Below are 144,179 nucleotides of genomic sequence, written 5' to 3' on the forward strand. Positions count from 1 at the left end.
CAGAGAAAAAAAAAAAAAAAAAAAAAAAATCAAAGGATAATTCGAGCAAGAATATGTGAAATCCTAAACGTTTTTTTTTTTGTTTTGTTTTTTCGACGCCTGGCCGAGGGTCTATGCCTCAATGTCTCCACAGGATTAACTCCTCCTGCTGCAGATCGTGTCCAGTTACATCGAGTGCATAGCAACCTTGGCACAGACAGCAAAGCACTTTCCGTTTTTCTGCCAACTCATTTTTTTCTCGAAAACCTGGAGGACACAGCCCGTTCAGAGCTTGTATTTGGGTGCCATCGATAAGTCTGCCCACCCCATTCTTTCAGTAGATGCTCTCATACATCATGGTGGAATTGGCCAAATGTGAACCCTAAAGCTCTAAGAGACCCTATCCCTAAACGTATTGAGCTGTTGCGTCAATCATTGTGTCCAGCAAGGTTTGCAGTGGCGAGATGGCTCGCTGGGCCCTACCACCTTGGTGATAGCTCGCTGGAACCCGAGGTGTACATATGCCTTGTGCGGGCCAGCAGCCTTGTGCTTGCTAAGGCAGCACATATACTAAAATTGGATCGATACAGAGAAGATTAGCATGGCCCCTGCGCGAAAGACCCTGCCCGTTCTTCTCAGTCGAGGAAGGGAGGGCGATGAGGGAGTTTGACCATATATGGAGAACCTGCAGATAGACAACACGCCCCTTCCAAATGTAAATAATGCATAAGCAAGTAGCCATGTGTGACTGTCAGATGCAACAGATGCAAGTGATCTGAATGCAAGTGATCTGATTCCAATCTGTGCATTAGAAACAAGTGCAAGTGATCTGATTCCAATCTGTGCATTAGAAACAAGTGCAAGTGATCTGATTCCAATCTGTGCATTAGAAACAGATGCAAGTGATCTGATTCCAATCTGTGCATTGGAAACAAATGCAAGTGATGCAAATGATCTGATTCCAATCTGTGCATTGGAAACAAGTGCAAGTGATCTGATTCCAATCTGTGCATTAGAAACAGATGCAAGTGATCTGATTCCAATCTGTGCATTGGAAACAAATGCAAGTGATGCAAGTGTGCATTGGAAACAGATGCAAGTTCCAATCTGTGCATTGGAAACAGATGCAAGTGATGCAAGTGATCTGATTCCAATCTGTGCATTGGAAACAGATGCAAGTGATGCAAGTGATCTGATTCCAATCTGTGCATTGGAAACAGATGCAAGTTCCAATCTGTGCATTGGAAACAGATGCAAGTGATGCAAGTGATCTGTTCCAATCTGTGCAAGTGATGCAAGTGATCTGTTCCAATCTGTGCAAGTGATGCAAGTGATCTGTTCCAATCTGTGCAAGTGATCTGTTCCAATCTGTGCACTGGAAACAGATGCTTGATAATAAGCTGACTAAAATGCTCATCAGGAGAGACTAGAACACTTTGCTATGTTATAAAATTATGTAGTTTATTAGTTTGATCAGAATAACATAAGTGATGAATTACAACATACTTTATTCAATGTACTTTTAAGAACCTTGCCAAATTCTACAAGATGCAATTGAACAAGTAAAACACTTCAGTTGTTTGAATAAGTTAATTTCAGGTTTATTTGTATACAAGGGAAACGTGTCACAACAAATACAGAAAGAGAGTTTACATTGCCATAATAGATTTCTTCCCAACTGTGCAGATGAGGCCTCTAGTCCTTGCTGTATGCAAATACAATGAATGGTTGCCACCGTGATAGCCTAGGAAATGCGTGGTTGCACAAAGATCCAGGAGACAGGAAATCGTAAAATGTGGGTTGCCCTGTGAGGCTCACATATCAGCTGGATCAGAAATGTTGACCATAGAAGACAGGTCAATGTGTATACACAATATATTAGGCACACAGTAAAGAACTTCTAACAGAATAATCAAGTAATAAGTATTAATCAATCAATTAATTTCCCACAAGTTCACTCTTCCAGTTCTGGAGGGCAATACTGAACATCAGAAAACAATGCGTGTACTGTGATTATTGATGACATTGAATGGTACTGTTTTAATATTCGCTCACAACAAAGCAAACAGGCCTACCTGCTATAACAGGTCTAGATTTAAAATGATTTAGTCACAGGGTCAGGTATGAACTACTTTGTTAACATACTGTAATTCAAGTGTTTCTTAAAAAATCTTTTACTTGTTTCCCCTTCAGGAGGAGTGCCAAGGCCCATATGGGGGATACCAGCATTTCCACAGGACAGTTTGGCTAAAGCTATGGTATAGGTGATTAACCTTTGGGTGCTCTCAGATCAAATTGAAAAGGAGGACTTAAAAAAAGAAGAAAGCATTCTGTTAGTTTGCCATGTTTTTCTCTGTAAGGAACTTTGACAAATCAATAAAACCGAGTCATTTACAATAAAGTATATCAATCAAACAGTCCTGTTGTATGTCATGAGTCTTCTACTCAGTAGTCCTTTACACACGGTTCTGTTCACACATTGGATGGAAATAAGGTGAATTACAAATGTCACCCTTAAAACACAGTCCAGCAGTGTCCAAATATGTGCTGTTTTAAGATGATGATTCATAGTGTGGAGAGAAAGACCACACACACACAGGAGAAATGACCGACGTTAGTCTGGTATCTCACCTCAGACTGGTTTGACTGAGTCTGAGGGTCATCGACACACGCAAGCCTCTACACCGCTTCAAGGTCTCGGTCGTGGTAGAAGAGAACAATGTGAACCGAACTATTTACAAAAAGAAACGTCCACAACCACCCAACGAGTGGCTCAGTGTCCTTTATCACCTCGCCCGTGAGTGTCTCTCATCTCTGCCAGCCACTGTTCAACAGTCTTCCCCCCAGTGGCAGAGCAGAAAGATACGGACCCGTATTGGCTGTGACCAGTCTCTTTCCTCTTCGGTTGTCCGCACTTACTACATTTGTAGTCCCCCTGCTTTCTCTTTTTCCCAGGACACCCTGACACCCCGGCCGCGGCTTCCGCCTCAGCTTTTTTCCTCCTCCGGAAAGCTGTTGACCGTGGCAAGATAAGGGGTGGTGGGGGTGTTACCGATGTAAGGTGTGGAGGGTCCTGGGAGGAGCCTGGGAGAAAGCAGGGCTGCTGCTGGGGAGGGGCGGTAAGTAGCTGCGGGGCTGGAAGAGAAGGCACCTGGGCGGGCCTTCCTCGTTGGGTGGCCTGGCGTGAAAGGTCCTTTGGCTGTGTAAAAACAAAGGGCCGGAGTTCTGGAGGTGGCCTGGAGATGACTGATGGCCTGGGTGCAGAGAGAGGCTCGGCGGCAACGCACGGCAAACGGCCGAACACCACACCCTGCTCCAGGATGGTCTTCTCCCTCTCCTTCTGTCGTCGATTGTACCTGACAGACAGAAAGAGGAAATGAGATCTAGTCGCATTTTGGCTAATTAATTATCACAATGTTGATACTTCATAGCATAATGATTATATGTTTCATGTTCATCATTATCTTACCATTGTGAGATGGTCCTTTGGCTTTGCTCGTACAGCTGGATGTTGGTCTGGGCCATCAACCTCGGACTGTCCAGCACCGCCTCTCTGATTGACACGTAGTCCGCCAAGATGAGCGCCCACCTGCTCCTCTTGGTGCCGCCGGACTGCGTGCCACATGGGTGGAGACGACAGAGCTGGCTGCATATGGCCTCCACCAGGCGACTTGCGGACGGCCAATTTGCAGGACCCGAGTTCAGTCCCAGAAAGCAACTGAAAGACAAAGAAATGAACAAAAAATACATGTTAGTGTTGGCAATGGAACGGAAACCTTTTAACTAATTATTCTAGGCTAATTCAGCCGCATACCGTTCGAGGCTGTCCTTTCCAGCTCTTCCAGTTAAGGACTTCCCCTTCATTGCCTTGAACCGCCCCTGCTCGAGCCTGTCCTGGTGCCGGGAAGGGTAGACCACTCTCTCCTTGTCATGCTCTGGTAGTGCACGCCACAGCCCTATCAGAATGTCTACCCTTCGATCCGACAGCCCCTGAAGACCCCTCAGCTCTACCAAAGCCTTTGCCAGCCTGCAGACGTGCTGGTATCCCGGCTGGCCATCCGGGCCTTGGCACTCCTCCTGAATGATACAAATAAATCCAACTATTTAGGAAACATTTAGTTGATCATGTCATACATAGTAAAGTTGGATGTGTGACATAAATGAAATGATTCTGTCAAGTTATAATCAAACCTTACATCAGAGCCTGGTGAGGAGGGAGGAGGGGAATTCTGATGGCCACGGGCCTCAGGACAGTTGTCGTCGGTGGGGGTGGCTGGACCGGATGACAAAGACCCGGGTGCGTCAGCTGACCGGGCTGCTGCTGCTGCTGTTGGGGTTGAGGACGAGGCCGGAAGAGGAGGATCGGGGAGGTGAACGGTCGGGTCATCATCATCATCATCCTCCGTCTCCTCATCAAAGCCCTCATCCTCCAGGGGTCCCTCGACAGCATCAGCCTCATCTGGAGTGTCGGGGTCTAAGCTGACGGCCTGCAGCACTTTGTTGGTCTGGGCATAAAGGTACTCCACCCCAATGAGTTCCCCTGTAACGTGATGGAAATGCTCAGGTTAAAAAGCTAAATGACATGAACAAACCCCTCACTTTCCACACTGACATTACGATGCGGTTGATGTACCTGTGTATACGCCAGGCTTTGTGAAGTCCTCAACCTGCCCGGATCCATGCACGCATTGGCTGAGCTGGTTGAGGGAGTGCTGCAGGTGGCCACTGTAGCAGAGCAGAGGTTGCTTCTCTCCCTCCTTAGCTGCTGCGGCACGGTTCTCATTCCACCTCACCAGCCCGTCCAGGAGGAAGGCCTGGAAATGCATTCCACTGGCACTGCTCCCTATACACAGAGTACCGCAATGTGTGATGAGAGAACGCTGAAGTGTACACATCTCAATCTAGTTACAAACCTATAATTACAATTCATTACCTGGAATGAACCGGTTGAGGTGGAGGTGAAAAGACTCCAGAGAAGTGGAGCCGCGCGCGCAGCGATAGACTGGCAGAATCACTCCGCCCTTGGTGATGGTGCCAGTCTGGGTGTACAGCCGTACACTCGGAGGGTCCTGTATACACTTGAGGTGACGCCTCTGCTCTTGCCAGATTGCCCGGATGCGAACGGGATCCAGCAGCGGGATGCCCAGGGTGTCGTGCCCCTTCTCGCTGTTGAAGATCTCCAACACCTCCATCAGGAGGAGCTCCGTCTCCGCAGCTCCACGCGTGCGGCGACGGCAGTGAAGAGCCATTTCCTTCCTCCTGAGGTGGCTGTAGACCTCCCTGTCAGTGAGACCGACCATCCCGCGCCTCCCCTCCAGCTCGGACCGCTTGGCCTCCAGCAGTCGACGGACATCCCCTGCATCCCATTCAAAAATGCTGGAGGACAGCTGTCGCATGAAGGCCCCGTACAGCTGGTGGCTCTCAGAAACAACACCTGCTGCGAACCGCCGCATCAGGTGCCAGATGTCAAGACGAACCACCATCTGGGCCCACTCGGGGAACATGGCAGCCGTCTTGGATCCACCGACGCTGGAGCAACAGTCTCGGTCCACGTACATGAGCTCGGGGGGTGGCACGCCTGCGAGCCGGTACCGCTCCGTAAGCCCAGCCGCCATACGGAGAAGGCCCTCACCCTCACCGGCAGTGAGCACGCAGTTCAGGACCTGCCCGTACTCGTTGCCCACATCCGTGGCCCAGGCGGCCGTATCGGAAGCAGCCCCGGCGAGTTTTTTGGTCACCTGAAACCAAGAAGCAGAGCGCAATTGTGTGAGTGAGATTGTGTCCCATGGTATTGGTCACTTTGGCAGAGGAAGTATTCTTTACTGAAAATGCAATGACAAACTAAAAAACAACTACAAACTATTCTGGTATGCTTACAACGTATACACTTAATACGGTATGAAAGTCGGTTACCTTCTTTGTCGAGTCCATCTTTAAGATTGACCCAAAGACAGAGGTGACCCTGGCCTTCAACTCATCCAGCCGTGACAGTACGTCCATGCTGTAGACTGTCAGCAGCCAGACCGGCGAGGGGACCTTTGGCATTTCCGGGAGTGGTGGAAATTGTGGCCGGACGTTTCCAAAGGTCATGAAGTGCCGGCACTCGCCGAGGTACTGAATGGACCGTCGCATCCAGGCTTCGCTGTGGCTCTCACACAGCTTTTTGTAGAGCTGAGTTGCGCTGTTCCCCAAAGAGCGCTCCCTCAGCATCACTACCACCGCAATGTCACAGGAAAGCCTGGAGAGATAGGAGAGTTGTTTTTTTTTTTTTAAGACAACAAAGAACAATACACTGAATTGTCACTTCTCAGCTGTGAAAACAAAAAACAATAAATATTTACTTGTAGGTCAGAATCGCTGGAAACTGGACACGATGTGCAGGATCCAGCTGACCCAAGACGTCCTGGGACCAGCCCGCCACCTTCTTCTTACATCTAGGGCACTCTAGGTACTCTGTGGCCATTAGGTACCAGCCCTTCACATCCAATACCCTCCGGATGGTCTTGTAAAGCCCAGCCTTGGTGAGAGTGGTGTTACACCCAGGCTGGGTGCATGTCAGCTTGAATGACCACATGCGCAGTGGCATCCAGAGAAACAGCGGACACGCAAAGAAGGGGTCGGGCGACGCGGGTGGCTGACTGTAGATCAGCCGAGGTTGGGGAGGGTACCACCACAGACGCAACTCTGTGGTGAGTTATGATCTCCCAGTGCAACCCCTGGTGAACAGTGTACGGCCGATCCACTGCTGCTGCTCTTTGTTGAGGGCTGCCCGCCAGCTCTCGGGAAGAAGCAGCTGCATTTTAGATAGAGGACAAGAAAATGACTAAAAGTTGTTTTATTTTAGTAAAATACTAAAATACTAGTAGCTTACAGTTGTGAATATCTAATTACTTTCTGAACCATCACGTTATAGGTAGACTCACCTCAGGACTTGCAGGCGGCGGACGCGGGAAAGACTGACGCGGCACAGCCTGCTCTTCGGTCCGGACAGCGGCTCCCGGTGGATCCTGGGAGGCCTGGGGTGGATCCTGGGAGGCCTGGGGTGGATCCTGGGAGGCCTGGGGTGGATCCTGGGGTGGATCCTGGGAGGCCTGGGGTGGATCCTGGGAGGCCTGGGGTGGGTCCGTAGTCGTTTGGGTGACTACAGGGACCTGTGTGTCCAAGGCTTCACAACAACACATACAGAGAATTCATCCATATATCAAGCCAAGTATTAGAAGAGGAGATTAGATTTAAACGAAGCATTATATTAATTTCAGGAAGTTTACAGTAGTTAAGCAAAGCACAGGTTGATGTCAGAAAAGCAAGGAAACTGAAGGGAAAAAAAAAAGTGTGAAAGTGCGCGCGTCAAGGTGGACACAAATCGAATGTGTAATGTTAGTTGTTATAAAGAAAAATGAAGACAAACATTTCAGCCACGTAAGAGGATGGGAGAAAAGTATAATAGCATGCACAATATCTCCACAATGTGAGAATGACACCTTTAAAAAGTCAAGAGCCAAAGACATAATATTTAGGGGGACACCAACATTCCAGGAAATCTGCGAGTATTGGACTAAGCATTCTTATCAAGAATACTGGGGTGAGGTGGTGTTACAGCGGGGTGAGGCGGCGGAGCTAGACACCATGAGAGGAAATGTGCAGTCACACAAAAATGTATAGAGTTTCTCACCCAAACCCTACCTTATCCACTGGACCGTTTGTCTGATGAATATTACAACAGAAATACATTATATTACATACAACATTATGTTTATCTGATAAAAAAAATAAAAAATAAAAAAAAAAAACTTATAAATGAATATCAGGTAGTGTATCAATCAACTTACAGGTCTCGGTGGCAATGGCAACTGCGACCAGCTCTGCATCCGAGGGCTCTACGGGGCGCAGATCTGGTCGCACAGCTGGTCTGGAAGCAGGCAGCCCTTTACGACACATAGAAAAGTGTTAAACGTGGTCTCGGTCATAAAGAGGTCATTTTTCCAGTTTGAAAACGCTTACTGGGAACTGCAGGCTTTTTGGTAAGGATCTTCCTGACCGTTGCCTGCAGTTGACCTGGGGTCACGGAACGCTGCCCTAAAAATGCAGAGACCGCTGCACCAAGAGGCCTTTAACACCAAGCAAACACAGTTGGGAATAAAATAACCATTTTACTTTATTAAACGAATTAACGGGTCATCTTTACTGATACCAATACTTACCCTGAAGCTGCCGTAACCCCAGCAAGGGGAGAAGGGGGTGCAGCTGCCTCCTGGTCGCGGCGCCCGATATATTTAAGGGCGGCTTCCATGGGGTCCCCGGGATTCCGGGGCGTCTGCTTCCTCAGCCAGTTGACATAACTGATTAAAAAAAAAAATTATAATTCGTTAGAAATGGGATACATCAATTATCAAAAAAAAATACAACTTGTATATCAGCATGACATTGTTATTCAAATGACTGTTCTCACCCAATGTGGTCTTTATCCTTGGACTCATAGAGTTCCTGCAGCGTCTCTCCCCTGTACCTATGAAACCCAACAAGGGCTTGGCCCTCCTGTCCAGGCTGTGAGGCCAGGACTCTGGAGTCCACAAATGCCCTCCGGAACCTAACCTCCTCCTTAACGGCCGGGTAGGCATTTGCGTAGCGGGCCAAGGCGTCCTTGTGGACCATAAGTGGAGATGTGGAGACGCTGCGCTCACGCTCCTGTTGATGGCTAGCCACCAGCCCCACAACCCAGCCCACATCATTCTCCAGGAGCCACTTGAAGGTCTGACCCCGGTACATGCCTAACTGAATCACATATCGGCTCAGCACCAGCATCCCGGAATCAGGATCACCACCCTCTGAGACGACACGGGCCCGGGCCTCTGCCTCACATTCTTCTGGCGTCTTCACATTCTTCACAGGCTGGTCAGGCTTGCCCCTGATGGACTGAGCCTCATGCGTTGCATGCATGGTCAGCTCCTTCCCCCTCCACCTAAATTTTGGGTTTTCCATCTAGGATTCAAGTGGTAAAGTACATACTGGATGATAGTAGAATTAGCAGTGCAGATTTTCCATTCGTGGGAATTCATAAAATATACAGGGAATAGAAAACCCCCCATGAGATACAGTACAGTTACATTGCCAAAAAATAATCATAACGTGTAACCTGGTGACAGGTTACTGTCCAAGGCTGTACTGTAGACCATAGCCTGCATGACATTCACACAAATGTATCGACCTGTTAACTCCACATACACGAATTAAGGTGAAACATGAAATAAAATAGTTAGAGAGGTAAACCAGCTCTAGTTTTCGAACGTGCTATAGGCTGAACATGCCAAGTGCTGATGATTACCAACGCTAATTATGCTAACGTTACTACTAGCGTCAACATAAATGTTGCTATGTGCCATACGTCCCAATCAAACACGTGTACACTTTCCTTGGTGAGGTGTTTACACAAATTAAAATAGTTAGAGATAATACAATAGACATGATATGATACAGATATGCAACAAGCTGAACATGCCAAGTGGTGCTAATGAATAGCGACGCTAACGTTACCGTTGATAGGTGCCACACATCGCAATCTAACACGCGCGCACTTTCCTGGGTGATTGCCCAAACACATAGTTAGGTCGGTGTTTACACAAATTAAAATAGTTAGAGATAGTAACCAGCTGTACTGTTATTACCGCTGTGCTCCATGCTGAACATGCCGAATGCTAGCGGGGCTAATTGAGATAACGTCAAGGTTAATCTGCTATCAACAGAAACGCTACACTTGGTGTATACTTACCTTTCGTTTTTCGCAAAGATCAGCAATAATGCTAAACAAATGCCTTTTTTTCTTCGTCACAGCGATAAATCAGAAATCCAGTGAATTCCGTAATGGCCGCCGACAACCCGATGAAAATAAAGCTGGAGCCGGGGCTTAGGTCAAAGGGCGAATTTGATTGGACCATACCTGAAAAGGAAGACACCGATTGGCCCGTGGTCATTTGAGACAAGGCCCTATCTTTTCCATTGACTTTTTGGTGTCTTTCTCACAATTGAGACAAGCGACGACTGGGATTGGCTGACGGACCTGTCCGTCTTTCTGAGCAATTGAGACAATTGAGACAGAGAAGAACGGCCCCTCCTGAGCGAAAAAGACCCTGCCCGTTCTTCTCAGTCGAGGAAGGGAGGGCGATGAGGGAGTTTGACCATATATGGAGAACCTGCAGATAGACAACACGCCCCTTCCAAATGTAAATAATGCATAAGCAAGTAGCCATGTGTGACTGTCAGATGCAACAGATGCAAGTGATCTGAATGCAAGTGATCTGATTCCAATCTGTGCATTAGAAACAAGTGCAAGTGATCTGATTCCAATCTGTGCATTAGAAACAAGTGCAAGTGATCTGATTCCAATCTGTGCATTAGAAACAGATGCAAGTGATCTGATTCCAATCTGTGCATTGGAAACAAATGCAAGTGATGCAAATGATCTGATTCCAATCTGTGCATTGGAAACAAGTGCAAGTGATCTGATTCCAATCTGTGCATTAGAAACAGATGCAAGTGATCTGATTCCAATCTGTGCATTGGAAACAAATGCAAGTGATGCAAGTGATCTGATTCCAATCTGTGCATTGGAAACAGATGCAAGTTCCAATCTGTGCATTGGAAACAGATGCAAGTGATGCAAGTGATCTGATTCCAATCTGTGCATTGGAAACAGATGCAAGTGATGCAAGTGATCTGATTCCAATCTGTGCATTGGAAACAGATGCAAGTTCCAATCTGTGCATTGGAAACAGATGCAAGTGATGCAAGTGATCTGTTCCAATCTGTGCAAGTGATGCAAGTGATCTGTTCCAATCTGTGCAAGTGATGCAAGTGATCTGTTCCAATCTGTGCAAGTGATCTGTTCCAATCTGTGCACTGGAAACAGATGCTTGATAATAAGCTGACTAAAATGCTCATCAGGAGAGACTAGAACACTTTGCTATGTTATAAAATTATGTAGTTTATTAGTTTGATCAGAATAACATAAGTGATGAATTACAACATACTTTATTCAATGTACTTTTAAGAACCTTGCCAAATTCTACAAGATGCAATTGAACAAGTAAAACACTTCAGTTGTTTGAATAAGTTAATTTCAGGTTTATTTGTATACAAGGGAAACGTGTCACAACAAATACAGAAAGAGAGTTTACATTGCCATAATAGATTTCTTCCCAACTGTGCAGATGAGGCCTCTAGTCCTTGCTGTATGCAAATACAATGAATGGTTGCCACCGTGATAGCCTAGGAAATGCGTGGTTGCACAAAGATCCAGGAGACAGGAAATCGTAAAATGTGGGTTGCCCTGTGAGGCTCACATATCAGCTGGATCAGAAATGTTGACCATAGAAGACAGGTCAATGTGTATACACAATATATTAGGCACACAGTAAAGAACTTCTAACAGAATAATCAAGTAATAAGTATTAATCAATCAATTAATTTCCCACAAGTTCACTCTTCCAGTTCTGGAGGGCAATACTGAACATCAGAAAACAATGCGTGTACTGTGATTATTGATGACATTGAATGGTACTGTTTTAATATTCGCTCACAACAAAGCAAACAGGCCTACCTGCTATAACAGGTCTAGATTTAAAATGATTTAGTCACAGGGTCAGGTATGAACTACTTTGTTAACATACTGTAATTCAAGTGTTTCTTAAAAAATCTTTTACTTGTTTCCCCTTCAGGAGGAGTGCCAAGGCCCATATGGGGGATACCAGCATTTCCACAGGACAGTTTGGCTAAAGCTATGGTATAGGTGATTAACCTTTGGGTGCTCTCAGATCAAATTGAAAAGGAGGACTTAAAAAAAGAAGAAAGCATTCTGTTAGTTTGCCATGTTTTTCTCTGTAAGGAACTTTGACAAATCAATAAAACCGAGTCATTTACAATAAAGTATATCAATCAAACAGTCCTGTTGTATGTCATGAGTCTTCTACTCAGTAGTCCTTTACACACGGTTCTGTTCACACATTGGATGGAAATAAGGTGAATTACAAATGTCACCCTTAAAACACAGTCCAGCAGTGTCCAAATATGTGCTGTTTTAAGATGATGATTCATAGTGTGGAGAGAAAGACCACACACACACAGGAGAAATGACCGACGTTAGTCTGGTATCTCACCTCAGACTGGTTTGACTGAGTCTGAGGGTCATCGACACACGCAAGCCTCTACACCGCTTCAAGGTCTCGGTCGTGGTAGAAGAGAACAATGTGAACCGAACTATTTACAAAAAGAAACGTCCACAACCACCCAACGAGTGGCTCAGTGTCCTTTATCACCTCGCCCGTGAGTGTCTCTCATCTCTGCCAGCCACTGTTCAACAGTCTTCCCCCCAGTGGCAGAGCAGAAAGATACGGACCCGTATTGGCTGTGACCAGTCTCTTTCCTCTTCGGTTGTCCGCACTTACTACATTTGTAGTCCCCCTGCTTTCTCTTTTTCCCAGGACACCCTGACACCCCGGCCGCGGCTTCCGCCTCAGCTTTTTTCCTCCTCCGGAAAGCTGTTGACCGTGGCAAGATAAGGGGTGGTGGGGGTGTTACCGATGTAAGGTGTGGAGGGTCCTGGGAGGAGCCTGGGAGAAAGCAGGGCTGCTGCTGGGGAGGGGCGGTAAGTAGCTGCGGGGCTGGAAGAGAAGGCACCTGGGCGGGCCTTCCTCGTTGGGTGGCCTGGCGTGAAAGGTCCTTTGGCTGTGTAAAAACAAAGGGCCGGAGTTCTGGAGGTGGCCTGGAGATGACTGATGGCCTGGGTGCAGAGAGAGGCTCGGCGGCAACGCACGGCAAACGGCCGAACACCACACCCTGCTCCAGGATGGTCTTCTCCCTCTCCTTCTGTCGTCGATTGTACCTGACAGACAGAAAGAGGAAATGAGATCTAGTCGCATTTTGGCTAATTAATTATCACAATGTTGATACTTCATAGCATAATGATTATATGTTTCATGTTCATCATTATCTTACCATTGTGAGATGGTCCTTTGGCTTTGCTCGTACAGCTGGATGTTGGTCTGGGCCATCAACCTCGGACTGTCCAGCACCGCCTCTCTGATTGACACGTAGTCCGCCAAGATGAGCGCCCACCTGCTCCTCTTGGTGCCGCCGGACTGCGTGCCACATGGGTGGAGACGACAGAGCTGGCTGCATATGGCCTCCACCAGGCGACTTGCGGACGGCCAATTTGCAGGACCCGAGTTCAGTCCCAGAAAGCAACTGAAAGACAAAGAAATGAACAAAAAATACATGTTAGTGTTGGCAATGGAACGGAAACCTTTTAACTAATTATTCTAGGCTAATTCAGCCGCATACCGTTCGAGGCTGTCCTTTCCAGCTCTTCCAGTTAAGGACTTCCCCTTCATTGCCTTGAACCGCCCCTGCTCGAGCCTGTCCTGGTGCCGGGAAGGGTAGACCACTCTCTCCTTGTCATGCTCTGGTAGTGCACGCCACAGCCCTATCAGAATGTCTACCCTTCGATCCGACAGCCCCTGAAGACCCCTCAGCTCTACCAAAGCCTTTGCCAGCCTGCAGACGTGCTGGTATCCCGGCTGGCCATCCGGGCCTTGGCACTCCTCCTGAATGATACAAATAAATCCAACTATTTAGGAAACATTTAGTTGATCATGTCATACATAGTAAAGTTGGATGTGTGACATAAATGAAATGATTCTGTCAAGTTATAATCAAACCTTACATCAGAGCCTGGTGAGGAGGGAGGAGGGGAATTCTGATGGCCACGGGCCTCAGGACAGTTGTCGTCGGTGGGGGTGGCTGGACCGGATGACAAAGACCCGGGTGCGTCAGCTGACCGGGCTGCTGCTGCTGCTGTTGGGGTTGAGGACGAGGCCGGAAGAGGAGGATCGGGGAGGTGAACGGTCGGGTCATCATCATCATCATCCTCCGTCTCCTCATCAAAGCCCTCATCCTCCAGGGGTCCCTCGACAGCATCAGCCTCATCTGGAGTGTCGGGGTCTAAGCTGACGGCCTGCAGCACTTTGTTGGTCTGGGCATAAAGGTACTCCACCCCAATGAGTTCCCCTGTAACGTGATGGAAATGCTCAGGTTAAAAAGCTAAATGACATGAACAAACCCCTCACTTTCCACACTGACATTACGATGCGGTTGATGTACCTGTGTATACGCCAGGCTTTGTGAAGTCCTCAACCTGCCCGGATCCATGCACGCATTGGCTGAGCTGGTTGAGGGAGTGCTGCAGGTGGCCACTGTAGCAGAGCAGAGGTTGCTTCTCTCCCTCCTTAGCTGCTGCGGCACGGTTCTCATTCCACCTCACCAGCCCGTCCAGGAGGAAGGCCTGGAAATGCATTCCACTGGCACTGCTCCCTATACACAGAGTACCGCAATGTGTGATGAGAGAACGCTGAAGTGTACACATCTCAATCTAGTTACAAACCTATAATTACAATTCATTACCTGGAATGAACCGGTTGAGGTGGAGGTGAAAAGACTCCAGAGAAGTGGAGCCGCGCGCGCAGCGATAGACTGGCAGAATCACTCCGCCCTTGGTGATGGTGCCAGTCTGGGTGTACAGCCGTACACTCGGAGGGTCCTGTATACACTTGAGGTGACGCCTCTGCTCTTGCCAGATTGCCCGGATGCGAACGGGATCCAGCAGCGGGATGCCCAGGGTGTCGTGCCCCTTCTCGCTGTTGAAGATCTCCAACACCTCCATCAGGAGGAGCTCCGTCTCCGCAGCTCCACGCGTGCGGCGACGGCAGTGAAGAGCCATTTCCTTCCTCCTGAGGTGGCTGTAGACCTCCCTGTCAGTGAGACCGACCATCCCGCGCCTCCCCTCCAGCTCGGACCGCTTGGCCTCCAGCAGTCGACGGACATCCCCTGCATCCCATTCAAAAATGCTGGAGGACAGCTGTCGCATGAAGGCCCCGTACAGCTGGTGGCTCTCAGAAACAACACCTGCTGCGAACCGCCGCATCAGGTGCCAGATGTCAAGACGAACCACCATCTGGGCCCACTCGGGGAACATGGCAGCCGTCTTGGATCCACCGACGCTGGAGCAACAGTCTCGGTCCACGTACATGAGCTCGGGGGGTGGCACGCCTGCGAGCCGGTACCGCTCCGTAAGCCCAGCCGCCATACGGAGAAGGCCCTCACCCTCACCGGCAGTGAGCACGCAGTTCAGGACCTGCCCGTACTCGTTGCCCACATCCGTGGCCCAGGCGGCCGTGTCGGAAGCAGCCCCGGCGAGTTTTTTGGTCACCTGAAACCAAGAAGCAGAGCGCAATTGTGTGAGTGAGATTGTGTCCCATGGTATTGGTCACTTTGGCAGAGGAAGTATTCTTTACTGAAAATGCAATGACAAACTAAAAAACAACTACAAACTATTCTGGTATGCTTACAACGTATACACTTAATACGGTATGAAAGTCGGTTACCTTCTTTGTCGAGTCCATCTTTAAGATTGACCCAAAGACAGAGGTGACCCTGGCCTTCAACTCATCCAGCCGTGACAGTACGTCCATGCTGTAGACTGTCAGCAGCCAGACCGGCGAGGGGACCTTTGGCATTTCCGGGAGTGGTGGAAATTGTGGCCGGACGTTTCCAAAGGTCATGAAGTGCCGGCACTCGCCGAGGTACTGAATGGACCGTCGCATCCAGGCTTCGCTGTGGCTCTCACACAGCTTTTTGTAGAGCTGAGTTGCGCTGTTCCCCAAAGAGCGCTCCCTCAGCATCACTACCACCGCAATGTCACAGGAAAGCCTGGAGAGATAGGAGAGTTGTTTTTTTTTTTTTAAGACAACAAAGAACAATACACTGAATTGTCACTTCTCAGCTGTGAAAACAAAAAACAATAAATATTTACTTGTAGGTCAGAATCGCTGGAAACTGGACACGATGTGCAGGATCCAGCTGACCCAAGACGTCCTGGGACCAGCCCGCCACCTTCTTCTTACATCTAGGGCACTCTAGGTACTCTGTGGCCATTAGGTACCAGCCCTTCACATCCAATACCCTCCGGATGGTCTTGTAAAGCCCAGCCTTGGTGAGAGTGGTGTTACACCCAGGCTGGGTGCATGTCAGCTTGAATGACCACATGCGCAGTGGCATCCAGAGAAACAGCGGACACGCAAAGAAGGGGTCGGGCGACGCGGGTGGCTGACTGTAGATCAGCCGAGGTTGGGGAGGGTACCACCACAGACGCAACTCTGTGGTGAGTTGTGATCTCCCAGTGCAACCCCTGGTGAACAGTGTACGGCCGATCCACTGCTGCTGCTCTTTGTTGAGGGCTGCCCGCCAGCTCTCGGGAAGAAGCAGCTGCATTTTAGATAGAGGACAAGAAAATGACTAAAAGTTGTTTTATTTTAGTAAAATACTAAAATACTAGTAGCTTACAGTTGTGAATATCTAATTACTTTCTGAACCATCACGTTATAGGTAGACTCACCTCAGGACTTGCAGGCGGCGGACGCGGGAAAGACTGACGCGGCACAGCCTGCTCTTCGGTCCGGACAGCGGCTCCCGGTGGATCCTGGGAGGCCTGGGGTGGATCCTGGGAGGCCTGGGGTGGATCCTGGGAGGCCTGGGGTGGATCCTGGGGTGGATCCTGGGAGGCCTGGGGTGGATCCTGGGAGGCCTGGGGTGGGTCCGTAGTCGTTTGGGTGACTACAGGGACCTGTGTGTCCAAGGCTTCACAACAACACATACAGAGAATTCATCCATATATCAAGCCAAGTATTAGAAGAGGAGATTAGATTTAAACGAAGCATTATATTAATTTCAGGAAGTTTACAGTAGTTAAGCAAAGCACAGGTTGATGTCAGAAAAGCAAGGAAACTGAAGGGAAAAAAAAAAGTGTGAAAGTGCGCGCGTCAAGGTGGACACAAATCGAATGTGTAATGTTAGTTGTTATAAAGAAAAATGAAGACAAACATTTCAGCCACGTAAGAGGATGGGAGAAAAGTATAATAGCATGCACAATATCTCCACAATGTGAGAATGACACCTTTAAAAAGTCAAGAGCCAAAGACATAATATTTAGGGGGACACCAACATTCCAGGAAATCTGCGAGTATTGGACTAAGCATTCTTATCAAGAATACTGGGGTGAGGTGGTGTTACAGCGGGGTGAGGCGGCGGAGCTAGACACCATGAGAGGAAATGTGCAGTCACACAAAAATGTATAGAGTTTCTCACCCAAACCCTACCTTATCCACTGGACCGTTTGTCTGATGAATATTACAACAGAAATACATTATATTACATACAACATTATGTTTATCTGATAAAAAAAAAAAAAAAATAAAAAAAAAAAACTTATAAATGAATATCAGGTAGTGTATCAATCAACTTACAGGTCTCGGTGGCAATGGCAACTGCGACCAGCTCTGCATCCGAGGGCTCTACGGGGCGCAGATCTGGTCGCACAGCTGGTCTGGAAGCAGGCAGCCCTTTACGACACATAGAAAAGTGTTAAACGTGGTCTCGGTCATAAAGAGGTCATTTTTCCAGTTTGAAAACGCTTACTGGGAACTGCAGGCTTTTTGGTAAGGATCTTCCTGACCGTTGCCTGCAGTTGACCTGGGGTCACGGAACGCTGCCCTAAAAATGCAGAGACCGCTGCACCAAGAGGCCTTTAACACCAAGCAAACACAGTTGGGAATAAAATAACCATTTTACTTTATTAAACGAATTAACGGGTCATCTTTACTGATACCAATACTTACCCTGAAGCTGCCGTAACCCCAGCAAGGGGAGAAGGGGGTGCAGCTGCCTCCTGGTCGCGGCGCCCGATATATTTAAGGGCGGCTTCCATGGGGTCCCCGGGATTCCGGGGCGTCTGCTTCCTCAGCCAGTTGACATAACTGATTAAAAAAAAAAATTATAATTCGTTAGAAATGGGATACATCAATTATCAAAAAAAAATACAACTTGTATATCAGCATGACATTGTTATTCAAATGACTGTTCTCACCCAATGTGGTCTTTATCCTTGGACTCATAGAGTTCCTGCAGCGTCTCTCCCCTGTACCTATGAAACCCAACAAGGGCTTGGCCCTCCTGTCCAGGCTGTGAGGCCAGGACTCTGGAGTCCACAAATGCCCTCCGGAACCTAACCTCCTCCTTAACGGCCGGGTAGGCATTTGCGTAGCGGGCCAAGGCGTCCTTGTGGACCATAAGTGGAGATGTGGAGACGCTGCGCTCACGCTCCTGTTGATGGCTAGCCACCAGCCCCACAACCCAGCCCACATCATTCTCCAGGAGCCACTTGAAGGTCTGACCCCGGTACATGCCTAACTGAATCACATATCGGCTCAGCACCAGCATCCCGGAATCAGGATCACCACCCTCTGAGACGACACGGGCCCGGGCCTCTGCCTCACATTCTTCTGGCGTCTTCACATTCTTCACAGGCTGGTCAGGCTTGCCCCTGATGGACTGAGCCTCATGCGTTGCATGCATGGTCAGCTCCTTCCCCCTCCACCTAAATTTTGGGTTTTCCATCTAGGATTCAAGTGGTAAAGTACATACTGGATGATAGTAGAATTAGCAGTGCAGATTTTCCATTCGTGGGAATTCATAAAATATACAGGGAATAGAAAACCCCCCATGAGATACAGTACAGTTACATTGCCAAAAAATAATCATAACGTGTAACCTGGTGACAGGTTACTGTCCAAGGCTGTACTGTAGACCATAGCCTGCATGACATTCACACAAATGTATCGACCTGTTAACTCCACATACACGAATTAAGGTGAAACATGAAATAAAATAGTTAGAGAGGTAAACCAGCTCTAGTTTTCGAACGTGCTATAGGCTGAACATGCCAAGTGCTGATGATTACCAACGCTAATTATGCTAACGTTACTACTAGCGTCAACATAAATGTTGCTATGTGCCATACGTCCCAATCAAACACGTGTACACTTTCCTTGGTGAGGTGTTTACACAAATTAAAATAGTTAGAGATAATACAATAGACATGATATGATACAGATATGCAACAAGCTGAACATGCCAAGTGGTGCTAATGAATAGCGACGCTAACGTTACCGTTGATAGGTGCCACACATCGCAATCTAACACGCGCGCACTTTCCTGGGTGATTGCCCAAACACATAGTTAGGTCGGTGTTTACACAAATTAAAATAGTTAGAGATAGTAACCAGCTGTACTGTTATTACCGCTGTGCTCCATGCTGAACATGCCGAATGCTAGCGGGGCTAATTGAGATAACGTCAAGGTTAATCTGCTATCAACAGAAACGCTACACTTGGTGTATACTTACCTTTCGTTTTTCGCAAAGATCAGCAATAATGCTAAACAAATGCCTTTTTTTCTTCGTCACAGCGATAAATCAGAAATCCAGTGAATTCCGTAATGGCCGCCGACAACCCGATGAAAATAAAGCTGGAGCCGGGGCTTAGGTCAAAGGGCGAATTTGATTGGACCATACCTGAAAAGGAAGACACCGATTGGCCCGTGGTCATTTGAGACAAGGCCCTATCTTTTCCATTGACTTTTTGGTGTCTTTCTCACAATTGAGACAAGCGACGACTGGGATTGGCTGACGGACCTGTCCGTCTTTCTGAGCAATTGAGACAATTGAGACAGAGAAGAACGGCCCCTCCTGAGCGAAAAAGACCCTGCCCGTTCTTCTCAGTCGAGGAAGGGAGGGCGATGAGGGAGTTTGACCATATATGGAGAACCTGCAGATAGACAACACGCCCCTTCCAAATGTAAATAATGCATAAGCAAGTAGCCATGTGTGACTGTCAGATGCAACAGATGCAAGTGATCTGAATGCAAGTGATCTGATTCCAATCTGTGCATTAGAAACAAGTGCAAGTGATCTGATTCCAATCTGTGCATTAGAAACAAGTGCAAGTGATCTGATTCCAATCTGTGCATTAGAAACAGATGCAAGTGATCTGATTCCAATCTGTGCATTGGAAACAAATGCAAGTGATGCAAATGATCTGATTCCAATCTGTGCATTGGAAACAAGTGCAAGTGATCTGATTCCAATCTGTGCATTAGAAACAGATGCAAGTGATCTGATTCCAATCTGTGCATTGGAAACAAATGCAAGTGATGCAAGTGATCTGATTCCAATCTGTGCATTGGAAACAGATGCAAGTTCCAATCTGTGCATTGGAAACAGATGCAAGTGATGCAAGTGATCTGATTCCAATCTGTGCATTGGAAACAGATGCAAGTGATGCAAGTGATCTGATTCCAATCTGTGCATTGGAAACAGATGCAAGTTCCAATCTGTGCATTGGAAACAGATGCAAGTGATGCAAGTGATCTGTTCCAATCTGTGCAAGTGATGCAAGTGATCTGTTCCAATCTGTGCAAGTGATGCAAGTGATCTGTTCCAATCTGTGCAAGTGATCTGTTCCAATCTGTGCACTGGAAACAGATGCTTGATAATAAGCTGACTAAAATGCTCATCAGGAGAGACTAGAACACTTTGCTATGTTATAAAATTATGTAGTTTATTAGTTTGATCAGAATAACATAAGTGATGAATTACAACATACTTTATTCAATGTACTTTTAAGAACCTTGCCAAATTCTACAAGATGCAATTGAACAAGTAAAACACTTCAGTTGTTTGAATAAGTTAATTTCAGGTTTATTTGTATACAAGGGAAACGTGTCACAACAAATACAGAAAGAGAGTTTACATTGCCATAATAGATTTCTTCCCAACTGTGCAGATGAGGCCTCTAGTCCTTGCTGTATGCAAATACAATGAATGGTTGCCACCGTGATAGCCTAGGAAATGCGTGGTTGCACAAAGATCCAGGAGACAGGAAATCGTAAAATGTGGGTTGCCCTGTGAGGCTCACATATCAGCTGGATCAGAAATGTTGACCATAGAAGACAGGTCAATGTGTATACACAATATATTAGGCACACAGTAAAGAACTTCTAACAGAATAATCAAGTAATAAGTATTAATCAATCAATTAATTTCCCACAAGTTCACTCTTCCAGTTCTGGAGGGCAATACTGAACATCAGAAAACAATGCGTGTACTGTGATTATTGATGACATTGAATGGTACTGTTTTAATATTCGCTCACAACAAAGCAAACAGGCCTACCTGCTATAACAGGTCTAGATTTAAAATGATTTAGTCACAGGGTCAGGTATGAACTACTTTGTTAACATACTGTAATTCAAGTGTTTCTTAAAAAATCTTTTACTTGTTTCCCCTTCAGGAGGAGTGCCAAGGCCCATATGGGGGATACCAGCATTTCCACAGGACAGTTTGGCTAAAGCTATGGTATAGGTGATTAACCTTTGGGTGCTCTCAGATCAAATTGAAAAGGAGGACTTAAAAAAAGAAGAAAGCATTCTGTTAGTTTGCCATGTTTTTCTCTGTAAGGAACTTTGACAAATCAATAAAACCGAGTCATTTACAATAAAGTATATCAATCAAACAGTCCTGTTGTATGTCATGAGTCTTCTACTCAGTAGTCCTTTACACACGGTTCTGTTCACACATTGGATGGAAATAAGGTGAATTACAAATGTCACCCTTAAAACACAGTCCAGCAGTGTCCAAATATGTGCTGTTTTAAGATGATGATTCATAGTGTGGAGAGAAAGACCACACACACACAGGAGAAATGACCGACGTTAGTCTGGTATCTCACCTCAGACTGGTTTGACTGAGTCTGAGGGTCATCGACACACGCAAGCCTCTACACCGCTTCAAGGTCTCGGTCGTGGTAGAAGAGAACAATGTGAACCGAACTATTTACAAAAAGAAACGTCCACAACCACCCAACGAGTGGCTCAGTGTCCTTTATCACCTCGCCCGTGAGTGTCTCTCATCTCTGCCAGCCACTGTTCAACAGTCTTCCCCCCAGTGGCAGAGCAGAAAGATACGGACCCGTATTGGCTGTGACCAGTCTCTTTCCTCTTCGGTTGTCCGCACTTACTACATTTGTAGTCCCCCTGCTTTCTCTTTTTCCCAGGACACCCTGACACCCCGGCCGCGGCTTCCGCCTCAGCTTTTTTCCTCCTCCGGAAAGCTGTTGACCGTGGCAAGATAAGGGGTGGTGGGGGTGTTACCGATGTAAGGTGTGGAGGGTCCTGGGAGGAGCCTGGGAGAAAGCAGGGCTGCTGCTGGGGAGGGGCGGTAAGTAGCTGCGGGGCTGGAAGAGAAGGCACCTGGGCGGGCCTTCCTCGTTGGGTGGCCTGGCGTGAAAGGTCCTTTGGCTGTGTAAAAACAAAGGGCCGGAGTTCTGGAGGTGGCCTGGAGATGACTGATGGCCTGGGTGCAGAGAGAGGCTCGGCGGCAACGCACGGCAAACGGCCGAACACCACACCCTGCTCCAGGATGGTCTTCTCCCTCTCCTTCTGTCGTCGATTGTACCTGACAGACAGAAAGAGGAAATGAGATCTAGTCGCATTTTGGCTAATTAATTATCACAATGTTGATACTTCATAGCATAATGATTATATGTTTCATGTTCATCATTATCTTACCATTGTGAGATGGTCCTTTGGCTTTGCTCGTACAGCTGGATGTTGGTCTGGGCCATCAACCTCGGACTGTCCAGCACCGCCTCTCTGATTGACACGTAGTCCGCCAAGATGAGCGCCCACCTGCTCCTCTTGGTGCCGCCGGACTGCGTGCCACATGGGTGGAGACGACAGAGCTGGCTGCATATGGCCTCCACCAGGCGACTTGCGGACGGCCAATTTGCAGGACCCGAGTTCAGTCCCAGAAAGCAACTGAAAGACAAAGAAATGAACAAAAAATACATGTTAGTGTTGGCAATGGAACGGAAACCTTTTAACTAATTATTCTAGGCTAATTCAGCCGCATACCGTTCGAGGCTGTCCTTTCCAGCTCTTCCAGTTAAGGACTTCCCCTTCATTGCCTTGAACCGCCCCTGCTCGAGCCTGTCCTGGTGCCGGGAAGGGTAGACCACTCTCTCCTTGTCATGCTCTGGTAGTGCACGCCACAGCCCTATCAGAATGTCTACCCTTCGATCCGACAGCCCCTGAAGACCCCTCAGCTCTACCAAAGCCTTTGCCAGCCTGCAGACGTGCTGGTATCCCGGCTGGCCATCCGGGCCTTGGCACTCCTCCTGAATGATACAAATAAATCCAACTATTTAGGAAACATTTAGTTGATCATGTCATACATAGTAAAGTTGGATGTGTGACATAAATGAAATGATTCTGTCAAGTTATAATCAAACCTTACATCAGAGCCTGGTGAGGAGGGAGGAGGGGAATTCTGATGGCCACGGGCCTCAGGACAGTTGTCGTCGGTGGGGGTGGCTGGACCGGATGACAAAGACCCGGGTGCGTCAGCTGACCGGGCTGCTGCTGCTGCTGTTGGGGTTGAGGACGAGGCCGGAAGAGGAGGATCGGGGAGGTGAACGGTCGGGTCATCATCATCATCATCCTCCGTCTCCTCATCAAAGCCCTCATCCTCCAGGGGTCCCTCGACAGCATCAGCCTCATCTGGAGTGTCGGGGTCTAAGCTGACGGCCTGCAGCACTTTGTTGGTCTGGGCATAAAGGTACTCCACCCCAATGAGTTCCCCTGTAACGTGATGGAAATGCTCAGGTTAAAAAGCTAAATGACATGAACAAACCCCTCACTTTCCACACTGACATTACGATGCGGTTGATGTACCTGTGTATACGCCAGGCTTTGTGAAGTCCTCAACCTGCCCGGATCCATGCACGCATTGGCTGAGCTGGTTGAGGGAGTGCTGCAGGTGGCCACTGTAGCAGAGCAGAGGTTGCTTCTCTCCCTCCTTAGCTGCTGCGGCACGGTTCTCATTCCACCTCACCAGCCCGTCCAGGAGGAAGGCCTGGAAATGCATTCCACTGGCACTGCTCCCTATACACAGAGTACCGCAATGTGTGATGAGAGAACGCTGAAGTGTACACATCTCAATCTAGTTACAAACCTATAATTACAATTCATTACCTGGAATGAACCGGTTGAGGTGGAGGTGAAAAGACTCCAGAGAAGTGGAGCCGCGCGCGCAGCGATAGACTGGCAGAATCACTCCGCCCTTGGTGATGGTGCCAGTCTGGGTGTACAGCCGTACACTCGGAGGGTCCTGTATACACTTGAGGTGACGCCTCTGCTCTTGCCAGATTGCCCGGATGCGAACGGGATCCAGCAGCGGGATGCCCAGGGTGTCGTGCCCCTTCTCGCTGTTGAAGATCTCCAACACCTCCATCAGGAGGAGCTCCGTCTCCGCAGCTCCACGCGTGCGGCGACGGCAGTGAAGAGCCATTTCCTTCCTCCTGAGGTGGCTGTAGACCTCCCTGTCAGTGAGACCGACCATCCCGCGCCTCCCCTCCAGCTCGGACCGCTTGGCCTCCAGCAGTCGACGGACATCCCCTGCATCCCATTCAAAAATGCTGGAGGACAGCTGTCGCATGAAGGCCCCGTACAGCTGGTGGCTCTCAGAAACAACACCTGCTGCGAACCGCCGCATCAGGTGCCAGATGTCAAGACGAACCACCATCTGGGCCCACTCGGGGAACATGGCAGCCGTCTTGGATCCACCGACGCTGGAGCAACAGTCTCGGTCCACGTACATGAGCTCGGGGGGTGGCACGCCTGCGAGCCGGTACCGCTCCGTAAGCCCAGCCGCCATACGGAGAAGGCCCTCACCCTCACCGGCAGTGAGCACGCAGTTCAGGACCTGCCCGTACTCGTTGCCCACATCCGTGGCCCAGGCGGCCGTGTCGGAAGCAGCCCCGGCGAGTTTTTTGGTCACCTGAAACCAAGAAGCAGAGCGCAATTGTGTGAGTGAGATTGTGTCCCATGGTATTGGTCACTTTGGCAGAGGAAGTATTCTTTACTGAAAATGCAATGACAAACTAAAAAACAACTACAAACTATTCTGGTATGCTTACAACGTATACACTTAATACGGTATGAAAGTCGGTTACCTTCTTTGTCGAGTCCATCTTTAAGATTGACCCAAAGACAGAGGTGACCCTGGCCTTCAACTCATCCAGCCGTGACAGTACGTCCATGCTGTAGACTGTCAGCAGCCAGACCGGCGAGGGGACCTTTGGCATTTCCGGGAGTGGTGGAAATTGTGGCCGGACGTTTCCAAAGGTCATGAAGTGCCGGCACTCGCCGAGGTACTGAATGGACCGTCGCATCCAGGCTTCGCTGTGGCTCTCACACAGCTTTTTGTAGAGCTGAGTTGCGCTGTTCCCCAAAGAGCGCTCCCTCAGCATCACTACCACCGCAATGTCACAGGAAAGCCTGGAGAGATAGGAGAGTTGTTTTTTTTTTTTTAAGACAACAAAGAACAATACACTGAATTGTCACTTCTCAGCTGTGAAAACAAAAAACAATAAATATTTACTTGTAGGTCAGAATCGCTGGAAACTGGACACGATGTGCAGGATCCAGCTGACCCAAGACGTCCTGGGACCAGCCCGCCACCTTCTTCTTACATCTAGGGCACTCTAGGTACTCTGTGGCCATTAGGTACCAGCCCTTCACATCCAATACCCTCCGGATGGTCTTGTAAAGCCCAGCCTTGGTGAGAGTGGTGTTACACCCAGGCTGGGTGCATGTCAGCTTGAATGACCACATGCGCAGTGGCATCCAGAGAAACAGCGGACACGCAAAGAAGGGGTCGGGCGACGCGGGTGGCTGACTGTAGATCAGCCGAGGTTGGGGAGGGTACCACCACAGACGCAACTCTGTGGTGAGTTGTGATCTCCCAGTGCAACCCCTGGTGAACAGTGTACGGCCGATCCACTGCTGCTGCTCTTTGTTGAGGGCTGCCCGCCAGCTCTCGGGAAGAAGCAGCTGCATTTTAGATAGAGGACAAGAAAATGACTAAAAGTTGTTTTATTTTAGTAAAATACTAAAATACTAGTAGCTTACAGTTGTGAATATCTAATTACTTTCTGAACCATCACGTTATAGGTAGACTCACCTCAGGACTTGCAGGCGGCGGACGCGGGAAAGACTGACGCGGCACAGCCTGCTCTTCGGTCCGGACAGCGGCTCCCGGTGGATCCTGGGAGGCCTGGGGTGGATCCTGGGAGGCCTGGGGTGGATCCTGGGAGGCCTGGGGTGGATCCTGGGGTGGATCCTGGGAGGCCTGGGGTGGATCCTGGGAGGCCTGGGGTGGGTCCGTAGTCGTTTGGGTGACTACAGGGACCTGTGTGTCCAAGGCTTCACAACAACACATACAGAGAATTCATCCATATATCAAGCCAAGTATTAGAAGAGGAGATTAGATTTAAACGAAGCATTATATTAATTTCAGGAAGTTTACAGTAGTTAAGCAAAGCACAGGTTGATGTCAGAAAAGCAAGGAAACTGAAGGGAAAAAAAAAAGTGTGAAAGTGCGCGCGTCAAGGTGGACACAAATCGAATGTGTAATGTTAGTTGTTATAAAGAAAAATGAAGACAAACATTTCAGCCACGTAAGAGGATGGGAGAAAAGTATAATAGCATGCACAATATCTCCACAATGTGAGAATGACACCTTTAAAAAGTCAAGAGCCAAAGACATAATATTTAGGGGGACACCAACATTCCAGGAAATCTGCGAGTATTGGACTAAGCATTCTTATCAAGAATACTGGGGTGAGGTGGTGTTACAGCGGGGTGAGGCGGCGGAGCTAGACACCATGAGAGGAAATGTGCAGTCACACAAAAATGTATAGAGTTTCTCACCCAAACCCTACCTTATCCACTGGACCGTTTGTCTGATGAATATTACAACAGAAATACATTATATTACATACAACATTATGTTTATCTGATAAAAAAAAAAAAAAAATAAAAAAAAAAAACTTATAAATGAATATCAGGTAGTGTATCAATCAACTTACAGGTCTCGGTGGCAATGGCAACTGCGACCAGCTCTGCATCCGAGGGCTCTACGGGGCGCAGATCTGGTCGCACAGCTGGTCTGGAAGCAGGCAGCCCTTTACGACACATAGAAAAGTGTTAAACGTGGTCTCGGTCATAAAGAGGTCATTTTTCCAGTTTGAAAACGCTTACTGGGAACTGCAGGCTTTTTGGTAAGGATCTTCCTGACCGTTGCCTGCAGTTGACCTGGGGTCACGGAACGCTGCCCTAAAAATGCAGAGACCGCTGCACCAAGAGGCCTTTAACACCAAGCAAACACAGTTGGGAATAAAATAACCATTTTACTTTATTAAACGAATTAACGGGTCATCTTTACTGATACCAATACTTACCCTGAAGCTGCCGTAACCCCAGCAAGGGGAGAAGGGGGTGCAGCTGCCTCCTGGTCGCGGCGCCCGATATATTTAAGGGCGGCTTCCATGGGGTCCCCGGGATTCCGGGGCGTCTGCTTCCTCAGCCAGTTGACATAACTGATTAAAAAAAAAAATTATAATTCGTTAGAAATGGGATACATCAATTATCAAAAAAAAATACAACTTGTATATCAGCATGACATTGTTATTCAAATGACTGTTCTCACCCAATGTGGTCTTTATCCTTGGACTCATAGAGTTCCTGCAGCGTCTCTCCCCTGTACCTATGAAACCCAACAAGGGCTTGGCCCTCCTGTCCAGGCTGTGAGGCCAGGACTCTGGAGTCCACAAATGCCCTCCGGAACCTAACCTCCTCCTTAACGGCCGGGTAGGCATTTGCGTAGCGGGCCAAGGCGTCCTTGTGGACCATAAGTGGAGATGTGGAGACGCTGCGCTCACGCTCCTGTTGATGGCTAGCCACCAGCCCCACAACCCAGCCCACATCATTCTCCAGGAGCCACTTGAAGGTCTGACCCCGGTACATGCCTAACTGAATCACATATCGGCTCAGCACCAGCATCCCGGAATCAGGATCACCACCCTCTGAGACGACACGGGCCCGGGCCTCTGCCTCACATTCTTCTGGCGTCTTCACATTCTTCACAGGCTGGTCAGGCTTGCCCCTGATGGACTGAGCCTCATGCGTTGCATGCATGGTCAGCTCCTTCCCCCTCCACCTAAATTTTGGGTTTTCCATCTAGGATTCAAGTGGTAAAGTACATACTGGATGATAGTAGAATTAGCAGTGCAGATTTTCCATTCGTGGGAATTCATAAAATATACAGGGAATAGAAAACCCCCCATGAGATACAGTACAGTTACATTGCCAAAAAATAATCATAACGTGTAACCTGGTGACAGGTTACTGTCCAAGGCTGTACTGTAGACCATAGCCTGCATGACATTCACACAAATGTATCGACCTGTTAACTCCACATACACGAATTAAGGTGAAACATGAAATAAAATAGTTAGAGAGGTAAACCAGCTCTAGTTTTCGAACGTGCTATAGGCTGAACATGCCAAGTGCTGATGATTACCAACGCTAATTATGCTAACGTTACTACTAGCGTCAACATAAATGTTGCTATGTGCCATACGTCCCAATCAAACACGTGTACACTTTCCTTGGTGAGGTGTTTACACAAATTAAAATAGTTAGAGATAATACAATAGACATGATATGATACAGATATGCAACAAGCTGAACATGCCAAGTGGTGCTAATGAATAGCGACGCTAACGTTACCGTTGATAGGTGCCACACATCGCAATCTAACACGCGCGCACTTTCCTGGGTGATTGCCCAAACACATAGTTAGGTCGGTGTTTACACAAATTAAAATAGTTAGAGATAGTAACCAGCTGTACTGTTATTACCGCTGTGCTCCATGCTGAACATGCCGAATGCTAGCGGGGCTAATTGAGATAACGTCAAGGTTAATCTGCTATCAACAGAAACGCTACACTTGGTGTATACTTACCTTTCGTTTTTCGCAAAGATCAGCAATAATGCTAAACAAATGCCTTTTTTTCTTCGTCACAGCGATAAATCAGAAATCCAGTGAATTCCGTAATGGCCGCCGACAACCCGATGAAAATAAAGCTGGAGCCGGGGCTTAGGTCAAAGGGCGAATTTGATTGGACCATACCTGAAAAGGAAGACACCGATTGGCCCGTGGTCATTTGAGACAAGGCCCTATCTTTTCCATTGACTTTTTGGTGTCTTTCTCACAATTGAGACAAGCGACGACTGGGATTGGCTGACGGACCTGTCCGTCTTTCTGAGCAATTGAGACAATTGAGACAGAGAAGAACGGCCCCTCCTGAGCGAAAAAGACCCTGCCCGTTCTTCTCAGTCGAGGAAGGGAGGGCGATGAGGGAGTTTGACCATATATGGAGAACCTGCAGATAGACAACACGCCCCTTCCAAATGTAAATAATGCATAAGCAAGTAGCCATGTGTGACTGTCAGATGCAACAGATGCAAGTGATCTGAATGCAAGTGATCTGATTCCAATCTGTGCATTAGAAACAAGTGCAAGTGATCTGATTCCAATCTGTGCATTAGAAACAAGTGCAAGTGATCTGATTCCAATCTGTGCATTAGAAACAGATGCAAGTGATCTGATTCCAATCTGTGCATTGGAAACAAATGCAAGTGATGCAAATGATCTGATTCCAATCTGTGCATTGGAAACAAGTGCAAGTGATCTGATTCCAATCTGTGCATTAGAAACAGATGCAAGTGATCTGATTCCAATCTGTGCATTGGAAACAAATGCAAGTGATGCAAGTGATCTGATTCCAATCTGTGCATTGGAAACAGATGCAAGTTCCAATCTGTGCATTGGAAACAGATGCAAGTGATGCAAGTGATCTGATTCCAATCTGTGCATTGGAAACAGATGCAAGTGATGCAAGTGATCTGATTCCAATCTGTGCATTGGAAACAGATGCAAGTTCCAATCTGTGCATTGGAAACAGATGCAAGTGATGCAAGTGATCTGTTCCAATCTGTGCAAGTGATGCAAGTGATCTGTTCCAATCTGTGCAAGTGATGCAAGTGATCTGTTCCAATCTGTGCAAGTGATCTGTTCCAATCTGTGCACTGGAAACAGATGCTTGATAATAAGCTGACTAAAATGCTCATCAGGAGAGACTAGAACACTTTGCTATGTTATAAAATTATGTAGTTTATTAGTTTGATCAGAATAACATAAGTGATGAATTACAACATACTTTATTCAATGTACTTTTAAGAACCTTGCCAAATTCTACAAGATGCAATTGAACAAGTAAAACACTTCAGTTGTTTGAATAAGTTAATTTCAGGTTTATTTGTATACAAGGGAAACGTGTCACAACAAATACAGAAAGAGAGTTTACATTGCCATAATAGATTTCTTCCCAACTGTGCAGATGAGGCCTCTAGTCCTTGCTGTATGCAAATACAATGAATGGTTGCCACCGTGATAGCCTAGGAAATGCGTGGTTGCACAAAGATCCAGGAGACAGGAAATCGTAAAATGTGGGTTGCCCTGTGAGGCTCACATATCAGCTGGATCAGAAATGTTGACCATAGAAGACAGGTCAATGTGTATACACAATATATTAGGCACACAGTAAAGAACTTCTAACAGAATAATCAAGTAATAAGTATTAATCAATCAATTAATTTCCCACAAGTTCACTCTTCCAGTTCTGGAGGGCAATACTGAACATCAGAAAACAATGCGTGTACTGTGATTATTGATGACATTGAATGGTACTGTTTTAATATTCGCTCACAACAAAGCAAACAGGCCTACCTGCTATAACAGGTCTAGATTTAAAATGATTTAGTCACAGGGTCAGGTATGAACTACTTTGTTAACATACTGTAATTCAAGTGTTTCTTAAAAAATCTTTTACTTGTTTCCCCTTCAGGAGGAGTGCCAAGGCCCATATGGGGGATACCAGCATTTCCACAGGACAGTTTGGCTAAAGCTATGGTATAGGTGATTAACCTTTGGGTGCTCTCAGATCAAATTGAAAAGGAGGACTTAAAAAAAGAAGAAAGCATTCTGTTAGTTTGCCATGTTTTTCTCTGTAAGGAACTTTGACAAATCAATAAAACCGAGTCATTTACAATAAAGTATATCAATCAAACAGTCCTGTTGTATGTCATGAGTCTTCTACTCAGTAGTCCTTTACACACGGTTCTGTTCACACATTGGATGGAAATAAGGTGAATTACAAATGTCACCCTTAAAACACAGTCCAGCAGTGTCCAAATATGTGCTGTTTTAAGATGATGATTCATAGTGTGGAGAGAAAGACCACACACACACAGGAGAAATGACCGACGTTAGTCTGGTATCTCACCTCAGACTGGTTTGACTGAGTCTGAGGGTCATCGACACACGCAAGCCTCTACACCGCTTCAAGGTCTCGGTCGTGGTAGAAGAGAACAATGTGAACCGAACTATTTACAAAAAGAAACGTCCACAACCACCCAACGAGTGGCTCAGTGTCCTTTATCACCTCGCCCGTGAGTGTCTCTCATCTCTGCCAGCCACTGTTCAACAGTCTTCCCCCCAGTGGCAGAGCAGAAAGATACGGACCCGTATTGGCTGTGACCAGTCTCTTTCCTCTTCGGTTGTCCGCACTTACTACATTTGTAGTCCCCCTGCTTTCTCTTTTTCCCAGGACACCCTGACACCCCGGCCGCGGCTTCCGCCTCAGCTTTTTTCCTCCTCCGGAAAGCTGTTGACCGTGGCAAGATAAGGGGTGGTGGGGGTGTTACCGATGTAAGGTGTGGAGGGTCCTGGGAGGAGCCTGGGAGAAAGCAGGGCTGCTGCTGGGGAGGGGCGGTAAGTAGCTGCGGGGCTGGAAGAGAAGGCACCTGGGCGGGCCTTCCTCGTTGGGTGGCCTGGCGTGAAAGGTCCTTTGGCTGTGTAAAAACAAAGGGCCGGAGTTCTGGAGGTGGCCTGGAGATGACTGATGGCCTGGGTGCAGAGAGAGGCTCGGCGGCAACGCACGGCAAACGGCCGAACACCACACCCTGCTCCAGGATGGTCTTCTCCCTCTCCTTCTGTCGTCGATTGTACCTGACAGACAGAAAGAGGAAATGAGATCTAGTCGCATTTTGGCTAATTAATTATCACAATGTTGATACTTCATAGCATAATGATTATATGTTTCATGTTCATCATTATCTTACCATTGTGAGATGGTCCTTTGGCTTTGCTCGTACAGCTGGATGTTGGTCTGGGCCATCAACCTCGGACTGTCCAGCACCGCCTCTCTGATTGACACGTAGTCCGCCAAGATGAGCGCCCACCTGCTCCTCTTGGTGCCGCCGGACTGCGTGCCACATGGGTGGAGACGACAGAGCTGGCTGCATATGGCCTCCACCAGGCGACTTGCGGACGGCCAATTTGCAGGACCCGAGTTCAGTCCCAGAAAGCAACTGAAAGACAAAGAAATGAACAAAAAATACATGTTAGTGTTGGCAATGGAACGGAAACCTTTTAACTAATTATTCTAGGCTAATTCAGCCGCATACCGTTCGAGGCTGTCCTTTCCAGCTCTTCCAGTTAAGGACTTCCCCTTCATTGCCTTGAACCGCCCCTGCTCGAGCCTGTCCTGGTGCCGGGAAGGGTAGACCACTCACTCCTTGTCATGCTCTGGTAGTGCACGCCACAGCCCTATCAGAATGTCTACCCTTCGATCCGACAGCCCCTGAAGACCCCTCAGCTCTACCAAAGCCTTTGCCAGCCTGCAGACGTGCTGGTATCCCGGCTGGCCATCCGGGCCTTGGCACTCCTCCTGAATGATACAAATAAATCCAACTATTTAGGAAACATTTAGTTGATCATGTCATACATAGTAAAGTTGGATGTGTGACATAAATGAAATGATTCTGTCAAGTTATAATCAAACCTTACATCAGAGCCTGGTGAGGAGGGAGGAGGGGAATTCTGATGGCCACGGGCCTCAGGACAGTTGTCGTCGGTGGGGGTGGCTGGACCGGATGACAAAGACCCGGGTGCGTCAGCTGACCGGGCTGCTGCTGCTGCTGTTGGGGTTGAGGACGAGGCCGGAAGAGGAGGATCGGGGAGGTGAACGGTCGGGTCATCATCATCATCATCCTCCGTCTCCTCATCAAAGCCCTCATCCTCCAGGGGTCCCTCGACAGCATCAGCCTCATCTGGAGTGTCGGGGTCTAAGCTGACGGCCTGCAGCACTTTGTTGGTCTGGGCATAAAGGTACTCCACCCCAATGAGTTCCCCTGTAACGTGATGGAAATGCTCAGGTTAAAAAGCTAAATGACATGAACAAACCCCTCACTTTCCACACTGACATTACGATGCGGTTGATGTACCTGTGTATACGCCAGGCTTTGTGAAGTCCTCAACCTGCCCGGATCCATGCACGCATTGGCTGAGCTGGTTGAGGGAGTGCTGCAGGTGGCCACTGTAGCAGAGCAGAGGTTGCTTCTCTCCCTCCTTAGCTGCTGCGGCACGGTTCTCATTCCACCTCACCAGCCCGTCCAGGAGGAAGGCCTGGAAATGCATTCCACTGGCACTGCTCCCTATACACAGAGTACCGCAATGTGTGATGAGAGAACGCTGAAGTGTACACATCTCAATCTAGTTACAAACCTATAATTACAATTCATTACCTGGAATGAACCGGTTGAGGTGGAGGTGAAAAGACTCCAGAGAAGTGGAGCCGCGCGCGCAGCGATAGACTGGCAGAATCACTCCGCCCTTGGTGATGGTGCCAGTCTGGGTGTACAGCCGTACACTCGGAGGGTCCTGTATACACTTGAGGTGACGCCTCTGCTCTCGCCAGATTGCCCGGATGCGAACGGGATCCAGCAGCGGGATGCCCAGGGTGTCGTGCCCCTTCTCGCTGTTGAAGATCTCCAACACCTCCATCAGGAGGAGCTCCGTCTCCGCAGCTCCACGCGTGCGGCGACGGCAGTGAAGAGCCATTTCCTTCCTCCTGAGGTGGCTGTAGACCTCCCTGTCAGTGAGACCGACCATCCCGCGCCTCCCCTCCAGCTCGGACCGCTTGGCCTCCAGCAGTCGACGGACATCCCCTGCATCCCATTCAAAAATGCTGGAGGACAGCTGTCGCATGAAGGCCCCGTACAGCTGGTGGCTCTCAGAAACAACACCTGCTGCGAACCGCCGCATCAGGTGCCAGATGTCAAGACGAACCACCATCTGGGCCCACTCGGGGAACATGGCAGCCGTCTTGGATCCACCGACGCTGGAGCAACAGTCTCGGTCCACGTACATGAGCTCGGGGGGTGGCACGCCTGCGAGCCGGTACCGCTCCGTAAGCCCAGCCGCCATACGGAGAAGGCCCTCACCCTCACCGGCAGTGAGCACGCAGTTCAGGACCTGCCCGTACTCGTTGCCCACATCCGTGGCCCAGGCGGCCGTGTCGGAAGCAGCCCCGGCGAGTTTTTTGGTCACCTGAAACCAAGAAGCAGAGCGCAATTGTGTGAGTGAGATTGTGTCCCATGGTATTGGTCACTTTGGCAGAGGAAGTATTCTTTACTGAAAATGCAATGACAAACTAAAAAACAACTACAAACTATTCTGGTATGCTTACAACGTATACACTTAATACGGTATGAAAGTCGGTTACCTTCTTTGTCGAGTCCATCTTTAAGATTGACCCAAAGACAGAGGTGACCCTGGCCTTCAACTCATCCAGCCGTGACAGTACGTCCATGCTGTAGACTGTCAGCAGCCAGACCGGCGAGGGGACCTTTGGCATTTCCGGGAGTGGTGGAAATTGTGGCCGGACGTTTCCAAAGGTCATGAAGTGCCGGCACTCGCCGAGGTACTGAATGGACCGTCGCATCCAGGCTTCGCTGTGGCTCTCACACAGCTTTTTGTAGAGCTGAGTTGCGCTGTTCCCCAAAGAGCGCTCCCTCAGCATCACTACCACCGCAATGTCACAGGAAAGCCTGGAGAGATAGGAGAGTTGTTTTTTTTTTTTTAAGACAACAAAGAACAATACACTGAATTGTCACTTCTCAGCTGTGAAAACAAAAAACAATAAATATTTACTTGTAGGTCAGAATCGCTGGAAACTGGACACGATGTGCAGGATCCAGCTGACCCAAGACGTCCTGGGACCAGCCCGCCACCTTCTTCTTACATCTAGGGCACTCTAGGTACTCTGTGGCCATTAGGTACCAGCCCTTCACATCCAATACCCTCCGGATGGTCTTGTAAAGCCCAGCCTTGGTGAGAGTGGTGTTACACCCAGGCTGGGTGCATGTCAGCTTGAATGACCACATGCGCAGTGGCATCCAGAGAAACAGCGGACACGCAAAGAAGGGGTCGGGCGACGCGGGTGGCTGACTGTAGATCAGCCGAGGTTGGGGAGGGTACCACCACAGACGCAACTCTGTGGTGAGTTGTGATCTCCCAGTGCAACCCCTGGTGAACAGTGTACGGCCGATCCACTGCTGCTGCTCTTTGTTGAGGGCTGCCCGCCAGCTCTCGGGAAGAAGCAGCTGCATTTTAGATAGAGGACAAGAAAATGACTAAAAGTTGTTTTATTTTAGTAAAATACTAAAATACTAGTAGCTTACAGTTGTGAATATCTAATTACTTTCTGAACCATCACGTTATAGGTAGACTCACCTCAGGACTTGCAGGCGGCGGACGCGGGAAAGACTGACGCGGCACAGCCTGCTCTTCGGTCCGGACAGCGGCTCCCGGTGGATCCTGGGAGGCCTGGGGTGGATCCTGGGAGGCCTGGGGTGGATCCTGGGAGGCCTGGGGTGGATCCTGGGGTGGATCCTGGGAGGCCTGGGGTGGATCCTGGGAGGCCTGGGGTGGGTCCGTAGTCGTTTGGGTGACTACAGGGACCTGTGTGTCCAAGGCTTCACAACAACACATACAGAGAATTCATCCATATATCAAGCCAAGTATTAGAAGAGGAGATTAGATTTAAACGAAGCATTATATTAATTTCAGGAAGTTTACAGTAGTTAAGCAAAGCACAGGTTGATGTCAGAAAAGCAAGGAAACTGAAGGGAAAAAAAAAAGTGTGAAAGTGCGCGCGTCAAGGTGGACACAAATCGAATGTGTAATGTTAGTTGTTATAAAGAAAAATGAAGACAAACATTTCAGCCACGTAAGAGGATGGGAGAAAAGTATAATAGCATGCACAATATCTCCACAATGTGAGAATGACACCTTTAAAAAGTCAAGAGCCAAAGACATAATATTTAGGGGGACACCAACATTCCAGGAAATCTGCGAGTATTGGACTAAGCATTCTTATCAAGAATACTGGGGTGAGGTGGTGTTACAGCGGGGTGAGGCGGCGGAGCTAGACACCATGAGAGGAAATGTGCAGTCACACAAAAATGTATAGAGTTTCTCACCCAAACCCTACCTTATCCACTGGACCGTTTGTCTGATGAATATTACAACAGAAATACATTATATTACATACAACATTATGTTTATCTGATAAAAAAAATAAAAAATAAAAAAAAAAAACTTATAAATGAATATCAGGTAGTGTATCAATCAACTTACAGGTCTCGGTGGCAATGGCAACTGCGACCAGCTCTGCATCCGAGGGCTCTACGGGGCGCAGATCTGGTCGCACAGCTGGTCTGGAAGCAGGCAGCCCTTTACGACACATAGAAAAGTGTTAAACGTGGTCTCGGTCATAAAGAGGTCATTTTTCCAGTTTGAAAACGCTTACTGGGAACTGCAGGCTTTTTGGTAAGGATCTTCCTGACCGTTGCCTGCAGTTGACCTGGGGTCACGGAACGCTGCCCTAAAAATGCAGAGACCGCTGCACCAAGAGGCCTTTAACACCAAGCAAACACAGTTGGGAATAAAATAACCATTTTACTTTATTAAACGAATTAACGGGTCATCTTTACTGATACCAATACTTACCCTGAAGCTGCCGTAACCCCAGCAAGGGGAGAAGGGGGTGCAGCTGCCTCCTGGTCGCGGCGCCCGATATATTTAAGGGCGGCTTCCATGGGGTCCCCGGGATTCCGGGGCGTCTGCTTCCTCAGCCAGTTGACATAACTGATTAAAAAAAAAAATTATAATTCGTTAGAAATGGGATACATCAATTATCAAAAAAAAATACAACTTGTATATCAGCATGACATTGTTATTCAAATGACTGTTCTCACCCAATGTGGTCTTTATCCTTGGACTCATAGAGTTCCTGCAGCGTCTCTCCCCTGTACCTATGAAACCCAACAAGGGCTTGGCCCTCCTGTCCAGGCTGTGAGGCCAGGACTCTGGAGTCCACAAATGCCCTCCGGAACCTAACCTCCTCCTTAACGGCCGGGTAGGCATTTGCGTAGCGGGCCAAGGCGTCCTTGTGGACCATAAGTGGAGATGTGGAGACGCTGCGCTCACGCTCCTGTTGATGGCTAGCCACCAGCCCCACAACCCAGCCCACATCATTCTCCAGGAGCCACTTGAAGGTCTGACCCCGGTACATGCCTAACTGAATCACATATCGGCTCAGCACCAGCATCCCGTAATCAGGATCACCACCCTCTGAGACGACACGGGCCCGGGCCTCTGCCTCACATTCTTCTGGCGTCTTCACATTCTTCACAGGCTGGTCAGGCTTGCCCCTGATGGACTGAGCCTCATGCGTTGCATGCATGGTCAGCTCCTTCCCCCTCCACCTAAATTTTGGGTTTTCCATCTAGGATTCAAGTGGTAAAGTACATACTGGATGATAGTAGAATTAGCAGTGCAGATTTTCCATTCGTGGGAATTCATAAAATATACAGGGAATAGAAAACCCCCCATGAGATACAGTACAGTTACATTGCCAAAAAATAATCATAACGTGTAACCTGGTGACAGGTTACTGTCCAAGGCTGTACTGTAGACCATAGCCTGCATGACATTCACACAAATGTATCGACCTGTTAACTCCACATACACGAATTAAGGTGAAACATGAAATAAAATAGTTAGAGAGGTAAACCAGCTCTAGTTTTCGAACGTGCTATAGGCTGAACATGCCAAGTGCTGATGATTACCAACGCTAATTATGCTAACGTTACTACTAGCGTCAACATAAATGTTGCTATGTGCCATACGTCCCAATCAAACACGTGTACACTTTCCTTGGTGAGGTGTTTACACAAATTAAAATAGTTAGAGATAATACAATAGACATGATATGATACAGATATGCAACAAGCTGAACATGCCAAGTGGTGCTAATGAATAGCGACGCTAACGTTACCGTTGATAGGTGCCACACATCGCAATCTAACACGCGCGCACTTTCCTGGGTGATTGCCCAAACACATAGTTAGGTCGGTGTTTACACAAATTAAAATAGTTAGAGATAGTAACCAGCTGTACTGTTATTACCGCTGTGCTCCATGCTGAACATGCCGAATGCTAGCGGGGCTAATTGAGATAACGTCAAGGTTAATCTGCTATCAACAGAAACGCTACACTTGGTGTATACTTACCTTTCGTTTTTCGCAAAGATCAGCAATAATGCTAAACAAATGCCTTTTTTTCTTCGTCACAGCGATAAATCAGAAATCCAGTGAATTCCGTAATGGCCGCCGACAACCCGATGAAAATAAAGCTGGAGCCGGGGCTTAGGTCAAAGGGCGAATTTGATTGGACCATACCTGAAAAGGAAGACACCGATTGGCCCGTGGTCATTTGAGACAAGGCCCTATCTTTTCCATTGACTTTTTGGTGTCTTTCTCACAATTGAGACAAGCGACGACTGGGATTGGCTGACGGACCTGTCCGTCTTTCTGAGCAATTGAGACAATTGAGACAGAGAAGAACGGCCCCTCCTGAGCGAAAAAGACCCTGCCCGTTCTTCTCAGTCGAGGAAGGGAGGGCGATGAGGGAGTTTGACCATATATGGAGAACCTGCAGATAGACAACACGCCCCTTCCAAATGTAAATAATGCATAAGCAAGTAGCCATGTGTGACTGTCAGATGCAACAGATGCAAGTGATCTGAATGCAAGTGATCTGATTCCAATCTGTGCATTAGAAACAAGTGCAAGTGATCTGATTCCAATCTGTGCATTAGAAACAAGTGCAAGTGATCTGATTCCAATCTGTGCATTAGAAACAGATGCAAGTGATCTGATTCCAATCTGTGCATTGGAAACAAATGCAAGTGATGCAAATGATCTGATTCCAATCTGTGCATTGGAAACAAGTGCAAGTGATCTGATTCCAATCTGTGCATTAGAAACAGATGCAAGTGATCTGATTCCAATCTGTGCATTGGAAACAAATGCAAGTGATGCAAGTGATCTGATTCCAATCTGTGCATTGGAAACAGATGCAAGTTCCAATCTGTGCATTGGAAACAGATGCAAGTGATGCAAGTGATCTGATTCCAATCTGTGCATTGGAAACAGATGCAAGTGATGCAAGTGATCTGATTCCAATCTGTGCATTGGAAACAGATGCAAGTTCCAATCTGTGCATTGGAAACAGATGCAAGTGATGCAAGTGATCTGTTCCAATCTGTGCAAGTGATGCAAGTGATCTGTTCCAATCTGTGCAAGTGATGCAAGTGATCTGTTCCAATCTGTGCAAGTGATCTGTTCCAATCTGTGCACTGGAAACAGATGCTTGATAATAAGCTGACTAAAATGCTCATCAGGAGAGACTAGAACACTTTGCTATGTTATAAAATTATGTAGTTTATTAGTTTGATCAGAATAACATAAGTGATGAATTACAACATACTTTATTCAATGTACTTTTAAGAACCTTGCCAAATTCTACAAGATGCAATTGAACAAGTAAAACACTTCAGTTGTTTGAATAAGTTAATTTCAGGTTTATTTGTATACAAGGGAAACGTGTCACAACAAATACAGAAAGAGAGTTTACATTGCCATAATAGATTTCTTCCCAACTGTGCAGATGAGGCCTCTAGTCCTTGCTGTATGCAAATACAATGAATGGTTGCCACCGTGATAGCCTAGGAAATGCGTGGTTGCACAAAGATCCAGGAGACAGGAAATCGTAAAATGTGGGTTGCCCTGTGAGGCTCACATATCAGCTGGATCAGAAATGTTGACCATAGAAGACAGGTCAATGTGTATACACAATATATTAGGCACACAGTAAAGAACTTCTAACAGAATAATCAAGTAATAAGTATTAATCAATCAATTAATTTCCCACAAGTTCACTCTTCCAGTTCTGGAGGGCAATACTGAACATCAGAAAACAATGCGTGTACTGTGATTATTGATGACATTGAATGGTACTGTTTTAATATTCGCTCACAACAAAGCAAACAGGCCTACCTGCTATAACAGGTCTAGATTTAAAATGATTTAGTCACAGGGTCAGGTATGAACTACTTTGTTAACATACTGTAATTCAAGTGTTTCTTAAAAAATCTTTTACTTGTTTCCCCTTCAGGAGGAGTGCCAAGGCCCATATGGGGGATACCAGCATTTCCACAGGACAGTTTGGCTAAAGCTATGGTATAGGTGATTAACCTTTGGGTGCTCTCAGATCAAATTGAAAAGGAGGACTTAAAAAAAGAAGAAAGCATTCTGTTAGTTTGCCATGTTTTTCTCTGTAAGGAACTTTGACAAATCAATAAAACCGAGTCATTTACAATAAAGTATATCAATCAAACAGTCCTGTTGTATGTCATGAGTCTTCTACTCAGTAGTCCTTTACACACGGTTCTGTTCACACATTGGATGGAAATAAGGTGAATTACAAATGTCACCCTTAAAACACAGTCCAGCAGTGTCCAAATATGTGCTGTTTTAAGATGATGATTCATAGTGTGGAGAGAAAGACCACACACACACAGGAGAAATGACCGACGTTAGTCTGGTATCTCACCTCAGACTGGTTTGACTGAGTCTGAGGGTCATCGACACACGCAAGCCTCTACACCGCTTCAAGGTCTCGGTCGTGGTAGAAGAGAACAATGTGAACCGAACTATTTACAAAAAGAAACGTCCACAACCACCCAACGAGTGGCTCAGTGTCCTTTATCACCTCGCCCGTGAGTGTCTCTCATCTCTGCCAGCCACTGTTCAACAGTCTTCCCCCCAGTGGCAGAGCAGAAAGATACGGACCCGTATTGGCTGTGACCAGTCTCTTTCCTCTTCGGTTGTCCGCACTTACTACATTTGTAGTCCCCCTGCTTTCTCTTTTTCCCAGGACACCCTGACACCCCGGCCGCGGCTTCCGCCTCAGCTTTTTTCCTCCTCCGGAAAGCTGTTGACCGTGGCAAGATAAGGGGTGGTGGGGGTGTTACCGATGTAAGGTGTGGAGGGTCCTGGGAGGAGCCTGGGAGAAAGCAGGGCTGCTGCTGGGGAGGGGCGGTAAGTAGCTGCGGGGCTGGAAGAGAAGGCACCTGGGCGGGCCTTCCTCGTTGGGTGGCCTGGCGTGAAAGGTCCTTTGGCTGTGTAAAAACAAAGGGCCGGAGTTCTGGAGGTGGCCTGGAGATGACTGATGGCCTGGGTGCAGAGAGAGGCTCGGCGGCAACGCACGGCAAACGGCCGAACACCACACCCTGCTCCAGGATGGTCTTCTCCCTCTCCTTCTGTCGTCGATTGTACCTGACAGACAGAAAGAGGAAATGAGATCTAGTCGCATTTTGGCTAATTAATTATCACAATGTTGATACTTCATAGCATAATGATTATATGTTTCATGTTCATCATTATCTTACCATTGTGAGATGGTCCTTTGGCTTTGCTCGTACAGCTGGATGTTGGTCTGGGCCATCAACCTCGGACTGTCCAGCACCGCCTCTCTGATTGACACGTAGTCCGCCAAGATGAGCGCCCACCTGCTCCTCTTGGTGCCGCCGGACTGCGTGCCATATGGGTGGAGACGACAGAGCTGGCTGCATATGGCCTCCACCAGGCGACTTGCGGACGGCCAATTTGCAGGACCCGAGTTCAGTCCCAGAAAGCAACTGAAAGACAAAGAAATGAACAAAAAATACATGTTAGTGTTGGCAATGGAACGGAAACCTTTTAACTAATTATTCTAGGCTAATTCAGCCGCATACCGTTCGAGGCTGTCCTTTCCAGCTCTTCCAGTTAAGGACTTCCCCTTCATTGCCTTGAACCGCCCCTGCTCGAGCCTGTCCTGGTGCCGGGAAGGGTAGACCACTCTCTCCTTGTCATGCTCTGGTAGTGCACGCCACAGCCCTATCAGAATGTCTACCCTTCGATCCGACAGCCCCTGAAGACCCCTCAGCTCTACCAAAGCCTTTGCCAGCCTGCAGACGTGCTGGTATCCCGGCTGGCCATCCGGGCCTTGGCACTCCTCCTGAATGATACAAATAAATCCAACTATTTAGGAAACATTTAGTTGATCATGTCATACATAGTAAAGTTGGATGTGTGACATAAATGAAATGATTCTGTCAAGTTATAATCAAACCTTACATCAGAGCCTGGTGAGGAGGGAGGAGGGGAATTCTGATGGCCACGGGCCTCAGGACAGTTGTCGTCGGTGGGGGTGGCTGGACCGGATGACAAAGACCCGGGTGCGTCAGCTGACCGGGCTGCTGCTGCTGCTGTTGGGGTTGAGGACGAGGCCGGAAGAGGAGGATCGGGGAGGTGAACGGTCGGGTCATCATCATCATCATCCTCCGTCTCCTCATCAAAGCCCTCATCCTCCAGGGGTCCCTCGACAGCATCAGCCTCATCTGGAGTGTCGGGGTCTAAGCTGACGGCCTGCAGCACTTTGTTGGTCTGGGCATAAAGGTACTCCACCCCAATGAGTTCCCCTGTAACGTGATGGAAATGCTCAGGTTAAAAAGCTAAATGACATGAACAAACCCCTCACTTTCCACACTGACATTACGATGCGGTTGATGTACCTGTGTATACGCCAGGCTTTGTGAAGTCCTCAACCTGCCCGGATCCATGCACGCATTGGCTGAGCTGGTTGAGGGAGTGCTGCAGGTGGCCACTGTAGCAGAGCAGAGGTTGCTTCTCTCCCTCCTTAGCTGCTGCGGCACGGTTCTCATTCCACCTCACCAGCCCGTCCAGGAGGAAGGCCTGGAAATGCATTCCACTGGCACTGCTCCCTATACACAGAGTACCGCAATGTGTGATGAGAGAACGCTGAAGTGTACACATCTCAATCTAGTTACAAACCTATAATTACAATTCATTACCTGGAATGAACCGGTTGAGGTGGAGGTGAAAAGACTCCAGAGAAGTGGAGCCGCGCGCGCAGCGATAGACTGGCAGAATCACTCCGCCCTTGGTGATGGTGCCAGTCTGGGTGTACAGCCGTACACTCGGAGGGTCCTGTATACACTTGAGGTGACGCCTCTGCTCTCGCCAGATTGCCCGGATGCGAACGGGATCCAGCAGCGGGATGCCCAGGGTGTCGTGCCCCTTCTCGCTGTTGAAGATCTCCAACACCTCCATCAGGAGGAGCTCCGTCTCCGCAGCTCCACGCGTGCGGCGACGGCAGTGAAGAGCCATTTCCTTCCTCCTGAGGTGGCTGTAGACCTCCCTGTCAGTGAGACCGACCATCCCGCGCCTCCCCTCCAGCTCGGACCGCTTGGCCTCCAGCAGTCGACGGACATCCCCTGCATCCCATTCAAAAATGCTGGAGGACAGCTGTCGCATGAAGGCCCCGTACAGCTGGTGGCTCTCAGAAACAACACCTGCTGCGAACCGCCGCATCAGGTGCCAGATGTCAAGACGAACCACCATCTGGGCCCACTCGGGGAACATGGCAGCCGTCTTGGATCCACCGACGCTGGAGCAACAGTCTCGGTCCACGTACATGAGCTCGGGGGGTGGCACGCCTGCGAGCCGGTACCGCTCCGTAAGCCCAGCCGCCATACGGAGAAGGCCCTCACCCTCACCGGCAGTGAGCACGCAGTTCAGGACCTGCCCGTACTCGTTGCCCACATCCGTGGCCCAGGCGGCCGTGTCGGAAGCAGCCCCGGCGAGTTTTTTGGTCACCTGAAACCAAGAAGCAGAGCGCAATTGTGTGAGTGAGATTGTGTCCCATGGTATTGGTCACTTTGGCAGAGGAAGTATTCTTTACTGAAAATGCAATGACAAACTAAAAAACAACTACAAACTATTCTGGTATGCTTACAACGTATACACTTAATACGGTATGAAAGTCGGTTACCTTCTTTGTCGAGTCCATCTTTAAGATTGACCCAAAGACAGAGGTGACCCTGGCCTTCAACTCATCCAGCCGTGACAGTACGTCCATGCTGTAGACTGTCAGCAGCCAGACCGGCGAGGGGACCTTTGGCATTTCCGGGAGTGGTGGAAATTGTGGCCGGACGTTTCCAAAGGTCATGAAGTGCCGGCACTCGCCGAGGTACTGAATGGACCGTCGCATCCAGGCTTCGCTGTGGCTCTCACACAGCTTTTTGTAGAGCTGAGTTGCGCTGTTCCCCAAAGAGCGCTCCCTCAGCATCACTACCACCGCAATGTCACAGGAAAGCCTGGAGAGATAGGAGAGTTTTTTTTTTTTTTTTAAGACAACAAAGAACAATACACTGAATTGTCACTTCTCAGCTGTGAAAACAAAAAACAATAAATATTTACTTGTAGGTCAGAATCGCTGGAAACTGGACACGATGTGCAGGATCCAGCTGACCCAAGACGTCCTGGGACCAGCCCGCCACCTTCTTCTTACATCTAGGGCACTCTAGGTACTCTGTGGCCATTAGGTACCAGCCCTTCACATCCAATACCCTCCGGATGGTCTTGTAAAGCCCAGCCTTGGTGAGAGTGGTGTTACACCCAGGCTGGGTGCATGTCAGCTTGAATGACCACATGCGCAGTGGCATCCAGAGAAACAGCGGACACGCAAAGAAGGGGTCGGGCGACGCGGGTGGCTGACTGTAGATCAGCCGAGGTTGGGGAGGGTACCACCACAGACGCAACTCTGTGGTGAGTTGTGATCTCCCAGTGCAACCCCTGGTGAACAGTGTACGGCCGATCCACTGCTGCTGCTCTTTGTTGAGGGCTGCCCGCCAGCTCTCGGGAAGAAGCAGCTGCATTTTAGATAGAGGACAAGAAAATGACTAAAAGTTGTTTTATTTTAGTAAAATACTAAAATACTAGTAGCTTACAGTTGTGAATATCTAATTACTTTCTGAACCATCACGTTATAGGTAGACTCACCTCAGGACTTGCAGGCGGCGGACGCGGGAAAGACTGACGCGGCACAGCCTGCTCTTCGGTCCGGACAGCGGCTCCCGGTGGATCCTGGGAGGCCTGGGGTGGATCCTGGGAGGCCTGGGGTGGATCCTGGGAGGCCTGGGGTGGATCCTGGGGTGGATCCTGGGAGGCCTGGGGTGGATCCTGGGAGGCCTGGGGTGGGTCCGTAGTCGTTTGGGTGACTACAGGGACCTGTGTGTCCAAGGCTTCACAACAACACATACAGAGAATTCATCCATATATCAAGCCAAGTATTAGAAGAGGAGATTAGATTTAAACGAAGCATTATATTAATTTCAGGAAGTTTACAGTAGTTAAGCAAAGCACAGGTTGATGTCAGAAAAGCAAGGAAACTGAAGGGAAAAAAAAAAGTGTGAAAGTGCGCGCGTCAAGGTGGACACAAATCGAATGTGTAATGTTAGTTGTTATAAAGAAAAATGAAGACAAACATTTCAGCCACGTAAGAGGATGGGAGAAAAGTATAATAGCATGCACAATATCTCCACAATGTGAGAATGACACCTTTAAAAAGTCAAGAGCCAAAGACATAATATTTAGGGGGACACCAACATTCCAGGAAATCTGCGAGTATTGGACTAAGCATTCTTATCAAGAATACTGGGGTGAGGTGGTGTTACAGCGGGGTGAGGCGGCGGAGCTAGACACCATGAGAGGAAATGTGCAGTCACACAAAAATGTATAGAGTTTCTCACCCAAACCCTACCTTATCCACTGGACCGTTTGTCTGATGAATATTACAACAGAAATACATTATATTACATACAACATTATGTTTATCTGATAAAAAAAATAAAAAATAAAAAAAAAAAACTTATAAATGAATATCAGGTAGTGTATCAATCAACTTACAGGTCTCGGTGGCAATGGCAACTGCGACCAGCTCTGCATCCGAGGGCTCTACGGGGCGCAGATCTGGTCGCACAGCTGGTCTGGAAGCAGGCAGCCCTTTACGACACATAGAAAAGTGTTAAACGTGGTCTCGGTCATAAAGAGGTCATTTTTCCAGTTTGAAAACGCTTACTGGGAACTGCAGGCTTTTTGGTAAGGATCTTCCTGACCGTTGCCTGCAGTTGACCTGGGGTCACGGAACGCTGCCCTAAAAATGCAGAGACCGCTGCACCAAGAGGCCTTTAACACCAAGCAAACACAGTTGGGAATAAAATAACCATTTTACTTTATTAAACGAATTAACGGGTCATCTTTACTGATACCAATACTTACCCTGAAGCTGCCGTAACCCCAGCAAGGGGAGAAGGGGGTGCAGCTGCCTCCTGGTCGCGGCGCCCGATATATTTAAGGGCGGCTTCCATGGGGTCCCCGGGATTCCGGGGCGTCTGCTTCCTCAGCCAGTTGACATAACTGATTAAAAAAAAAAATTATAATTCGTTAGAAATGGGATACATCAATTATCAAAAAAAAATACAACTTGTATATCAGCATGACATTGTTATTCAAATGACTGTTCTCACCCAATGTGGTCTTTATCCTTGGACTCATAGAGTTCCTGCAGCGTCTCTCCCCTGTACCTATGAAACCCAACAAGGGCTTGGCCCTCCTGTCCAGGCTGTGAGGCCAGGACTCTGGAGTCCACAAATGCCCTCCGGAACCTAACCTCCTCCTTAACGGCCGGGTAGGCATTTGCGTAGCGGGCCAAGGCGTCCTTGTGGACCATAAGTGGAGATGTGGAGACGCTGCGCTCACGCTCCTGTTGATGGCTAGCCACCAGCCCCACAACCCAGCCCACATCATTCTCCAGGAGCCACTTGAAGGTCTGACCCCGGTACATGCCTAACTGAATCACATATCGGCTCAGCACCAGCATCCCGTAATCAGGATCACCACCCTCTGAGACGACACGGGCCCGGGCCTCTGCCTCACATTCTTCTGGCGTCTTCACATTCTTCACAGGCTGGTCAGGCTTGCCCCTGATGGACTGAGCCTCATGCGTTGCATGCATGGTCAGCTCCTTCCCCCTCCACCTAAATTTTGGGTTTTCCATCTAGGATTCAAGTGGTAAAGTACATACTGGATGATAGTAGAATTAGCAGTGCAGATTTTCCATTCGTGGGAATTCATAAAATATACAGGGAATAGAAAACCCCCCATGAGATACAGTACAGTTACATTGCCAAAAAATAATCATAACGTGTAACCTGGTGACAGGTTACTGTCCAAGGCTGTACTGTAGACCATAGCCTGCATGACATTCACACAAATGTATCGACCTGTTAACTCCACATACACGAATTAAGGTGAAACATGAAATAAAATAGTTAGAGAGGTAAACCAGCTCTAGTTTTCGAACGTGCTATAGGCTGAACATGCCAAGTGCTGATGATTACCAACGCTAATTATGCTAACGTTACTACTAGCGTCAACATAAATGTTGCTATGTGCCATACGTCCCAATCAAACACGTGTACACTTTCCTTGGTGAGGTGTTTACACAAATTAAAATAGTTAGAGATAATACAATAGACATGATATGATACAGATATGCAACAAGCTGAACATGCCAAGTGGTGCTAATGAATAGCGACGCTAACGTTACCGTTGATAGGTGCCACACATCGCAATCTAACACGCGCGCACTTTCCTGGGTGATTGCCCAAACACATAGTTAGGTCGGTGTTTACACAAATTAAAATAGTTAGAGATAGTAACCAGCTGTACTGTTATTACCGCTGTGCTCCATGCTGAACATGCCGAATGCTAGCGGGGCTAATTGAGATAACGTCAAGGTTAATCTGCTATCAACAGAAACGCTACACTTGGTGTATACTTACCTTTCGTTTTTCGCAAAGATCAGCAATAATGCTAAACAAATGCCTTTTTTTCTTCGTCACAGCGATAAATCAGAAATCCAGTGAATTCCGTAATGGCCGCCGACAACCCGATGAAAATAAAGCTGGAGCCGGGGCTTAGGTCAAAGGGCGAATTTGATTGGACCATACCTGAAAAGGAAGACACCGATTGGCCCGTGGTCATTTGAGACAAGGCCCTATCTTTTCCATTGACTTTTTGGTGTCTTTCTCACAATTGAGACAAGCGACGACTGGGATTGGCTGACGGACCTGTCCGTCTTTCTGAGCAATTGAGACAATTGAGACAGAGAAGAACGGCCCCTCCTGAGCGAAAAAGACCCTGCCCGTTCTTCTCAGTCGAGGAAGGGAGGGCGATGAGGGAGTTTGACCATATATGGAGAACCTGCAGATAGACAACACGCCCCTTCCAAATGTAAATAATGCATAAGCAAGTAGCCATGTGTGACTGTCAGATGCAACAGATGCAAGTGATCTGAATGCAAGTGATCTGATTCCAATCTGTGCATTAGAAACAAGTGCAAGTGATCTGATTCCAATCTGTGCATTAGAAACAAGTGCAAGTGATCTGATTCCAATCTGTGCATTAGAAACAGATGCAAGTGATCTGATTCCAATCTGTGCATTGGAAACAAATGCAAGTGATGCAAATGATCTGATTCCAATCTGTGCATTGGAAACAAGTGCAAGTGATCTGATTCCAATCTGTGCATTAGAAACAGATGCAAGTGATCTGATTCCAATCTGTGCATTGGAAACAAATGCAAGTGATGCAAGTGATCTGATTCCAATCTGTGCATTGGAAACAGATGCAAGTTCCAATCTGTGCATTGGAAACAGATGCAAGTGATGCAAGTGATCTGATTCCAATCTGTGCATTGGAAACAGATGCAAGTGATGCAAGTGATCTGATTCCAATCTGTGCATTGGAAACAGATGCAAGTTCCAATCTGTGCATTGGAAACAGATGCAAGTGATGCAAGTGATCTGTTCCAATCTGTGCAAGTGATGCAAGTGATCTGTTCCAATCTGTGCAAGTGATGCAAGTGATCTGTTCCAATCTGTGCAAGTGATCTGTTCCAATCTGTGCACTGGAAACAGATGCTTGATAATAAGCTGACTAAAATGCTCATCAGGAGAGACTAGAACACTTTGCTATGTTATAAAATTATGTAGTTTATTAGTTTGATCAGAATAACATAAGTGATGAATTACAACATACTTTATTCAATGTACTTTTAAGAACCTTGCCAAATTCTACAAGATGCAATTGAACAAGTAAAACACTTCAGTTGTTTGAATAAGTTAATTTCAGGTTTATTTGTATACAAGGGAAACGTGTCACAACAAATACAGAAAGAGAGTTTACATTGCCATAATAGATTTCTTCCCAACTGTGCAGATGAGGCCTCTAGTCCTTGCTGTATGCAAATACAATGAATGGTTGCCACCGTGATAGCCTAGGAAATGCGTGGTTGCACAAAGATCCAGGAGACAGGAAATCGTAAAATGTGGGTTGCCCTGTGAGGCTCACATATCAGCTGGATCAGAAATGTTGACCATAGAAGACAGGTCAATGTGTATACACAATATATTAGGCACACAGTAAAGAACTTCTAACAGAATAATCAAGTAATAAGTATTAATCAATCAATTAATTTCCCACAAGTTCACTCTTCCAGTTCTGGAGGGCAATACTGAACATCAGAAAACAATGCGTGTACTGTGATTATTGATGACATTGAATGGTACTGTTTTAATATTCGCTCACAACAAAGCAAACAGGCCTACCTGCTATAACAGGTCTAGATTTAAAATGATTTAGTCACAGGGTCAGGTATGAACTACTTTGTTAACATACTGTAATTCAAGTGTTTCTTAAAAAATCTTTTACTTGTTTCCCCTTCAGGAGGAGTGCCAAGGCCCATATGGGGGATACCAGCATTTCCACAGGACAGTTTGGCTAAAGCTATGGTATAGGTGATTAACCTTTGGGTGCTCTCAGATCAAATTGAAAAGGAGGACTTAAAAAAAGAAGAAAGCATTCTGTTAGTTTGCCATGTTTTTCTCTGTAAGGAACTTTGACAAATCAATAAAACCGAGTCATTTACAATAAAGTATATCAATCAAACAGTCCTGTTGTATGTCATGAGTCTTCTACTCAGTAGTCCTTTACACACGGTTCTGTTCACACATTGGATGGAAATAAGGTGAATTACAAATGTCACCCTTAAAACACAGTCCAGCAGTGTCCAAATATGTGCTGTTTTAAGATGATGATTCATAGTGTGGAGAGAAAGACCACACACACACAGGAGAAATGACCGACGTTAGTCTGGTATCTCACCTCAGACTGGTTTGACTGAGTCTGAGGGTCATCGACACACGCAAGCCTCTACACCGCTTCAAGGTCTCGGTCGTGGTAGAAGAGAACAATGTGAACCGAACTATTTACAAAAAGAAACGTCCACAACCACCCAACGAGTGGCTCAGTGTCCTTTATCACCTCGCCCGTGAGTGTCTCTCATCTCTGCCAGCCACTGTTCAACAGTCTTCCCCCCAGTGGCAGAGCAGAAAGATACGGACCCGTATTGGCTGTGACCAGTCTCTTTCCTCTTCGGTTGTCCGCACTTACTACATTTGTAGTCCCCCTGCTTTCTCTTTTTCCCAGGACACCCTGACACCCCGGCCGCGGCTTCCGCCTCAGCTTTTTTCCTCCTCCGGAAAGCTGTTGACCGTGGCAAGATAAGGGGTGGTGGGGGTGTTACCGATGTAAGGTGTGGAGGGTCCTGGGAGGAGCCTGGGAGAAAGCAGGGCTGCTGCTGGGGAGGGGCGGTAAGTAGCTGCGGGGCTGGAAGAGAAGGCACCTGGGCGGGCCTTCCTCGTTGGGTGGCCTGGCGTGAAAGGTCCTTTGGCTGTGTAAAAACAAAGGGCCGGAGTTCTGGAGGTGGCCTGGAGATGACTGATGGCCTGGGTGCAGAGAGAGGCTCGGCGGCAACGCACGGCAAACGGCCGAACACCACACCCTGCTCCAGGATGGTCTTCTCCCTCTCCTTCTGTCGTCGATTGTACCTGACAGACAGAAAGAGGAAATGAGATCTAGTCGCATTTTGGCTAATTAATTATCACAATGTTGATACTTCATAGCATAATGATTATATGTTTCATGTTCATCATTATCTTACCATTGTGAGATGGTCCTTTGGCTTTGCTCGTACAGCTGGATGTTGGTCTGGGCCATCAACCTCGGACTGTCCAGCACCGCCTCTCTGATTGACACGTAGTCCGCCAAGATGAGCGCCCACCTGCTCCTCTTGGTGCCGCCGGACTGCGTGCCATATGGGTGGAGACGACAGAGCTGGCTGCATATGGCCTCCACCAGGCGACTTGCGGACGGCCAATTTGCAGGACCCGAGTTCAGTCCCAGAAAGCAACTGAAAGACAAAGAAATGAACAAAAAATACATGTTAGTGTTGGCAATGGAACGGAAACCTTTTAACTAATTATTCTAGGCTAATTCAGCCGCATACCGTTCGAGGCTGTCCTTTCCAGCTCTTCCAGTTAAGGACTTCCCCTTCATTGCCTTGAACCGCCCCTGCTCGAGCCTGTCCTGGTGCCGGGAAGGGTAGACCACTCTCTCCTTGTCATGCTCTGGTAGTGCACGCCACAGCCCTATCAGAATGTCTACCCTTCGATCCGACAGCCCCTGAAGACCCCTCAGCTCTACCAAAGCCTTTGCCAGCCTGCAGACGTGCTGGTATCCCGGCTGGCCATCCGGGCCTTGGCACTCCTCCTGAATGATACAAATAAATCCAACTATTTAGGAAACATTTAGTTGATCATGTCATACATAGTAAAGTTGGATGTGTGACATAAATGAAATGATTCTGTCAAGTTATAATCAAACCTTACATCAGAGCCTGGTGAGGAGGGAGGAGGGGAATTCTGATGGCCACGGGCCTCAGGACAGTTGTCGTCGGTGGGGGTGGCTGGACCGGATGACAAAGACCCGGGTGCGTCAGCTGACCGGGCTGCTGCTGCTGCTGTTGGGGTTGAGGACGAGGCCGGAAGAGGAGGATCGGGGAGGTGAACGGTCGGGTCATCATCATCATCATCCTCCGTCTCCTCATCAAAGCCCTCATCCTCCAGGGGTCCCTCGACAGCATCAGCCTCATCTGGAGTGTCGGGGTCTAAGCTGACGGCCTGCAGCACTTTGTTGGTCTGGGCATAAAGGTACTCCACCCCAATGAGTTCCCCTGTAACGTGATGGAAATGCTCAGGTTAAAAAGCTAAATGACATGAACAAACCCCTCACTTTCCACACTGACATTACGATGCGGTTGATGTACCTGTGTATACGCCAGGCTTTGTGAAGTCCTCAACCTGCCCGGATCCATGCACGCATTGGCTGAGCTGGTTGAGGGAGTGCTGCAGGTGGCCACTGTAGCAGAGCAGAGGTTGCTTCTCTCCCTCCTTAGCTGCTGCGGCACGGTTCTCATTCCACCTCACCAGCCCGTCCAGGAGGAAGGCCTGGAAATGCATTCCACTGGCACTGCTCCCTATACACAGAGTACCGCAATGTGTGATGAGAGAACGCTGAAGTGTACACATCTCAATCTAGTTACAAACCTATAATTACAATTCATTACCTGGAATGAACCGGTTGAGGTGGAGGTGAAAAGACTCCAGAGAAGTGGAGCCGCGCGCGCAGCGATAGACTGGCAGAATCACTCCGCCCTTGGTGATGGTGCCAGTCTGGGTGTACAGCCGTACACTCGGAGGGTCCTGTATACACTTGAGGTGACGCCTCTGCTCTCGCCAGATTGCCCGGATGCGAACGGGATCCAGCAGCGGGATGCCCAGGGTGTCGTGCCCCTTCTCGCTGTTGAAGATCTCCAACACCTCCATCAGGAGGAGCTCCGTCTCCGCAGCTCCACGCGTGCGGCGACGGCAGTGAAGAGCCATTTCCTTCCTCCTGAGGTGGCTGTAGACCTCCCTGTCAGTGAGACCGACCATCCCGCGCCTCCCCTCCAGCTCGGACCGCTTGGCCTCCAGCAGTCGACGGACATCCCCTGCATCCCATTCAAAAATGCTGGAGGACAGCTGTCGCATGAAGGCCCCGTACAGCTGGTGGCTCTCAGAAACAACACCTGCTGCGAACCGCCGCATCAGGTGCCAGATGTCAAGACGAACCACCATCTGGGCCCACTCGGGGAACATGGCAGCCGTCTTGGATCCACCGACGCTGGAGCAACAGTCTCGGTCCACGTACATGAGCTCGGGGGGTGGCACGCCTGCGAGCCGGTACCGCTCCGTAAGCCCAGCCGCCATACGGAGAAGGCCCTCACCCTCACCGGCAGTGAGCACGCAGTTCAGGACCTGCCCGTACTCGTTGCCCACATCCGTGGCCCAGGCGGCCGTGTCGGAAGCAGCCCCGGCGAGTTTTTTGGTCACCTGAAACCAAGAAGCAGAGCGCAATTGTGTGAGTGAGATTGTGTCCCATGGTATTGGTCACTTTGGCAGAGGAAGTATTCTTTACTGAAAATGCAATGACAAACTAAAAAACAACTACAAACTATTCTGGTATGCTTACAACGTATACACTTAATACGGTATGAAAGTCGGTTACCTTCTTTGTCGAGTCCATCTTTAAGATTGACCCAAAGACAGAGGTGACCCTGGCCTTCAACTCATCCAGCCGTGACAGTACGTCCATGCTGTAGACTGTCAGCAGCCAGACCGGCGAGGGGACCTTTGGCATTTCCGGGAGTGGTGGAAATTGTGGCCGGACGTTTCCAAAGGTCATGAAGTGCCGGCACTCGCCGAGGTACTGAATGGACCGTCGCATCCAGGCTTCGCTGTGGCTCTCACACAGCTTTTTGTAGAGCTGAGTTGCGCTGTTCCCCAAAGAGCGCTCCCTCAGCATCACTACCACCGCAATGTCACAGGAAAGCCTGGAGAGATAGGAGAGTTGTTTTTTTTTTTTTAAGACAACAAAGAACAATACACTGAATTGTCACTTCTCAGCTGTGAAAACAAAAAACAATAAATATTTACTTGTAGGTCAGAATCGCTGGAAACTGGACACGATGTGCAGGATCCAGCTGACCCAAGACGTCCTGGGACCAGCCCGCCACCTTCTTCTTACATCTAGGGCACTCTAGGTACTCTGTGGCCATTAGGTACCAGCCCTTCACATCCAATACCCTCCGGATGGTCTTGTAAAGCCCAGCCTTGGTGAGAGTGGTGTTACACCCAGGCTGGGTGCATGTCAGCTTGAATGACCACATGCGCAGTGGCATCCAGAGAAACAGCGGACACGCAAAGAAGGGGTCGGGCGACGCGGGTGGCTGACTGTAGATCAGCCGAGGTTGGGGAGGGTACCACCACAGACGCAACTCTGTGGTGAGTTGTGATCTCCCAGTGCAACCCCTGGTGAACAGTGTACGGCCGATCCACTGCTGCTGCTCTTTGTTGAGGGCTGCCCGCCAGCTCTCGGGAAGAAGCAGCTGCATTTTAGATAGAGGACAAGAAAATGACTAAAAGTTGTTTTATTTTAGTAAAATACTAAAATACTAGTAGCTTACAGTTGTGAATATCTAATTACTTTCTGAACCATCACGTTATAGGTAGACTCACCTCAGGACTTGCAGGCGGCGGACGCGGGAAAGACTGACGCGGCACAGCCTGCTCTTCGGTCCGGACAGCGGCTCCCGGTGGATCCTGGGAGGCCTGGGGTGGATCCTGGGAGGCCTGGGGTGGATCCTGGGAGGCCTGGGGTGGATCCTGGGGTGGATCCTGGGAGGCCTGGGGTGGATCCTGGGAGGCCTGGGGTGGGTCCGTAGTCGTTTGGGTGACTACAGGGACCTGTGTGTCCAAGGCTTCACAACAACACATACAGAGAATTCATCCATATATCAAGCCAAGTATTAGAAGAGGAGATTAGATTTAAACGAAGCATTATATTAATTTCAGGAAGTTTACAGTAGTTAAGCAAAGCACAGGTTGATGTCAGAAAAGCAAGGAAACTGAAGGGAAAAAAAAAAGTGTGAAAGTGCGCGCGTCAAGGTGGACACAAATCGAATGTGTAATGTTAGTTGTTATAAAGAAAAATGAAGACAAACATTTCAGCCACGTAAGAGGATGGGAGAAAAGTATAATAGCATGCACAATATCTCCACAATGTGAGAATGACACCTTTAAAAAGTCAAGAGCCAAAGACATAATATTTAGGGGGACACCAACATTCCAGGAAATCTGCGAGTATTGGACTAAGCATTCTTATCAAGAATACTGGGGTGAGGTGGTGTTACAGCGGGGTGAGGCGGCGGAGCTAGACACCATGAGAGGAAATGTGCAGTCACACAAAAATGTATAGAGTTTCTCACCCAAACCCTACCTTATCCACTGGACCGTTTGTCTGATGAATATTACAACAGAAATACATTATATTACATACAACATTATGTTTATCTGATAAAAAAAATAAAAAATAAAAAAAAAAAACTTATAAATGAATATCAGGTAGTGTATCAATCAACTTACAGGTCTCGGTGGCAATGGCAACTGCGACCAGCTCTGCATCCGAGGGCTCTACGGGGCGCAGATCTGGTCGCACAGCTGGTCTGGAAGCAGGCAGCCCTTTACGACACATAGAAAAGTGTTAAACGTGGTCTCGGTCATAAAGAGGTCATTTTTCCAGTTTGAAAACGCTTACTGGGAACTGCAGGCTTTTTGGTAAGGATCTTCCTGACCGTTGCCTGCAGTTGACCTGGGGTCACGGAACGCTGCCCTAAAAATGCAGAGACCGCTGCACCAAGAGGCCTTTAACACCAAGCAAACACAGTTGGGAATAAAATAACCATTTTACTTTATTAAACGAATTAACGGGTCATCTTTACTGATACCAATACTTACCCTGAAGCTGCCGTAACCCCAGCAAGGGGAGAAGGGGGTGCAGCTGCCTCCTGGTCGCGGCGCCCGATATATTTAAGGGCGGCTTCCATGGGGTCCCCGGGATTCCGGGGCGTCTGCTTCCTCAGCCAGTTGACATAACTGATTAAAAAAAAAAATTATAATTCGTTAGAAATGGGATACATCAATTATCAAAAAAAAATACAACTTGTATATCAGCATGACATTGTTATTCAAATGACTGTTCTCACCCAATGTGGTCTTTATCCTTGGACTCATAGAGTTCCTGCAGCGTCTCTCCCCTGTACCTATGAAACCCAACAAGGGCTTGGCCCTCCTGTCCAGGCTGTGAGGCCAGGACTCTGGAGTCCACAAATGCCCTCCGGAACCTAACCTCCTCCTTAACGGCCGGGTAGGCATTTGCGTAGCGGGCCAAGGCGTCCTTGTGGACCATAAGTGGAGATGTGGAGACGCTGCGCTCACGCTCCTGTTGATGGCTAGCCACCAGCCCCACAACCCAGCCCACATCATTCTCCAGGAGCCACTTGAAGGTCTGACCCCGGTACATGCCTAACTGAATCACATATCGGCTCAGCACCAGCATCCCGTAATCAGGATCACCACCCTCTGAGACGACACGGGCCCGGGCCTCTGCCTCACATTCTTCTGGCGTCTTCACATTCTTCACAGGCTGGTCAGGCTTGCCCCTGATGGACTGAGCCTCATGCGTTGCATGCATGGTCAGCTCCTTCCCCCTCCACCTAAATTTTGGGTTTTCCATCTAGGATTCAAGTGGTAAAGTACATACTGGATGATAGTAGAATTAGCAGTGCAGATTTTCCATTCGTGGGAATTCATAAAATATACAGGGAATAGAAAACCCCCCATGAGATACAGTACAGTTACATTGCCAAAAAATAATCATAACGTGTAACCTGGTGACAGGTTACTGTCCAAGGCTGTACTGTAGACCATAGCCTGCATGACATTCACACAAATGTATCGACCTGTTAACTCCACATACACGAATTAAGGTGAAACATGAAATAAAATAGTTAGAGAGGTAAACCAGCTCTAGTTTTCGAACGTGCTATAGGCTGAACATGCCAAGTGCTGATGATTACCAACGCTAATTATGCTAACGTTACTACTAGCGTCAACATAAATGTTGCTATGTGCCATACGTCCCAATCAAACACGTGTACACTTTCCTTGGTGAGGTGTTTACACAAATTAAAATAGTTAGAGATAATACAATAGACATGATATGATACAGATATGCAACAAGCTGAACATGCCAAGTGGTGCTAATGAATAGCGACGCTAACGTTACCGTTGATAGGTGCCACACATCGCAATCTAACACGCGCGCACTTTCCTGGGTGATTGCCCAAACACATAGTTAGGTCGGTGTTTACACAAATTAAAATAGTTAGAGATAGTAACCAGCTGTACTGTTATTACCGCTGTGCTCCATGCTGAACATGCCGAATGCTAGCGGGGCTAATTGAGATAACGTCAAGGTTAATCTGCTATCAACAGAAACGCTACACTTGGTGTATACTTACCTTTCGTTTTTCGCAAAGATCAGCAATAATGCTAAACAAATGCCTTTTTTTCTTCGTCACAGCGATAAATCAGAAATCCAGTGAATTCCGTAATGGCCGCCGACAACCCGATGAAAATAAAGCTGGAGCCGGGGCTTAGGTCAAAGGGCGAATTTGATTGGACCATACCTGAAAAGGAAGACACCGATTGGCCCGTGGTCATTTGAGACAAGGCCCTATCTTTTCCATTGACTTTTTGGTGTCTTTCTCACAATTGAGACAAGCGACGACTGGGATTGGCTGACGGACCTGTCCGTCTTTCTGAGCAATTGAGACAATTGAGACAGAGAAGAACGGCCCCTCCTGAGCGAAAAAGACCCTGCCCGTTCTTCTCAGTCGAGGAAGGGAGGGCGATGAGGGAGTTTGACCATATATGGAGAACCTGCAGATAGACAACACGCCCCTTCCAAATGTAAATAATGCATAAGCAAGTAGCCATGTGTGACTGTCAGATGCAACAGATGCAAGTGATCTGAATGCAAGTGATCTGATTCCAATCTGTGCATTAGAAACAAGTGCAAGTGATCTGATTCCAATCTGTGCATTAGAAACAAGTGCAAGTGATCTGATTCCAATCTGTGCATTAGAAACAGATGCAAGTGATCTGATTCCAATCTGTGCATTGGAAACAAATGCAAGTGATGCAAATGATCTGATTCCAATCTGTGCATTGGAAACAAGTGCAAGTGATCTGATTCCAATCTGTGCATTAGAAACAGATGCAAGTGATCTGATTCCAATCTGTGCATTGGAAACAAATGCAAGTGATGCAAGTGATCTGATTCCAATCTGTGCATTGGAAACAGATGCAAGTTCCAATCTGTGCATTGGAAACAGATGCAAGTGATGCAAGTGATCTGATTCCAATCTGTGCATTGGAAACAGATGCAAGTGATGCAAGTGATCTGATTCCAATCTGTGCATTGGAAACAGATGCAAGTTCCAATCTGTGCATTGGAAACAGATGCAAGTGATGCAAGTGATCTGTTCCAATCTGTGCAAGTGATGCAAGTGATCTGTTCCAATCTGTGCAAGTGATGCAAGTGATCTGTTCCAATCTGTGCAAGTGATCTGTTCCAATCTGTGCACTGGAAACAGATGCTTGATAATAAGCTGACTAAAATGCTCATCAGGAGAGACTAGAACACTTTGCTATGTTATAAAATTATGTAGTTTATTAGTTTGATCAGAATAACATAAGTGATGAATTACAACATACTTTATTCAATGTACTTTTAAGAACCTTGCCAAATTCTACAAGATGCAATTGAACAAGTAAAACACTTCAGTTGTTTGAATAAGTTAATTTCAGGTTTATTTGTATACAAGGGAAACGTGTCACAACAAATACAGAAAGAGAGTTTACATTGCCATAATAGATTTCTTCCCAACTGTGCAGATGAGGCCTCTAGTCCTTGCTGTATGCAAATACAATGAATGGTTGCCACCGTGATAGCCTAGGAAATGCGTGGTTGCACAAAGATCCAGGAGACAGGAAATCGTAAAATGTGGGTTGCCCTGTGAGGCTCACATATCAGCTGGATCAGAAATGTTGACCATAGAAGACAGGTCAATGTGTATACACAATATATTAGGCACACAGTAAAGAACTTCTAACAGAATAATCAAGTAATAAGTATTAATCAATCAATTAATTTCCCACAAGTTCACTCTTCCAGTTCTGGAGGGCAATACTGAACATCAGAAAACAATGCGTGTACTGTGATTATTGATGACATTGAATGGTACTGTTTTAATATTCGCTCACAACAAAGCAAACAGGCCTACCTGCTATAACAGGTCTAGATTTAAAATGATTTAGTCACAGGGTCAGGTATGAACTACTTTGTTAACATACTGTAATTCAAGTGTTTCTTAAAAAATCTTTTACTTGTTTCCCCTTCAGGAGGAGTGCCAAGGCCCATATGGGGGATACCAGCATTTCCACAGGACAGTTTGGCTAAAGCTATGGTATAGGTGATTAACCTTTGGGTGCTCTCAGATCAAATTGAAAAGGAGGACTTAAAAAAAGAAGAAAGCATTCTGTTAGTTTGCCATGTTTTTCTCTGTAAGGAACTTTGACAAATCAATAAAACCGAGTCATTTAGTCATTTACAATAAAGTATATCAATCAAACAGTCCTGTTGTATGTCATGAGTCTTCTACTCAGTAGTCCTTTACACACGGTTCTGTTCACACATTGGATGGAAATAAGGTGAATTACAAATGTCACCCTTAAAACACAGTCCAGCAGTGTCCAAATATGTGCTGTTTTAAGATGATGATTCATAGTGTGGAGAGAAAGACCACACACACACAGGAGAAATGACCGACGTTAGTCTGGTATCTCACCTCAGACTGGTTTGACTGAGTCTGAGGGTCATCGACACACGCAAGCCTCTACACCGCTTCAAGGTCTCGGTCGTGGTAGAAGAGAACAATGTGAACCGAACTATTTACAAAAAGAAACGTCCACAACCACCCAACGAGTGGCTCAGTGTCCTTTATCACCTCGCCCGTGAGTGTCTCTCATCTCTGCCAGCCACTGTTCAACAGTCTTCCCCCCAGTGGCAGAGCAGAAAGATACGGACCCGTATTGGCTGTGACCAGTCTCTTTCCTCTTCGGTTGTCCGCACTTACTACATTTGTAGTCCCCCTGCTTTCTCTTTTTCCCAGGACACCCTGACACCCCGGCCACGGCTTCCGCCTCAGCTTTTTTCCTCCTCCGGAAAGCTGTTGACCGTGGCAAGATAAGGGGTGGTGGGGGTGTTACCGATGTAAGGTGTGGAGGGTCCTGGGAGGAGCCTGGGAGAAAGCAGGGCTGCTGCTGGGGAGGGGCGGTAAGTAGCTGCGGGGCTGGAAGAGAAGGCACCTGGGCGGGCCTTCCTCGTTGGGTGGCCTGGCGTGAAAGGTCCTTTGGCTGTGTAAAAACAAAGGGCCGGAGTTCTGGAGGTGGCCTGGAGATGACTGATGGCCTGGGTGCAGAGAGAGGCTCGGCGGCAACGCACGGCAAACGGCCGAACACCACACCCTGCTCCAGGATGGTCTTCTCCCTCTCCTTCTGTCGTCGATTGTACCTGACAGACAGAAAGAGGAAATGAGATCTAGTCGCATTTTGGCTAATTAATTATCACAATGTTGATACTTCATAGCATAATGATTATATGTTTCATGTTCATCATTATCTTACCATTGTGAGATGGTCCTTTGGCTTTGCTCGTACAGCTGGATGTTGGTCTGGGCCATCAACCTCGGACTGTCCAGCACCGCCTCTCTGATTGACACGTAGTCCGCCAAGATGAGCGCCCACCTGCTCCTCTTGGTGCCGCCGGACTGCGTGCCACATGGGTGGAGACGACAGAGCTGGCTGCATATGGCCTCCACCAGGCGACTTGCGGACGGCCAATTTGCAGGACCCGAGTTCAGTCCCAGAAAGCAACTGAAAGACAAAGAAATGAACAAAAAATACATGTTAGTGTTGGCAATGGAACGGAAACCTTTTAACTAATTATTCTAGGCTAATTCAGCCGCATACCGTTCGAGGCTGTCCTTTCCAGCTCTTCCAGTTAAGGACTTCCCCTTCATTGCCTTGAACCGCCCCTGCTCGAGCCTGTCCTGGTGCCGGGAAGGGTAGACCACTCTCTCCTTGTCATGCTCTGGTAGTGCACGCCACAGCCCTATCAGAATGTCTACCCTTCGATCCGACAGCCCCTGAAGACCCCTCAGCTCTACCAAAGCCTTTGCCAGCCTGCAGACGTGCTGGTATCCCGGCTGGCCATCCGGGCCTTGGCACTCCTCCTGAATGATACAAATAAATCCAACTATTTAGGAAACATTTAGTTGATCATGTCATACATAGTAAAGTTGGATGTGTGACATAAATGAAATGATTCTGTCAAGTTATAATCAAACCTTACATCAGAGCCTGGTGAGGAGGGAGGAGGGGAATTCTGATGGCCACGGGCCTCAGGACAGTTGTCGTCGGTGGGGGTGGCTGGACCGGATGACAAAGACCCGGGTGCGTCAGCTGACCGGGCTGCTGCTGCTGCTGTTGGGGTTGAGGACGAGGCCGGAAGAGGAGGATCGGGGAGGTGAACGGTCGGGTCATCATCATCATCATCCTCCGTCTCCTCATCAAAGCCCTCATCCTCCAGGGGTCCCTCGACAGCATCAGCCTCATCTGGAGTGTCGGGGTCTAAGCTGACGGCCTGCAGCACTTTGTTGGTCTGGGCATAAAGGTACTCCACCCCAATGAGTTCCCCTGTAACGTGATGGAAATGCTCAGGTTAAAAAGCTAAATGACATGAACAAACCCCTCACTTTCCACACTGACATTACGATGCGGTTGATGTACCTGTGTATACGCCAGGCTTTGTGAAGTCCTCAACCTGCCCGGATCCATGCACGCATTGGCTGAGCTGGTTGAGGGAGTGCTGCAGGTGGCCACTGTAGCAGAGCAGAGGTTGCTTCTCTCCCTCCTTAGCTGCTGCGGCACGGTTCTCATTCCACCTCACCAGCCCGTCCAGGAGGAAGGCCTGGAAATGCATTCCACTGGCACTGCTCCCTATACACAGAGTACCGCAATGTGTGATGAGAGAACGCTGAAGTGTACACATCTCAATCTAGTTACAAACCTATAATTACAATTCATTACCTGGAATGAACCGGTTGAGGTGGAGGTGAAAAGACTCCAGAGAAGTGGAGCCGCGCGCGCAGCGATAGACTGGCAGAATCACTCCGCCCTTGGTGATGGTGCCAGTCTGGGTGTACAGCCGTACACTCGGAGGGTCCTGTATACACTTGAGGTGACGCCTCTGCTCTTGCCAGATTGCCCGGATGCGAACGGGATCCAGCAGCGGGATGCCCAGGGTGTCGTGCCCCTTCTCGCTGTTGAAGATCTCCAACACCTCCATCAGGAGGAGCTCCGTCTCCGCAGCTCCACGCGTGCGGCGACGGCAGTGAAGAGCCATTTCCTTCCTCCTGAGGTGGCTGTAGACCTCCCTGTCAGTGAGACCGACCATCCCGCGCCTCCCCTCCAGCTCGGACCGCTTGGCCTCCAGCAGTCGACGGACATCCCCTGCATCCCATTCAAAAATGCTGGAGGACAGCTGTCGCATGAAGGCCCCGTACAGCTGGTGGCTCTCAGAAACAACACCTGCTGCGAACCGCCGCATCAGGTGCCAGATGTCAAGACGAACCACCATCTGGGCCCACTCGGGGAACATGGCAGCCGTCTTGGATCCACCGACGCTGGAGCAACAGTCTCGGTCCACGTACATGAGCTCGGGGGGTGGCACGCCTGCGAGCCGGTACCGCTCCGTAAGCCCAGCCGCCATACGGAGAAGGCCCTCACCCTCACCGGCAGTGAGCACGCAGTTCAGGACCTGCCCGTACTCGTTGCCCACATCCGTGGCCCAGGCGGCCGTGTCGGAAGCAGCCCCGGCGAGTTTTTTGGTCACCTGAAACCAAGAAGCAGAGCGCAATTGTGTGAGTGAGATTGTGTCCCATGGTATTGGTCACTTTGGCAGAGGAAGTATTCTTTACTGAAAATGCAATGACAAACTAAAAAACAACTACAAACTATTCTGGTATGCTTACAACGTATACACTTAATACGGTATGAAAGTCGGTTACCTTCTTTGTCGAGTCCATCTTTAAGATTGACCCAAAGACAGAGGTGACCCTGGCCTTCAACTCATCCAGCCGTGACAGTACGTCCATGCTGTAGACTGTCAGCAGCCAGACCGGCGAGGGGACCTTTGGCATTTCCGGGAGTGGTGGAAATTGTGGCCGGACGTTTCCAAAGGTCATGAAGTGCCGGCACTCGCCGAGGTACTGAATGGACCGTCGCATCCAGGCTTCGCTGTGGCTCTCACACAGCTTTTTGTAGAGCTGAGTTGCGCTGTTCCCCAAAGAGCGCTCCCTCAGCATCACTACCACCGCAATGTCACAGGAAAGCCTGGAGAGATAGGAGAGTTGTTTTTTTTTTTTTAAGACAACAAAGAACAATACACTGAATTGTCACTTCTCAGCTGTGAAAACAAAAAACAATAAATATTTACTTGTAGGTCAGAATCGCTGGAAACTGGACACGATGTGCAGGATCCAGCTGACCCAAGACGTCCTGGGACCAGCCCGCCACCTTCTTCTTACATCTAGGGCACTCTAGGTACTCTGTGGCCATTAGGTACCAGCCCTTCACATCCAATACCCTCCGGATGGTCTTGTAAAGCCCAGCCTTGGTGAGAGTGGTGTTACACCCAGGCTGGGTGCATGTCAGCTTGAATGACCACATGCGCAGTGGCATCCAGAGAAACAGCGGACACGCAAAGAAGGGGTCGGGCGACGCGGGTGGCTGACTGTAGATCAGCCGAGGTTGGGGAGGGTACCACCACAGACGCAACTCTGTGGTGAGTTGTGATCTCCCAGTGCAACCCCTGGTGAACAGTGTACGGCCGATCCACTGCTGCTGCTCTTTGTTGAGGGCTGCCCGCCAGCTCTCGGGAAGAAGCAGCTGCATTTTAGATAGAGGACAAGAAAATGACTAAAAGTTGTTTTATTTTAGTAAAATACTAAAATACTAGTAGCTTACAGTTGTGAATATCTAATTACTTTCTGAACCATCACGTTATAGGTAGACTCACCTCAGGACTTGCAGGCGGCGGACGCGGGAAAGACTGACGCGGCACAGCCTGCTCTTCGGTCCGGACAGCGGCTCCCGGTGGATCCTGGGAGGCCTGGGGTGGATCCTGGGAGGCCTGGGGTGGATCCTGGGAGGCCTGGGGTGGATCCTGGGGTGGATCCTGGGAGGCCTGGGGTGGATCCTGGGAGGCCTGGGGTGGGTCCGTAGTCGTTTGGGTGACTACAGGGACCTGTGTGTCCAAGGCTTCACAACAACACATACAGAGAATTCATCCATATATCAAGCCAAGTATTAGAAGAGGAGATTAGATTTAAACGAAGCATTATATTAATTTCAGGAAGTTTACAGTAGTTAAGCAAAGCACAGGTTGATGTCAGAAAAGCAAGGAAACTGAAGGGAAAAAAAAAAGTGTGAAAGTGCGCGCGTCAAGGTGGACACAAATCGAATGTGTAATGTTAGTTGTTATAAAGAAAAATGAAGACAAACATTTCAGCCACGTAAGAGGATGGGAGAAAAGTATAATAGCATGCACAATATCTCCACAATGTGAGAATGACACCTTTAAAAAGTCAAGAGCCAAAGACATAATATTTAGGGGGACACCAACATTCCAGGAAATCTGCGAGTATTGGACTAAGCATTCTTATCAAGAATACTGGGGTGAGGTGGTGTTACAGCGGGGTGAGGCGGCGGAGCTAGACACCATGAGAGGAAATGTGCAGTCACACAAAAATGTATAGAGTTTCTCACCCAAACCCTACCTTATCCACTGGACCGTTTGTCTGATGAATATTACAACAGAAATACATTATATTACATACAACATTATGTTTATCTGATAAAAAAAAAAAAAAATAAAAAAAAAAAACTTATAAATGAATATCAGGTAGTGTATCAATCAACTTACAGGTCTCGGTGGCAATGGCAACTGCGACCAGCTCTGCATCCGAGGGCTCTACGGGGCGCAGATCTGGTCGCACAGCTGGTCTGGAAGCAGGCAGCCCTTTACGACACATAGAAAAGTGTTAAACGTGGTCTCGGTCATAAAGAGGTCATTTTTCCAGTTTGAAAACGCTTACTGGGAACTGCAGGCTTTTTGGTAAGGATCTTCCTGACCGTTGCCTGCAGTTGACCTGGGGTCACGGAACGCTGCCCTAAAAATGCAGAGACCGCTGCACCAAGAGGCCTTTAACACCAAGCAAACACAGTTGGGAATAAAATAACCATTTTACTTTATTAAACGAATTAACGGGTCATCTTTACTGATACCAATACTTACCCTGAAGCTGCCGTAACCCCAGCAAGGGGAGAAGGGGGTGCAGCTGCCTCCTGGTCGCGGCGCCCGATATATTTAAGGGCGGCTTCCATGGGGTCCCCGGGATTCCGGGGCGTCTGCTTCCTCAGCCAGTTGACATAACTGATTAAAAAAAAAAATTATAATTCGTTAGAAATGGGATACATCAATTATCAAAAAAAAATACAACTTGTATATCAGCATGACATTGTTATTCAAATGACTGTTCTCACCCAATGTGGTCTTTATCCTTGGACTCATAGAGTTCCTGCAGCGTCTCTCCCCTGTACCTATGAAACCCAACAAGGGCTTGGCCCTCCTGTCCAGGCTGTGAGGCCAGGACTCTGGAGTCCACAAATGCCCTCCGGAACCTAACCTCCTCCTTAACGGCCGGGTAGGCATTTGCGTAGCGGGCCAAGGCGTCCTTGTGGACCATAAGTGGAGATGTGGAGACGCTGCGCTCACGCTCCTGTTGATGGCTAGCCACCAGCCCCACAACCCAGCCCACATCATTCTCCAGGAGCCACTTGAAGGTCTGACCCCGGTACATGCCTAACTGAATCACATATCGGCTCAGCACCAGCATCCCGGAATCAGGATCACCACCCTCTGAGACGACACGGGCCCGGGCCTCTGCCTCACATTCTTCTGGCGTCTTCACATTCTTCACAGGCTGGTCAGGCTTGCCCCTGATGGACTGAGCCTCATGCGTTGCATGCATGGTCAGCTCCTTCCCCCTCCACCTAAATTTTGGGTTTTCCATCTAGGATTCAAGTGGTAAAGTACATACTGGATGATAGTAGAATTAGCAGTGCAGATTTTCCATTCGTGGGAATTCATAAAATATACAGGGAATAGAAAACCCCCCATGAGATACAGTACAGTTACATTGCCAAAAAATAATCATAACGTGTAACCTGGTGACAGGTTACTGTCCAAGGCTGTACTGTAGACCATAGCCTGCATGACATTCACACAAATGTATCGACCTGTTAACTCCACATACACGAATTAAGGTGAAACATGAAATAAAATAGTTAGAGAGGTAAACCAGCTCTAGTTTTCGAACGTGCTATAGGCTGAACATGCCAAGTGCTGATGATTACCAACGCTAATTATGCTAACGTTACTACTAGCGTCAACATAAATGTTGCTATGTGCCATACGTCCCAATCAAACACGTGTACACTTTCCTTGGTGAGGTGTTTACACAAATTAAAATAGTTAGAGATAATACAATAGACATGATATGATACAGATATGCAACAAGCTGAACATGCCAAGTGGTGCTAATGAATAGCGACGCTAACGTTACCGTTGATAGGTGCCACACATCGCAATCTAACACGCGCGCACTTTCCTGGGTGATTGCCCAAACACATAGTTAGGTCGGTGTTTACACAAATTAAAATAGTTAGAGATAGTAACCAGCTGTACTGTTATTACCGCTGTGCTCCATGCTGAACATGCCGAATGCTAGCGGGGCTAATTGAGATAACGTCAAGGTTAATCTGCTATCAACAGAAACGCTACACTTGGTGTATACTTACCTTTCGTTTTTCGCAAAGATCAGCAATAATGCTAAACAAATGCCTTTTTTTCTTCGTCACAGCGATAAATCAGAAATCCAGTGAATTCCGTAATGGCCGCCGACAACCCGATGAAAATAAAGCTGGAGCCGGGGCTTAGGTCAAAGGGCGAATTTGATTGGACCATACCTGAAAAGGAAGACACCGATTGGCCCGTGGTCATTTGAGACAAGGCCCTATCTTTTCCATTGACTTTTTGGTGTCTTTCTCACAATTGAGACAAGCGACGACTGGGATTGGCTGACGGACCTGTCCGTCTTTCTGAGCAATTGAGACAATTGAGACAGAGAAGAACGGCCCCTCCTGAGCGAAAGGATGACACGCAAATCCGTGAAGCGCTCCATATTTTTGCAGCTGTGATCAAGCCTGCTTCACTGGACTTGATTCATCCCCTCATGCCACTCTTTATTTTCATTCTTGTTCTCCTGTGTCAAGAACTGGGGTGCGTTTCCCGAAAGCATCGTTAGCCAACTATGGTCGCAAGTTCATCGCAATGTCCATTGAACTCTATTGGTAACGACGGAACTTGCGACCATAGTTGGCCAACGATGCTTTCGGGAAACGCACCCCTGGTCCATCTCCAATGTCTATAGGGCACTCTCAGTTTTCCTGAGGTTGAGTCACAGAACATCACTGGAACAGAACAATACATCCACACAGAGCAAACCTGAGCTAAAATAAACTTCTACTTATGATTAGTTTTCACATTTCTATCATGTAGTAACCAGCGGTGCTGTAAATACCTAAAGAGTTACATATGCCAAGTAGGCAAACGTGTAAATGGCTACATGTGTTGTGGTTGAACTTCAAGACCCTAGGCACAGTTGCCAGTTGTCTAGCAATCATGAGAACAGCAAAACGAAAATACACAACAGCAACCCATCAAAGTCTAGAACTCTTGATTAGTTTGATTGCATGATAGCCCAATTAATGAATCACAAACTGTCTGAATATTTATCCTACGGGAGGCAGGCTACACTAATAAACAAGGTTTGCAAAGTGGTGAAATGGCTCTCTGGGCCCTACCACCTTGGTGAGGACTTGCTGGGACCCGAGGGGTACATATGCCTCAAACGAGTCACGCTTTGTCGCCACGTTAAGGCAGTGCCTATGCTGAAAGTAGACCGATTCAGAGAAAAAAAAAAAAAAAAAAAATCAAAGGATAATTCGAGCAAGAATATGTGAAATCCTAAACGTTTTTTGTTTTTTTGTTTTTTTTCGACGCCTGGCCGAGGGTCTATGCCTCAATGTCTCCACAGGATTAACTCCTCCTGCTGCAGATCGTGTCCAGTTACATCGAGTGCATAGCAACCTTGGCACAGACAGCAAAGCACTTTCCGTTTTTCTGCCAACTCATTTTTTTCTCGAAAACCTGGAGGACACAGCCCGTTCAGAGCTTGTATTTGGGTGCCATCGATAAGTCTGCCCACCCCATTCTTTCAGTAGATGTTCTCATACATCATGGTGGAATTGGCCATATGTGAACCCTAAAGCTCTAAGAGACCCTATCCCTAAACGTATTGAGCTGTTGCGTCAATCATTGTGTCCAGCAAGGTTTGCAGTGGCGAGATGGCTCGCTGGGCCCTACCACCTTGGTGATAGCTCGCTGGAACCCGAGGTGTACATATGCCTTGTGCGGGCCAGCAGCCTTGTGCTTGCTAAGGCAGCACATATACTAAAATTGGATCGATACAGAGAAGATTAGCATGGCCCCTGCGAAAGGATGACACGCAAATCCGTGAATCGCTCCATATTTTTGCAGCTGTGATCAAGCCTGCTTCACTGGACTTGATTCATCCCCTCATGCCACTCTTTATTTTCATTCTTGTTCTCCTGTGTCAAGAACTGGTCCATCTCCAATGTCTATAGGGCACTCTCAGTTTTCCTGAGGTTGAGTCACAGAACATCACTGGAACAGAACAATACATCCACACAGAGCAAACCTGAGCTAAAATAAACTTCTACTTATGATTAGTTTTCACATTTCTATCATGTAGTAACCAGCGGTGCTGTAAATACCTAAAGAGTTACATATGCCAAGTAGGCATACGTGTAAATGGCTACATGTGGTGTGGTTGAACTTCAAGACCCTAGGCACAGTTGCCAGTTGTCTAGCAATCATGAGAACAGCAAAAAGAAAATACACAACAGCAACCCATCAAAGTCTAGAACTCTTGATTAGTTTGATTGCATGATAGCCCAATTAATGAATCACAAACTGTCTGAATATTTATCCTACGGAAGGCAGGCTACACTAATAAACAAGGTTTGCAAAGTGGTGAAATGGCTCTCTGGGCCCTACCACCTTGGTGAGGACTTGCTGGGACCCCAGGGGTACATATGCCTCAAACGAGTCACGCTTTGTCGCCACGTTAAGGCAGTGCCTATGCTGAAAGTAGACCGATTCAGAGAAAAAAAAAGGAAAAAAATAAAAATAAAAGGATAATTTGAGCAAGAATATGTGAAATCCTAAACGTTTTTTTTTTGTTTGTTTTTTCGACGCGTGGCCGAGGGTCTATGCCTCAATGTCTCCACAGGATTAACTCCTCATGCTGCAGATCGTGTCCAGTTACATCGAGTGCATAGCAACCTTGGCACAGACAGCAAAGCACTTTCCGTTTTTCTGCCAAATCATTTTTTTCTCGAAAACCTGGAGGACACAGCCCGTTCAGAGCTTGTATTTGGGTGCCATCGATAAGTCTGCCCACCCCATTCTTTCAGTAGATGCTCTCATACATCATGGTGGAATTGGCCATATGTGAACCCTAAAGCTCTAAGAGACCCTATCCCTAAACGTATTGAGCTGTTGCGTCAATCATTGTGTCCAGCAAGGTTTGCAGTGGCGAGATGGCTCGCTGGGCCCTACCACCTTGGTGATAGCTCGCTGGAACCCGAGGTGTACATATGCCTTGTGCGGGCCAGCAGCCTTGTGCTTGCTAAGGCAGCACATATACTAAAATTGGATCGATACAGAGACGATTAGCATGGCCCCTGCGAAAGGATGACACGCAAATCCGTGAAGCGCTCCATATTTTTGCAGCTGTGATCAAGCCTGCTTCACTGGACTTGATTCATCCCCTCATGCCACTCTTTATTTTCATTCTTGTTCTCCTGTGTCAAGAACTGGGGTGCGTTTCCCGAAAGCATCGTTAGCCAACTATGGTCGCAAGTTCATCGCAATGTCCATTGAACTCTATTGGTAACGACGGAACTTGCGACCATAGTTGGCCAACGATGCTTTCAGGAAACGCACCCCTGGTCCTTCTCCAATGTCTATAGGGCACTCTCAGTTTTCCTGAGGTTGAGTCACAGAACATCACTGGAACAGAACAATACATCCACACAGAGCAAACCTGAGCTAAAATAAACTTCTACTTATGATTAGTTTTCACATTTCTATCATGTAGTAACCAGCGGTGCTGTAAATACCTAAAGAGTTACATATGCCAAGTAGGCATACGTGTAAATGGCTACATGTGGTGTGGTTGAACTTCAAGACCCTAGGCACAGTTGCCAGTTGTCTAGCAATCATGAGAACAGCAAAAAGAAAATACACAACAGCAACCCATCAAAGTCTAGAACTCTTGATTAGTTTGATTGCATGATAGCCCAATTAATGAATCACAAACTGTCTGAATATTTATCCTACGGAAGGCAGGCTACACTAATAAACAAGGTTTGCAAAGTGGTGAAATGGCTCTCTGGGCCCTACCGCCTTGGTGAGGACTTGCTGGGACCCCAGGGGTACATATGCCTCAAACGAGTCACGCTTTGTCGCCACGTTAAGGCAGTGCCTATGCTGAAAGTAGACCGATTCAGAGAAAAAAAAAAATTAAAAAACAAAGGATAATTTGAGCAAGAATATGTGAAATCCTAAATGTTTTTTTTTTTGTTTTTTTTTTTCGACGCCTGGCCGAGGGTCTATGCCTCAATGTCTCCACAGGATTAACTCCTCCTGCTGCAGATCGTGTCCAGTTACATCGAGTGCATAGCAACCTTGGCACAGACAGCAAAGCACTTTCCGTTTTTCTGCCAACTCATTTTTTTCTCGAAAACCTGGAGGACACAGCCCGTTCAGAGCTTGGGTGCCATCGATAAGTCTGCCCACCCCATTCTTTCAGTAGATGCTCTCATACATCATGGTGGAATTGGCCATATGTGAACCCTAAAGCTCTAAGAGACCCTATCCCTAAACGTATTGAGCTGTTGCGTCAATCATTGTGTCCAGCAAGGTTTGCAGTGGCGAGATGGCTCGCTGGGCCCTACCACCTTGGTGATAGCTCGCTGGAACCCGAGGTGTACATATGCCTTGTGCGGGCCAGCAGCCTTGTGCTTGCTAAGGCAGCACATATACTAAAATTGGATCGATACAGAGAAGATTAGCATGGCCCTGCGAAAGGATGACACGCAAATCCGTGAAGCGCTCCATATTTTTGCAGCTGTGATCAAGCCTGCTTCACTGGACTTGATTCATCCCCTCATGCCACTCTTTATTTTCATTCTTGTTCTCCTGTGTCAAGAACTGGTCCATCTCCAATGTCTATAGGGCACTCTCAGTTTTCCTGAAGTTGAGTCACAGAACATCACTGGAACAGAACAATACATCCACACAGAGCAAACCTGAGCTAAAATAAACTTCTACTTATGATTAGTTTTCACATTTCTATCATGTAGTAACCAGCGGTGCTGTAAATACCTAAAGAGTTACATATGCCAAGTAGGCAAACGTGTAAATGGCTACATGTGTTGTGGTTGAACTTCAAGACCCTAGGCACAGTTGCCAGTTGTCTAGCAATCATGAGAACAGCAAAAAGAAAATACACAACAGCAACCCATCAAAGTCTAGAACTCTTGATTAGTTTGATTGCATGATAGCCCAATTAATGAATCACAAACTGTCTGAATATTTATCCTACGAGAGGCAGGCTACACTAATAAACAAGGTTTGCAAAGTGGTGAAATGGCTCTCTGGGCCCTACCACCTTGGTGAGGACTTGCTGGGACCCCAGGGGTACATATGCCTCAAACGAGTCACGCTTTGTCGCCACGTTAAGGCAGTGCCTATGCTGAAAGTAGACCGATTCAGAGAAAAAAAAAAGAAAAAAAAAAATCAAAGGGTAATTCGAGCAAGAATATGTGAAATCCTAAACGTTTTTTTTTTGTTTTGTTTTTTCGACGCCTGGCCGAGGGTCTATGCCTCAATGTCTCCACAGGATTAACTCCTCCTGCTGCAGATCGTGTCCAGTTACATCGAGTGCATAGCAACCTTGGCACAGACAGCAAAGCACTTTCCGTTTTTCTGCCAACTCATTTTTTTCTCGAAAACCTGGAGGACACAGCCCGTTCAGAGCTTGTATTTGGGTGCCATCGATAAGTCTGCCCACCCCATTCTTTCAGTAGATGCTCTCATACATCATGGTGGAATTGGCCATATGTGAACCCTAAAGCTCTAAGAGACCCTATCCCTAAACGTATTGAGCTGTTGCGTCAATCATTGTGTCCAGCAAGGTTTGCAGTGGCGAGATGGCTCGCTGGGCCCTACCACCTTGGTGATAGCTCGCTGGAACCCGAGGTGTACATATGCCTTGTGCGGGCCAGCAGCCTTGTGCTTGCTAAGGCAGCACATATACTAAAATTGGATCGATACAGAGAAGATTAGCATGGCCCCTGCGAAAGGATGACACGCAAATCCGTGAAGCGCTCCATATTTTTGCAGCTGTGATCAAGCCTGCTTCACTGGACTTGATTCATCCCCTCATGCCACTCTTTATTTTCATTCTTGTTCTCCTGTGTCAAGAACTGGTCCATCTCCAATGTCTATAGGGCACTCTCAGTTTTCCTGAGGTTGAGTCACAGAACATCACTGGAACAGAACAATACATCCACACAGAGCAAACCTGAGCTAAAATAAACTTCTACTTATGATTAGTTTTCACATTTCTATCATGTAGTAACCAGCGGTGCTGTAAATACCTAAAGAGTTACATATGCCAAGTAGGCAAACGTGTAAATGGCTACATGTGTTGTGGTTGAACTTCAAGACCCTAGGCACAGTTGCCAGTTGTCTAGCAATCATGAGAACAGCAAAAAGAAAATACACAACAGCAACCCATCAAAGTCTAGAACTCTTGATTAGTTTGATTGCATGATAGCCCAATTAATGAATCACAAACTGTCTGAATATTTATCCTACGGAAGGCAGGCTACACTAATAAACAAGGTTTGCAAAGTGGTTAAATGGCTCTCTGGGCCCTACCACCTTGGTGAGGACTTGCTGGGACCCCAGGGGTACATATGCCTCAAACGAGTAACGCTTTGTCGCCACGTTAAGGCAGTGCCTATGCTGAAAGTAGACCGATTCAGAGAAAAAAAAAGAAAAAAAAAAAAAAATCAAAGGATAATTCGAGCAAGAATATGTGAAATCCTAAACGTTTTTTTTTGTTTGTTTTTTTCGACGCCTGGCCGAGGGTCTATGCCTCAATGTCTCCACAGGATTAACTCCTCCTGCTGCAGATCGTGTCCAGTTACATCGAGTGCATAGCAACCTTGGCACAGACAGCAAAGCACTTTCCGTTTTTCTGCCAACTCATTTTTTTCTCGAAAACCTGGAGGACACAGCCCGTTCAGAGCTTGTATTTGGGTGCCATCGATAAGTCTGCCCACCCCATTCTTTCAGTAGATGTTCTCATACATCATGGTGGAATTGGCCATATGTGAACCCTAAAGCTCTAAGAGACCCTATCCCTAAACGTATTGAGCTGTTGCGTCAATCATTGTGTCCAGCAAGGTTTGCAGTGGCGAGATGGCTCGCTGGGCCCTACCACCTTGGTGATAGCTCGCTGGAACCCGAGGTGTACATATGCCTTGTGCGGGCCAGCAGCCTTGTGCTTGCTAAGGCAGCACATATACTAAAATTGGATCGATACAGAGAAGATTAGCATGGCCCCTGCGAAAGGATGACACGCAAATCCGTGAAGCGCTCCATATTTTTGCAGCTGTGATCAAGCCTGCTTCACTGGACTTGATTCATCCCCTCATGCCACTCTTTATTTTCATTCTTGTTCTCCTGTGTCAAGAACTGGTCCATCTCCAATGTCTATAGGGCCCTCTCAGTTTTCCTGAGGTTGAGTCACAGAACATCACTGGAACAGAACAATACATCCACACAGAGCAAACCTGAGCTAAAATAAACTTCTACTTATGATTAGTTTTCACATTTCTATCATGTAGTAACCAGCGGTGCTGTAAATACCTAAAGAGTTACATATGCCAAGTAGGCATACGTGTAAATGGCTACATGTGGTGTGGTTGAACTTCAAGACCCTAGGCACAGTTGCCAGTTGTCTAGCAATCATGAGAACAGCAAAAAGAAAATACACAACAGCAACCCATCAAAGTCTAGAACTCTTGATTAGTTTGATTGCATGATAGCCCAATTAATGAATCACAAACTGTCTGAATATTTATCCTACGGAAGGCAGGCTACACTAATAAACAAGGTTTGCAAAGTGGTGAAATGGCTCTCTGGGCCCTACCACCTTGGTGAGGACTTGCTGGGACCCCAGGGGTACATATGCCTCAAACGAGTCACGCTTTGTCGCCACGTTAAGGCAGTGCCTATGCTGAAAGTAGACCGATTCAGAGAAAAAAAAAGAAAAAAAAAAATCAAAGGATAATTCGAGCAAGAATATGTGAAATCCTAAACGTTTTTTTTTGTTTGTTTTTTTCGACGCCTGGCCGAGGGTCTATGCCTCAATGTCTCCACAGGATTAACTCCTCCTGCTGCAGATCGTGTCCAGTTACATCGAGTGCATAGCAACCTTGGCACAGACAGCAAAGCACTTTCCGTTTTTCTGCCAACTCATTTTTTTCTCGAAAACCTGGAGGACACAGCCCGTTCAGAGCTTGTATTTGGGTGCCATCGATAAGTCTGCCCACCCCATTCTTTCAGTAGATGTTCTCATACATCATGGTGGAATTGGCCATATGTGAACCCTAAAGCTCTAAGAGACCCTATCCCTAAACGTATTGAGCTGTTGCGTCAATCATTGTGTCCAGCAAGGTTTGCAGTGGCGAGATGGCTCGCTGGGCCCTACCACCTTGGTGATAGCTCGCTGGAACCCGAGGTGTACATATGCCTTGTGCGGGCCAGCAGCCTTGTGCTTGCTAAGGCAGCACATATACTAAAATTGGATCGATACAGAGAAGATTAGCATGGCCCTTGCGAAAGGATGACACGCAAATCCGTGAAGCGCTCCATATTTTTGCAGCTGTGATCAAGCCTGCTTCACTGGACTTGATTCATCCCCTCATGCCACTCTTTATTTTCATTCTTGTTCTCCTGTGTCAAGAACTGGTCCATCTCCAATGTCTATAGGGCACTCTCAGTTTTCCTGAGGTTGAGTCACAGAACATCACTGGAACAGAACAATACATCCACACAGAGCAAACCTGAGCTAAAATAAACTTCTACTTATGATTAGTTTTCACATTTCTATCATGTAGTAACCAGCGGTGCTGTAAATACCTAAAGAGCTACATATGCCAAGTAGGCATACGTGTAAATGGCTACATGTGGTGTGGTTGAACTTCAAGACCCTAGGCACAGTTGCCAGTTGTCTAGCAATCATGAGAACAGCAAAAAGAAAATACACAACAGCAACCCATCAAAGTCTAGAACTCTTGATTAGTTTGATTGCATGATAGCCCAATTAATGAATCACAAACTGTCTGAATATTTATCCTACGGAAGGCAGGCTACACTAATAAACAAGGTTTGCAAAGTGGTTAAATGGCTCTCTGGGCCCTACCACCTTGGTGAGGACTTGCTGGGACCCCAGGGGTAGATATGCCTCAAACGAGTCACGCTTTGTCGCCACGTTAAGGCAGTGCCTATGCTGAAAGTAGACCGATTCAGAGAAAAAAAAAGAAAAAAAAAAAAAATCAAAGGATAATTCGAGCAAGAATATGTGAAATCCTAAACGTTTTTTTTTTGTTTGTTTTTTCGACGCCTGGCCGAGGGTCTATGCCTCAATGTCTCCACAGGATTAACTCCTCCTGCTGCAGATCGTGTCCAGTTACATCGAGTGCATAGCAACCTTGGCACAGACAGCAAAGCACTTTCCGTTTTTCTGCCAACTCATTTTTTTCTCGAAAACCTGGAGGACACAGCCCGTTCAGAGCTTGAATTTGGGTGCCATCGATAAGTCTGCCCACCCCATTCTTTCAGTAGATGTTCTCATACATCATGGTGGAATTGGCCATATGTGAACCCTAAAGCTCTAAGAGACCCTATCCCTAAACGTATTGAGCTGTTGCGTCAATCATTGTGTCCAGCAAGGTTTGCAGTGGCGAGATGGCTCGCTGGGCCCTACCACCTTGGTGATAGCTCGCTGGAACCCGAGGTGTACATATGCCTTGTGCGGGCCAGCAGACTTGTGCTTGCTAAGGCAGCACATATACTAAAATTGGATCGATACAGAGAAGATTAGCATGGCCCCTGCGAAAGGATGACACGCAAATCCGTGGAGCGCTCCATATTTTTGCAGCTGTGATCAAGCCTGCTTCACTGGACTTGATTCATCCCCTCATGCCACTCTTTATTTTCATTCTTGTTCTCCTGTGTCAAGAACTGGTCCATCTCCAATGTCTATAGGGCACTCTCAGTTTTCCTGAGGTTGAGTCACAGAACATCACTGGAACAGAACAATACATCCACACAGAGCAAACCTGAGCTAAAATAAACTTCTACTTATGACTAGTTTTCACATTTCTATCATGTAGTAACCAGCGGTGCTGTAAATACCTAAAGAGTTACATATGCCAAGTAGGCAAACGTGTAAATGGCTACATGTGTTGTGGTTGAACTTCAAGACCCTAGGCACAGTTGCCAGTTGTCTAGCAATCATGAGAACAGCAAAAAGAAAATACACAACAGCAACCCATCAAAGTCTAGAACTCTTGATTAGTTTGATTGCATGATAGCCCAATTAATGAATCACAAACTGTCTGAATATTTATCCTACGGGAGGCAGGCTACACTAATAAACAAGGTTTGCAAAGTGGTGAAATGGCTCTCTGGGCCCTACCACCTTGGTGAGGACTTGCTGGGACCCCAGGGGTACATATGCCTCAAACGAGTCACGTTTTGTCGCCACGTTAAGGCAGTGCCTATGCTAAAAAGTAGACCGATTCAGATAAAAAAACAAAAAAATAAATAAAATCAAAGGATAATTCGAGCAAGAATATGTGAAATCCTAAACGTTTTTTTTTTTTTTTTTTTCGACGCCTGGCCGAGGGTCTATGCCTCAATTTCTCCACAGGATTAACTCCTCCTGCTGCAGATCGTGTCCAGTTACATCGAGTGCATAGCAACCTTGGCACAGACAGCAAAGCACTTTCTGTTTTTCTGCCAACTCATTTTTTTCTCGAAAACCTGGAGGACACAGCCCGTTCAGAGCTTGTATTTGGGTGCCATCGATAAGTCTGCCCACCCCATTCTTTCAGTAGATGTTCTCATACATCATGGTGGAATTGGCCATATGTGAACCCTAAAGCTCTAAGAGACCCTATCCCTAAACGTATTGAGCTGTTGCGTCAATCATTGTGTCCAGCAAGGTTTGCAGTGGCGAGATGGCTCGCTGGGCCCTACCACCTTGGTGATAGCTCGCTGGAACCCGAGGTGTACATATGCCTTGTGCGGGCCAGCAGCCTTGTGCTTGCTAAGGCAGCACATATACTAAAATTGGATCGATACAGAGAAGATTAGCATGGCCCTTGCGAAAGGATGACACGCAAATCCGTGAAGCGCTCCATATTTTTGCAGCTGTGATCAAGCCTGCTTCACTGGACTTGATTCATCCCCTCATGCCACTCTTTATTTTCATTCTTGTTCTCCTGTGTCAAGAACTGGTCCATCTCCAATGTCTATAGGGCACTCTCAGTTTTCCTGAGGTTGAGTCACAGAACATCACTGGAACAGAACAATACATCCACACAGAGCAAACCTGAGCTAAAATAAACTTCTACTTATGATTAGTTTTCACATTTCTATCATGTAGTAACCAGCGGTGCTGTAAATACCTAAAGAGTTACATATGCCAAGTAGGCATACGTGTAAATGGCTACATGTGGTGTGGTTGAACTTCAAGACCCTAGGCACAGTTGCCAGTTGTCTAGCAATCATGAGAACAGCAAAAAGAAAATACACAACAGCAACCCATCAAAGTCTAGAACTCTTGATTAGTTTGATTGCATGATAGCCCAATTAATGAATCACAAACTGTCTGAATATTTATCCTACGGAAGGCAGGCTACACTAATAAACAAGGTTTGCAAAGTGGTTAAATGGCTCTCTGGGCCCTACCACCTTGGTGAGGACTTGCTGGGACCCCAGGGGTACATATGCCTCAAACGAGTCACGCTTTGTCGCCACGTTAAGGCAGTGCCTATGCTGAAAGTAGACCGATTCAGATAAAAAAACAAAAAAATAAATAAAATCAAAGGATAATTCGAGCAAGAATATGTGAAATCCTAAACGTTTTTTTTTTTTTTTTTTTGACGCCTGGCCGAGGGTCTATGCCTCAATTTCTCCACAGGATTAACTCCTCCTGCTGCAGATCGTGTCCAGTTACATCGAGTGCATAGCAACCTTGGCACAGACAGCAAAGCACTTTCTGTTTTTCTGCCAACTCATTTTTTTCTCGAAAACCTGGAGGACACAGCCCGTTCAGAGCTTGTATTTGGGTGCCATCGATAAGTCTGCCCACCCCATTCTTTCAGTAGATGCTCTCCTACATCATGGTGGAATTGGCCATATGTGAACCCTAAAGCTCTAAGAGACCCTATCCCTAAACGTATTGAGCTGTTGCGTCAATCATTGTGTCCAGCAAGGTTTGCAGTGGCGAGATGGCTCGCTGGGCTTTACCACCTTGGTGATAGCTCGCTGGAACCCGAGGTGTACATATGCCTTGTGCGGGCCAACAGCCTTGTGCTTGCTAAGGCAGCACATATACTAAAATTGGATCAATACAGAGAAGATTAGCATGGCCCCTGCGAAAGGATGACACGCAAATCCGTGAAGCGCTCCATATTTTTGCAGCTGTGATCAAGCCTGCTTCACTGGACTTGATTCATCCCCTCATGCCACTCTTTATTTTCATTCTTGTTCTCCTGTGTCAAGAACTGGTCCATCTCCAATGTCTATAGGGCACTCTCAGTTTTCCTGAGGTTGAGTCACAGAACATCACTGGAACAGAACAATACATCCACACAGAGCAAACCTGAGCTAAAATAAACTTCTACTTATGATTAGTTTTCACATTTGTATCATGTAGTAACCAGCGGTGCTATAAATACCTAAAGAGTTACATATGCCAAGTAGGCAAACGTGTAAATGGCTACATGTGTTGTGGTTGAACTTCAAGACCCTAGGCACAGTTGCCAGTTGTCTAGCAATCATGAGAACAGCAAAACGAAAATACACAACAGCAACCCATCAAAGTCTAGAACTCTTGATTAGTTTGATTGCATGATAGCCCAATTAATGAATCACAAACTGTCTGAATATTTATCCTACGAGAGGCAGGCTACACTAATAAACAAGGTTTGCAAAGTGGTGAAATGGCTCTCTGGGCCCTACCGCCTTGGTGAGGACTTGCTGGGACCCCAGGGGTACATATGCCTCAAACGAGTCACACTTTGTCGCCACGTTAAGGCGGTGCCTATGCTGAAAGTAGACCGATTCAGAGAAAAAAAAAAAAAAAAAATTAAAAAACAAAGGATAATTTGAGCAAGAATATGTGAAATCGTAAATGTTTTTTTTTTTTGTTTTTTTTTTCGACGCCTGGCCGAGGGTCTATGCCTCAATGTCTCCACAGGATTAACTCCTCCTGCTGCAGATCGTGTCCAGTTACATCGAGTGCATAGCAACCTTGGCACAGACAGCAAAGCACTTTCCGTTTTTCTGCCAACTCATTTTTTTCTCGAAAACCTGGAGGACACAGCCCGTTCAGAGCTTGTATTTGGGTGCCATCGATAAGTCTGCCCACCCCATTCTTTCAGTAGATGCTCTCATACATCATGGAGGAATTGGCCATATGTGAACCCTAAAGCTCTAAGAGACCCTATCCCTAAACGTATTGAGCTGTTGCGTCAATCATTGTGTCCAGCAAGGTTTGCAGTGGCGAGATGGCTCGCTGGGCCCTACCACCTTGGTGATAGCTCGCTGGAACCCGAGGTGTACATATGCCTTGTGCGGGCCAGCAGCCTTGTGCTTGCTAAGGCAGCACATATACTAAAATTGGATCGATACAGAGAAGATTAGCATGGCCCCTGCGAAAGGATGACACGCAAATCCGTGAAGCGCTCCATATTTTTGCAGCTGTGATCAAGCCTGCTTCACTGGACTTGATTCATCCCCTCATGCCACTCTTTATTTTCATTCTTGTTCTCCTGTGTCAAGAACTGGGGTGCGTTTCCCGAAAGCATCGTTAGCCAACTATGGTCGCAAGTTCATCGCAATGTCCATTGAACTCTATTGGTAACGACGGAACTTGCGACCATAGTTGGCCAACGATGCTTTCGGGAAACGCACCCCTGGTCCATCTCCAATGTCTATAGGGCACTCTCAGTTTTCCTGAGGTTGAGTCACAGAACATCACTGGAACAGAACAATACATCCACACAGAGCAAACCTGAGCTAAAATAAACTTCTACTTATGATTAGTTTTCACATTTCTATCATGTAGTAACCAGCGGTGCTGTAAATACCTAAAGAGTTACATATGCCAAGTAGGCATACGTGTAAATGGCTACATGTGGTGTGGTTGAACTTCAAGACCCTAGGCACAGTTGCCAGTTGTCTAGCAATCATGAGAACAGCAAAAAGAAAATACACAACAGCAACCCATCAAAGTCTAGAACTCTTGATTAGTTTGATTGCATGATAGCCCAATTAATGAATCACAAACTGTCTGAATATTTATCCTACGGAAGGCAGGCTACACTAATAAACAAGGTTTGCAAAGTGGTGAAATGGCTCTCTGGGCCCTACCACCTTGGTGAGGACTTGCTGGGACCCGAGGGGTACATATGCCTCAAACGAGTCACGCTTTGTCGCCACGTTAAGGCAGTGCCTATGCTGAAAGTAGACCGATTCAGAGAAAAAAATCAAAATAAAAAAAAAATCAAAGGATAATTCGAGCAAGAATATGTGAAATCCTAAACGTTTTTTTTGTTGTTGTTTTTTTCGACGCCTGGCCGAGGGTCTATGCCTCAATGTCTCCACAGGATTAACTCCTCCTGCTGCAGATCGTGTCCAGTTACATCGAGTGCATAGCAACCTTGGCACAGACAGCAAAGCACTTTCCGTTTTTCTGCCAACTCATTTTTTTCTCGAAAACCTGGAGGACACAGCCCGTTCAGAGCTTGTATTTGGGTGCCATCGATAAGTCTGCCCACCCCATTCTTTCAGTAGATGTTCTCATACATCATGATGGAATTGGCCATATGTGAACCCTAAAGCTCTAAGAGACCCTATCCCTAAACGTATTGAGCTGTTGCGTCAATCATTGTGTCCAGCAAGGTTTGCAGTGGCGAGATGGCTCGCTGGGCCCTACCACCTTGGTGATAGCTCGCTGGAACCCGAGGTGTACATATGCCTTGTGCGGGCCAGCAGCCTTGTGCTTGCTAAGGCAGCACATATACTAAAATTGGATCGATACAGAGAAGATTAGCATGGCCCCTGCGAAAGGATGACACGCAAATCCGTGAAGCGCTCCATATTTTTGCAGCTGTGATCAAGCCTGCTTCACTGGACTTGATTCATCCCCTCATGCCACTCTTTATTTTCATTCTTGTTCTCCTGTGTCAAGAACTGGTCCATCTCCAATGTCTATAGGGCACTCTCAGTTTTCCTGAGGTTGAGTCACAGAACATCACTGGAACAGAACAATACATCCACACAGAGCAAACCTGAGCTAAAATAAACTTCTACTTATGATTAGTTTTCACATTTCTATCATGTAGTAACCAGCGGTGCTGTAAATACCTAAAGAGTTACATATGCCAAGTAGGCATACGTGTAAATGGCTACATGTGGTGTGGCTGAACTTCAAGACCCTAGGCACAGTTGCCAGTTGTCTAGCAATCATGAGAACAGCAAAAAGAAAATACACAACAGCAACCCATCAAAGTCTAGAACTCTTGATTAGTTTGATTGCATGATAGCCCAATTAATGAATCACAAACTGTCTGAATATTTATCCTACGGAAGGCAGGCTACACTAATAAACAAGGTTTGCAAAGTGGTGAAATGGCTCTCTGGGCCCTACCACCTTGGTGAGGACTTGCTGGGACCCCAGGGGTACATATGCCTCAAACAAGTCACGCTTTGTCGCCACGTTAAGGCAGTGCCTATGCTGAAAGTAGACCGATTCAGAGAGAAAAAAAAAAAAAAAAAAATCAAAGGATAATTCGAGCAAGAATATGTGAAATCCTAAACGTTTTTTTTTTTTTTTTTTTTTTCGACGCCTGGCCGAGGGTCTATGCCTCAATGTCTCCACAGGATTAACTCCTCCTGCTGCAGATCGTGTCCAGTTACATCGAGTGCATAGCAACCTTGGCACAGACAGCAAAGCACTTTCCGTTTTTCTGCCAACTCATTTTTTTCTCGAAAACCTGGAGGACACAGCCCGTTCAGAGCTTGTATTTGGGTGCCATCGATAAGTCTGCCCACCCCATTCTTTCAGTAGATGCTCTCATACATCATGGTGGAATTGGCCATATGTGAACCCTAAAGCTCTAAGAGACCCTATCCCTAAACGTATTGAGCTGTTGCGTCAATCATTGTGTCCAGCAAGGTTTGCAGTGGCGAGATGGCTCGCTGGGCCCTACCACCTTGGTGATAGCTCGCTGGAACCCGAGGTGTACATATGCCTTGTGCGGGCCAGCAGTCTTGTGCTTGCTAAGGCAGCACATATACTAAAATTGGATCGATACAGAGAAGATTAGCATGGCCCCTGCGAAAGGATGACACGCAAATCCGTGAAGCGCTCCATATTTTTGCAGCTGTGATCAAGCCTGCTTCACTGGACTTGATTCATCCCCTCATGCCACTCTTTATTTTCATTCTTGTTCTCCTGTGTCAAGAACTGGGGTGCGTTTCCCGAAAGCATCGTTAGCCAACTATGGTCGCAAGTTCATCGCAATGTCCATTGAACTCTATTGGTAACGACGGAACTTGCGACCATAGTTGGCCAACGATGCTTTCGGGAAACGCACCCCTGGTCCATCTCCAATGTCTATAGGGCACTCTCAGTTTTCCTGAGGTTGAGTCACAGAACATCACTGGAACAGAACAATACATCCACACAGAGCAAACCTGAGCTAAAATAAACTTCTACTTATGATTAGTTTTCACATTTCTATCATGTAGTAACCAGCGGTGCTGTAAATACCTAAAGAGTTACATATGCCAAGTAGGCATACGTGTAAATGGCTACATGTGGTGTGGTTGAACTTCAAGACCCTAGGCACAGTTGCCAGTTGTCTAGCAATCATGAGAACAGCAAAAAGAAAATACACAACAGCAACCCATCAAAGTCTAGAACTCTTGATTAGTTTGATTGCATGATAGCCCAATTAATGAATCACAAACTGTCTGAATATTTATCCTACGGAAGGCAGGCTACACTAATAAACAAGGTTTGCAAAGTGGTGAAATGGCTCTCTGGGCCCTACCACCTTGGTGAGGACTTGCTGGGACCCCAGGGGTACATATGCCTCAAACGAGTCACGCTTTGTCGCCACGTTAAGGCAGTGCCTATGCTGAAAGTAGACCGATTCAGAGAAAAAAAAAATAAAAAAATCAAAGGATAATTCGAGCAAAAATATGTGAAATCCTAAACGTTTTTTTTTTTGTTTGTTTTTTTCGACGCCTGACCGAGGGTCTATGCCTCAATGTCTCCACAGGATTAACTCCTCCTGCTGCAGATCGTGTCCAGTTACATCGAGTGCATAGCAACCTTGGCACAGACAGCAAAGCACTTTCTGTTTTTCTGCCAACTCATTTTTTTCTCGAAAACCTGGAGGACACAGCCCGTTCAGAGCTTGTATTTGGGTGCCATCGATAAGTCTGCCCACCCCATTCTTTCAGTAGATGCTCTCCTACATCATGGTGGAATTGGCCATATGTGAACCCTAAAGCTCTAAGAGACCCTATCCCTAAACGTATTGAGCTGTTGCGTCAATCATTGTGTCCAGCAAGGTTTGCAGTGGCGAGATGGCTCGCTGGGCCCTACCACCTTGGTGATAGCTCGCTGGAACCCGAGGTGTACATATGCCTTGTGCGGGCCAGCAGCCTTGTGCTTGCTAAGGCAGCACATATACTAAAATTGGATCGATACAGAGAAGATTAGCATGGCCCCTGCGAAAGGATGACACGCAAATCCGTGAAGCGCTCCATATTTTTGCAGCTGTGATCAAGCCTGCTTCACTGGACTTGATTCATCCCCTCATGCCACTCTTTATTTTCATTCTTGTTCTCCTGTGTCAAGAACTGGTCCATCTCCAATGTCTATAGGGCACTCTCAGTTTTCCTGAGGTTGAGTCACAGAACATCACTGGAACAGAACAATACATCCACACAGAGCAAACCTGAGCTAAAATAAACTTCTACTTATGATTAGTTTTCACATTTCTATCATGTAGTAACCAGCGGTGCTGTAAATACCTAAAGAGTTACATATGCCAAGTAGGCATACGTGTAAATGGCTACATGTGGTGTGGCTGAACTTCAAGACCCTAGGCACAGTTGCCAGTTGTCTAGCAATCATGAGAACAGCAAAAAGAAAATACACAACAGCAACCCATCAAAGTCTAGAACTCTTGATTAGTTTGATTGCATGATAGCCCAATTAATGAATCACAAACTGTCTGAATATTTATCCTACGGAAGGCAGGCTACACTAATAAACAAGGTTTGCAAAGTGGTGAAATGGCTCTCTGGGCCCTACCACCTTGGTGAGGACTTGCTGGGACCCCAGGGGTACATATGCCTCAAACGAGTCACGCTTTGTCGCCACGTTAAGGCAGTGCCTATGCTGAAAGTAGACCGATTCAGAGAAAAAAAAAGAAAAAAAAAATCAAAGGATAATTCGAGCAAGAATATGTGAAATCCTAAACGTTTTTTTTTTTGTTGTTTTTTTCGACGCCTGGCCGAGGGTCTATGCCTCAATGTCTCCACAGGATTAACTCCTCCTGCTGCAGATCGTGTCCAGTTACATCGAGTGCATAGCAACCTTGGCACAGACAGCAAAGCACTTTCCGTTTTTCTGCCAACTCATTTTTTTCTCGAAAACCTGGAGGACACAGCCCGTTCAGAGCTTGTATTTGGGTGCCATCGATAAGTCTGCCCACCCCATTCTATCAGTAGATGTTCTCATACATCATGGTGGAATTGGCCATATGTGAACCCTAAAGCTCTAAGAGACCCTATCCCTAAACGTATTGAGCTGTTGCGTCAATCATTGTGTCCAGCAAGGTTTGCAGTGGCGAGATGGCTCGCTGGGCCCTACCACCTTGGTGATAGCTCGCTGGAACCCGAGGTGTACATATGCCTTGTGCGGGCCAGCAGCCTTGTGCTTGCTAAGGCAGCACATATACTAAAATTGGATCGATACAGAGAAGATTAGCATGGCCCCTGCGAAAGGATGACACGCAAATCCGTGAAGCGCTCCATATTTTTGCAGCTGTGATCAAGCCTGCTTCACTGGACTTGATTCATCCCCTCATGCCACTCTTTATTTTCATTCTTGTTCTCCTGTGTCAAGAACTGGTCCATCTCCAATGTCTATAGGGCACTCTCAGTTTTCCTGAGGTTGAGTCACAGAACATCACTGGAACAGAACAATACATCCACACAGAGCAAACCTGAGCTAAAATAAACTTCTACTTATGATTAGTTTTCACATTTCTATCATGTAGTAACCAGCGGTGCTGTAAATACCTAAAGAGTTACATATGCCAAGTAGGCATACGTGTAAATGGCTACATGTGGTGTGGCTGAACTTCAAGACCCTAGGCACAGTTGCCAGTTGTCTAGCAATCATGAGAACAGCAAAAAGAAAATACACAACAGCAACCCATCAAAGTCTAGAACTCTTGATTAGTTTGATTGCATGATAGCCCAATTAATGAATCACAAACTGTCTGAATATTTATCCTACGGAAGGCAGGCTACACTAATAAACAAGGTTTGCAAAGTGGTGAAATGGCTCTCTGGGCCCTACCACCTTGGTGAGGACTTGCTGGGACCCCAGGGGTACATATGCCTCAAACGAGTCACGCTTTGTCGCCACGTTAAGGCAGTGCCTATGCTGAAAGTAGACCGATTCAGAGAAAAAAAAAAAAAAAATCAAAGGATAATTCGAGCAAGAATATGTGAAATCCTAAACGTTTTTTTTTGTTTGTTTTTTCGACGCCTGGCCGAGGGTCTATGCCTCAATGTCTCCACAGGATTAACTCCTCCTGCTGCAGATCGTGTCCAGTTACATCGAGTGCATAGCAACCTTGGCACAGACAGCAAAGCACTTTCCGTTTTTCTGCCAACTCATTTTTTTCTCGAAAACCTGGAGGACACAGCCCGTTCAGAGCTTGTATTTGGGTGCCATCGATAAGTCTGCCCACCCCATTCTTTCAGTAGATGCTCTCATACATCATGGTGGAATTGGCCATATGTGAACCCTAAAGCTCTAAGAGACCCTATCCCTAAACGTATTGAGCTGTTGCGTCAATCATTGTGTCCAGCAAGGTTTGCAGTGGCGAGATGGCTCGCTGGGCCCTACCACCTTGGTGATAGCTCGCTGGAACCCGAGGTGTACATATGCCTTGTGCGGGCCAGCAGCCTTGTGCTTGCTAAGGCAGCACATATACTAAAATTGGATCGATACAGAGAAGATTAGCATGGCCCCTGCGAAAGGATGACACGCAAATCCGTGAAGCGCTCCATATTTTTGCAGCTGTGATCAAGCCTGCTTCACTGGACTTGATTCATCCCCTCATGCCACTCTTTATTTTCATTCTTGTTCTCCTGTGTCAAGAACTGGGGTGCGTTTCCCGAAAGCATCGTTAGCCAACTATTGTCGCAAGTTCATCGCAATGTCCATTGAACTCTATTGGTAACTGGTAACGACGGAACTTGCGACCATAGTTGGCCAACGATGCTTTCGGGAAACGCACCCCTGGTCCATCTCCAATGTCTATAGGGCACTCTCAGTTTTCCTGAGGTTGAGTCACAGAACATCACTGGAACAGAACAATACATCCACACAGAGCAAACCTGAGCTAAAATAAACTTCTACTTATGATTAGTTTTCACATTTCTATCATGTAGTAACCAGCGGTGCTGTAAATACCTAAAGAGTTACATATGCCAAGTAGGCATACGTGTAAATGGCTACATGTGGTGTGGTTGAACTTCAAGACCCTAGGCACAGTTGCCAGTTGTCTAGCAATCATGAGAACAGCAAAAAGAAAATACACAACAGCAACCCATCAAAGTCTAGAACTCTTGATTAGTTTGATTGCATGATAGCCCAATTAATGAATCACAAACTGTCTGAATATTTATCCTACGGAAGGCAGGCTACACTAATAAACAAGGTTTGCAAAGTGGTGAAATGGCTCTCTGGGCCCTACCACCTTGGTGAGGACTTGCTGGGACCCGAGGGGTACATATGCCTCAAACGAGTCACGCTTTGTCGCCACGTTAAGGCAGTGCCTATGCTGAAAGTAGACCGATTCAGAGAAAAAAAATAAAATAAAAAAAAAATCAAAGGATAATTCGAGCAAGAATATGTGAAATCCTAAACGTTTTTTTTTTTTTTGTTTTTTTTCGACGCCTGGCCGAGGGTCTATGCCTCAATGTCTCCACAGGATTAACTCCTCCTGCTGCAGATCGTGTCCAGTTACATCGAGTGCATAGCAACCTTGGCACAGACAGCAAAGCACTTTCCGTTTTTCTGCCAACTCATTTTTTTCTCGAAAACCTGGAGGACACAGCCCGTTCAGAGCTTGTATTTGGGTGCCATCGATAAGTCTGCCCACCCCATTCTTTCAGTAGATGTTCTCATACATCATGGTGGAATTGGCCATATGTGAACCCTAAAGCTCTAAGAGACCCTATCCCTAAACGTATTGAGCTGTTGCGTCAATCATTGTGTCCAGCAAGGTTTGCAGTGGCGAGATGGCTCGCTGGGCCCTACCACCTTGGTGATAGCTCGCTGGAACCCGAGGTGTACATATGCCTTGTGCGGGCCAGCAGCCTTGTGCTTGCTAAGGCAGCACATATACTAAAATTGGATCGATACAGAGAAGATTAGCATGGCCCCTGCGAAAGGATGACACGCAAATCCGTGAAGCGCTCCATATTTTTGCAGCTGTGATCAAGCCTGCTTCACTGGACTTGATTCATCCCCTCATGCCACTCTTTATTTTCATTCTTGTTCTCCTGTGTCAAGAACTGGTCCATCTCCAATGTCTATAGGGCACTCTCAGTTTTCCTGAGGTTGAGTCACAGAACATCACTGGAACAGAACAATACATCCACACAGAGCAAACCTGAGCTAAAATAAACTTCTACTTATGATTAGTTTTCACATTTCTATCATGTAGTAACCAGCGGTGCTGTAAATACCTAAAGAGTTACATATGCCAAGTAGGCATACGTGTAAATGGCTACATGTGGTGTGGCTGAACTTCAAGACCCTAGGCACAGTTGCCAGTTGTCTAGCAATCATGAGAACAGCAAAAAGAAAATACACAACAGCAACCCATCAAAGTCTAGAACTCTTGATTAGTTTGATTGCATGATAGCCCAATTAATGAATCACAAACTGTCTGAATATTTATCCTACGGAAGGCAGGCTACACTAATAAACAAGGTTTGCAAAGTGGTGAAATGGCTCTCTGGGCCCTACCACCTTGGTGAGGACTTGCTGGGACCCCAGGGGTACATATGCCTCAAACGAGTCACGCTTTGTCGCCACGTTAAGGCAGTGCCTATGCTGAAAGTAGACCGATTCAGAAAAAAAAAAAAAAGAAAAAAAAAATCAAAGGATAATTCGAGCAAGAATATGTGAAATCCTAAACGTTTTTTTTTTTTTTTTTTTCGACGCCTGGCCGAGGGTCTATGCCTCAATGTCTCCACAGGATTAACTCCTCCTGCTGCAGATCGTGTCCAGTTACATCGAGTGTATAGCAACCTTGGCACAGACAGCAAAGCACTTTCCGTTTTTCTGCCAACTCATTTTTTTCTCGAAAACCTGGAGGACACAGCCCGTTCAGAGCTTGTATTTGGGTGCCATCGATAAGTCTGCCCACCCCATTCTTTCAGTAGATGCTCTCATACATCATGGTGGAATTGGCCATATGTGAACCCTAAAGCTCTAAGAGACCCTATCCCTAAACGTATTGAGCTGTTGCGTCAATCATTGTGTCCAGCAAGGTTTGCAGTGGCGAGATGGCTCGCTGGGCCCTACCACCTTGGTGATAGCTCGCTGGAACCCGAGGTGTACATATGCCTTGTGCGGGCCAGCAGCCTTGTGCTTGCTAAGGCAGCACATATACTAAAATTGGATCGATACAGAGAAGATTAGCATGGCCCCTGCGAAAGGATGACACGCAAATCCGTGAAGCGCTCCATATTTTTGCAGCTGTGATCAAGCCTGCTTCACTGGACTTGATTCATCCCCTCATGCCACTCTTTATTTTCATTCTTGTTCTCCTGTGTCAAGAACTGGGGTGCGTTTCCCGAAAGCATCGTTAGCCAACTATGGTCGCAAGTTCATCGCAATGTCCATTGAACTCTATTGGTAACGACGGAACTTGCGACCATAGTTGGCCAACGATGCTTTCGGGAAACGCACCCCTGGTCCATCTCCAATGTCTATAGGGCACTCTCAGTTTTCCTGAGGTTGAGTCACAGAACATCACTGGAACAGAACAATACATCCACACAGAGCAAACCTGAGCTAAAATAAACTTCTACTTATGATTAGTTTTCACATTTCTATCATGTAGTAACCAGCGGTGCTGTAAATACCTAAAGAGTTACATATGCCAAGTAGGCATACGTGTAAATGGCTACATGTGGTGTGGTTGAACTTCAAGACCCTAGGCACAGTTGCCAGTTGTCTAGCAATCATGAGAACAGCAAAAAGAAAATACACAACAGCAACCCATCAAAGTCTAGAACTCTTGATTAGTTTGATTGCATGATAGCCCAATTAATGAATCACAAACTGTCTGAATATTTATCCTACGGAAGGCAGGCTACACTAATAAACAAGGTTTGCAAAGTGGTGAAATGGCTCTCTGGGCCCTACCACCTTGGTGAGGACTTGCTGGGACCCGAGGAGTACATATGCCTCAAACGAGTCACGCTTTGTCGCCACGTTAAGGCAGTGCCTATGCTGAAAGTAGACCGATTCAGAGAAAAAAAAAATAAAAAAATCAAAGGATAATTCGAGCAAAAATATGTGAAATCCTAAACGTTTTTTTTTTGTTTGTTTTTTTCAACGCCTGACCGAGGGTCTATGCCTCAATGTCTCCACAGGATTAACTCCTCCTGCTGCAGATCGTGTCCAGTTACATCGAGTGCATAGCAACCTCGGCACAGACAGCAAAGCACTTTCCGTTTTTCTGCCAACTCATTTTTTTCTCGAAAACCTGGAGGACACAGCCCGTTCAGAGCTTGTATTTGGGTGCCATCGATAAGTCTGCCCACCCCATTCTTTCAGTAGATGCTCTCCTACATCATGGTGGAATTGGCCATATGTGAACCCTAAAGCTCTAAGAGACCCTATCCCTAAACGTATTGAGCTGTTGCGTCAATCATTGTGTCCAGCAAGGTTTGCAGTGGCGAGATGGCTCGCTGGGCCCTACCACCTTGGTGATAGCTCGCTGGAACCCGAGGTGTACATATGCCTTGTGCGGGCCAGCAGCCTTGTGCTTGCTAAGGCAGCACATATACTAAAATTGGATCGATACAGAGAAGATTAGCATGGCCCCTGCGAAAGGATGACACGCAAATCCGTGAAGCGCTCCATATTTTTGCAGCTGTGATCAAGCCTGCTTCACTGGACTTGATTCATCCCCTCATGCCACTCTTTATTTTCATTCTTGTTCTCCTGTGTCAAGAACTGGTCCATCTCCAATGTCTATAGGGCACTCTCAGTTTTCCTGAGGTTGAGTCACAGAACATCACTGGAACAGAACAATACACCCACACAGAGCAAACCTGAGCTAAAATAAACTTCTACTTATGATTAGTTTTCACATTTCTATCATGTAGTAACCAGCGGTGCTGTAAATACCTAAAGAGTTACATATGCCAAGTAGGCATACGTGTAAATGGCTACATGTGGTGTGGCTGAACTTCAAGACCCTAGGCACAGTTGCCAGTTGTCTAGCAATCATGAGAACAGCAAAAAGAAAATACACAACAGCAACCCATCAAAGTCTAGAACTCTTGATTAGTTTGATTGCATGATAGCCCAATTAATGAATCACAAACTGTCTGAATATTTATCCTACGGAAGGCAGGCTACACTAATAAACAAGGTTTGCAAAGTGGTGAAATGGCTCTCTGGGCCCTACCACCTTGGTGAGGACTTGCTGGGACCCGAGGGGTACATATGCCTCAAACGAGTCACGCTTTGTCGCCACGTTAAGGCAGTGCCTATGCTGAAAGTAGACCGATTCAGAGAAAAAAAATAAAATAAAAAAAAAATCAAAGGATAATTCGAGCAAGAATATGTGAAATCCTAAACGTTTTTTTTTTTTTTGTTTTTTTCGACGCCTGGCCGAGGGTCTATGCCTCAATGTCTCCACAGGATTAACTCCTCCTGCTGCAGATCGTGTCCAGTTACATCGAGTGCATAGCAACCTTGGCACAGACAGCAAAGCACTTTCCGTTTTTCTGCCAACTCATTTTTTTCTCGAAAACCTGGAGGACACAGCCCGTTCAGAGCTTGTATTTGGGTGCCATCGATAAGTCTGCCCACCCCATTCTTTCAGTAGATGTTCTCATACATCATGGTGGAATTGGCCATATGTGAACCCTAAAGCTCTAAGAGACCCTATCCCTAAACGTATTGAGCTGTTGCGTCAATCATTGTGTCCAGCAAGGTTTGCAGTGGCGAGATGGCTCGCTGGGCCCTACCACCTTGGTGATAGCTCGCTGGAACCCGAGGTGTACATATGCCTTGTGCGGGCCAGCAGCCTTGTGCTTGCTAAGGCAGCACATATACTAAAATTGGATCGATACAGAGAAGATTAGCATGGCCCCTGCGAAAGGATGACACGCAAATCCGTGAAGCGCTCCATATTTTTGCAGCTGTGATCAAGCCTGCTTCACTGGACTTGATTCATCCCCTCATGCCACTCTTTATTTTCATTCTTGTTCTCCTGTGTCAAGAACTGGTCCATCTCCAATGTCTATAGGGCACTCTCAGTTTTCCTGAGGTTGAGTCACAGAACATCACTGGAACAGAACAATACATCCACACAGAGCAAACCTGAGCTAAAATAAACTTCTACTTATGATTAGTTTTCACATTTCTATCATGTAGTAACCAGCGGTGCTGTAAATACCTAAAGAGTTACATATGCCAAGTAGGCATACGTGTAAATGGCTACATGTGGTGTGGCTGAACTTCAAGACCCTAGGCACAGTTGCCAGTTGTCTAGCAATCATGAGAACAGCAAAAAGAAAATACACAACAGCAACCCATCAAAGTCTAGAACTCTTGATTAGTTTGATTGCATGATAGCCCAATTAATGAATCACAAACTGTCTGAATATTTATCCTACGGAAGGCAGGCTACACTAATAAACAAGGTTTGCAAAGTGGTGAAATGGCTCTCTGGGCCCTACCACCTTGGTGAGGACTTGCTGGGACCCCAGGGGTACATATGCCTCAAACGAGTCACGCTTTGTCGCCACGTTAAGGCAGTGCCTATGCTGAAAGTAGACCTATTCAGAGAAAAAAAAAAAAAAAAAAAAAAAAACAAAGGATAATTCGAGCAAGAATATGTGAAATCCTAAACGTTTTTTTTTTTTTTTTTTTCGACGCCTGGCCGAGGGTCTATGCCTCAATGTCTCCACAGGATTAACTCCTCCTGCTGCAGATCGTGTCCAGTTACATCGAGTGCATAGCAACCTTGGCACAGACAGCAAAGCACTTTCTGTTTTTCTGCCAACTCATTTTTTTCTCGAAAACCTGGAGGACACAGCCCGTTCAGAGCTTGTATTTGGGTGCCATCGATAAGTCTGCCCACCCCATTCTTTCAGTAGATGCTCTCCTACATCATGGTGGAATTGGCCATATGTGAACCCTAAAGCTCTAAGAGACCCTATCCCTAAACGTATTGAGCTGTTGCGTCAATCATTGTGTCCAGCAAGGTTTGCAGTGGCGAGATGGCTCGCTGGGCCCTACCACCTTGGTGATAGCTCGCTGGAACCCAAGGTGTACATATGCCTTGTGCGGGCCAGCAGCCTTGTGCTTGCTAAGGCAGCACATATACTAAAATTGGATCGATACAGAGAAGATTAGCATGGCCCCTGCGAAAGGATGACACGCAAATCCGTGAAGCGCTCCATATTTTTGCAGCTGTGATCAAGCCTGCTTCACTGGACTTGATTCATCCCCTCATGCCACTCTTTATTTTCATTCTTGTTCTCCTGTGTCAAGAACTGGTCCATCTCCAATGTCTATAGGGCACTCTCAGTTTTCCTGAGGTTGAGTCACAGAACATCACTGGAACAGAACAATACATCCACACAGAGCAAACCTGAGCTAAAATAAACTTCTACTTATGATTAGTTTTCACATTTCTATCATGTAGTAACCAGCGGTGCTGTAAATACCTAAAGAGTTACATATGCCAAGTAGGCATACGTGTAAATGGCTACATGTGGTGTGGCTGAACTTCAAGACCCTAGGCACAGTTGCCAGTTGTCTAGCAATCATGAGAACAGCAAAAAGAAAATACACAACAGCAACCCATCAAAGTCTAGAACTCTTGATTAGTTTGATTGCATGATAGCCCAATTAATGAATCACAAACTGTCTGAATATTTATCCTACGGAAGGCAGGCTACACTAATAAACAAGGTTTGCAAAGTGGTGAAATGGCTCTCTGGGCCCTACCACCTTGGTGAGGACTTGCTGGGACCCCAGGGGTACATATGCCTCAAACGAGATGCTTTGTCGCCACGTTAAGGCAGTGCCTATGCTGAAAGTAGACCGATTCAGAGAAAAAAAAAAAAAAAAAAAAAAATCAAAGGATAATTCGAGCAAGAATATGTGAAATCCTAAACGTTTTTTTTTTTGTTTGTTTTTTTGACGCCTGGCCGAGGGTCTATGCCTCAATGTCTCCACAGGATTAACTCCTCCTGCTGCAGATCGTGTCCAGTTACATCGAGTGCATAGCAACCTTGGCACAGACAGCAAAGCACTTTCCGTTTTTCTGCCAACTCATTTTTTTCTCGAAAACCTGGAGGACACAGCCCGTTCAGAGCTTGTATTTGGGTGCCATCGATAAGTCTGCCCACCCCATTCTTTCAGTAGATGCTCTCATACATCATGGTGGAATTGGCCATATGTGAACCCTAAAGCTCTAAGAGACCCTATCCCTAAACGTATTGAGCTGTTGCGTCAATCATTGTGTCCAGCAAGGTTTGCAGTGGCGAGATGGCTCGCTGGGCCCTACCACCTTGGTGATAGCTCGCTGGAACCCGAGGTGTACATATGCCTTGTGCGGGCCAGCAGCCTTGTGCTTGCTAAGGCAGCACATATACTAAAATTGGATCGATACAGAGAAGATTAGCATGGCCCCTGCGAAAGGATGACACGCAAATCCGTGAAGCGCTCCATATTTTTGCAGCTGTGATCAAGCCTGCTTCACTGGACTTGATTCATCCCCTCATGCCACTCTTTATTTTCATTCTTGTTCTCCTGTGTCAAGAACTGGGGTGCGTTTCCCGAAAGCATCGTTAGCCAACTATGGTCGCAAGTTCATCGCAATGTCCATTGAACTCTATTGGTAACGACGGAACTTGCGACCATAGTTGGCCAACGATGCTTTCGGGAAACGCACCCCTGGTCCATCTCCAATGTCTATAGGGCACTCTCAGTTTTCCTGAGGTTGAGTCACAGAACATCACTGGAACAGAACAATACATCCACACAGAGCAAACCTGAGCTAAAATAAACTTCTACTTATGATTAGTTTTCACATTTCTATCATGTAGTAACCAGCGGTGCTGTAAATACCTAAAGAGTTACATATGCCAAGTAGGCATACGTGTAAATGGCTACAAGTGGTGTGGTTGAACTTCAAGACCCTAGGCACAGTTGCCAGTTGTCTAGCAATCATGAGAACAGCAAAAAGAAAATACACAACAGCAACCCATCAAAGTCTAGAACTCTTGATTAGTTTGATTGCATGATAGCCCAATTAATGAATCACAAACTGTCTGAATATTTATCCTACGGAAGGCAGGCTACACTAATAAACAAGGTTTGCAAAGTGGTGAAATGGCTCTCTGGGCCCTACCACCTTGGTGAGGACTTGCTGGGACCCGAGGGCTACATATGCCTCAAACGAGTCACGCTTTGTCGCCACGTTAAGGCAGTGCCTATGCTGAAAGTAGACCGATTCAGAGAAAAAAAAAGAAAAAAATCAAAGGATAATTCGAGCAAGAATATGTGAAATCCTAAACGTTTTTTTTTTGTTTGTTTTTTTCGACGCCTGACCGAGGGTCTATGCCTCAATGTCTCCACAGGATTAACTCCTCCTGCTGCAGATCGTGTCCAGTTACATCGAGTGCATAGCAACCTTGGCACAGACAGCAAAGCACTTTCTGTTTTTCTGCCAACTCATTTTTTTCTCGAAAACCTGGAGGACACAGCCCGTTCAGAGCTTGTATTTGGGTGCCATCGATAAGTCTGCCCACCCCATTCTTTCAGTAGATGCTCTCCTACATCATGGTGGAATTGGCCATATGTGAACCCTAAAGCTCTAAGAGACCCTATCCCTAAACGTATTGAGCTGTTGCGTCAATCATTGTGTCCAGCAAGGTTTGCAGTGGCGAGATGGCTCGCTGGGCCCTACCACCTTGGTGATAGCTCGCTGGAACCCGAGGTGTACATATGCCTTGTGCGGGCCAGCAGCCTTGTGCTTGCTAAGGCAGCACATATACTAAAATTGGATCGATACAGAGAAGATTAGCATGGCCCCTGCGAAAGGATGACACGCAAATCCGTGAAGCGCTCCATATTTTTGCAGCTGTGATAAAGCCTGCTTCACTGGACTTGATTCATCCCCTCATGCCACTCTTTATTTTCATTCTTGTTCTCCTGTGTCAAGAACTGGTCCATCTCCAATGTCTATAGGGCACTCTCAGTTTTCCTGAGGTTGAGTCACAGAACATCACTGGAACAGAACAATACATCCACACAGAGCAAACCTGAGCTAAAATAAACTTCTACTTATGATTAGTTTTCACATTTCTATCATGTAGTAACCAGCGGTGCTGTAAATACCTAAAGAGTTACATATGCCAAGTAGGCATACGTGTAAATGGCTACATGTGGTGTGGCTGAACTTCAAGACCCTAGGCACAGTTGCCAGTTGTCTAGCAATCATGAGAACAGCAAAAAGAAAATACACAACAGCAACCCATCAAAGTCTAGAACTCTTGATTAGTTTGATTGCATGATAGCCCAATTAATGAATCACAAACTGTCTGAATATTTATCCTACGGAAGGCAGGCTACACTAATAAACAAGGTTTGCAAAGTGGTGAAATGGCTCTCTGGGCCCTACCACCTTGGTGAGGACTTGCTGGGACCCCAGGGGTACATATGCCTCAAACGAGTCACGCTTTGTCGCCACGTTAAGGCAGTGCCTATGCTGAAAGTAGACCAATTCAGAGAAAAAAAATCAAAGGATAATTCGAGCAAGAATATGTGAAATCCTAAACGTTTTTTTTTTTGTTTGTTTTTTCGACGCCTGGCCGAGGGTCTATGCCTCAATGTCTCCACAGGATTAACTCCTCCTGCTGCAGATCGTTTCCAGTTACATCGAGTGCATAGCAACCTTGGCACAGACAGCAAAGCACTTTCCGTTTTTCTGCCAACTCATTTTTTTCTCGAAAACCTGGAGGACACAGCCCGTTCAGAGCTTGTATTTGGGTGCCATCGATAAGTCTGCCCACCCCATTCTTTCAGTAGATGCTCTCATACATCATGGTGGAATTGGCCATATGTGAACCCTAAAGCTCTAAGAGACCCTATCCCTAAACGTATTGAGCTGTTGCGTCAATCATTGTGTCCAGCAAGGTTTGCAGTGGCGAGATGGCTCGCTGGGCCCTACCACCTTGGTGATAGCTCGCTGGAACCCGAGGTGTACATATGCCTTGTGCGGGCCAGCAGCCTTGTGCTTGCTAAGGCAGCACATATACTAAAATTGGATCGATACAGAGAAGATTAGCATGGCCCCTGCGAAAGGATGACACGCAAATCCGTGAAGCGCTCCATATTTTTGCAGCTGTGATCAAGCCTGCTTCACTGGACTTGATTCATCCCCTCATGCCACTCTTTATTTTCATTCTTGTTCTCCTGTGTCAAGAACTGGGGTGCGTTTCCCGAAAGCATCGTTAGCCAACTATGGTCGCAAGTTCATCGCAATGTCCATTGAACTCTATTGGTAACGACGGAACTTGCGACCATAGTTGGCCAACGATGCTTTCGGGAAACGCACCCCTGGTCCATCTCCAATGTCTATAGGGCACTCTCAGTTTTCCTGAGGTTGAGTCACAGAACATCACTGGAACAGAACAATACATCCACACAGAGCAAACCTGAGCTAAAATAAACTTCTACTTATGATTAGTTTTCACATTTCTATCATGTAGTAACCAGCGGTGCTGTAAATACCTAAAGAGTTACATATGCCAAGTAGGCATACGTGTAAATGGCTACATGTGGTGTGGTTGAACTTCAAGACCCTAGGCACAGTTGCCAGTTGTCTAGCAATCATGAGAACAGCAAAAAGAAAATACACAACAGCAACCCATCAAAGTCTAGAACTCTTGATTAGTTTGATTGCATGATAGCCCAATTAATGAATCACAAACTGTCTGAATATTTATCCTACGGAAGGCAGGCTACACTAATAAACAAGGTTTGCAAAGTGGTGAAATGGCTCTCTGGGCCCTACCACCTTGGTGAGGACTTGCTGGGACCCCAGGGGTACATATGCCTCAAACGAGTCACGCTTTGTCGCCACGTTAAGGCAGTGCCTATGCTGAAAGTAGACCGATTCAGAGAAAAAAAAAAAAACAACAAAAAAAAAAACAAAGGATAATTTGAGCAAGAATATGTGAAATCCTAAACGTTTTTTTTTTGTTTGTTTTTTCGACGCCTGGCCGAGGGTCTATGCCTCAATGTCTCCACAGGATTAACTCCTCCTGCTGCAGATCGTGTCCAGTTACATCGAGTGCATAGCAACCTTGGCACAGACAGCAAAGCACTTTCCGTTTTTCTGCCAACTCATTTTTTTCTCGAAAACCTGGAGGACACAGCCCGTTCAGAGCTTGTATTTGGGTGCCATCGATAAGTCTGCCCACCCCATTCTTTCAGTAGATGCTCTCATACATCATGGTGGAATTGGCCATATGTGAACCCTAAAGCTCTAAGAGACCCTATCCCTAAACGTATTGAGCTGTTGCGTCAATCATTGTGTCCAGCAAGGTTTGCAGTGGCGAGATGGCTCGCTGGGCCCTACCACCTTGGTGATAGCTCGCTGGAACCCGAGGTGTACATATGCCTTGTGCGGGCCAGCAGCCTTGTGCTTGCTAAGGCAGCACATATACTAAAATTGGATCGATACAGAGAAGATTAGCATGGCCCCTGCGAAAGGATGACACGCAAATCCGTGAAGCGCTCCATATTTTTGCAGCTGTGATCAAGCCTGCTTCACTGGACTTGATTCATCCCCTCATGCCACTCTTTATTTTCATTCTTGTTCTCCTGTGTCAAGAACTGGTCCATCTCCAATGTCTATAGGGCACTCTCAGTTTTCCTGAGGTTGAGTCACAGAACATCACTGGAACAGAACAATACATCCACACAGAGCAAACCTGAGCTAAAATAAACTTCTACTTATGATTAGTTTTCACATTTCTATCATGTAGTAACCAGCGGTGCTGTAAATACCTAAAGAGTTACATATGCCAAGTAGGCATACGTGTAAATGGCTACATGTGGTGTGGTTGAACTTCAAGATCCTAGGCACAGTTGCCAGTTGTCTAGCAATCATGAGAACAGCAAAAAGAAAATACACAACAGCAACCCATCAAAGTCTAGAACTCTTGATTAGTTTGATTGCATGATAGCCCAATTAATGAATCACAAACTGTCTGAATATTTATCCTACGGAAGGCAGGCTACACTAATAAACAAGGTTTGCAAAGTGGTGAAATGGCTCTCTGGGCCCTACCACCTTGGTGAGGACTTGCTGGGACCCCAGGGGTACATATGCCTCAAACGAGTCACGCTTTGTCGCCACGTTAAGGCAGTGCCTATGCTGAAAGTAGACCGATTCAGAGAAAAAAAATAAAATAAAATAAAAAACAAAGGATAATTTGAGCAAGAATATGTGAAATCCTAAATGTTTTTTTTTTGTTTTTTTTTTCGACGCCTGGCCGAGGGTCTATGCCTCAATGTCTCCACAGGATTAACTCCTCCTGCTGCAGATCGTGTCCAGTTACATCGAGTGCATAGCAACCTTGGCACAGACAGCAAAGCACTTTCCGTTTTTCTGCCAACTCATTTTTTTCTCGAAAACCTGGAGGACACAGCCCGTTCAGAGCTTGTATTTGGGTGCCATCGATAAGTCTGCCCACCCCATTCTTTCAGTAGATGCTCTCATACATCATGGTGGAATTGGCCATATGTGAACCCTAAAGCTCTAAGAGACCCTATCCCTAAACGTATTGAGCTGTTGCGTCAATCATTGTGTCCAGCAAGGTTTGCAGTGGCGAGATGGCTCGCTGGGCCCTACCACCTTGGTGATAGCTTGCTGGAACCCGAGGTGTACATATGCCTTGTGCGGGCCAGCAGCCTTGTGCTTGCTAAGGCAGCATATATACTAAAATTGGATCGATACAGAGAAGATTAGCATGGCCCCTGCGAAAGGATGACACGAAAATCCATGAAGCGCTCCATATTTTTGCAGCTGTGATCAAGCCTGCTTCACTGGACTTGATTCATCCCCTCATGCCACTCTTTATTTTCATTCTTGTTCTCCTGTGTCAAGAACTGGTCCATCTCCAATGTCTATAGGGCACTCTCAGTTTTCCTGAGGTTGAGTCACAGAACATCACTGGAACAGAACAATACATCCACACAGAGCAAACCTGAGCTAAAATAAACTTCTACTTATGATTAGTTTTCACATTTCTATCATGTAGTAACCAGCGGTGCTGTAAATACCTAAAGAGTTAAATATGCCAAGTAGGCATACGTGTAAATGGCTACATGTGGTGTGGTTGAACTTCAAGACCCTAGGCACAGTTGCCAGTTGTCTAGCAATCATGAGAACAGCAAAAAGAAAATACACAACAGCAACCCATCAAAGTCTAGAACTCTTGATTAGTTTGATTGCATGATAGCCCAATTAATGAATCACAAACTGTCTGAATATTTATCCTACGGAAGGCAGGCTACACTAATAAACAAGGTTTGCAAAGTGGTGAAATGGCTCTCTGGGCCCTACCACCTTGGTGAGGACTTGCTGGGACCCCAGGGGTACATATGCCTCAAACGAGTCACGCTTTGTCGCCACGTTAAGGCAGTGCCTATGCTGAAAGTAGACCGATTCAGAGAAAAAAAAATCAAAAAAAAAAAATCAAAGGATAATTCGAGCAAGAATATGTGAAATCCTAAACGTTTTTTTTTTTGTTTGTTTTTTCGACGCCTGGCCGAGGGTCTATGCCTCAATGTCTCCACAGGATTAACTCCTCCTGCTGCAGATCGTGTCCAGTTACATCGAGTGCATAGCAACCTTGGCACAGACAGCAAAGCACTTTCCGTTTTTCTGCCAACTCATTTTTTTCTCGAAAACCTGGAGGACACAGCCCGTTCAGAGCTTGTATTTGGGTGCCATCGATAAGTCTGCCCACCCCATTCTTTCAGTAGATGCTCTCATACATCATGGTGGAATTGGCCATATGTGAACCCTAAAGCTCTAAGAGACCCTATCCCTAAACGTATTGAGCTGTTGCGTCAATCATTGTGTCCAGCAAGGTTTGCAGTGGCGAGATGGCTCGCTGGGCCCTACCACCTTGGTGATAGCTCGCTGGAACCCGAGGTGTACATATGCCTTGTGCGGGCCAGCAGCCTTGTGCCTGCTAAGGCAGCACATATACTAAAATTGGATCGAGACAGAGAAGATTAGCATGGCCCCTGCGAAAGGATGACACGCAAATCCGTGAAGCGCTCCATATTTTTGCAGCTGTGATCAAGCCTGCTTCACTGGACTTGATTCATCCCCTCATGCCACTCTTTATTTTCATTCTTGTTCTCCTGTGTCAAGAACTGGGGTGCGTTTCCCGAAAGCATCGTTAGCCAACTATGGTCGCAAGTTCATCGCAATGTCCATTGAACTCTATTGGTAACGACGGAACTTGCGACCATAGTTGGCCAACGATGCTTTCGGGAAACGCACCCCTGGTCCATCTCCAATGTCTATAGGGCACTCTCAGTTTTCCTGAGGTTGAGTCACAGAACATCACTGGAACAGAACAATACATCCACACAGAGCAAACCTGAGCTAAAATAAACTTCTACTTATGATTAGTTTTCACATTTCTATCATGTAGTAACCAGCGGTGCTGTAAATACCTAAAGAGTTACATATGCCAAGTAGGCATACGTGTAAATGGCTACATGTGGTGTGGTTGAACTTCAAGACCCTAGGCACAGTTGCCAGTTGTCTAGCAATCATGAGAACAGCAAAACGAAAATACACAACAGCAACCCATCAAAGTCTAGAACTCTTGATTAGTTTGATTGCATGATAGCCCAATTAATGAATCACAAACTGTCTGAATATTTATCCTACGGAAGGCAGGCTACACTAATAAACAAGGTTTGTAAAGTGGTGAAATGGCTCTCTGGGCCCTACCACCTTGGTGAGGACTTGCTGGGACCCCAGGGGTACATATGCCTCAAACGAGTCACGCTTTGTCGCCACGTTAAGGCAGTGCCTATGCTGAAAGTAGACCGATTCAGAGAAAAAAAAAGAAAAAAAAAATCAAAGGATAATTCGAGCAAGAATATGTGAAATCCTAAACGTTTTTTTTTTTTTTTTTTTTGACGCCTGGCCGAGGGTCTATGCCTCAATTTCTCCACAGGATTAACTCCTCCTGCTGCAGATCGTGTCCAGTTACATCGAGTGCATAGCAACCTTGGCACAGACAGCAAAGCACTTTCTGTTTTTCTGCCAACTCATTTTTTTCTCGAAAACCTGGAGGACACAGCCCGTTCAGAGCTTGTATTTGGGTGCCATCGATAAGTCTGCCCACCCCATTCTTTCAGTAGATGCTCTCCTACATCATGGTGGAATTGGCCATATGTGAACCCTAAAGCTCTAAGAGACCCTATCCCTAAACGTATTGAGCTGTTGCGTCAATCATTGTGTCCAGCAAGGTTTGCAGTGGCGAGATGGCTCGCTGGGCCCTACCACCTTGGTGATAGCTCGCTGGAACCCGAGGTGTACATATGCCTTGTGCGGGCCAGCAGCCTTGTGCTTGCTAAGGCAGCACATATACTAAAATTGGATCGATACAGAGAAGATTAGCATGGCCCCTGCGAAAGGATGACACGCAAATCCGTGAAGCGCTCCATATTTTTGCAGCTGTGATCAAGCCTGCTTCACTGGACTTGATTCATCCCCTCATGCCACTCTTTATTTTCATTCTTGTTCTCCTGTGTCAAGAACTGGGGTGCGTTTCCCGAAAGCATCGTTAGCCAACTATGGTCGCAAGTTCATCGCAATGTCCATTGAACTCTATTGGTAACGACGGAACTTGCGACCATAGTTGGCCAACGATGCTTTCGGGAAACGCACCCCTGGTCCATCTCCAATGTCTATAGGGCACTCTCAGTTTTCCTGAGGTTGAGTCACAGATCATCACTGGAACAGAACAATACATCCACACAGAGCAAACCTGAGCTAAAATAAACTTCTACTTATGATTAGTTTTCACATTTCTATCATGTAGTAACCAGCGGTGCTGTAAATACCTAAAGAGTTACATATGCCAAGTAGGCATACGTGTAAATGGCTACATGTGGTGTGGTTGAACTTCAAGACCCTAGGCACAGTTGCCAGTTGTCTAGCAATCATGAGAACAGCAAAACGAAAATACACAACAGCAACCCATCAAAGTCTAGAACTCTTGATTAGTTTGATTGCATGATAGCCCAATTAATGAATCACAAACTGTCTGAATATTTATCCTACGGAAGGCAGGCTACACTAATAAACAAGGTTTGCAAAGTGGTGAAATGGCTCTCTGGGCCCTACCACCTTGGTGAGGACTTGCTGGGACCCCAGGGGTACATATGCCTCAAACGAGTCACGCTTTGTCGCCACGTTAAGGCAGTGCCTATGCTGAAAGTAGACCGATTCAGAGAAAAAAAATAAAAAAAAAAATTAAAAAAAAAAGATAATTTGAGCAAGAATATGTGAAATCCTAAATGTTTTTTTTTTGTTTGTTTTTTTCGACGCCTGGCCGAGGGTCTATGCCTCAATGTCTCCACGGGATTAACTCCTCCTGCTGCAGATCGTGTCCAGTTACATCGAGTGCATAGCAACCTTGGCACAGACAGCAAAGCACTTTCCGTTTTTCTGCCAACTCATTTTTTTCTCGAAAACCTGGAGGACACAGCCCGTTCAGAGCTTGTATTTGGGTGCCATCGATAAGTCTGCCCACCCCATTCTTTCAGTAGATGCTCTCATACATCATGGTGGAATTGGCCATATGTGAACCCTAAAGCTCTAAGAGACCCTATCCCTAAACGTATTGAGCTGTTGCGTCAATCATTGTGTCCAGCAAGGTTTGCAGTGGCGAGATGGCTCGCTGGGCCCTACCACCTTGGTGATAGCTCGCTGGAACCCGAGGTGTACATATGCCTTGTGCGGGCCAGCAGCCTTGTGCTTGCTAAGGCAGCACATATACTAAAATTGGATCGATACAGAGAAGATTAGCATGGCCCCTGCGAAAGGATGACACGCAAATCCGTGAAGCGCTCCATATTTTTGCAGCTGTGATCAAGCCTGCTTCACTGGACTTGATTCTGATCCTGAGGTTGAGTCACAGAACATCACTGGAACAGAACAATACATCCACACAGAGCAAACCTGAGCTAAAATAAACTTCTACTTATGATTAGTTTTCACATTTCTATCATGTAGTAACCAGCGGTGCTGTAAATACCTAAAGAGTTACATATGCCAAGTAGGCATACGTGTAAATGGCTACATGTGGTGTGGTTGAACTTCAAGACCCTAGGCACAGTTGCCAGTTGTCTAGCAATCATGAGAACAGCAAAAAGAAAATAGACAACAGTAGTATTAACATATACCATGTGTCACTTTTGGGTTAATATTTGATTGATTTATGACCCCCTGTCACTCATGATTGACAGGTTATCTGTGTGTCAAGAAAACAGTGTCTCTGATTTACAGCGCCGAGCTGGCTGGGGTTTGCTTCCTGATTGACATGTGACTGCGTTGTCACATATCCACACGTGGTAATGTCCGGTGGGGTATGTTTTAAAAGACAAAAACAGATCAAACAGATCAAACAGATGTGTCTCTGATTTACAGAGCCATACTGTCTAGCCAATTGTTGATTGGTATCTGACTCCTTCCAGTCTGATGGGGCGAAGGTGTCTGGACAGGACGCGCGATGTGTATTGCAATATTTTCTGTGATGGTAGGTGCGTAAATGGCGTTGTGTGGAACAGCCCACTTTTAACACTTAGTTTGACCATGCGTAGGTACCTGTATAAAAATAGGGTTTATTTCATACAACAAACAGCTCGCATCAGCGTCCCTGTCTCGTCCTCAAACTACAATTTTCAACGTTGCATTTCGTTATTGGAAACGTGAGTGTTGTTCACAAGAAGATGGATGCCGGTCTTAACAGTAAGTGTGTTTTATTAATTAGTAAATATTGTTAAGAAACTTACGAGAGTCACAGTTCTATTGCGTTACTTAAAACAGGTTTTCTACGCTTCAGGTGGTGTGACTGATATGAGTCTTTTCGATATCGTTGAGGAGATTAATTTCCTGAACCAAGCGAGTGGTACGTAATAATTACGTTTTATGTTTAAATGTTAATATTGTTTGTATGCTTGTATGCTTGTATGTGCGTGTGATGCATAAACGTTTTTTATATATATTAGGAGGAGCTCCGAATCTGAGATCTAGCAGTGTAAAGGATCCTTTGCCAGAGCGCGCGGATGGCCTTGTGCATCGTAAGTGTTCTGCTTCCTAAAACTGATCCGTATGCGGTGTGTGTGAGAACACATGCTTATACTGTATTGTGCGTAGGAAAAAATATTGTATCTTCTTTGTATCTCACTCTCTCTCTCTATCTTTTTTACCAGCCCGACTGAAACGGGAAACTGTCAAAGCTTTAGTACATACTAGAGCACCGCGTGACAATGTGCACATTCCCCCGATCCGTGAGTGTATTTTGACATTATCGATCATTATGCTATTTGCTATTATGGTGTGATGATTTTAGTTTAAAACTTCCTTATGTATTTCCAGAAGGCTTATCAAACGTTGTGAACCGTGTTGGTGCGTCTGAATCCACTAACGATGCTACGAAGACTAATTCGCGTGGAATAGAGGCAAAGCCGAAAAACAGGCTCAAGCGGATAGCTGGTGTGAACATCGCCCCAAAAGCAAAAGTACCAGTTGATTTCAAACCACAGACATCGAGGCGGAAGAAGCCAAGACGATCAGCTGTTAAAAGTATGTGAACAAACAAAACTGGTGGAATGATTTCTCTTTATACTAAATCAGATACAAACAATGTAGTAGAGTATGATATTGTTTTTTATTTGGATGTAATAGAGAGAGAGCTCATGTCTCTCTCTCTGGGTGTTGTGTGTGTGTGTGTGTGTGTGTGTGTGTGTGTGTGTGTGTGTGTGTGTGTGTGTGTGTGCGCGTGCACGCACGCGTAGGTCTATTGCAATAGTTTAAAACTGTCATTGACATGCATAATATTTAAAACGTAAACATGCATATCTCTTAGAGTATGCTTTTAGCCTATCTTTTTAACAGGCTGTAGCGGAGAACGCTGTGTAAAAGTGTCTCTTCTATAAAACCTTTATAAATAGGCATGCTGAGAAAAAAAAAGTAATAATTTCATCTTTTAATGCATAAATTATTCTAAATTATTCTAATTTTCTCCCATCTCTTTTCTCAACAGATGTGGTCGTGGATGACAATGCGGTTCCCGATATAAATGATGTACAGAGTTGGAGTGATGGACTTATAGAATCGTGGGATGAGTGTGTGTTTACACCCGAACCCGAAACACAGCGACCTGTTCCATCCAGCAAACGTGTGGTGGCTGTGGAAGAATCTGACCCTGAACAGCTACCTTCAAATCAGGAGGCTTTCAGACAGGAATCACAACCCAATATAGACACTCAACAAATAATCAGAGCGATACATGCAATTGAGAAAAAGATTGATGCTCACGCACATTCTACAGCTACAGTGCTACAACAGCATGGTGTTTGGATTAAGCAGCTCATGGCAACACAACAACAGCATGGTATTTCGTTCAAGCAGGTCATAGCTGCACAACGACTGCGTAGTGGATCTGTCCAAAAAGCGGCCGTAGATCAATGTTTGTCGGTGGAATTGTTAAAGAAGGTCGTGTTCATGGCAAAAAAGAATCACCGGTGAGTTGTCTTTTTCTTTTTCTTTTTGCTGGGTGTGTTATACTTTTTCTTTTATACAATGTTTTTTTTCTTTTTTTTTTTTTTTTACATTTATCCCAAGCTGTGTGTGTTATCGCTATGATTGTATAGTTGTTGGTTAGTTGGTTTTCTTTCTTTTTTCACTGTTTTATTTTCCGTAGTTATTTCATGTGTAAAACCTACGTGTGTTTAAATAAAAACAAAACAAAAATTGATTTAAAATGGCCAAACGTTGTCGGGAGTCAGATGATTTTGATCAGGATCGGGTAGCAAGGTTTAGACGAGATGATGGCAGTGTGGTGTCCCTTGATCAATGCAGTACCACAGAAACTTTGCGCTATTTAATACAGACAATGGATGAAATTAATAGGCCTAGGTCTACAACAGATACATTGCTAGAATTATTAAACATCATGAACACAATGTCAGATGAATATCCAGAACCAAATTCTGATTTTGAACATTTTGTGAATACACCACATAGAGGGGATATGTCAGATGAAGATCCAGAACTAAATTCTGATTTTGAACATTTTGAAACTACCCAACAGTCAGGAGAGGTGTCTGAACCTACTCCAGAACCAAATTCTGATTTTGAACATTTTGATACTCCCCAACAGTCAGGAGAAGGGGTGTGTACCCAGTCACAACCCACACTCAATCCTGAAGCACCCAACATGGGTCTCACACATGATGATATAGAATCACTTGTAAGAGAGGGTGGTGATGTGAGTGGGTACACTGTACTGCCACGAACTCGGTTCAATGGTCTGGAAATCCACAGGCTTATAAATCTGCGGGAAATATCTTCTACAGATTTAGCAGCCTACACTGTGTTTTTACATGACACCCTTTCTGAAATAGTGGCGTTTTCCAGACTGTTAGGCGGAGATGGTAGTTTAATCAGCATCACCTTGAGGGGTCCTAGTTTGACATCAGATGTTAGTACACTTTTGTCAGGTAGCAATGGTTACAGTGTTGATCTATTTATAAACGAGCTTGAAAAAATAATGCAGAGTAACTCTGATGTGCAGTTTGATGAGAGAATGAATTTAAGAGTGTCGATAGCAAGAAGTAAACGTGGCGGTGCTTATCGTAAGTTACGTGACCTTGCTCACAATGAAGTGATTGGTAAAAACAGACTTAATCTGTTCTGCCCCACGAACATCTCAAACAACCTTTGTTTTGCAATCTGCCTGGCACATTTCCTAAACCCACAGAAACCGCATGCTGAGCTAGAGTCAGTTGCATCTTCATTGCAGAAGTCAGCTGGATATGCTGATCAACACAAGATAGCGTTTAATGACATCAGACAGTTTGAACGCATGCTGAATGTTAAAATAGTTGTCTTCTATCGGTCTGATACAGGTGTTTTGGAGAAGTATACAAACACAGACGACCCGCATGCTAAAACAGTAGTTTTGTACCTGCACGACAATCATTATTTTATGATTAAAAATCTACGCGCTTTTATTGGTACACCATATGTGTGTGAGTTTTGCTACCAGGGATTCACCTGTAGGAGAGATCACAGATGTCGGTACGTCTGTGATGTCTGTAATGACCCAGAATGTCATAAACACCCCAAAAAGCCAAAACATTGCGATGACTGTCTGCGTTATTGTAAGTCTGACTACTGTTTTGAGATGCATAAAAAACCACCTCAAGGTATGCAATATGCGCAGTGTGATGTGACTAAATATTGCGGAAAATGTAATAGACGCTACCATGTCAGCGGCCCTAAACCCAAACCCCATAAATGCCCTGCAGATCGTTGTGTGCACTGTGGTGAGAGTTTGGTTACCGATGGTGTGCATCAATGTTTTATCCAGCCTGTTAAGGCGGAGGTGCCAAACGATCGTTACATTTTCTACGATTTTGAGACCCGTTATGAAAACGGAAGGCACATCGCCAATTTCGTATGCTCTATTACGTTTGCTGGCGACGAATTCGTGGCTGAAGGACCAGATTGTGTGGATCGCCTCGTTAAAAAATTCAGACATCCTCGTTACCGTAATTACACGTGGATTGCGCATAACGCTTCGGGGTTTGATCATTTCATCCTTTTGGAATACTTTACTAAGAAGGGGTTTGCCCCTAAAATTACGATGCAAGGCTGTCGTCTAATCTTGATGTATGACGCGGCATTCAAACAGCGGTTTATTGATTCATACTCCATCATACCCATGCGGTTAGCCAAGACACCCGTTGCATTTAATCTGCCTAATGCTGAGAAAGGATATTTCCCGCATCACTTTAACCGCGTTGAAAATGACAACTACATAGGACCGTACCCTGACAAGAAATTTTACGGGTACTCGACTATGTCAAGTCAAGACAGAGTGGCATTTGATAACTGGTACAGTACCACTTCCGACAAAGTGTTTGATTTTAAAAAAGAACTGGCGATTTATGGTAAAAACGACGTCGTTCTGCTGAGGGACGTATGTATGAAGTATCGCGATGAATTCATTCTATGTGCAGGCCTTGATCCGTTTAATTACACTACTTTGGCAGCCACATGTATGGCTACGTATAAAACACACTTCATCCCTAAAGACACAATAGCGCTAACACGCAACAATGCGTACATCAACCAGAACAAGACATATTCAAACATCTCAATTGAATGGCTTGAATATATCCGATCATCACGGTCCATAGATGTTCAACACGCTCTAAACCGTGGTGAGGCGTCATTTGGAAAATACTATGTGGATGGTTTTTATGGCGACGGTACCGTGAAAAAAGCATTCGAATTTCTCGGGTGTTTTTTTCATGGTTGCGAACGTTGTTATAACCCTAATGATCTCAATCCGTTATCAAAAGTACCTTATGGTATTCTGAAAAGACAATGTGATGACAAACTTGAAATTTTGGAGCGTGCGTACGGTCTTCAGGTCGAGGTGGTTTGGGAGTGTGATTGGGTCCGTGCTAAACAGACCGACACAGCGGTGATGGACTTCATGGCTACTTACAACCACCCTGAAAGATTGAAACCTCGTGAAGCACTTTTCGGCGGGCGAACTAATGCGTTAAAACTGTACCACAAAGTCACGGAGGGCGAGCGTATTAGGTATGTAGATTTTACCTCGTTATATCCCTTCTGCCAAGCGCGAAAATGCTATCCAATTGGCCATCCTGAAATAATATACAAGGATTTTCAAAACCTTGAAAATTATTATGGCTTTGTCAAGGCTACCGTCATCCCTCCGCGGAAGCTGCTTCATCCTGTATTGCCTTATAGGACAGGTGGGAAGTTAATGTTTCCACTTTGTAGGTTGTGTGCTGAACAACAAAACCAGACACGGCCATGTGTACACACAGATGAGGAAAGGGCTATACACGGTTGTTGGGTTAGCATCGAGCTGTTAAAAGCAATTGAGAAGGGTTATGTAGTGGCAAAAATCTATGAGGTTTGGCATTTTCCCCAACGATCTGAAACATTGTTTTGTGATTATGTTAAAACATTTTTGCAGTTCAAACAGGAAAGTTCAGGTTTTCCAAAAGATGTTGTGACTGATGCCGACAAAGAATCTTATGTTAAAGATTACTTTGAGAAAGAAGGGATTAAGCTGAATCTGGACAAGATCGAGTTTAATGCCGCACGCAGATCCATTATGAAGCTTATTCTTAATTCATTGTGGGGGAGGTTCTCTATGCGCGAACAGCTCCCGACAACTGAAATACTTACAGACCCTGAACAGTTTGCCCGACACATTTTCGGCATTGAGTATGACGTGAAACATTTCTCATTTGTGTCAGACACCGTAGCGATCGTGCAATGGTCTTACGCAGATGGGAAAGGAGCTCAGACACGTGACATTAATATTTTTCTAGGCGCTTTTACGACTGCCCACGCCCGGTTGGAAAATTATGATCTTATGGACCGGTTGGGGGACAGACTGATTTATTGCGATACCGATAGTGTTGTGTACATATCTAAAGACGGTGAATACGAACCCCCACTAGGTCCATACCTTGGCGACCTTACTGATGAAGTCGGGGGCAACGATTTTATTGTTGAATTCTCCTCGAGTGGTCCTAAAAGTTACGGGTATCGTACAGCCAAGGGCAAGGTATGTATGAAGGCCAAAGGCATCACACTGAATGCTGTAAACTCTGAGGCCATCAGGCTAGACTCATTAATAGGACTTGTTGATCAGTATGTGAGGGGGCGGGGCGACAGCAGTTATATTCTTGCACACGCCGACAGTATAGTGAGGAACAAAAAGCAGTTCACATTACACAACAAGTCAGTTGTGAAAAAATTCCAAGTTGTGTACAACAAACGTGTTTTGCTACCTGACCTAACTACATTACCATATGGCTACTGACAACGTTTTTGGTCATCGAGGGGTGGTAGACACAGCTGGATTCGATTTCAGATTGGATCACCCATTTTCTTGTGTATTAAGTGGTCCTTCTAACTCAGGAAAAACATTTTTTGTAAAAATGTTGTTGGAAAATGCTAAAAGTGTCATTTCAAAAAATGTTGAAAACATTGTATACATTTATAATTGTTGGCAACCTTTATATGACGAATTGTTGAAACTGTATGATATTAAATTTATTGAAGGTATCCCCCAGACTCTGAATGATGATCATTTGTTTCCCCCCGACAAGAATAATTTTGTTATTTTAGATGATGTGATGCAGGATGCTAGTAACAATTCTGAAATCCAACGTTTATTCACGATGTATGTACACCACAAAAACCTGAGTGCATTGTATATTGTACAAAACTTGTTTTCTCAAGGTAAATCCAGCAGGACCATCAGTTTGAACACCAATTATCTGGTGCTGTTCAAAAACCCCAGAGACAATACACAAATTAATGTATTAGCACGCCAAATGTACCCCCGAAACACAATTTTTTTTATGGAGTGTTATGAAAATGCGACCAGCATGCCTTTCGGGTACCTTTTGATTGACTTTAAAGCAAAAACACCAGAGCAGTACCGTCTCAGAACAGACATTCTGTCACAATATCCAGTTGTGTACGTTCAGAAAAGAAAACATTGACATTGTTAGACGGAATTTGAAAATGTCTGCAAGACTTTTAAGAAACCTGCCTCTTTTAAAACTTATTAAAAGCTACACCTAAACAAAGACGTGTTATTTTAGAGGCTGCTGCAGACGAACTCATTGTGACGTTGTGTGAAGTAGCTCTTAACGTAGTCCATGGAAATATTCCACTATCACCACAACAATATCAGAAACTAAAGAGAAAAAGAAACGAGATCAAAATTGTTGCAGATAAAAAGGTTGGCGTTAGACGTAAAAGACGGTTAATCAATCAACAAGGCGGATTTCTATTACCTTTGTTAAGCGTTGCAATTCCCTTTATAACCAGTTTAATTACATCTAAATAAGCTGGTGATGGAGTAAGCCGAGAAGATGTTTTAATCCCGCAACACCAGTTGGATAAACTGAAATCCTCTAACACCCGCGAGTCTATACATCATGTTGTGGAGAACGATTTGGATACGACTATAAGAAATATATTGCAAAGGTCTGACATAGATCACCACGAAAAAGCTAAGATGTACACCACTGTTTTACAGAGGTTTTTAACACTCGCTAGACTGGGGGATAGGGAATCTTCCACATTAACATTAAGTCTTCCACAGCCTGACAGCCTTGTAAAAGAAAGTCCACACCCAACAGACAGCGTTACAGCCCACGATGGTTTAGATGATTTTGCAGATGAGGTTTTAAAAAATATTCCACAGAGGAGCGTGAAAAATGTCCGTTACATTTTAGATAAAATGTCTAAAACTAAAGATATTACGTCGTGGACTGAGTCGGGGGAGTTTGTGTTCAAAGGCAGAACAATCCCCGGTTCACACATGCTTGACCTTGTTAAAAGCATCACAGCTCCGCATAAGATTGCTGATGAGCGGAGACCAGGCGGATGGCACGAGTTTCTGGAGGCTTTTGCTAATTTAAATCTGCCATACTCTGTGGTACCAAACCAGTATGTCAGACAAGCAATTAACTCATTCAAAACCAAATCGACCCCTACTGTAGCCGATTTACCTAAGAAGAGTAAAAAACGGAAAGTGCATCTGAGCACACCGATACATTCAAAACATCCAGAAGACATCTTGTTCAATTCACCCAGTCTAGACCAGAGTCGATGGTTAAGTTAATCCCCCAGTTTGTGTGTAGCCTATTGCGTTCTCTTTTTTTTTTTTTTTGTTGTTTTGTTTTGAGAACTTATGTGTTATGAATTACATGTATTGTTGAATATGTAGTGTGTATGTGTAATAAAAAAGACTTTAAAGAAATATCTGTTTCTCGAGTATCTTTATTTAAAGATATTAAGCATGATACATGTACATTGCACCCAATTGCACACACTGAATACATTTGAAAACATTGTCATTACATGGAACATGTTTTAGTTTTTTCACAAATGTTGACACCGTTTTATCATTTTTAATTAAATCATTGGTATACAATTTCAACACATAATCATAATCATATCCCTTTGACATGTGGTAGAGAAAGAACACACAGTGTTGACCACACGTGTCTGATGAAAAATCTTGGACTTGCACAGTGGAATGTAGTACTTTACTAGAATTGTGATTTAAAAAGTCTTTGATAACAGGGTGAAAGCCTTGGTAATCTGGTTTATTACCAAAACTATCGAAAAAACAACCTACTCTATCAGCATTTATGTAGATTGCCAACCAATGTTGGCCTGGGAGTCCTGATGGATCTGTATTGATTAAAACCATTGATGGTAATGTTCTTAAAGGGGTTTTTGGTAGATAGTCACACGGTAGTACCCCAAGAAAATAAGTGTTACACGAAATCTTATCCATGACACCCGTAAGTTGTACTGTGTTCATTTTAACGCATTAATAGTAATCAACAAGTACCTGTCGTCGATTTGACACTTCAATTATGCTGTCAAATAATGCGTAAACAATTAAGTTAACAGTCTGTGGTAGTGGTTGTCTAAAGCGCGCTTCTAGTCTTATATTGCCGCTTTTGATAAGTGATACATGCTGGCTGCACTCCTCGTCTGGTGTAAAATTGAACGAGTAGAGTGTATAACCATGCAGAAAATCCTCCCTATCGATACTCAGAGCCTGGTTTTTAAGATGCTTTCCTGAACCCAGCGCCAACTGGTAAAACTCCCGCACTGCAGAACCATTTTCATATTCAGGCTGTAGAGGCTTCGAGGGGTATTGTTGACCATCCAGATAAATAGCTAAAAATTCTAAATCGTAGTTTTTAAAGGCAAAAGGGTTTTTATTATATGCCCCGACAAATGCATCATTATCAACCATCGCTAGAACCAGAGATTTTGGTAAATGCCCTAAGAATAAGTTCTCTTGATTACAGACCCGGGAGCCGGCTGGTAATGAAAAGCTTTTCAAACACACCCTGTCGATGGGATACTTGGCTGTGGTTGAGAGTAGGGCTTGCGCATGACCCAGTCTCACAGCTGGTGACACTGTCACTTTTTTCACAAATAGCGACGCTGTCTGGATGTTCAGTTTGTAGGCTCTGTCATTGCTCCTCATCAGACAGAACTCGTCTTTACCCCTTGTCATTCTAATTTTAAGGTCCAATCCATTGAGTAAAAGTTTATCTTGAAAGAAGATGTCACTGTGAACTGGCGCAAGTAGTTCGACCACGTTACTAGCGTTGGTGAAGGCTGCTCTCTTTGTCAGACCGCTATTTTCTCCGGCGGGGTCCGACACATCCATATGCCCCCGCCTTGTCTTTGTAAAAGAGTCCCGCTGAGAAAAGTGTTTCAAGGGTGTCTTTACCATAATTAGTAAGACACTCTATCATACAGCGGTATGGGTATGTGCTAGAACTCTGTGAAATGAGTCGATCTCCAAGTGATACGTCCACTTGTGAAAAAATTGTGGCTCCCGGATAGTTAACAAGCCCCACGGGATCTCCGTCTGCAATATCCGTTCCATCTGCATAAGTGATTTTGACACGCATAAACAACAATGTGTTGTTTAGATCCACGTAATCCTCTCCATTCCCCGCAATAAAAAATTCCAGAGGGGATGTGTCAGATATTGCTGATAATGGTGGTATTTCTATATAAGTGTTTTTTTCAATAGCGGTTTGAGTCAGTGGTACAGTAAACAGATCCAGTTCGTTTTTTAAACACTCTTCTGACATGTTGTGAAGTAACGCCATGATCTAAAATATTGTTTTAACAGAACTCCTTGATCTTTTTGAAGCACCGCTCTTAGCTGTCTCCTTGCGCTTGCGTTTTACAACTGATGTTTTCTTGGGGGGCTGTTTTGTTTTCTTCTGCTTCTGGCCACTCCTCCGCACACCCGGTGGCCTAGGTACGCTTCTGCGTGCCATCACCATCAACCCGGATCCGTCTTGAGTATCGTGATTGTTATTAAAAGATCGTGATAACGTATTACTAACAACGTCACTTAGTATGTTTTTCGCTGCTGATTTAAGATGTGGCTTGGCTATGCTAAATCCTCGTCTTAGTAGTGTTATAGCCATTCTAAAGAGACCCCTAAAAAGACCACCCAAACCAGCGCCATACATAACTCCGCCTCCTGCATACCCCGGAAGTCCATTTCCCGCTTGATTCTGGTAATAGGCCACATAACGCATGGGATCAACATTGTGATTGTTGAAATACACCATTTTAATGAAAATTTTTTACTGGCCTAAAGTGTAATTTAATGCACACTTTCCCGTAAGAAAAAGGGATGTGGTGATTTTGATCGTCCTTCACTTCTATAGCAATATCTGTGATGACCGATTTGTTGACAGATGCGTAGTGGGGTTTGTCGTATCGAACACTGACTGTGTTATTGTTATCACCTGTTATTTGTACACACTCCAGGAGCGGTACAAAGGCATCACCTACTGACTGGTATCTGATAATATCTGTGTATATATAAAGAGTATAGAAGCCACCGTGTATGTCTGCCTGATGCATTGCATATGTTACAACATCCTTTTCAAAATTAGTTTTTCCAGGGTTTGTTTTTTGTCGCATAGAATCTCCTATGGGAACACCTGGTTTCAACCCTAAAATAATGGCTAGTTTTCCATGGAATGTTATTGAAATGTTGGGTTTTGCTTTCAGAAATACTTTGTTTTTTACAACATCGTAACCGAATGATCCATGAGGGGCTAGTAAATCATTTATCACACTAACAACAGATGGGACCTTGTCATAATAACCAGTTTTTATCGGTATGCGTAGTCTCGATAATTCGGTCTTCTTCACATCTACACCACGGCGTATGTTGTTAGTGTTTTTTTCGTCGTCGACAGTGATAGGTTCGATGTTTATCTCAAAAACTGCATCTTTGCTGTTAAATGTGTACCAACTTCTAGGATATTCGATTTGAACGAGCCCCACCTCCCATTCTCCTTTTATATTTATAGGTGTAGCCATCCTTGTTCTATAATTAGAGATTGTATTATCAGGGTATACAGACCGTGAAGCATTGCATGGTAGTGTGACATAAAAACCACCCTCTGCCATGTCTGTTTTTATACAACTGCAGACAATCTGTCCTTGTCCTTTGTTTTTATGGCACCTGTACGTCGACTAATTCTTTCTGATCGATCCATGATGCAAATTTTGCAGGCCATCCGAGCCACTGTACCAGTACTAATGTTTTGCGACCCTTCGTCTTCTTATCCAAAATCTTTTCAACTTTAAATGTCTTGTTTTTACTAACAAATATTTTTTGCAATTCTTCAGCATAAAAAACACTGTTGATAACATCCCCATCATAATCACTCAATCTGTAAACAGGGGGGTCTCGTGGAATACGTGCTGAAACAGTGAAATACTCTTGTGTGTAGTTTTCCTCATACCCTTTGGCAAACGGACCTCTGACTTTAGAAATTCGAACCACGTCACCAATCTTGTATTTAAATATGGGGGCAGCATTGTGTGGTTTGGTATCTCCATATAGGTTATGTAGCACCACAGATTCGTTTTCTACACGCACATCAATCGGTCTCATCTTGATGCTTCTGTGATAGCTCACATTGTATCCTTGTGTAATGTCTTGAAGTATGTCGATGTAACGTTTGGAGTTTATAGCTGTTAAATATCTCCACATTCTTCCTTTTAAGGTTCTATTAAACCGCTCGATAACACAAGCCTTTAATTCTGTGTCTGTTGCAAAATGGTTAATATTGTACTTTTTTGTCACATTTTGAAAGTGTTTGTTAAAAAACTCCTTTCCTTTATCTGTCTGTAATTTCTGTGGTACGCGACCCTCTTTCAGTATGGATTCAAAAGCTTTAGAGACCTCTACACCACTCTTGTTTTTTAATACACGTGTCCATGCGTACTTACTAAACAAATCGATGCATGTCAACAGAAAGTGGTTGTTGTCATTTACCTCGGCATATGCAGACATATCTACTAGATCGGCTTGGAACTGCATATCAATACCATAGACAAAAACCCGATTCCTTTTATATTTTAGCGGTGCACTTCTGTGTAGTGTATATGCATCCTCGCCAGCGAGCCAATCTGAAACTTCTTTATCGGTTAAACGGACCCCCGTCTCTTTTAAAACACCTTCTTTTAAACGTTTTTTACCCCCTAAAGAACCAGGGTTAGAAGGTGTGTAATAAATCTTTTTCATTTCTTCTGACATATTGACACTTCAGGCTCCACAAAAGTATAACACAGATGGTTTAAGTGATTCAGGATTTATTTCTTAAACATTAAAAGGATACAAAAGGTATCATACCGCATCGATGTAGTGTAGAAATTTTATACACATCACAATATTTTTCTCAAGAATATAATCAACCAGCGTTTCAACAATTTCACAAACATCAGTCTGATTGTTTCTTGTCAACATGTCCACACATAGATCTGATACATATGTACACAAGCATAATATATCAGCTATTCTAATAAAGCTACCACATTCAGTCATCAGGTCTAAAACTTTTCTGATGGTTACACAAACTGGATCACCAGCATTAACACATAATCGCATCATATCAGACCATTCATTTGACACATTTCTTACAAAAGACATTTGTTTCTTAAGGTTTGTAAAACGTTTGGCATCAACACCACATCTGTTTACAGTAACCGATACATTGGCACATTCATTAATGTTGTTATACAACAAGGTGGTCATCTCACATCTAATACGTTGTTTAAGTAGACACTTAGCCAGTCCTGTTGCAAAACAAGTGTTCCCCATGCTGTTGTCACAAACAGTCAACTTGGACAATACCTTTCCAGCTGTCCACAGCGTCATAGACAATTTGTTCACTGCCGCTGTCCACAACTTTCTCTCTGACTTCACGAAGCTTCTCAACAATAAAAACCTCGTCACGCAGTTCGTGTAAAATAGCATCCACTGACCCCTGAATCCTCTGGGGGTGAACCCTTAAAACACAACGACTCAATGCTTGAGCAACGATGTGCTTAAGGTCTGGTCTAACCAGATTACGCGTCAGCTCATCAAAGTAGGCATCAAAGAAATAGGGGTCCGGTTCAAACAAACAGGAATGTCTAATCTGACTGGGGTGATCCACTTCACACCCCAAACAGATTTCTTTCAGCTTTTTGTTGATAACGTGTTCCAGAAGGACAACAACAGTCGCTTTTATGATTTTGAACCCGTCAGAACGAATACAACTGTCTGTGTCATCAATTCCGGCTAAGGCCGCAGCTCCAGCTATGGCACCGGTGTTGCCGTATGGAATTGTAAGGAAGGTCAGGTTGTGATATCCTAGATCCATACAAAATTTATCCAACCAACTGTTGTCATAGGTTTGTGGGTGGGGTTCCAGCAGTGTGGCATTGTCATCAGGCATCGCTGGGGCCGTCTCAGGGGTGTTGCTGTAGCAGTAGACGGGTGTAGATCCGTGAGACATGGTGAATGAATGTTGCGAATGCATCGATCCGTACACGTTTTTAATGACTGTAATATGTGGGTGGGCTTAAGAGGCGGTCTTCGGGGTTGGTAACGCCCTTCTCAGGGTGAAACAATTGCATCTTTACAGAACTGTAACGATCATACATGTCACACCATCTAAACATCTTGTTTATGCTTGTAAATATATTGTCAAGCATACGAACATCTCTCCACTGAAACAGAAATTTCATGTCGTAGCACGTGTGATGCTCACATTCTCGAATAGGCCAGGCCTGTACGTTGAGCTTTGTCTTGTCGTTACAACAAAAAATATAAACACAGTCGTCTGGTAGCTTTTTACTGTGGTCACCGACCACCCGAAATCTTGTGTTAGGAGCTGATCCATCCCACTCAGCGATGTATAACGGATCATCACCACAGTCGTTCAAATCTCTCCAAACGTAGTTGAAAAACAGAAACCAGTCTTTGTCTTGAAAAATCAGACATGGAGTATGACATGTAAATTCGTCTCCAACATCAGCAGTGTAGAGTTTCACAATACGCAGCACCTTGTCAAACGCATATCTCAACACACGTTTACCAGACAATGGGAAATCACTTTTCACATTAGCCATGTCTTCATGAAGAAACTTTGTCAAGCTAACATTTTGCTTTTTCCTTGGTGCAAAAGTTAGTTCCGCTCTCATTTCAACAGGTCCTCTTGTTGGAGAAATACACATAACCTTTCTAGGGGTTTTAGGAGTTCCCGGAGCAGCCATTGTAACAGGAAAAGATGCAGAATGTCTTCTCTGTCTAACACAGCAACCCCTAACCTTATTTAATCCATGGTGTAGTTAGTGACGTAGGTGTGAAAAGACATGCCAGGAAAGACCCTATCATAAAAACTTCATTGGCATATGGTGAGGTGTGAGTATTAACACGTCAATCAGGAAGCAAACCCCAGCCAGCTCGGCGCTGTAAATCAGAGACACTGTTTTCTTGACACACAGATAACCTGTCAATCATGAGTGTATTGGATATTAAATATTAACCCAAAAGTGACACATGGTTGACACATGTTAATACTTCTCACAACAGCAACCCATCAAAGTCTAGAACTCTTGATTAGTTTGATTGCATGATAGCCCAATTAATGAATCACAAACTGTCTGAATATTTATCCTACGGAAGGCAGGCTACACTAATAAACAAGGTTTGCAAAGTGGTGAAATGGCTCTCTGGGCCCTACCACCTTGGTGAGGACTTGCTGGGACCCCAGGGGTACATATGCCTCAAACGAGTCACGCTTTGTCGCCACGTTAAGGCAGTGCCTATGCTGAAAGTAGACCGATTCAGAGAAAAAAAAAAAAAAAAAAAAAAAAAATCAAAGGATAATTCGAGCAAGAATATGTGAAATCCTAAACGTTTTTTTGGGGGTTTTTTTTTCGACGCCTGGCCGAGGGTCTATGCCTCAATGTCTCCACAGGATTAACTCCTCCTGCTGCAGATCGTGTCCAGTTACATCGAGTGCATAGCAACCTTGGCACAGACAGCAAAGCACTTTCCGTTTTTCTGCCAACTAATTTTTTTCTCGAAAACCTGGAGGACACAGCCCGTTCAGAGCTTGTATTTGGGTGCCATCGATAAGTCTGCCCACCCCATTCTTTCAGTAGATGTTCTCATACATCATGGTGGAATTGGCCATATGTGAACCCTAAAGCTCTAAGAGACCCTATCCCTAAACGTATTGAGCTGTTGCGTCAATCATTGTGTCCAGCAAGGTTTGCAGTGGCGAGATGGCTCGCTGGGCCCTACCACCTTGGTGATAGCTCGCTGGAACCCGAGGTGTACATATGCCTTGTGCGGGCCAGCAGCCTTGTGCTTGCTAAGGCAGCACATATACTAAAATTGGATCGATACAGAGAAGATTAGCATGGCCCCTGCGAAAGGATGACACGCAAATCCGTGAAGCGCTCCATGTTTTTGCAGCTGTGATCAAGCCTGCTTCACTGGACTTGATTCATCCCCTCATGCCACTCTTTATTAGGGGTTAACACCTATTGTAATTGTTAATTTTCCCATGATGCAGCATTCTCCACGTAAAACTGATCGGGCAGACCGAACCGTAAGTCATAGAGACTTGAAACTTTGGGGGCTGATAGTACTCATACCACCTACAACGTCACCAAGGCCCGATCAGCCTGACGGTGGCGCTACAGCGGTCAAAAGTACAAAACGGCTCATAACTCCTCAACCGTTAGGCGTAGGCTCAAGTGTCTTATATCGCTGGAATCCTTGGCTCGAGGCGGACAAGATGCATGCCTCGGATTTGCTCGCCCTTCAGGCGCCAATTTCGAGTAAATTTAAGTTTTTTGAAAAACCTACTTTTGCGAACTACTCCTAGGTTTTTGGCCTGATCGGAACCAAACCAATACAGAAATATTCTCTGGACAGTGACTATCAATAATCATAAAAAAATTCTTAATTTAAATTCACGGTCGCTAAGGGAAACCAAAATGTTTGATGGCACAAGGGCCACTTTTACTAAAACCAATATAACTTGTGAACGGAAAGAGATATTTTCGCTAAACTCGGGACACATGTTCATCTGAGGTTACTTGAAAAAGTTCATGAAAATGGCTATAAAGGCACCCAGCTGTTAGTCCTTTGAAATTCTGAATCCTTCCCGAGTCCAAGGATACCAAATATGCCAGGTTTAGCCTCATAGTTTGTGTATCATTGTCATTTAGCACTTAAAAAACTTGCGATTATCTTCGAAACCATTAGTCCAATCGAGACAAAAACACCACAGGAAATTTGAAAACATAGGTCAATAGCTAAACAATAACGCCCAAATGTCAAAATTATGATAGGAACTGAAAAATAAATAAATAAATAAATAAATTCAAATCATTGTCACCCATGGATCATTTTTATGCTATCATAAATAGAAGTGTCTAAACTTCAAAACAAAATGAGATATTTACAACGAATTTGACAGACATGTATGGGCACACTTTGAGGACACTTAATAAAAGTGGTGGAGATCAGGCAAGACGTGGTGCTATAACTGTCAAAAAAAAAAAAAAAAAAAAAACTTTCCTCAGTAAATTGCCTGTATTGGCTGTAAATGGTATTTTCCATCAATGATCTAAGTGTATTTGTTTATTTTGTTATTCTACCTTGGCAGTGGCTACTCTTCCTGGGGTCCCAACAAGTAAAAAATACAAAACTACATTTAATCAACAACAATAAAAAGTCAAGTCAATGAAACATACTAACCCAACATCCATTCCAAATATCAAAATCAACAATTTACTATATATTTTGCCATTAAATGTTCCTTTAAATATTTTTTTTAAAACTAAATTTTCTTGTAAAAATGTGTGATATCAATGGTAAATGATTCCATATTTTCATTCCTCTATGCATTACAGTCCGTTGTTTTGCAGTGGTTTTCGAAACAGGAAATAAATAAAAAACACCCCTTTTATGCATGCCTGGTGTAAAAATTATGACTAGTACCAGAGAAAGTCTAATGAGGGGAGAAGTGCCACTCAATAAACTTCTGGTTGCAGTTCCACTCTTGTTCCATATGAGGGCGCTCACATGACGAATGCAGAATGAATGGAGGTCTATGGAGCTATACCGCTCAAAATCCACTTTTCTTAGGATATAATTTTTTGTCTAGTAATTTGAATGTTGTTTTCGAAAGGGGATGCAAAGAAATTACACATTGCTTGGTGTTAGATTTTTTAGAGTCACTTATTTGCTTTAAAAAGTCTTTCAAAATGTCAATGACGTCAGAATGCTGACGTCATTAGCAGAATGCTAGAGTGTTATGGGCAAAAACAACTCAACCTGTAAGAAATCGAAAAGAAATAGTTACTCGTTCATTCAACTTTCGATCTATAACCCATGTTGAACTTGCAAAACCTACAATCAAATCTGAGATTTCTCAACGGCAATCGGGTGAGGGAGACAAATTTAGCCGTCTAGCCCCATTGACTCACATTCATTTTGCACTCATGGCGAGCGCCCCCAGTGGAACTCTGGTTGGAACTACAACCAATAGGACTTAATAGGGCGTTGGAGTGAACAGGCTTTCCATAGACAGGCTTTGCTAGTACTACTATACAAAAGTTGAGAGTACAGGACATTAGGAACTCTAGACACAAAAATATTTCTTATAAAATAAAGCAGAGAGACTATCCTTCACCAGTGCATTCTTAGTATATTAGCTCTTCTATAACAGTTTAAATTCAGTCTTGTCGCTCTGTTCTGTACAAATTTAATATTTCAATTAAATTTTTTTTTTCTTTACTTGATGCACTGGTTGCCACACCACTGGGAAATAACACACGATTCATCCAATCACTGATTGTGCTGCAGTGACTAACACCCCTGAGAGCCAACAGTAGCGGCATATTCATAAGACCCGCCCACAGTTCGCGCCGGCGCTGCCGCTGTCAGCATGATGAGAGAACAGATCAGATGAGACAACAGCACAGAGCATTTCTCCAGAAACTCTTGTATTAAATGATAATCATAATCTATCGGGAACTGTGATTGTGTGCACTTGGAAACTTTGGATGCATCAACCTGGAGTGTTGTCATGAGTGTTGAGAGAGAAAGGTGAAGTGGAATTCGGAGTAAAGATTTAGTGGATCCCAGAGTGATAATCTTTATTGAATAATCTTCTTTAATTGAATATGTGATGCAATCTCGTTTTGGTGAGTGACATTTTTTTATCATATGTTATCTTAAGACAGATATGTCAATTTCAGAAATGATCTGATATGAGCTGAGTGTAGGCCGCACTCACAGCGCGAGCTGAACTAGTTAGCAGTGGGCTAAACTACCACGTGTAACAATGATCATTGTGTCATGAGTTGAGACAATGAGTGATTTATGAGTGTCGATGTGTTAAATAACTGTCGAAAAGTTGGATTAATGTGTCATTTGAGCTGCGCATGTATGTAATTTATTACTAAAATGTTGAGACAGAAATTAATTATTGTACATTTGCCTTATGTTTTCCAAGGCTGCGTTTTCTTGTTCTCTGTTTTTTCCCTATGTGAACGTGATCGGCAAGTGTATCCTGTTTTGTGCCATAAATAATCCTGTGGAGGTGAATCATCTGCCTATTGAATGCAATTAAATAGGCACAAATGGCTAGCTGACCAGTGCCCATGGACCTGTTTCCCCTTTGAACCGTAATTTGAAACCATCAACTGGTAGGAAAATTACAATTTTATTTTGTTTTTTGGACTCAAAGGACTTTGATTTGTGGAATTGATTGATTTTTTTTACTTCTGAAATGGAGAGACTTTGTTTTTTGTAGTTTAACTGATCGAGAGAAGTTTGAACAACTCTTTAAACTGAATCATTTGATTCACGTACTCTGATCAGCAGAGTCGTTTGATTAATGAACTTTGTTCAACTTAATCAATTCATCTCTCTGGCATTTCCAATTCATATTGTTGAACATACTATTTCACTATAGAAATATAAGGTGGTTTATTGGAAGGAATTATGAATCACATTGTGTTTTGAGTCAAATCCAATATCTGATTACTAGTGTTTCTTTCGATGACGAAATATTGTCGTCAGCGAACCACGTGACGAAAACGAGATGCAACGTAAATGCTGGTCATGTGATGATAACTATAATTAAATGTATAATGCAAATATTGTTGACGAATAAAAACGAGACTAAATGTGGTTAACAAAATAAAAACTATGCTAAAATGTCTCTTCATTTTCGTTGACCAAAACAAGACGAGAAGAAATGTTATGACGTTATTTCGTTTAGTTGCATTATTATTATTATTTTGCAGTAGTTCTGTTTCCCGTGTCTAACTTCAGGGGCTGCATCAGGTCGCACTGCGCAGACGCAGGCGATGTCACTTCCTCAAGCCCCACTCGCAGCATTATTACAAGATGCAGCTGCGGTGATTTAGTGTAAGCGACAACAAACTAAGTTAAGTCTGACGGTATGCGGTGCAGGAGCAGCACGCGCTATAGTCCTACACATATGCTGCGTTTGCAATGCGTAACTGATCCACGGCTCTACCACAAACACATACTCACTATTTTTATTTCAAATCCAGAAGTTATCAGCTACTTGTATTTAAAAAAAGTTTTGTCAGCGTTGCGATTCTCTTTGTACACATATACTCTTTAATAGATGTAATTCACTTTTGAACACAATTTAAACAATGTATTATTCAATGCACTACTTCTATCTAGATTTATAAGCAAGTGGTAAAATATTTAGCTGTGTAGTTATATTAAAATCGCAAACATTTTAAACTCCACGTGAACCGGAAGTTGCAAACGACTTTTCTCCAGTGTTGTGACGTATTTCCCAGTGAAACGAAATATTGAACAGAGGGCAGGGTTTTACTCTAGCGCTCCTCCTCTCCATCTCTCACTCATAGCAGACTAACGGTTTGAGAGGAGTGGACTTTAAATTAAAACTTAAAATTGACAAAAACGGCCAACTCTCATGCCTTTTCTTTTGCATTTAAATTTTAATACAATAAATCTTGGATGTCACAAAGAACTTGTTTTTCAACCTCCACGAATGAGACGAGTATTACTTTTCTGTTCGCTATTTTTGCTATTTTTCCATAGTGGTACACTATATTGACTGGGTTAAATAGAATTGCATTACTAAAATGAGACTAAAATACAATTTTCATTGACTAAATCTAGACTAAATGTCATCAGTTTTCATCAACTAAAACTAGACGAAAATAGTCATGGATAGTTCTGACTTAAGACTAAAATGCTCAGACTTTTAGTCAACTGATACTTGACTAGACTAAAAACAGTATGAACGTGACTAAAACTAATAAAAACTAAATGACAGCTTGACACAAAGACTAGACTAAAACTAAAATTAAAACAGGCCATCAAAAACAACACTACTGATTATGTTTCTTTTTGTACATTTGGGTTATAGAATGTAGGGCTGTCGTGTGAAGGTGAATTTCCACACCACATTGCAACTCTTTCACATCTGAATAACTTCCATTATAAATGCACATGGTCCCATGAGACAGTTAACTTTTAAACCAATGTAGAGTATGAGAAGTAAATTTGTAACATTTCAGTTTATCCAGCAATAATTTATAATCCAGTACATCAAAAGCTGAGCTAAAATCTAACAATACTGCTCCTACATTATTGTCATCAATCTATGCTCTCTCAATATCAATGCTAAAAATTAGAGAAAAATTTAATTTCCGCCATGATAAATTTTCCACCATTTTCACCACCTACTTTTGCTAACAATTCATAGGTTTTTCGCCCGATCGGAACCAAACCAGTGCAGAAATGTATAGAAAAGCCTATACATCCTAAGCAAAACACTCAAAAACAAGTGGGCATATGTAATATAACAGTAAAAAAGCATGCAACATTTTATGAAGATCGGAACATAGGTGGCACCATTACTGTCAAAAAGCAATGAAAACCATTTATTTCCTATGGTAAATTGCCTGTATAGGCTGTAAATGGATTTTCCATCTATGATGTCAGTGGTTAAAAGCTTGCTAAATAAAACTTAATGTCTTTTGATGCTTATGTGCTTAAAGGCCTTAAATGCTTGAACTCCGCTAAATGCTGCTTGCAGCTTTACTTTTCATTCTTGTTCTCTTGTGTCAAGAACTGGTGCATCTCCAATGTCTATAGGGCACTCTCAGTTTTCCTGAGGTTGAGTCACAGAACATCACTGGAACAGAACAATACATCCACACAGAGCAAACTTGAGCTAAAATAAACTTCTACTTATGATTAGTTTTCACATTTCTATCATATAGTAACCAGCGGTGCTGTAAATACCTAAAGAGTTACATATGCCAAGTAGGCATACGTGTAAATGGCTACATGATTAAATTAACAAATATATACGTAATTTGACAAACATCCATATAATTAAAAAAATTTATATTATTGTATAATATTGTATATTAATTGTATATAATAAAAAAAATCAACTATGTGTCAAATTCCTCTTCTACATAAATATTGTCTTTGAAAAAAAAACAATGTTTTCCCCTAACCCTTTTCTTTAAATGTCACTTAATTTGTATCTCTCTCAAGTTGTTCTCAAGTTGTCTGGTATTTTCCCTGTTGTTTTAAATTTATAGACATGACTTAGACTGGTAAACCTGACTCATACTGGCATGACATCATGTGCAAGTATGCCCAAGGGAAGTACCACTTATCGACAGGCAAGAAGCCAGGGACAAAGAAGTGGAAGCATGAGTGAGCATCAAGTCGACAGACATGTCTATGAAAGGGACTGACTATCGTAAGCATCATAAGCCTAAATTGATCGTAGAGACCATTGGTGGTAATTGTTCTATAATCAGTTAAAGGTTACAATGCTTTGGGGAAACGCAGCCCTGATCAGTGGCCGATTGTTTGGAGTCAGAGATATAGAATACGGGCCATTGCCTTCTCAATATTTATTACTTTAGCCTTTGATACAGGAGATGCTCATTCTCTTTTATACTGTAGGTGGGTATTTGTTTGTTACCACAGAAAACCGCTTGCGTATCCATGTTGAATGTGTTTCTTCAATGTAAAAACTAAAGTAGCCTACCTGTAAATGGAAAGATCATAAGAAAAGCTTGACGTGTGCTCGACTAACTAAACTAATGTTATGATGATGAGGAAGGAGAACCCAGGCGCAGACAAAGTACACTAAACACGATTTATTATAGGCAAAAAAGGGGAAAATAAAGCCCACAATGGGGTAAAACAAGACAAGACTGAGGATACTAACTAGACTATAAACTTGACAGAAGTCTAGACACTAACTAACAGCAAGTACACAAACAGGATCTTCACAGGACTCGTAACGAAGACAGGATACTCACAGGAACTATTTTGCAATGACTCACATGAAATAATAGCACAGGCAAGATTCACAGAGTAACATCACAGCAGTATTCACATAAAGTATGGCAATGAACCGACACAAGACAGCAAACACAAGGGGATTAAATAGGGAGAAACTAATGAGGGAAACAGGTGACAAGGGTAAAGCAATGATGACTAAACGAGGATAACAAGGGGGCGGGGCAAGAGAACGAGACAACACAAGCACATGGCCCAAACAAAAGGCCATGTGCTTGCACATAAAACATGGGCCTGTCATGATCCTGCCTCAAGACCAAGGAAAATCAGACAGGAAGGCAGAATCATGACAGAACCCCTCCCTTAAGGAGCGGCTTCCAGACGCTCCCTAAGGGAACACTAAACACGTGACATGACAGACTGAGACAAGGACACAAACCAACAAAACATGACAAAAACCAACAACGGCAAACATGAAAAAACTATAACAGGGTTGGGATGAAAAATCAAAAACAACAAACAAGGCAGAGGAGGGGGAGACAAAGAGTTCATGGGGGATAGTCCAGGGTGGGTGGGTGGGACTGTGGTCTTGGGTGGACAGGACGATGGCTGAGGGCGAGGGGTCCGGGCAGACTTTGATGGGGAAACACGAGGAACAGTCTTAGGAGAAACAGACCGGGGTGAAGTGGTGACAGGGGTGTCCGGGGAAACAAACAGAGGTCGGGTGACTGCTGGGACGGGACTGGACACATCTGCTGGGACGGGACTGGACACATCTGCTGGGACGGGACTGGACACATCTGCTGGGACGGGACTGGACACATCTGCTGGGACGGGACTGGACACATCTGCTGGGACGGGACTGGACACATCTGCTGGGACGGGACTGGACACATCAGCAGGAACAGTGCAAGCGGTGGCTGACTTAGGAACAGCGCTCTGAGTGGCTGGCCTCAGATCAACACTGGCTGCAGCTGACTGGGGTACGGCGCTCGCGGCAGCTGACTGGGGTACGGCGCTCGCGGCAGCTGACTGGGGTACGGCGCTCGCGGCAGCTGACTGGGGTACGGCGCTCGCGGCAGCTGACTGGGGTACGGCGCTCACAGACTCAGGACAAGACATGGCGGGGACTTCAAGGATTTGGACAAGACGTTTTAAGTATTGAGACAATGCATCGGCAACAACGAGGACAGGCATCTTTTGAGAAGCAGAAACAGACCGCAAGACAGCTTCAGCAGCTGAATCGGCCGCTGCTCTCTCTACAGCACACACGACTGCGGGCTCGGGAACAGCGCTTGCAGGAGCGGGCTCTGGAACAGCGCTTGCAGGAGCGGGCTCTGGAACAGCGCTTGCAGGAGCGGGCTCTGGAACAGCGCTTGCAGGAGCGGGCTCTGGAACAGCGCTTGCAGGAGCGGGCTCTGGAACAGCGCTTGCAGGAGCGGGCTCTGGAACCGCGCTTGCAGGAGCGGGCTCTGGAACCGCGCTTGCAGGAGCGGGCTCTGGAACCGCGCTTGCAGGAGCGGGCTCTGGAACCGCGCTTGCAGGAGCGGGCTCTGGAACCGCGCTTGCAGGAGCGGGCTCTGGAACCGCGCTTGCAGGAGCGGGCTCTGGAACCGCGCTTGCAGGAGCGGGCTCTGGAACCGCGCTTGCAGGAGCGGGCTCTGGAACCGCGCTTGCCGGAGCGGGCTCTGGAACCGCGCTTGGGACAGCTAGAGATGAAGAGCGAGAGGCTCCCTTTCTCCTCTTCTTTCTCCTTGAACGCAAAGCCGAATCTGTAGCTGGACTAGCGACCAGTTGGAGATGTTCAGCTGGAACCGCAACAGGAGCAGGGATGGCGTTCTCGGGCAGCGCTGACTCGGTCGAGGAAGACTCAGACGGGGAATCCCAGGAAACTCGTCTCCCTCGTTTACCATGGAGGACAATGGGAGCAGAAGGGGCCTCAGGAGAGGTGGAACCAGCCGGATCACCAAGGGCAACAACGCCCAGGACACGACCCTCTGGGATCACAGGTAGCGAGGCAGATGGTGGAGACCTCGAGGAAGAAGCCTGCGGCTCCTCCCGGGAGAAACGATCGCAGAGTTGGGCATAATTCTTCAGGATCCACTCACCCTGGGACGAGAATGGGAGGTTGACCCTCTTTCTGTCGGTGGGAGCCGACAACCAGCATTGTTCATGGATCTCCATTTGTCGCTGGAGCTGGGAGGACGTACTGTCTGCTGGGTTCTTTCTAGGTCGGTTCATTCTGTTATGATGATGAGGAAGGAGAACCCAGGCGCAGACAAAGTACACTAAACACGATTTATTATAGGCAAAAAGGGGAAAATAAAGCCCACAATGGGGTAAAACAAGACAAGACTGAGGATACTAACTAGACTATAAACTTGACAGAAGTCTAGACACTAACTAACAGCAAGTACACAAACAGGATCTTCACAGGACTCGTAACGAAGACAGGATACTCACAGGAACTATTTTGCAATGACTCACATGAAATAATAGCACAGGCAAGATTCACAGAGTAACATCACAGCAGTATTCACATAAAGTATGGCAATGAACCGACACAAGACAGCAAACACAAGGGGATTAAATAGGGAGAAACTAATGAGGGAAACAGGTGACAAGGGTAAAGCAATGATGACTAAACGAGGATAACAAGGGGGCGGGGCAAGAGAACGAGACAACACAAGCACATGGCCCAAACAAAAGGCCATGTGCTTGCACATAAAACATGGGCCTGTCATGATCCTGCCTCAAGACCAAGGAAAATCAGACAGGAAGGCAGAATCATGACAACTAAACATTATTTAAGATTATTTTCTATTTGTTAAGATATTATTTTCTATTTGTTAAGATATTGATATGAACTTCTGTAGTCAAGTATAAGCTTCATTCATAATGCTTCCTCCGTTGGAAGCCTGTGCGCTCTCTAAACTGTCCTTCTTTGAAACGACATCATCTCATTATTAAACATTTAGACCGATTTTTTAAATTTGTGAATTGGTTTGAATCCGCAGAAGATGGAATCGTAATTCATATGTGAATCTATTTTTTTCCCCCACCCCTAATATAGTCTATATATGCATATCCATTTATGCCACACAACATGCAAGCAGTATATCCACCTTATTTTTCTACTTCGAAGCTAAGTAAGCTATGTTCTGTGAATGTGAGAGACTTCCGGTTCAATAGCCGCTATAGGGAAATAATGAGATGAATAACAAAGTGCTGTAAATGATAAAAATATTTGTGCTACGAACTAGTGTTTACAATTATGACAAATTCAATACATCAAAATAATAAGGTAAGAAATACCAGTTTGCAATATCAGGAATTTGCCCACTCTTCTGTGAAAAATAAGGTGGATACCATAGGCCAAAAAAAATTCCCCTAAAAAGGTGTTGATTATGTGAGTTAGTTTTTTTTTGCAATTATTAGTTGTATGTTTTGCCTCTGATTGATTTGTGCTTATCATTTCTTGCAGGATTATCAGAAGTGCTGTCGCTCTTCTTCCACTTGACACCATCACTACCCTCCTCACCTGGCATTTATCCTCACCTGTCTAGCTTTCTTTCTAAGTTTCTTTTTTACCTGTTCAGGATCATTTTTGCATGAATTGAAATACATGAATTGTTCACTGATTTTAATTATTAATTATATATAATTCTAAATATTTACTCATATTTACTTATTATTACAGTAAAATAATGTATTTAATTTTACAGTATGCTTAACACTACTGTAGTTAGTGTTATGGTAATTTTACTGTTGAATGAAATACAGCAACTACTGGACAATTGTTGCCAGTAAGTTACTTTTAATTTGACAATACATGTTTTACAATGTAGTTTAAACTTTTTAATTGGCATAGGTAGGATATAAAATCGCATTGGTTTTAATACAGTCTGATTATCTTTCTAACTTATAAAGAAATTTGACTACATCAACTATGACTTAGTTTTATAACTAAAATTTAATAAATTGTTTAAATAAATTTTGACTCTGTAGTAAATAGATAAAAATTTAAATCATCAAAATGTAAAGATTTAATGTTTTATCTCTGTTTGTTGATCAATTTACATATATTATGTGATCTGTCATGTAATTTTAGGTTAATTTTAGGATAATTCAATCCAATAGTGAAAATATTTCAGTGTAGACCATCAGAAAATAAACCAAGCCGTAATGAATTGGCCATAACTATTTACTAATTAAAAAATAGACGATTAAATAATAGAATAAGACAATAGAATAATATTGTTTTTAATAGAATTCTTTAATACATTTGTTGATACAACATGACACATTGTCTGTAAGACTCTGATCTTCAGAAGGTGTCTAAATTGATGTCATTTCTGGGGATGCAACTTTCTTTCACACTTTCTCCCAGACAGGATGAAGACTGTACTCATAGGAAGGAAGATTTAACTTTTCCTGTGAAGAACTTCACCGATTTTTTCTTTGATTTATTCTCTGAATCGGTCTACTTTCAGCATACGCGCTGCCTTAACAAGCAAAAACGCATGGCTCATTTTAGACATATGTATCCCTCGGGTCCCAGCAAGTCCTCACCAAGGTGGTAGGTCCAAGCATGCCATTTCGTCACTTTGCAAACCTTGTTTATTAGTGTAGTCTGCCTTACAGAGGATAAATATTCACACACTTTGTAATTCAATCATGAGGTTATATAGGTTACAACTGTGCCTAGGGTCTTGAAGTTCTATCACACCACATGTAGCCATTTACACGTATGCCACTTGGCATATGTAACTCTTTAGGTTTTTACAGCACCGCTGGTCACTATTTGATAAAAATGTGAAAACTAATCATAAGTAGAAGTTTATATTAGCTCAAGTTTGCTCTGTGTGGATGTATTGTTCTGTTCCAGTGATGTTCTGTGACTCAACCTTGAAGAGAAAAGATATCGCCTATGATAGCATAGGCGATAGCAGACGGATGTGTTCCACTTCAGGCAATGATGCAGCACTGCAGGCCTTCTTATGGCCCGGACAAAATGTATGTGAGCCTGATGTGGCCCACATGATAAATAATGAATATGGCCCAAATATTACAAACCAGTGTGTGAGCCTAAACTGGCCCACATATAATGCAACAAATGTGGCCCAGTTATCTTAAAACATATCTGAGCCAGTTTTGATGAGGAAGATGAGGAACAGTAATCATAGGCGAATCTGAATGTGAACCTAAAGTGGCCCACACATGGCATAGCAAATATGTCCCAAATACATTACACCAAATTTGGGCCGCATCTGGCAAATGTACGGCACAATCAGCATTGGCTAACCACTGTGTGAGCCTAAAGTGGCCCACATATAATGCAACAAATGTGGCCCAGTTATCTTAAAACATATCTGGACAAGTTTTGGCAAAGATGAGGGACAGTAATCATATGCGAATCTGAATGTGAACCTAAAGTGGCTCACATATGGCATAGCAAATATGGCCCGAGTACATTACCCCAAATTTGGAGATGGTCCTCACTGCAGAACACGAAATCCAGGGGGAGGAGTTAGATCCAGAGCCAACTCCTCCCACCTTACATATACCTAAACCTACCCATCTCCACCCCCTGATCCCTAAACCTACCCCTATACCTACCAATCTCCACCCCTTAGATCTGGATCCAACTCCGCCCCCTGAATCTCGTGTACTGCAGTGAGGTGCTACTGCAAATTTGGGCAACATTTGGCAAATGTACGGCACAGTCAGCACTGGCTGACCAGCGTGTAAGCCTTATAGCACAGTAAGGAAGTAAGCTTTCCATTTCCATAAGCTTTGATTTGAATAAACTAGATGTACCGCATCGCGGTACAAAATATGACCGCCGCTCAGGCCTGCACTGGCTTTCCACAAAAATAAATGACGTGGAGTAATTTGGCTGTATTGCGTGTTTATGTATATACCCAAAAAAAGTAATAGTATGTGCATGTCTGTCTGTGTGTGTGTGTGTGTGTGTGTGTGTGTGTGTGTGTATGTGTGTTTGTGTATGTGTGTGTCTGTGTGTGTGTGTGTGTGTGTGTGTGTGTCTGTGCGTGTATGTATGTGTGCGTACATGTGTGCGCGTGTGTGTTTGTGTGTGTGTGTCTGTGCATGTGGATTTGTATGTGTGTGTATGGGTGTGTGTCTGTGCGTGTGGATGTCAGTGTGTGTGCATGCTTGCGTTTGTTTCTATTCCTGCATGTGTGTGTGTGACAGTATCATCCTAAACCAGCAACCCTTCGCTCAACAGCACCATCTACAGGCCGATGAGTGTACAGTCACTAAATGTGCACATAAATGAATTTATTTTATACCCCCCCATGGATGAAATTCTACAAAACTTAGCAGAGGATACCCCCAGAGGATGTCAAGTTAATCATACACATGAAATATGGTGCAGTTCTGAACATCTCCACTGAAGATAGGGGCGATTAAAGCAGAATAATCACAAATGAGTGATTATGGGCTAGGTTGATGTGGGCCCTTAAGAGCAACATACCATAAAAATTTCTTCATCCTCGGTGCCACGGTTCAGGTAGTTATTTATTTAGGAAAAACTGCATTTTTTTGGGTTTGGGGGGGCCCAGCGCGGGGGGGAGTGGCCCCCGGGGACCAAACGAAATTTTTCCTTAGAAGTCTAGTGGGGCTACATGCCCACCAAATTTCATGTTCCCCGGTGCTTCGGTGTCCCTGGTATCGTTGACGAAAAATTTACGGGGGCCCCAGCGCGGAGGGGAAGTGTCCCCCGGGGACCAAACGAAATTTTTCCGTAAAAGTCTAGTAGATCAACATACCATAAAAATTTCTTCATCCTCGGTGCCACGGTTCAGGTAGTTATTTAGGAAAAACTGCATTTTTTGGGGTTTGGGGGGGCCCAGCGCGGGGGGGGAGTGGCCTCCGGGGACCAAACGAAATTTTTCCTTAGAAGTCTAGTGGGGCTACATGCCCACCAAATTTCATGTTCCCCGGTGCTTCGGTGTCCCTGGTATCGTTGACGAAAAATTTACGGGGGCCCCAGCGCGGGGGGGGGGGAAGTGGCCCCCGGGGACCAAACGAAATTTTTCCGTAAAAGTCTAGTAGACCAACATACTATAAAAGTTTCTTCATCCTCGGTGCCACGGTTCAGGTAGTTATTTAGGAAAAACTGCATTTTTTTGGGGTTGGGGGGGGGCCAGCGCGGGGGGGGAGTGGCATTCGGGGACCAAACGAAATTTTTCCTTAGAAGTCTAGTGGGGCTACATGCCCACCAAATTTCATGTTCCCCGGTGCTTCGGTGTCCCTGGTATCGTTGACGAAAAATTTACGGGGGCCCCAGCGCGGGGGGGGAAGTGGCCCCCGGGGACCAAACGAAATTTTTCCCTAAAAGTCTAGTAGACCAACATACCATAAAAATTTCTTCATCCTCGGTGCCACGGTTCAGGTAGTTATTTAGGAAAAACTGCATTTTTTTTGGGTTTGGGGGGGCCCAGCACGGGGGGGGAGTGGCCCCCGGGGACCAAACGAAATTTTTCCTTAGAAGTCTAGTGGGGCTACATGCCCACCAAATTTCATGTTCCCCGGTGCTTCGGTGTCCCTGTTATCGTTGACGAAAAATTTACGGGGGCCCCAGCGCGGGGGGGGAAGTGGCCCCCGGGGACCAAACGAAATTTTTCCCTAAAAGTCTAGTAGACCAACATACCATAAAAATTTCTTCATCCTCGGTGCCACGGTTCAGGTAGTTATTTAGGAAAAACTGCATTTTTTTGGGTTTGGGGGGGCCCAGCGCGGGGGGGGGAGTGGCCCCGGGGACCAAACGAAATTTTTCCTTAGAAGTCTAGTGGGGCTACATGCCCACCAAATTTCATGTTCCCCGGTGCTTCGGTGTCCCTGGTATCGTTGACGAAAAATTTACGGGGGCCCCAGCGCGGGGGGGGAAGTGACCCCCGGGGACCAAACGAAATTTTTCCGTAAAAGTCTAGTAGACCAACATACCATAAAAATTTTTTCATCCTCGGTGCCACGGTTCAGGTAGTTATTTAGGAAAAACTGCATTTTTTTGGGTTTGGGGGGGCCCAGCGCGGGGGGGGAGTGGCCCCCGGGGACCAAACGAAATTTTTCCTTAGAAGTCTAGTGTGGCTACATGTCCACCAAATTTCATGTTCCCCGGTGCTTCGGTGTCCCTGGTATCGTTGACGAAAAATTTACAGGGGCCCCAGCGCGGGGGGGGGGGGAAGTGGCCCCCGGGGACCAAATGAAATTTTTCCGTAAAAGTCTAGTAGACGAACATACCATAAAAATTTCTTCATCCTCGGTGCCACGGTTCAGGTTGTTATTTAGGAAAAACGGCATTTTTTGGGGTTTGGGGGGGCCCAGCGCGGGGGGGGAGTGGCCCCCGGGGACCAAACGAAATTTTTCCTTAGAAGTCTAGTGGGGCTACATGCCCACCAAATTTCATGTTCCCCGGTGCTTCGGTGGCCCTGGTATCGTTGACGAAAAATTCAGTAAGGTGACGGGAAAAAAAAAAAAAAAAACTTTGACAATCCCTATATGACCGCTTTCGCTAGCTACGCTAGCGGCGGTCATAATAAGCTTTCCATTGCCGCATGATTTGTTAAGACAGGACAATATTTGGCTGAGATGCAACTATTTGAAAATCTGGAATTTGAGGGTGCAAAAAAAGTTGGTGGTGTGTGCGTGTGTGTGTGTGTGTGGGTGGGTGGGTGTGGTGTCCAGGTAGGCCCTACGTTATAAAAACTGAAATATCCAAAATGGCAATATCCGAAATTCTTGTCCTTGTGGGGACATTTTTGGTCCCCATTAGGGAAAACAGCTTATAAATCATACTAAATTATGTTTTTTTGAAAATGTAAAAATGTGCAAGGTAGGGTTAGTGCAAGGGGAGAGAATATACAGTCTTGACAGTATAAAAATCATGTCTATCAAAAATCCCCATAAAACATGAAAATACAGTGTGTGTGTGTGTGTGTGTGTGTGTGTGTGTGTGTGTGTGTGTGTGTGTGTGTGTGTGTGTGCTTGCACCACAAACACAGACGTGCACTAGTGACAGCTCTTACAGTCAGTTAACTTATGTTGTACATGTTGGTAGAGTGGCAGTTTTATGGTCTTGGAACGTAACTGAATATTTGGCTGAGATGCATTTTGAGTTGCTGTATGTAAAAATCTTTGTTGTGGTTTCAAGCAGGACATATTCTGTGTCAACATTTTATTTTATTTTTATCTTGGAACACAATTCCTGTCCAGAAACCCTAACCCTTTACGCCACATCAATATGACAAAAAAAAAAAAAAAAAAAAAAAAAAAAAAAAACTGGTAGATTGGAGCCTTACCTCAAGGTAAGAGAAGAGAATCGTCATCATTGGGGACTCGAACCTATCTAGGTTCCCCCACTATGATGAACCCGATCTCCAAGTTGACAGTTTCCCTGGTGCTAAGTTCCAACACACGTGTAATCTTTTAGAAAAGGCCACATTGGCTAGGGTGCCGGAGAAAATCGTACTGTCATTCGGCATCAACAATCGTAAACAGAGATATAGAATGACAGCCATCACGGAAATTCAGAAGACCTACAAAACGGCGAGAAAGATCCTACCACAGACAGAAATAGTTGTCCCTCTAATTAATTTCTCGAGAACATTGCCACAGGCAGAACAGGACATGTTAGAGCACATGAACAGTTTCATCAAAAAGAATCTGAACTTCATCCCTCTACTGGCATCCACACATTTTCATGTGGAAAAAGACGGACTCCATTGGAGACCGGCCATGGCAAAAGCTCTCCTTACACATTGGGCTTCGCATTTAAACTTGTAAACCCTGATAACCCAAAATGTGGTTCTCATAAGCTTATTATTAACCTATCGAAGTCTTTTGTGTTAATGGATGACCAAACTTCAGTACTTAAAATAGGCCTCTCCAACATCCCCACCCCATCGAGCTGCAGAAAAAAATAATTATTAGCAGACATGCAGGCATACCACCGTAGACTCAAGCTAGAAATAGTTTTCGAGGGCAAGAAAAACCAAAAAGTCAAAGTACCGTTCACTCATCCCTCCAACTGGGAGCCTGCGTTATCCAGCTTGCCTAAAGAAATAGATACAATTATTAGAGCTGACATTTTTGCCTTTAAAAAATTACACTGGGGTTTGGGTGTGACCCCCAATTTGACCCCGGGCGAAAGAACAGCCCTTAAGGAACTATATCACAATACTGATATAGTGATCAAGTCAGTCAAGTCAAGTCAAGTCAAGTCAAGTTTATTTATATAGCGCTTTTCACAACACAGGTTGTATCAAAGCAGCTTCACAGTAATAAATTAGAACAATACATCAATGTTTGTTTCTAGTGGAACGTCTACGTTCGGTAATGCTGATCAATAGTATCGTTGATTGATTAATTTAATTAAATATCCCCAAATATCCCCAACTGAGCAAGCCAAAGGCAACAGTGGCAAGGAACCGAAAAACTCTATCAGGTGACCTAATGGAGAAAAAAAAAACCTTGGGAGAACCCGGGCTCAGTCGGGGGCCAGTTCTCCTCTGGCGTTTATGAACTAGAGGTCGAATTTAACTGTAGGATTAAAAGTATTATATGAATGCCTGGCTGAAGAGATGCGTCTTTAATCTAGTTTTAAACTGGGAGAGCGAGTCTGAGCAACGAACAGTATCCGGAAGACTATTCCAGAGTTTTGGTGCTAAATGTGAAAATGCTCTCCCTCCTTTGGTGGACCTAGATATCCTAGGTATGACCAAAAGCCTCGAATTTAGTGACCTTAAAGAGCGCGATGGATTATAGGGCGATAGAAGATCGGTTAAATAGACTGGAGCTAAGCCGTTTAGGGCTTTATAAGTCAGTAGCAATACCTTGTAATTAATACGGGACTTTATAGGTAACCAATGTAGGGATGATAAAATCGGTGTTATATGATCATATTTTCTTGATCTAGTTAGAACTCTAGCGGCGGCATTTTGGACTAACTGTAGCTTGTTTATTAAGGATGCAGGACAACCGGCTAATAACGCATTACAGTAATCTAGTCTCGAGGTCATGAATGCATGAACTAACTTTTCTGCGTCAGAAACTGATAGCATATTACGTAGCTTAGCAATGTTTCTAAGGTGGAAAAAGGCTGTTCTTGTAACATATGAAATATGATTTTCAAAAGACAGGTTGCAGTCTAATATAACACCCAGGTCTTTTACTGTAGAGGATGAAGTAACAGGACATCCTACTATGTTAAAGTTGTATTGTGAGAGGTTTTGTGGGTGGTTTTTTGAACCGATAAGTAGTACCTCTGTCTTGTCTGGATTTAATAAAAGAAAATTATGCGTCATCCAATCTTTTATATCTTTAACACACTCTGTCAATTTGGATAATTTAGCGTTTTCATCTGGCCGTGATGAAATATAGATTTGAGTGTCATCAGCATAACAATGGAAACTAATTCCATGTTTCCTTATAATATTTCCAAGTGGTAGCATATATATTGAGAATAATAGAGGGCCTAACACAGATCCCTGCGGCACTCCATAGTTTACTGGAGTTATGATAGATTTTTCTCCATTTAAATAAACAAAATGGTAGCGGTCAGATAAATACGATCTAAACCAGCTTAATGCTTGTCCTTGAACACCAGTATAATTTTGTAGTCGATCTAAGAGTATTGTATGATCTATAGTATCGAACGCAGCACTAAGATCAAGTAAAACTAATATTGAGATACAGCCTTGGTCAGAAGCTAAAAGTAAATCATTTGTGATTTTAACGAGCGCAGTTTCAGTGCTATGATGCGGCCTGAATCCAGACTGAAACTTTTCATAGGTGTCATTTTCTTGTAAGAAAGAGCCCAGTTGAGCGGACACAACTTTTTCTAGTATTTTAGACATAAAAGGTAGATTTGAAATGGGTCTATAATTTACTAGATTATTCGGATCTAATTGTGGTTTCTTAATGAGAGGTTTTATAACTGCCAGTTTAAATGTTTTTGGAACATAACCTAAAGATAAAGACGAGTTAATAATATTGAGGAGAGGCTCTTCCACTACAGGTAACACTTCTTTCAATAGTTTAGTTGGTATGGGATCTAATAAACATGTTGTTGTTTTAGAGGAAATGATAAATTTATTTAACTCTTTTTGTTCTATAGTTGAAAAGCACTGTAATTGTTCTTGCGGCGTGATAATTGAGGCTGAATTATAAGGCGCGATTGAGGATTGAACGTTTACAATTGTGGTTCTGATGTTTTCTATTTTCTCAGTGAAGAACTTCATGAAATCATTACTACTAAACTGTAATGGAATACTTTGTTCAGGAGACATCTGTTTATTTGTTAGTCTCGCCACGGTGTTAAATAAGAACTTAGGATTGTTATGGTTGTTTTCTATTAGTTTGCGTAGATGCTCAGCCCTGGCCGCTTTTAGGGCCTTTTTATAACGTGACATACTGTCTTTCCATGCGATTCTAAAGACCTCTAAGTTGGTTTGTTTCCATTTACGCTCTAAATTACGGGTTTCTCTCTTTAGAACACGCGTAGTACTGTTGTACCATGGTGCTTTACTTTTCTCTCTGACCTTTTTTAATCTAATGGGCGCAACAATATCCAATGATCCAGAGAGAATGGTGCTCATAGTGCTAGTTAATTCCTCAAGTTCATCTGTTTGTTTGGGTTCACTGAGCAGCTGAGACAGATCCGATAAGCTGTTTGAAAAATTATCTATGGTGGATGGAAGGATTGTTCTGCCTAATCGATAACGCGGCGCAGCATGATATATTACAGGAGTACGTAATATGCAAGTTACCATGTAATGGTCAGTGACATCGTCACTTTGTGGAATGATATCTATATCGGTTGGATCGGTTCCATGTGATATAATTAAATCGAGTGTATGATTAAATCGATGAGTCGGTCCGGTAATGTTTTGCTTGACCCCAAAGGAGTTTAATAAATCTGTAAACGCAGCCCCTAACGCATCATTTTGATTATCTACATGGATATTAAAGTCTCCAACAATTAATGCTTTATCGAAGTTAACTAATAGGTCTGAGAGAAAATCTGCAAACTCTTTTAGGAAATCAGCGTAAGGCCCAGGCGGTCTATATACGGTAGCCAAGGCTAGAGATAATAGGGATGTTTTTCGAACATCTAAGAGCGTAACATTTAGTACAAGTACTTCAAATGAAATAAACTTATAACCCGTTTTCTGAGTAACATTGAGAAAATCTCTATAGATTGTTGCAACACCGCCGCCACGACCATTCAGACGGGGCTCGTGCTTATAGGAGTATCCTGCTGGAGTAGACTCATTTAAACCAAAATAATCATTTGGTTTAAGCCAGGTTTCAGTAAGGCAAAGTACATCGAAGCTATTATCTGTGACTATTTCATTTACAATAACTGCCTTAGGTGTGAGTGATCTAATGTTTAGAAGACCTAGCTTTAAAAATTGTTTTTGATTACCAATAGCAACATTTTCTGGTTTAATAACAATTAGATTTTTTCTAGATCCTGCAGTAGATTTATGATTTGATCTCACTAAACGAGGAATAGACACAGTTTCTATGCAATGTTCTACACTATTTATATCAGTTAAATTGGTGCAGCAGAGACTATGATTTGGACTTTTGTTTACTAGTCAAAAGGTATTTAACATTTTGGAGATGTTATCTGACAGAAGATCCGATCCGAATCTGCTTGGGTGTAAGCCATCAGCACGGTAAAGCCTAGGACGCTCCCAAAACAGATTCCAATTATTTACAAAGAGAAGTTTCTGCTCATTGCACCATGACATTAACCATTCATTAAGCGCAAATAATCTACTAAACTTTTCATGACCTAGTCGATACGTGGGAAGCGGTCCTGACACAATAATCGTTATATCAGGCGATGTGCTGCGTACCGTATCGATCAGATTCCTGAAGTCTTTCTTCAAAACCTCCGTTTGGCGCAGTCTGATGTCGGCCCCTCCCGCGTGCAGGACAACGGTTCCGACGCGCTCGTTCAGAATCTCGGGAACGTGAGCAGCGATTTCAGAAACACGAGCACCAGGAAAGCAGTGACTATGCACCTTACTTTTATTTAACGTAACGTGTACGTGTCGAACGATGGAATCGCCGATGATCACAGCATCGCGTTCTGTTTCGCGAAGAGGGGAGAAGCGGTTTTGTGTGGATATCTCGAAAACCGGGAGGGTCGGAGAGAGTTTTCTTGGTCTAGACCTGACTCGCGACTTCCGCTGCGGAAAAATCCAGGCTTCGTGATGGCATGTTGGAGCCGGAGTGAACGAGACCATGGCTGATCGCGACCTCGACGTTCGGGACCGATGTTGAGGAACGCACGGAGTAGACGAGGTCGGAGTCAGCGGGTTAGTAACATTAATCTCTGATTTGTGTGCCTCGGCACGTGATGTTTCGAGAGCCAAACGCCGGTCTATCAGCTCGGCTTTTCTTACTAAAAGGTCGTGGATCTGTTTCTCAACAGCTTCCAGCTCAGACTGCACCGCGTGCAGCTCAAATGTGTCCTCACCTGCACCAAAAGGTAGACTACTTACATTTGATATATTCGCCATTTTAACAGATGGACAGTAAGTTAAGTTAGCAACGACGCTACCAGTGGTGCTATCAATATTAATACTAATTTATGGCTTAAGTCTTGGATATAATCCGTCTTTTCAGTGGTACGGGTGTAGAGTAGACACACGATAGGCGAAAAAATGTTTGTTTGTAACTTAAATGAGTGCGGAGAAGACGCGTTCAGCCGTGATCCACGGATGTAACCTATAAGAGTATCCAGCGTTGGATCACAAGGCTTGAGACGCGTCTGCTCAACAATCCGCGTTATAACTATGAGGTGAGGAAAAGTAGAAAATGTTCGTTGTAAGTGAGTTTAAAGAGAAATCAAGAATTATAAATCAATCGATGGAGCTCCAAAGACAACAACGCGCTCAGACGCGACGCATGCGCATTCGAAACAGGAAGTTCAAATGTGTGGCTTGTTAAAGTCAGCCGATAAGGTCAATGCTACGGTTGTTTTAGAGAGAGCACAATACATTGGGGAAGGACTGAGACAACATTCTGTCGCAGAACATTATCGTCCACTCAAAGGGCCCATTTACACTGACACTGTTAAGGAAATAGAGGAGATTTTAGAGGATATGTGTTCCAAGAAAATTATCAGTGCAAAGCAGAAGGAGTACCTCACGGGTGAAGGGCCACCCCGACCCAGGAGGTCTTACCTGTTGCCAAAGATTCATAAAGAACCATAGCCTGCCTAGCCTAGACTTTAGACCTCATAGCCTACCTTTGAGCATAGCCTACCTTTTGAGGTCCCACCTGGCAGACCCATCGTGTTCAACTGCAACAGCGAGACGTACTTCACAGCTGAATATATAGAGCACTTCCTTAATCCTCTTTCCACCAGACATCCAAGCTACCTGAAAGATACATATGACTTCATTTAAAAAATTGGCAAACTCAAAATCCCAGAAAATTCATTTCTATTTACAATTGATATTGATAGCTTATACACTAATACTGACACCCCAACTGGCCTAAAAGCAGTAAAAAAATCATGTTAAAATACCCTGATCCCCTCAGACCGGACGAGTACCTGTTGAAACTCTTGGAAATCAATTTGACCCAAAACGACTTCAAATTTGATTCTAAATTTTACTTACAGGTGAAGGGTACAGCTATGGGGAAGAAGTATGCCCCTTCGTATGTGAACATTTTCATGGCAGACCGGGAGCAAACGGCTCTTGCAGCCTCTGCCGTGAAATTGTTTGCATACTTCAGGTTCTTGGATGACATCTGGGGTGTTTGGACCCATTCGGAGGACGAATTTCTCGCTTTTATCACCCACCTGAATTTACATCAGGAATCTATTAGTGTTAGATACAGTATGGACAGGTCAGATGTCAACTTTTTGGATGTGGTCTCATACAAGGGACCCAAATTTGAAGAAGCAGGACAGTTAGACTTTAAGGTCTACTTCAAAGACACAGACACACATTCATTATTACACAAAAACAGTTTCCACCCAAAAAACACCTTTAAAGGGATTATCAAATCACAACTCCTCAGATTCAAAAGAATCTGTTCGCAGCCTTCGTCCTTTTTGGAGGCCACGGACATTCTCTTCCGGGCCCTCAGCAGGCGTGGTTACGGCAGATCATTCCTGAGGAAAATATTAAAAACATTTGATAAACCAAAGAATCCACCCGGGGCAGAAATGCAAAACAGAGATAAAATCATCCCACTCACTGCCCTCTACTCAAAACAATGTGTTTCTCTCAATTTGGCTATCAAGGAAAACTTTTTGAAGTTCCTCGCACCCACTAACTTCCTGCAGCATCACAGGCCCATTGCGGCGTACAAACGCAACGAGAACTTACATGACAGTACACCGGCCCCATTGGGCCGTATTGGTTGTTGTAAGTATTTCGTACAAACCAAATGGGTGA

The sequence above is a fragment of the Scardinius erythrophthalmus genome, assembly GCF_964197995.2.
Source record: "Scardinius erythrophthalmus genome assembly, chromosome: 7".
In the NCBI taxonomy this organism is placed as follows: Eukaryota; Metazoa; Chordata; class Actinopteri; order Cypriniformes; family Leuciscidae; genus Scardinius; species Scardinius erythrophthalmus.